Source organism: Oncorhynchus keta, unplaced genomic scaffold (genome assembly GCF_023373465.1).
Source record: "Oncorhynchus keta strain PuntledgeMale-10-30-2019 unplaced genomic scaffold, Oket_V2 Un_scaffold_23083_pilon_pilon, whole genome shotgun sequence".
Classification (NCBI taxonomy): Eukaryota; Metazoa; Chordata; class Actinopteri; order Salmoniformes; family Salmonidae; genus Oncorhynchus; species Oncorhynchus keta.
Genome location: NW_026290873.1, coordinates 5005 through 149183, shown reverse-complemented (window position 1 = coordinate 149183; position 144179 = coordinate 5005). Strand labels below are relative to the sequence as shown.

The 144179-nt window shown below is 41.8% G+C and overlaps 7 protein-coding genes, 4 long non-coding RNA genes and 1 pseudogene across 62 annotated transcripts in view; 7 read left to right on the top strand and 5 right to left on the bottom strand.

Moving 5' to 3' along the window:
* The first annotated feature begins 5680 nt into the window (after nucleotides 1–5680).
* LOC127928207 (uncharacterized) lies at nucleotides 5681–8638 on the top strand. Of its 15 annotated transcripts, XR_008130922.1 has the most exons (8): nucleotides 5681–6082; nucleotides 6435–6599; nucleotides 6711–7095; nucleotides 7148–7587; nucleotides 7650–8034; nucleotides 8084–8138; nucleotides 8304–8413; nucleotides 8524–8625. It is a non-coding gene; the product is annotated as an uncharacterized LOC127928207 (long non-coding RNA). The 15 variants fall into 15 exon arrangements; XR_008130921.1 differs by having other exon boundaries at nucleotides 8084–8358; nucleotides 8579–8638; XR_008130918.1 differs by having other exon boundaries at nucleotides 8084–8523; nucleotides 8579–8638.
* Nucleotides 8639–8644: 6 nt separating this feature from the next.
* Nucleotides 8645–16865, bottom strand: LOC127928214 (proton channel OTOP2-like). Its single transcript, XM_052515346.1, has 6 exons — nucleotides 16409–16865; nucleotides 13897–14033; nucleotides 13718–13776; nucleotides 13387–13514; nucleotides 9896–10767; nucleotides 8645–9092 (listed from the first exon to the last, which is right to left on the bottom strand). Exons 1-6 carry the CDS (start codon nucleotides 16863–16865, stop codon nucleotides 8922–8924), a joined length of 1824 nt encoding a protein of 607 aa, XP_052371306.1. The 3' UTR covers nucleotides 8645–8921.
* Nucleotides 16866–27779: 10914 nt separating this feature from the next.
* LOC127928205 (proton channel OTOP2-like) lies at nucleotides 27780–61538 on the bottom strand. Its single transcript, XM_052515338.1, has 8 exons — nucleotides 61398–61538; nucleotides 59722–59800; nucleotides 30455–30870; nucleotides 30020–30156; nucleotides 29841–29899; nucleotides 29463–29595; nucleotides 28374–29234; nucleotides 27780–27959 (listed from the first exon to the last, which is right to left on the bottom strand). Exons 2-8 carry the CDS (start codon nucleotides 59766–59768, stop codon nucleotides 27789–27791), a joined length of 1824 nt encoding a protein of 607 aa, XP_052371298.1. The 5' UTR covers nucleotides 59769–59800; nucleotides 61398–61538; the 3' UTR covers nucleotides 27780–27788.
* Nucleotides 34976–63985, top strand: LOC127928204 (pre-mRNA splicing regulator USH1G-like; annotated as a pseudogene).
* Nucleotides 63986–74461: 10476 nt separating this feature from the next.
* LOC127928210 (uncharacterized) lies at nucleotides 74462–75913 on the top strand. The gene is made up of 3 exons (XR_008130932.1): nucleotides 74462–74564; nucleotides 74969–75000; nucleotides 75215–75913. It is a non-coding gene; the product is annotated as an uncharacterized LOC127928210 (long non-coding RNA).
* Nucleotides 75914–79097: 3184 nt separating this feature from the next.
* LOC118378510 (tripartite motif-containing protein 16-like protein) lies at nucleotides 79098–85593 on the top strand (the record flags this gene model as incomplete). The annotated part of the gene is made up of 6 exons (XM_052515345.1): nucleotides 79098–79454; nucleotides 81157–81252; nucleotides 81541–81771; nucleotides 83215–83386; nucleotides 83695–83784; nucleotides 84034–85593. Coding segments are annotated over 6 exons (1497 nt in total), but the record flags the coding sequence as incomplete, so codon positions are not given.
* On the bottom strand, nucleotides 85461–88061 carry LOC118378509 (protein amnionless). Its single transcript, XM_035765500.2, has one exon. The coding sequence runs from the start codon at nucleotides 87227–87229 to the stop codon at nucleotides 85793–85795; it is 1437 nt and encodes a 478-aa protein (XP_035621393.2). The 5' UTR covers nucleotides 87230–88061; the 3' UTR covers nucleotides 85461–85792.
* A 130-nt stretch (nucleotides 88062–88191) lies between these two features.
* On the top strand, nucleotides 88192–92026 carry LOC118378511 (Golgi apparatus membrane protein TVP23 homolog B). Of its 3 annotated transcripts, none has more exons than XM_052515336.1 (8): nucleotides 88233–88274; nucleotides 88454–88574; nucleotides 89047–89126; nucleotides 89363–89507; nucleotides 89710–89799; nucleotides 90961–91086; nucleotides 91281–91409; nucleotides 91629–92026. In XM_052515336.1, exons 2-8 carry the CDS (start codon nucleotides 88563–88565, stop codon nucleotides 91650–91652), a joined length of 606 nt encoding a protein of 201 aa, XP_052371296.1. In that variant the 5' UTR covers nucleotides 88233–88274; nucleotides 88454–88562; the 3' UTR covers nucleotides 91653–92026. The 3 variants fall into 3 exon arrangements, with proteins under 3 accessions (XP_052371295.1, XP_052371296.1, XP_052371297.1); XM_052515337.1 differs by having other exon boundaries at nucleotides 88241–88274; nucleotides 88551–88574; XM_052515335.1 differs by lacking the exon at nucleotides 88454–88574 and having other exon boundaries at nucleotides 88192–88274.
* A 142-nt stretch (nucleotides 92027–92168) lies between these two features.
* Nucleotides 92169–129837, top strand: LOC127928213 (exocyst complex component 7-like). The gene is made up of 21 exons (XM_052515344.1): nucleotides 92169–92318; nucleotides 92655–92720; nucleotides 93037–93221; nucleotides 99614–99905; nucleotides 99989–100091; nucleotides 100455–100601; nucleotides 102478–102620; nucleotides 103626–103778; nucleotides 105879–105977; nucleotides 106692–106751; nucleotides 107023–107158; nucleotides 107283–107366; nucleotides 109125–109245; nucleotides 118019–118114; nucleotides 120987–121050; nucleotides 121180–121221; nucleotides 123069–123202; nucleotides 123750–125169; nucleotides 125415–125564; nucleotides 125877–128032; nucleotides 128101–129837. Exons 1-18 carry the CDS (start codon nucleotides 92205–92207, stop codon nucleotides 123847–123849), a joined length of 2139 nt encoding a protein of 712 aa, XP_052371304.1. The 5' UTR covers nucleotides 92169–92204; the 3' UTR covers nucleotides 123850–125169; nucleotides 125415–125564; nucleotides 125877–128032; nucleotides 128101–129837.
* On the top strand, nucleotides 93467–94153 carry LOC127928209 (uncharacterized). 2 transcript variants are annotated; one of them, XR_008130931.1, is made up of 4 exons: nucleotides 93467–93631; nucleotides 93684–93737; nucleotides 93814–93948; nucleotides 94106–94153. It is a non-coding gene; the product is annotated as an uncharacterized LOC127928209 (long non-coding RNA). The 2 variants fall into 2 exon arrangements; XR_008130930.1 differs by lacking the exon at nucleotides 93814–93948 and having other exon boundaries at nucleotides 93974–94149.
* On the bottom strand, nucleotides 124719–136681 carry LOC127928203 (5-hydroxytryptamine receptor 3A-like). The gene is made up of 10 exons (XM_052515334.1): nucleotides 136535–136681; nucleotides 136359–136433; nucleotides 134933–135294; nucleotides 132951–132995; nucleotides 132760–132866; nucleotides 132382–132551; nucleotides 128705–128826; nucleotides 125886–126096; nucleotides 125390–125539; nucleotides 124719–124942 (listed from the first exon to the last, which is right to left on the bottom strand). Exons 1-10 carry the CDS (start codon nucleotides 136563–136565, stop codon nucleotides 124719–124721), a joined length of 1497 nt encoding a protein of 498 aa, XP_052371294.1. The 5' UTR covers nucleotides 136566–136681.
* A 7496-nt stretch (nucleotides 136682–144177) lies between these two features.
* The window catches only part of LOC127928206 (uncharacterized), a 4975-nt gene continuing 4973 nt past the window's right edge, over nucleotides 144178–144179 (bottom strand). For all 35 annotated transcript variants that reach the window (XR_008130887.1, XR_008130900.1, XR_008130882.1 and 32 more), the window contains one exon: nucleotides 144178–144179. This exon is cut by the window's right edge. This is a non-coding gene — a long non-coding RNA (uncharacterized LOC127928206).

Below are 144179 nucleotides of genomic sequence, written 5' to 3'. Positions count from 1 at the left end.
AAGGGTTGGTAAAAGGCTGATAAAGTTTACTAATGGTTGGTAAAAGGCTGATAACGTTTACTAAGGGTTGGTAAAAGGCTGATAAAGTTTACTAAGGGTTGGTAAAAGGCTGATAAAGTTTACTAAGGGTTGGTAAAAGGCTGATAAAGTTTACTAAGGGTTGGTAAAAGGCTGATAAAGTTTACTAATGGTTGGTAAAAGGCTGATAACGTTTACTAAGGGTTGGTAAAAGGCTGATAAAGTTTACTAAGGGTTGGTAAAAGGCTGATAAAGTTTACTAAGGGTTGGTAAAAGGCTGATAAAGTTTACTAAGGGTTGGTAAAAGGCTGATAAAGTTTACTAAGGGTTGGTAAAAGGCTGATAAAGTTTACTAAGGGTTGGTAAAAGGCTGATAAAGTTTACTAAGGGTTGGTAAAAGGCTGATAAAGTTTACTAAGGGTTGGTAAAAGGCTGATAACGTTTACTAAGGGTTGGTAAAAGGCTGATAAAGTTTACTAATGGTTGGTAAAAGGCTGATAAAGTTTACTAATGGTTGGTAAAAGGCTGATAAAGTTTACTAAGGGTTGGTAAAAGGCTGATAAAGTTTACTAAGGGTTGGTAAAAGGCTGATAAAGTTTACTAAGGGTTGGTAAAAGGCTGATAAAGTTTACTAAGGGTTGGTAAAAGGCTGATAAAGTTTACTAAGGGTTGGTAAAAGGCTGATAAAGTTTACTAAGGGTTGGTAAAAGGCTGATAAAGTTTACTAAGGGTTGGTAAAAGGCTGATAAAGTTTACTAATGGTTAGTAAAAGGCTGATAAAGTTTACTAAGGGTTGGTAAAAGGATAAAGTTTACTAAGGGTTGGTAAAAGGCTGATAAAGTTTACTAATGGTTGGTAAAAGGCTGATAAAGTTTACTAAGGGTTGGTAAAAGGCTGATTGGTCGGCTATTTGAGCCAGGACAGGGGGCTTTATTATTCTTGGGTAGCAGAATTACTTGTGCTTCCCTACTGGCCTGGGGGCACACACTTTCTAGTAGGCTTAGATTGAAGGAATGGCAAATAGGAGTGGCAATATCGTCTGCTTTTATTCTGTCATTTTCCATCCAAGTTGTCAGACCCCGGTGGCTTGTCATTGTTGACAGACATTACAATCATATTGCATTTGAAGGAACCATAAGATGTCATATACAATTTTCAAAATTCGGTTGCCGAAGTCTACGCCCCCTTCGTCTGTGATTGGTCAACAGTACTACTCCTAATAGGAGTAGGAACTATGGACGGGATTCATTCAATGAGACACAACTCGTTTTTTTTTTTTTTAATTACTTACTTCACCAATCATCTTCGTTTAGATGTACAGCTGCATGACTGAGACCTCCTCTGCCAAAAAAAAATGGATTTATCTTAGAATAATTCTGACTATTTTGAGGAAGTGTATACTGGCTATGATGTTGTTACGGCATCTCAAGAGTTTTTTTTTATCCCTTTGTTTTTCACGTTAAGTTCTTTAAAGGGAGTATGTGAGGAACAGATGTTTGCTTTGCCTAACCAAGGTCTGCTAGGAGCAGTGGTATGTCTTGTGGTATGTCTTTACACAGTAGTTGTACTTTTTTCTGCTTTTCATTATTTAGTCCATAGGTGGAAGTTGTTATCCCTGTGTATTCACATGAGGGAGCCAAATATAGGCCCTGTTCAAATTCCATATACGTTTCCTTACTCCCTTCCTTGGAGGAATGACTGAACAGGTGAAAGTCTTGTGAGAATCAACCCAATGACCTCACCTTTAATAATGTCATGTAGATCATTCACAATTTTGCACAGCCTTATCGGTGTCTTGGGAAAATAAATTGTAGTGTCACAAAACATCACCTATATCAGCACAACTATACACATTTTGTCTGGTGCAGATAGTTGAGAAAATAAACGAATGCAAGTCGTTTTAGGAGGATGTGATGTTCAGTCCTAGCCTGGTTCCAGATCTTGTTTGTGCTGTCTTGCCAACTTGGCAAGGCTGTGTGAATTGTCTATCTGCCACTAACTTTGTCATGACAACACAAACATTGTCTACTTGGCAAGACACAAACAGATCTGGGACCAGGTTAGTTGAGTTATGTAACACAAATACTGCTTCTCAATCCGCCGCATCTGCCGATGTCGCACTTCCGCATCTGCAGTGAACAGGGGGCAGACCATGAGACATCCTGAGACGGTCTTCAAACTAATATGACCACTCTATGGAAAGATGAGACATCCTGAGACGGTCTTCAAACTAATATGACCACCCTATGGAAAGATGAGACATCCTGAGACGGTCTTCAAACTAATATGACCACCCTATGGAAAGATGAGACATCCTGAGACGGTCTTCAAACTAATATGACCACCCTATGGAAAGATGAGACATCCTGAGACGGTCTTCAAACTAATATGACCACCCTATGGAAAGATGACTCTCACGACTACGACCCCCACAAGTGTCACTGGAATCGTCTGAATGTAACCAGTTTTAAAAAATGAATGGAAGTATGGAGGTAGTTTTGTCCTACCCCCAAAAAGTATTAAATATGTTTTCAAAAAACATATAAATATTTCCTGAGGTTTCTTATACGTATGTCCTACGTATGTCCTAGACATAGGACAGACACATCAAAACCTTATTCCTTATGATCCATTTTTTGACTGTCTTTTTCAATGTGTTTTGATAGTAGTAAAGGCCAAATTCAATATTTTATCAAATCATTTAAAAAATATTTGTTAAATATATATATATATATATATATATATTTAAATTCTTAATCAAATAGCTAAATTATCCATGATATGACCATCTTTCTTTAATATTAGAGTTTATATGGTTTTCTTTTACTATATAAGAACAATGCAGCACAGCCCCATTCCAAGACGGACCAAATAAGAAACAACCTAATCCATTCTAGAACAAGGCTCCAATGCAACAAAATGCAAAAAAGTCAGGGGGTGTGGACGCCCCCCAAACGCACCGCGCACACAATGATACAGGAAACAAACTTTTCATTTTTCACCCACCAACACCCCACAACCCCCCACCTCCCCCACAACCCCCCCACCTCCCCCATAACAACTATTACAACAAAAGGAAAAAAGTTTTAAAACTGTAAATAATAATAATGAAAGAAATCCCTACCAGTCATCTATGTATGTATGTATGTAGTCCATCAGGTCATTACATATTGTTTTCACTTTCTGTCTCTGAGAGAAAATGTCCCCAGATGTCAGAAAAGTTAGCGAGTTTACCATTCATTTTACAAATCAATCTTTCATATGAAGCTGTTTCTGCCAAGGCCACATACCATTTACCATTTTTCCGTATTGACTGATTTTCATGTCTGAAAAGTAATGATGGACTGTCGTTTCTCTTTGCTTTTTTCAGCTGTTCTTGCAATAATATGGACTTGGTCTTTTACCAAATAGGGCTATCTTCTGTATACCCTGCACCTTGTCACAACACAACTGATTGGATCAAACGCATTAAGAAGGAAAGAAACTCCACAAATGAACTTTTAAAAAGGCACACCTGATAATTGAAATGCATTCCAGGTGACTACCTCATGAATCTGGTTGAGAGAATCCCAAGAGTCTGCAAAGCTGTCATCAAGGCAAAGGGGTGCTATTGGAAGAATCTCAAATATAAAATATATTTTTGGTTACTACATGATTCCTTAGGTTTTATTTAATAGTTTTAATGTCTTCACTATTATTCTACAATGTAGAAAATAACAAATTAAGAAAAACCCTTGAATGAGTAGGTGTTCTAAAACTTTTGACAGGTAGTGTATGTCACTCAATTCAGTACTTCCTAGTTCCATGTATAAAACTGTTATTTCAGTTATATTGAAACTAGGAAAATCTAGGTCCTCCCAAGTGGTGCAGTGGTCTAAGGCACTGCATTGATCTCTGGCTGTGGTTTGAGTCCAGGCTTGACTTAGCCGGCCGTGACCTGGCGACAGGTGGGGGGATGCACAATTGGCTCGTGGTCTGGGTTCGGGAGGGTTTGGCTGGCAGGGATGTCCTTGTCCCATCGTGCTCTAGTGGCGGGCCAGGCGCAATACGCGCTGACACGGTCGCCTCTCCCGAGTCCGTACTGGAGTTGCAGTGATGAGACAAGACTGTAACTACCAATTGGATACCATGAAAACATTACTGGAAAGTGTAATACATTGTGACAATAAAATAATAAGGGTTATAATACCAATATTAAAAACTCAATGCCCCCTTTCCTAAGAATACTGTAATCATCTGGGAAAAATGAAATAATGGCAATAGAAAAATAATAACTCATGATCTACAGCAATTCTTTAAGTGGATGACAGTTGTTGTTTTCTACTTAGGCTGCTTAATAAGTGACAATGAACAACAAATGTATAAAGATAACTTTATTCCATTACTCAACAATATGAAAGCAGATCTAATTGAATGGAACAATCTTCCCATACATTTTACAGGTAGAATAAACCTCTTCAAAAAGTTCAAAAAGTTTTTGTATTTATTTTCGGTAATACCAATTACCGTGGCGAATACATTTTTAAATGTACACTCAGTCATTACAGACTTTATGGGCAAATACAATTCATAGAATAGAAAGGAAAGTTTTCCATCTTCCTAAATTTGAGGGTGGTTTTAACCACCCAGACTTGGAGTTGTATCAACTCACCACCCAAGGCTTTTACTTGAGACATATAGTTGAATACACTAAAGATGAACAATGGGTAAATATTGAAGATGCGAATGCTCATCCCCAGAATCTTTTTACATGTTTATTTTCAAAGGATAAAGATAAGAACATTAACAACTTCACAGATAAGAACAATATAACAATATGGAAGAACATGTAACGTATTCTACAAGAACCAACATCACTCCCTAACAACACAACCTTATGGAACAAGTCTTGGATAGCTTTTCAGAATTCACCGATAAATTGGTCCACATGGAAAACTAAAGGCATAGAAACTGTAAATGACTTGGTAACAGGAAATAAATGACATCATTAAAAAGTAAGTTTGGACTAACCAATGTAGATGTTTTGAAATACATGCAACTTAGAAGTTGTAAAAAAAAAAATGCAATTTGAAATCGTTTGGACATCAGAGCAACCTTTAAAAATTAAAAAATAAAATAATAATGTTCATATGATAGGGAAGAAAACCTTGCAGAGAGCCTATCCAACTGACTATCTCCTAGAAAAAATATATAAGCTCTAGGAACCAAGAATTAAAAAGAATTGACGTTGACACAAGAAGGAGGGAAAGTTGGAACATAACTAACGAAATTATGCTTAATCCAGTATAAATTAACGCATAGATATTTTTGATACAAGAGACAGAATTCACATATTCTTCAGCACACGGGCAGAGTCATGTCTTAAGTGTAAAACTAACAATGACTCAATAATCCCTGCTTTCTGGGAATGCTATAAAGTCCAAAACTTATGGGCGGAGCTAGAAAGTTGGCTGTCAGAAGTATTACAATGTAAACTTACTTTTAATCTGTCTGTCTGGACATTTCAAGACATGACATATGGGGGTAGTGAGATACCCAATGGGCTGCAAGATTCTCTTCTCATCACTCATCTTGAAAGTATGTATACAAAAAACATAGAAATCAATCCACCATCACTAACACAATGGACAAATATAATGATTTATTATTGAATGTAGGGATGGGCATGTGAGCATGCAGGTCTGGGCAGATGAGACATAGTTGTTGTTCTAGGGATGGGCATGTGAGCATGCAGGTCTGGACAGATGAGACATAGTTGTTGTTCTAGGGATGGGCATGTGAGCATGCAGGTCTGGACAGATGAGACATAGTTGTTGTTCTAGGGATGGGCATGTGAGCATGCAGGTCTGGACAGATGAGACATAGTTGTTGTTCTAGGGATGGGCATGTGAGCATGCAGGTCTGGACAGATGAGACATAGTTGTTGTTCTAGGGATGGGCATGTGAGCATGCAGGTCTGGACAGATGAGACATAGTTGTTGTTCTAGGGATGGGCATGTGAGCATGCAGGTCTGGGCAGATGAGACATAGTTGTTGTTCTAGGGATGGGCATGTGAGCATGCAGGTCTGGACAGATGAGACGTAGTTGTTGTTCTAGGGATGGGCATGTGAGCATGGGTCTGGGCAGATGAGACGTGAGGGATGGGCATGTGAGCATGGGTCTGGACAGATGAGACATAGTTGTTGTTCTAGGGATGGGCATGTGAGCATGCAGGTCTGGGCAGGTCTGGGATGGACAGGTGCAGGTGGGCATGTGAGCATGCAGGTCTGGACAGATGAGACAGTTGTTGTTCTAGGGATGGGCATGTGAGCATGCAGGTCTGGACAGATGAGACAGTTGTCTAGGGATGGGCATGAGCATGAGGTCTGGACAGGTGAGACATAGTTGTTCTAGGGATGGGCATGTGAGCATGCAGGTCTGGACAGGTGAGACATAGTTGTTGTTCTAGGGATGGGCATGTGAGCATGCAGGTCTGGACAGATGAGACATAGTTGTTGTTCTAGGGATGGGCATGTGAGCATGCAGGTCTGGGCAGATGAGACATAGTTGTTGTTCTAGGGATGGGCATGTGAGCATGCAGGTCTGGACAGATGAGACAGTTGTTGTTCTAGGGATGGGCATGTGAGCATGCAGGTCTGGGACAGATGAGACAGATAGTTGTTGTTCTAGGGATGGGCATGTGAGCATGCAGGTCTGGGCAGATGAGACATAGTTGTTGTTCTAGGGATGGGCATGTGAGCATGCAGGTCTGGACAGGTGAGACATAGTTGTTGTTCTAGGGATGGGCATGTGAGCATGCAGGTCTGGACAGATGAGACATAGTTGTTGTTCTAGGGATGGGCATGTGAGCATGCAGGTCTGGACAGATGAGACATAGTTGTTGTTCTAGGGATGGGCATGTGAGCATGCAGGTCTGGGCAGATGAGACATAGTTGTTGTTCTAGGGATGGGCATGTGAGCATGCAGGTCTGGACAGGTGAGACATAGTTGTTGTTCTAGGGATGGGCATGTGAGCATGCAGGTCTGGACAGATGAGACGTAGTTGTTGTTCTAGGGATGGGCATGTGAGCATGCAGGTCTGGGCAGATGAGACGTAGTTGTTCTAGGGATGGGCATGTGAGCATGCAGGTCTGGACAGATGAGACATAGTTGTTGTTCTAGGGATGGGCATGTGAGCATGCAGGTCTGGGCAGATGAGACATAGTTGTTGTTCTAGGGATGGGCATGTGAGCATGCAGGTCTGGACAGATGAGACATAGTTGTTGTTCTAGGGATGGGCATGTGAGCATGCAGGTCTGGACAGATGAGACATAGTTGTTGTTCTAGGGATGGGCATGTGAGCATGCAGGTCTGGACAGATGAGACGTAGTTGTTGTTCTAGGGATGGGCATGTGAGCATGCAGGTCTGGGCAGATGAGACATAGTTGTTGTTCTAGGGATGGGCATGTGAGCATGCAGGTCTGGACAGGTGAGACATAGTTGTTGTTCTAGGGATGGGCATGTGAGCATGCAGGTCTGGACAGATGAGACATAGTTGTTGTTCTAGGGATGGGCATGTGAGCATGCAGGTCTGGACAGATGAGACATAGTTGTTGTTCTAGGGATGGGCTATGGGCATGTGAGCATGCAGGTCTGGACAGATGAGACATAGTTGTTGTTCTAGGGATGGGCATGTGAGCATGCAGGTCTGGGCAGATGAGACATAGTTGTTGTTCTAGGGATGGGCATGTGAGCATGCAGGTCTGGACAGGTGAGACATAGTTGTTGTTCTAGGGATGGGCATGTGAGCATGCAGGTCTGGACAGATGAGACATAGTTGTTGTTCTAGGGATGGGCATGTGAGCATGCAGGTCTGGACAGATGAGACGTAGTTGTTGTTCTAGGGATGGGCATGTGAGCATGCAGGTCTGGACAGATGAGACGTAGTTGTTGTTCTAGGGATGGGCATGTGAGCATGCAGGTCTGGACAGATGAGACATAGTTGTTGATCTAGGGATGGGCATGTGAGCATGCAGGTCTGGAGTGAGACATAGTTGTTCTAGGGATGGGCATGTGAGCATGCAGGTCTGGACAGGTGAGACATAGTTGTTGTTCTAGGGATGGGCATGTGAGCATGCAGGTCTGGACAGATGAGACATAGTTGTTGTTCTAGGGATGGGCATGTGAGCATGCAGGTCTGGACAGATGAGACATAGTTGTTGTTCTAGGGATGGGCATGTGAGCATGCAGGTCTGGGCAGATGAGACATAGTTGTTGTTCTAGGGATGGGCATGTGAGCATGCAGGTCTGGACAGGTGAGACATAGTTGTTGTTCTAGGGATGGGCATGTGAGCATGCAGGTCTGGACAGATGAGACATAGTTGTTGTTCTAGGGATGGGCATGTGAGCATGCAGGTCTGGGCAGATGAGACATAGTTGTTGTTCTAGGGATGGGCATGTGAGCATGCAGGTCTGGACAGGTGAGACATAGTTGTTGTTCTAGGGATGGGCATGTGAGCATGCAGGTCTGGACAGATGAGACATAGTTGTTGTTCTAGGGATGGGCATGTGAGCATGCAGGTCTGGACAGGTGAGACATAGTTGTTGTTCTAGGGATGGGCATGTGAGCATGCAGGTCTGGGCAGATGAGACATAGTTGTTGTTCTAGGGATGGGCATGTGAGCATGCAGGTCTGGGCAGATGAGACGTAGTTGTTTGCCAATTTGTAAGTCGCTCTGGATAAGAGCGTCTGCTAAATGACTTAAATGTAAATGTTAAATGTTGTTGTTTCTGTGCGGCTGTAAATGGTTGTTCATATGTATACATTTGTATTTGTTGTGGGTACAAAATAAAACATGTTATAATATTTAATAAAAAATATTATACAAAAAATAGTTCAGAATGGTTTCTGTAATTCACCTGCTTATGAGGTTAGGAAGACCTCAAAGAGGCTGGCGACTGAGTGCATACGGTAAAAGATTCCGAAGGGGAGTCCGATATTCACAACAGCCGCCCACATGGTGAACTCGTAAAACTCTGCTCCAATCGGGTTGTCAAACTGGGGGCGGGCGCCAAACGCCGGCATGATCCAGAGCTGTCAACGGAAACAGAGTAAAGATGTTCAGTCCAATCTTTCAACTTAAACATACTAGTTAGGATCATACTCTACTCTGATGTATTGTACTGTAGAAATAACTAGTAAACCCGTTTTCATGAGCAAGTTATGCAAACATATATTTGTTTTATTTTAAATGATGGTTCAGCAGTTTCATCTTATTTTCGAAGTACCTAGGGTGTTGAAGTTTATTCCAAATGCTTCTCCCCAATTTCGTGGTATCCAATTGGTAGTTACAGTTTTGTCCCATCGCTGCAACTCCCATACGGACTTGGGAGAGGCGAAGGTCGAGAGCCGTGCATCCTCCAAAACACAACCCAGCCAAGCCACACTGCCTCTTGACACAACGCCCTCTTAACCTGGAAGCCAAACACACCAATGTTTCGGAGGAAACACTGTACACCTGGTGACCGTGTCAGCGTGCATTGCGCCCGACCCGCCACAGGAGTTGCTATTGTGCGTTGGGACAAGAACATCCCTGCTGGCCTAACCCAGACGACACTGGGCCAATTGTGCCCCGCCTCATGGGTCTCCTAGTCGCGGCCAGCTGCCACAGAGCATGGACACAAACCAAGATCTATTGTGGCACAGCTAGAACTGTGATGCAGTACAGCTAGCACAGTGATGCAGTGCCTTAAACCACCGCGCCACTCAGGAGGCCCTAGTTTTATCCAAACTTAATAAAAACGGTTTTGGATGAAAGGACAACATCCTAGGTTAACAAGCCCTTTAAAAGAGCCATTTTGAAAAGGACAGTGGTGGGTACTCAGTAGGCTACTCACAAGGATGTTGCAGAGCAGCAGAAATGCACAGATCTCCTTCAGGGCCCTCCTCTTCCAGGTCAGCCTATGGCGTTGAGGAAGGGGGGAGCTAGAAGGAGCAGAAGGAGCAACATGCATACTGTGAACTGTGAGGGCCGGGGACGTCTTGGTCTCCATGAATGTCCCTGGGAGGTTGTGTATGTCTCTATGGGCTTGGGCTTGAAGGACGTATGGGTTTGTGAATACAGAGGCCCGGTGCATGTCTTCGTGGAAGGGCTCACGATGCAGGCCCTCGATGATGAAGATGTTCTGCAGGCAGAGCTGGATCACAGTGAGCAGGGAGACAGCCAGGTTGAGAGCGTTGAGGTGGCCCTCGGCCCCCGTTGCCACCACAGCCACGATGGTGAAATAACAGATGGTGAACTGTCCGAATGAGGCGCCGATCAGCAAGCCTACATCCAGGCTCCGTGTGGGGTTCTTCCCCGACACGTGGTCTCTCTGGTCCAGCCGGTAGATGGCGCAACCAGCCACGGTCGAGACGGACATGAGCGTCACAGCCACCGTGTTCATCACGTAGTGTATCATCAGCACCGTGTCACGTTTCCCCGGGTCCCCCTTCTCCACATCCACCTTGTAGATGACAAAGGTTCCCAGGCCCGCCACCAGCATGACCAGCCCGACCGCAGGCCCCACCAGCACGTCCTTCAGGCGGAAATGGAGCGCGTGGTGGTTGTGCTCGTCTACCAGGCGGCCCACGTTCTTCCACATGACGTAGGCCATGGCTGAGGCAAACAGGCTGTACTCGATGTTGAAGGGGTACAGGTAGTAATAGGCCTTTTCTAAGACGGCACAGGCAGAGTGGCTGCAGTTACAGCTGCTGGATCCACCAGGGGCTGAAATAAAATCAAACATGAGCTTTATTGTTTGACTCTGAGGTGATGTTTTGTTATGTCGGTTGGTTGTATTTCATAGTCGACGGCAATTCTATTTCAACACAGTAAGTTCAGAAAGTAAACTGAAAATGTATTTTATTTTATTGATCCTTCATTTAAACAAGGAATTCCAATTTCGGTTTACATACTAAATTGAAATGGAATTGAACCCTTAAACAAGGAATTCCCATTTCAGTTTACATACTGAATTGAAATGGAATTGAACCTGTGGTGAAACGCCAAAGGGATCTCCCCTGTGTCCCTTTTCCCCCGATATCCCCACCCGTCTTTGAGCCTCAAGAAACATCTGAACTACCTGACTGGACACAATCACCTGAATCTGCCACCAGCTCACAAACTAACTCAACCTCACAGTACCAAGAAACTCCCACTCCACCCCTCAACGACTGCTCCGAGGAATGGGAGAAACTGTTAGACTCATTGTTGCTAGAGTAATAGGCTCTGTCATAAACAGAGGCCTATATGTGCACTGTAAGAAAAGTGTTTCCTCATTGTTGCTAGAGTAATAGGCTCTGTCATAAACAGAGGCCCATATATGCACTGTAAGAAAAGTATTTCCTGTTGTAAGATGTGTCATCACCCTCTTTACTCTGAGGGAATGGGAGGAGCAGCAGATCGGGTGCAGAGAATCACAAGGTATATAAAGAGACATTTGCCATTGCTTTGGCGCTGACTTCTTGAATTCTGAATTCATTTAGACAACCATTTGACTTCGGGTAATTTGCCACCTGACTCAAATCACTTGTATATTCTAATTTGCTGGAACTTGGACTCTTGCCGTTTAGCTATTGGACAGTAGTTTTGTCGTCAGAGTGCCTTTCGCCTGGCAGAATCAGGATGCAAAATATCTTAATTGATTGAGCTCCTCATCCCGGGTAGGTATTTCTCGCCACAGACACTGCGGTAGCTCAGCGGAGAACCTCTGATCTCTCCAGTCTAACTTGGATCTCTAAATTTAGTTAAACTACTAAAATTATCCATAGATTCTAATTTGCTGGAACTTGGGCTCTTGCCGTTTAACTATTGGACAGTAGTTTTGTCGTCAGAGTGCCTTTCGCCTGGCAGAATCAGGATGCAAAATATCTTAATTGATTGAGCTCCTCATCCCGGGTAGGTATTTCTCACCACAGACACTGCAGTAGCTCAGCGGAGAACCTCTGATCTCTCCAGTCTAACTTGGATCTCTAAATTTAGTTAAACTACTAAAATTATCCATAGATTCTAATTTGCTGGAACTTGGGCTCTTGCCGTTTAACTATTGGACAGTAGTTTTGTCGTCAGAGTGCCTTTCGCCTGGCAGAATCAGGATGCAAAATATCTTAATTGATTGAGCTCCTCATCCCGGCTAGGTATTTCTCGCCACAGACACTGCGGTAGCTCAGCGGAGAACCTCTGATCTCTCCAGTCTAACTTGAATCTCTAAATTTAGTAAACCACCGACTTCAAGTCAACCTCTCAGCCAGTAGAGGGGAGTCGCTACCAACTAAATTCAAAAAGAACTCTGACCGATTGAAACTCTGCTCCTGATCTCGTGGGTCTCCTCGTCATCTCTCAAAGGTAATTAAATAACTATTACAAGTATTTAATATACAGATAAGTGTTATCATTGTACCAGGCATTTTATAGAGCATTAAGGCATTTGCATGTTTTTGATTAACGCTGTGTGTGACCGAGTAACAATTGTGTATTTTGAAGTGTGTTTGATTGTAAAAGACAAAAAACAGAGTGTTATCAAAAATAAACGGTAGTCTTATTTTGTCTCAAGTAAACGGTTCTCTCAAAGACAGTTAACGGCACGGGAGATAACAACTCTGACACTCCCCGCTACCGGGACACTGGAAACGGAGATCAGTACTCTATGACAGAATGAGTTACTATTAAAAGACAAAGAGGAAGGTGTGTCCAGTAGTGATTCATTTAATTGTCTTATCGATCTATCTAAGTTTTATTTTCCAAGCGATACATAGCCGACGGGCAGAGTAATGAGACTAAGTTGACTAAAGGTCTTCACACTTTAAACTAGATACATCACAGAGGGGAAACACTCAACCACAGGGAAATCATATAGAGACTGGTAGGACTAGTACTTAATAATAACTCAAGGACCAATTAGTGGTGAAACAAAGAGTCTAGAGGATAAAGGTGGGGTTCACACATCCCAGCTAGAGCTAGACCGTTGAGAGTGACAAGGCAAAAGACCTCTCTGCGCGGACAACGTTTCGATATAGAAAGAGAGGCAGGGCTACGCGAGCGGTCCTGGTTATACCGAGATAACCTGAAGTACCTATAGTGCCCTGTCCAATCCAGGGAACGGGACGCTAACCACCTCTAGCAACCCCGCTGCCGGCCAAGGGGCGGGGCTGAAGGTTTCGTATCGCGACAAACCCTTAAACAAGGAATTCCCATTTCAGTTTACATACTGAATTGAAATGGAATTGAACCCTTAAACAAGGAATTCCCATTTCAGTTTACATACTGAATTGAAATGGAATTGAACCCAACCCTGTAGTATTTCACTTAGATTTTCTAGAGAAGATTCAACAGCACAATGTTCTCTACCTCTGATGTCATAGGAATGTGTGCTGTTGCCGTCCTCTGGTAGAACAACAGTCTGGTGTATGGACTCCTCTGTGACTGCTGCCATCCACAACATCAGATTGGTAGACAGAGTCAACATCAGCCCACAGCTTCAAGAGGGAAACACAGGAGTCGAATAGAATAGAATACTAACTATTTTTATATCCTATTTAATTCTGTAAGAATATAATATAACATAATATAATAGATAAGACTTTATGCTTCCCAAGGGGAATGTTAAATGTCCAACCATCAATTTACATAATTAAATCGTAATAAATTCAGTTATACAGTAGCAGTTAGTTGCCCTCACCGAGTTATGTTCCGTTGTAGCTGTACACAGTCTTTAGCGTGGAGCCAGAGGAAGTATGTCTGAGAAAGATACAATGATCACCTATACTTGCATTTTTCCCACCAGCCAAATCCCTCAGTGGTTTCCGTCATATCACCTAATGGAAGCTCCATTTGAGATGTCAGAACTTGTGTTCTTACCTGGACAAGTATGAATACAGCTTGTACGACAGGGAACGCTATCTTCACAGCAGAGTCACAGTGCAGGTAGCCTACGTAGTTAGCAATCTTAAACACGTCCATAATCAGACTGCATAAGCCAAACAGCACCAGTCCACCTAGAGAAAAAAACAGAATGAAATCCAAGTAGAAATAATCACACTCATTAAAAACAATGGGTGAATGTAAAACTTTGTCTAGGTATAGTAAATGATATCCTATTAGAATAGAACTCTCCCCCAATCCAAAGAGAGATTATTCATGTCCAGTGATTTTAACAGAAATAAATATTATTAAATGGATGCTCTGGCATTTTGGCAATGAGGCCCTTAATCTACTTCAATCAATGAATCGTGGCTAGGAAAAACAGCAGCAGGCCAGGGCCAACTACTTCCCCAGAGTCAGATGTACTCTTGGATACCATGTCCAGTGATTTTAACAGAAAGAGAGATTATTAATTTCCAGTGATTTTAACAGAGAGAGAGATTATTAATTTCCAGTGATTTTAACAGAGAGAGATATATTATTAATTTCCAGTGATTTTAACAGAAAGAGAGATTATCAATTTTGATTTTAACAGAGAGAGAGATGATTAATGTCCAGTGTCGGAATCCTGGCTCAGGAAGGCCACCAAAAATTCTGAGATTTCCATACCCAACTATAACATCTTCCGTCAAGATAGAACTGCCAAAGGGGGAGGAGATAGCCTGCAAAGTAATGTCATACTTTCCAGGTCCATACCCCAACAGTTCGAACTACTAATCTTGAAAATTACTCTCTCCAGAAATAAGTCTCTCACTGTTGCCGCCTGCTACCGACCCCCCTCAGCACCCAGCTGTGCCCTGGACACCATTTGTGAATTGATTTCCCCCCATCTAGCTTCAGAGTTTGTTCTGTTAGGTGACCTAAACTGGGATATGCTTAACACCCCGGCAGTCCTACAATCTAAGATAGATGCCCTCAATCTCACACAAATCATCAAGGAACCCACCAGGTACAACCCTAAATCTGTAAACAAGGGCACCCTCATAGACGTCATCCTGACCAACTGGCCCTCCAAATACACCTCCGCTGTCTTCAACCAGGATCTCAACGATCACTGCCTCATTGCCTGTATCCGCTACGGAGCCGCAGTCAAACGACCACCCCTCATCACTGTCAAACGCTCCCTAAAACACTTATGTGAGCAGGCCTTTCTAATCGACCTGGCCCGGGTATCCTGGAAGGACATTGACCCCATCCCGTCAGTTGAGGATGCCTGGTCATTCTTTAAAAGTAACTTCCTCACCATTTTAGATAAACATGCTCCGTTAAAAAAATGCAGAACTAAGAACAGATATAGCCCTTGGTTCACTCCAGACCTGACTGCCCTCGACCAGCGCAAAAACATCCTGTGCCGGACTGCAATAGCATCGAACAGTCCCCGCGATATGCAACTGTTCAGGGAAGTCAGGAACCAATACACGCAGTCAGTCAGGAAAGCTAAGGCCAGCTTCTTCAGGCAGAAGTTTGCATCCTGTAGCTCCAACTCCAAAAAGTTCTGGGACATTGTGAAGGCCATGGAGAACAAGAGCACCTCCTCCCAGCTGCCCACTGCACTGAGGCTAGGTAACACGGTCACCACCGATAAATCCATGATTATCGAAAACTTCAACAAGCATTTCTCAATGGCTGGCCATGCCTTCCGCCTGGCTACTCCAACCTCGGCCAACAGCTCCGCCCCCCCCGCAGCTACTCGCCCAAGCCTCTCCTTTACCCAAATCCAGATAGCAGATGTTCTGAAAGAGCTGCAAAACCTGGACCCGTACAAATCAGCTGGGCTTGACAATCTGGACCCTCTATTTCTGAAACTATCCGCTGCCATTGTCGCAACCCCTATTACCAGCCTGTTCAACCTTTCATATCATCTGAGATCCCCAAGGACTGGAAAGCTGCCGCAGTCATCCCCCTCTTCAAAGGGGGAGACACCCTGGACCCAAACTGTTACAGACCTATATCCATCCTGCCCTGCCTATCTATAACAGAGAGAGAGATGATTAATTTCCAGTGATTTTAACAGAGAGAGATTATTAATTTCCAGTGATTTTAACAGAGAGAGAGAGATTATTCATTTCCAGTGATTTTAACAGAGAGAGAGATTATTCATTTCCAGTGATTTTAACAGAGAGAGAGATTATTAATTTCCAGTGATTTTAACAGAGAGAGAGATTATTAATTTCCAGTGATTTTAACAGAGAGAGAGATTATTCATTTCCAGTGATTTTAACAGAGAGAGAGATGATTAATTTCCAGTGATTTTAACAGAGAGAGATTATTCATTTCCAGTGATTATAACAGAGAGAGAGATTATTCATTTCCAGTGATTATAACAGAGAGAGATGATTCTTAATTTCCAGTGATTTTTCAGGGGAAAAACAAAAACTGTGAACTCTGGAAAAGTTTCTGGAATTTAGCAGCTGTAGACCCAGAAGATCAGAAAAGTGTCTTCTCTTACCCCTGAGCCACACAGGCCCGGCATAGCTATCCTTGTAGAGCACTGCATGATCTTCCCTGGATGTGTAGATGGTGTAGTACAGCATCCAGGCAGTGGTGAGGATGACGAGGACGATGAGGAAGATCTGCAGGTTGATGGTGTTGATCTTAACGTTGTTGAAGACACTGCCACTGACCAGAGCAATACCTAGGATCAGGACGTTGACCGTGATGATGCTAGAGAGTAGCCAGCTGCGGTTACGGCCCCTCTCCCTCACCGTGCCCCTGCTGGTCGAGAAGACGTCGCTCCCCCTCATCATACTCCCCGCCTGGACTCCCAAGTGGATGGAACACCGGATGGAAGGGAGGGTGGGCGGGGGGGATATGTGGCCCTCCTCAACCGCCATCTCAGCTTCAGATGTCATCTTGCTGGGTTCGCGTGAAAAGAAGCCAAAGGTCAAGTCCATGATGTTTCTCATTCTGCAAAGGTCTAGTCCACAGTTTGTTTGTGATTTGTTACAATCCAAGCAATCTTTGTTCAAAATGTCATATCCTTTCCAAAGGTAGAAGCTCTAATGAGTTCAGAAAGTGTGTCTGTTCTGATCAGAGTTGTGTGAACACCTAACCATCCACTCAAAGGCTCTGCCTGTATAAGGAGGTCCCTCCTTCCCATAACCCAACTTCTAACCTCATTTCATCATCAATGCCAAGCCCATCAGACATTGTTTATCATCAGAAGCAGTGCCCAGCCCATCATGCTCCTGCTGTAACGATAGACCACGAGGGATACGAACCATAGACCACAATGGGGGGTAATTTACAATTACACATTAACACAGGAACCAGCATCACCCTTCATGTCCTGAAGTGGTTTAACAGAGCTGGAATGTTGGCTTCATTATATGATGGGGCCATAAAGGCCACTAGGGACAATAGCTCATCTGTTCACCCCCTTTCTTTATGACACTGAATGGCCCTGAGGTTGACAGGAAATCGAAGACAGACACTTTAGGCAAATCAGCTGACCACCTTGATTATCCCTATAAATTACATAACTTGTTTAGAGACGTCAGATCAAGTTTTTAAGAGGCACGGCCACACCTGTTAAATGAATTATCCTGAATGGCGGCAGTGGTCTAAGGCACTGCATCTCAGTGCAAGAGGTGTAACTACAGTCCCTGGTTTCAATCCAGGCTGTCACATCCGTCTGTGATTGGGAGTCCCATAGGGTGGCGCACAATTGGCCCAGTGTCGTCCAGGTTTGGCTGGGGTAGGCCGTCGTCGTAAATAAGAATTGGTTCTTAACTGACATGCTTCGTTAAATAAAACAAACAAATAAAACGGGAGCAGGTCAGTCATCTTCAGCCAATACATCCAGCCTTCAACATGTTCTTACAGCCTATATTCTTACCTCCTTGTTGATTGATATCCATTGAATTGTGTCCATTTTCTGTTTTAGAAAGATTTGCACACATATGAAAAGATAGATGGTGTCATCTTAAAAGGAATGAAGTGGTGAATAAAGAGCTCAGCCATGTGCTCCTTGTCAGTAACAACCACATCATCAACATTAAGGGACATGTGCTCCTTGTCAGTAACAACCACATCATCAACATTAAGGGACATGTGCTCCTTGTCAGTAACAACAACATCATCAACATTAAGGGACATGTGATCCTTGTCAGTAACAACAACATCATCAACATTAAGGGACATGTGATCCTTGTCAGTAACAACCACATCATCAACATTAAGGGACATGTGCTCCTTGTCAGTAACAACCACATCATCAACATTAAGGGACATGTGCTCCTTGTCAGTAACAACCACATCATCAAAATTAAGGGACATGTGCTCCTTGTCAGTAACAACCACATCATCAACATTAAGGGACATGTGCTCCTTGTCAGTAACAACCACATCATCAACATTAAGGGACATAACAACCACATCATCAACATTAAGGGACATGTGCTCCTTGTCAGTAACAACCACATCATCAACATTAAGGGACATGTGCTCCTTGTCATAACAACCACATCATCAACATTAAGGGACATGTGCTCCTTGTCAGTAACAACCACATCATCAACATTAAGGGACATGTGCTCCTTGTCAGTAACAACCACATCATCAACATTAAGGGACATGTGCTCCTTGTCAGTAACAACCACATCATCAACATTAAGGGACATGTGCTCCTTGTCAGTAACAACCACATCATCAACATTATGGGACATGTGCTCCTTGTCAGTAACAACCACATCATCAACATTAAGGGACATGTGCTCCTTGTCAGGACATTAAGGGACATGTGCTCCTTGTCAGTAACAACCACATCATCAACATTAAGGGACATGTGCAGTAACAACCACATCATCAACATTAAGGGACATGTGCTCCTTGTCAGTAACAACCACATCATCAACATTAAGGGACATGTGCTCCTTGTCAAACAACCACATCATCAACATTAAGGGACATGTGCTCCTTGTCAGTAACAACCACATCATCAACATTAAGGGACATGTGCTCCTTGTCAGTAACAACCACATCATCAACATTAAGGGACATGTGCTCCTTGTCAGTAACAACCACATCATCAACATTAACAACCCACATCATCAACATTAAGGGACATGTGCTCCTTGTCAGTAACAACCACATCATCAACATTAAGGGACATGTGCTCCTTGTCAGTAACAACCACATCATCAACATTAAGGACATGTGCTCATCAACATTAAGGGACATGTGCTCCTTGTCAGTAACAACCACATCATCAACATTAAGGGACATGTGCTCCTTGTCAGTAACAACCACATCATCAACATTAAGGGACATGTGCTCCTTGTCAGTAACAACCACATCATCAACATTAAGGGACATGTGCTCCTTGTCATCAACATTAAGGGACATGTGCTCCTTGTCAGTAACAACCACATCATCAACATTAAGGGACATGTGCTCCTTGTCAGTAACAACCACATCATCAACATTAAGGGACATGTGCTCCTTGTCAGTAACAACCACATCATCAACATTATGGGACATGTGCTCCTTGTCAGTAACAACCACATCATCAACATTAAGGGACATGTGCAGTAACAACCACATCATCAACATTAAGGGACATGTGCTCCTTGTCAATAACCACATCATCAACATTATAGGGGCATCCTTGTCAGTAACAACCACATCATCAACATTAAGGGACATGTGCTCCTTGTCAGTAACAACCACATCATCAACATTATACATGTGCTCCTTGTCAGTAACAACCACATCATCAACATTTTGGGACATGTGCTCCTTGTCAGTAACAACCACATCATCAACATTAAGGGACATGTGCTCCTTGTCAGTAACAACCACATCATCAACATTAAGGGACATGTGCATAACAACCACATCATCAACATTAAGGGACATCAACTGGGACATGTCAGTAACAACCACATCATCAACATTAAGGGACATGTGCATCATCAACATTAAGGGACATGTGCAGTAACAACCACATCATCAACATTAAGGGACCTGTCAGTAACAACCACATCATCAACATTAAGGGACATGTGCTCCTTGTCAGTAACAACCACATCATCAACATTTTGGGACATGTGCTCCTTGTCAGTAACAACCACATCATCAACATTATGGGACATGTGCTCCTTGTCAGTAACAACCACATCATCAACATTAAGGGACACATCATTGCACTCTAAACTCCTCTGTAAACTGGTCATCTCTGTATACCTGTTGCACTAAAAAGATTTGGCATGGGTCCTCAGATCCTCAAAAGGTTCTACAGCTTCAACATCGAGTGCATCCTGACTGGTTGCATCACTGCCTGGTATGGCAACTGCTCGGCCTCCGACCGCATGGCACAACAGAGGGTAGTGCGTACGGCCCAGTACATTACTGGGGCTAAGCTTCCCTGCCTTCCAGACCTCTACACCAGTCGGTGTCAGAGGAAGGCCCGAACCCCTCTTTTACGCTGCTGCTACTCTCTGTTTATCATATATGCATAGTTACTTTAACTATAAATTCATGTACATACTACGTCAATTGGGTCGACCAACCAACCAGCACTGTGCAAGCGATAATATTGAAATGGAAGGAGTATCAGACCACTGCAAATCTACCAAGACCTGGCCGTCCCTCTAAACTTTCAGCTCATACAAGGAGAAGACTGATCAGAGATGCAGCCAAGAGGCCCATGATCACTCTGGATGAACTGCAGAGATCTACAGCTGAGGTGGGAGACTCTGTCCATAGGACAACAATCAGTCGTATATTGCACAAATCTGGCCTTTATGGGAGAGTGGCAAGAAGAAAGCCATTTCTTAAAGATATCCATAAAAAGTGTTGTTTAAAGTTTGCCACAAGCCACCTGGGAGACACACCAAACATGTGGAAGAAGGTGCTCTGGTCAGAAGAAACCAAAATTGAACTTTTTGGCAACAATGCAAAACATTATGTTTGGCGTAAAAGCAACACAGCTCATCACCCTGAACACATCATCCCCACTGTCAAACATGGTGGTGGCAGCATCATGGTGTGGGTCTGCTTTTCTTCAGCAGGGACAGGGAAGATGGTTAAAATTGATGGGAAGATGGATGGATCCAAATACAGGACCATTCTGGAAGAAAACCTGATGGAGTCTGCAAAAGACCTGAGACCGGGACGGAGATTTGTCTTCCAACAAGACAATGATCCAAAACATAAAGCAAAATCTACAATGGAATCGTTCAAAAATAAACATATCCAGGTGTTAGAATGGCCAAGTCAAAGTCCAGGCCTGAATCCAATTGAGAATCTGTGGAAAGAACTGAAAACTGCTGTTCACAAATGCTCTCCATCCAACCTCACTGAGCTTGAGCTGTTTTGCAAGGAGGAATGGGAAAAATGTTCAGTCTCTCGATGTGCTAAACTGATACCCCAAGCGACTTACAGCTGTAATTTTGCCCGCCCAATTTTTCAGTTTTTGATTTGTTAAAAAAGTTTGAAATATCCAATAAATGTTGTTCCACTTCATGATTGTGTCCCACTTGTTGTTGATTCTTCACAAAAAAATACAGTTTTATATCTTTATGTTTGAAGCCTGAAATGTGGCAAAAGGTCGCAAAGTTCAAGGGGGCCGAATACTTTCGAATCACTTTAGTCACTTTAACCACACCTACATGTACATACTACCTCAATCAGTCACTGGATGCATAGTCTACTTTAACCACACCTACATGTACATACTACTACTCAATCAGCCTGACTAACCGGTGCCTGTATATAGCCTTGCTACTCCTTGCTACTGTATATAGCCTCACTGCTACTGTATATAGCCTCACTACTGTATATAGCCTCACTACTATATAGCCTCACTGTATATAGCCTCACTACTGTATATAGCCTCGCTACTGTATATAGCCTCACTACTGTATATAGCCTCACTACTGTATATAGCCTCACTACTGTATATAGCCTCTGCTACTGTATATAGCCTCACTACTGTATATAGCCTTGCTACTGCTACTGTATATAGCCTTGCTACTGCTACTGTATATAGCCTCGCTACTGTATATAGCCTCGCTACTGTATATAGCCTCACTACTGTATATAGCCTCACTACTGTATATAGCCTCACTACTGTATATAGCCTCTACTGTATATAGCCTCACTACTGTATATAGCTACTGTATATAGCCTCACTACCTTGCTACTGTATATAGCCTCACTGCCTTGCTACTGTATATAGCCTCACAACTGTATATAGCCTTGCTACTGTATATAGCCTCACTACTGTATATAGCCTTGCTACTGTATATAGCCTCACTACTGTATATAGCCTCACTACTGCTTCACTACTGTATATAGCCATGCCTACTGTATATAGCCTTGCTACTCTATATAGCCTCACTACTGTATATAGCCTCACTACTGTATATAGCCTGTATATAGCCTGTATATAGCCTCACTACTGTATGTAGCCTCGCTACTGTATATAGCCTTGCTACTGTATATAGCCTCACTACTGTATATAGCCTTGCTACTGTATATAGCCTCACTACTGCCTCACTACTGTATATAGCCTTGCTACTGTATATAGCCTCACTACTGTATACAGCCTTGCTACTGTATGTATAGCCTCACTACTGTATATAGCCTTGCTACTGTATATAGCCTCACTACTCTTAGGCCTCACTCTCCCTATCTGAGATATCTACTGCAGCCCTCTGTCACGTTCTGACCTTAGTTCTTTTATTATGTCCTTGTTTTAGTATGGTCAGGGGTGATTTGGGTGGGTTGTTTATGTTCTTTTTCTATAATTTGGGTTTCTGTGTTCGGCCTGGTATGGTTCTCAATCAGAGGCAGCTGTCAATCGTTGTCCCTGATTGAGAATCATACTTAGGGAGCCTGGTTTCACTTTGAGTTGTGGGTGTTTATTTTCCATGTCAGTGTCTGTGCCACACGGGACTGTTTCGGTTTGATTTACTTCACGTTATTGTTTTGTTCAGTGTTCGTTATTCATTAAAAAACATGAACACTTACCACGCTGCGTTTTGGTCCTCCGATCCTTCATACTACTCCTCTTCGTCAGAAGAGTCCCCAAAGCACACACATACTTATAAATTGTTTACTTGTTGCTTATTCATGAAAGTTATTATAACGTGTTGCACAGACATCAAAATTATACTTTTAGATAGTAGCCTAAAATATTATTGGATGGCATTGCTATTTAACATGATTTGTCTTTAATTGACACATTAAAGTGAGAACGTTGTCATGTTGTGAAATTGCACTCCTCCAATGAGACCTTACTGCTGTGTTCTTTGTAAAGTGGCAATGTGACAAGGGATTGTATCTCTTCAGGAACTTGAAAAGGACACTATTGTCTGTTCCAGACTGAAATAAACAAATATCCAAATTGACTTTATGTTACTGTGTAAAAGTCAATGGCTATATCTTACATATACTTTGTTATATTTGTCTGCATGTCATTCTGCAATCAGCATTGTCAACTGTAAATACTGTGCTTGATGTTTAAAGTAGTATTTCTTTCTTGAATTATGCTGTATAATACTATATTATACATGTTTCTTAAAGGAACCAGTAAAGGACCATAAGAAGAATATTCTGATCCAGAGTTTAGTTGTTTCTTTTTTCTGTTCTTCATTTGGACCGTAGCTGGCAGTGCTGTCGAACCATCTGCCATCATGTTCCTTAAAAGTGCATCCTCCGTTATCTTATTTCAACTTTATTTAACCAGGTAGGCCAGTTGAGAACAAGTTCTCATTTACAACTGCGACCTGGACAAGATAAAGCAAAGCAGTGCGACACAAACAACAACACAGAGTTACACATGGAATTAACAAGCGTACAGTCAATAACACAGTAGAAAAAAAGAAAGTCTATATACAGTGTGTGCAAATGGCATGAGGAGGTAAGGCAATAAAAAGGACGTAGTAGCCAAGTAATTACAATTTAGCAAATGAACACTGGAGTGATAGATGTGCAGATGATGATGTGCAAGTATGATGTGCAAGTCCTCCCTTCCTTGAAGTAATCACTGACGAAACATGCCTGGAAAGGTGAAAATCATGGGAATCAACTCAATTGTTGCTGTTAATAATAGCACATAGATATTTCACAACTTCACATAGCCTTATGGGTGGCTTTTGAAATATAGATGGCGCTGTTGCTGCTGTTTTGCAAACTCCGACCCAACTCTGCTATTTTGTGTTTCTTTTGGCATTTATCTTACTTTATATTCACAAAATGTATCCACTATCATTTGTTATAACTGACAAGAACTTCTGAACATCAGATCTGCAGTTACTTACCCCAATTCTGGCTTCAACTTTAACTTCGACTGCCCTGGGCTCATCTGCCCTGGGCTCATCTGCCCTGGGCTCATCTGCCCTGGGCTCATCTGCCCTGGGCTCATCTGCCCTGGGCTCATCTGCCCTGGGCTCATCTGCCCTGGGCTCATCTGCCCTGGGCTCATCTGCCCTGGGCTCATCTGCCCTGGGCTCATCTGCCCTGGGCTCTTTCTGTAATTCCAACCCAAAACAGACACCAGAGGCAGGAGAGGGGGATTCCTGACCAGATCAAGGTGAAGGTAAAACCGGCCACCTCTTCCCTCCATTTTATTGCCCAATGTACAGTCACTTGATAATAAGATGTATGACCTCTAAACGCGGATTTGCTCCCAACGGGACTCTCGTAACTGAAATATTCAATGCTTTTCTGAAACATGGCTTTCGGACAAGATACCTGCATTGGCTATCCAACTCGATGGATTATCCATGCAAGACAGTAGAGTCAGGGAAATCGAGAGGGGGAGGAGTTTGCCTCTTCATCAACAACAAATGATGTGCTGACTCATGTGCAGGGGTAGTCTCGACTAATTTCTCACCTGTCTTGGAATACCTGATGGTCAAATGCCAACCCTTCCAACTCCTGAATGGGTTTTCAGCTGTTATCATGACTGTTGTAAACATTCCACCTCAGGACCTGAAATATAACAAGATGGCACTTAACAGACTGTACTAGGCTATAAACAAGCAGGAAAACATACATCTGGAGGCTGCCTTCCTTATCGCCGGAGATGTAATTCAGTGTCACTATGAAAAGTCATGCCCAACTTCCTTCAACACATCTCCTAGACCACTGTTACTCTACCAGCTAGCAAGCATACAAGGCCCTTCCTTGTCCGCCATTCGTCAAATCAGATCATTACTCCGTACTCCTGCTTGTGAAGGTTTGCTGCTTCCCCAATCAGAAGCCTTGTATTAACTCTGAGGTTGGCGCTAAGCTAAAGGACCAGGCTACAGCATACAAGGCTTTCACAGACAATCCTGAGGCTACAGCTGAGGACAGGAACAAGAAGTCCCGCTACGACCTCCGCAGAGTCATTAAACTAACAAAATAAAAATACAGGTATGAGGTGGAATCATACTACACAGGCTCCGATGCCCACCGTGTTTGGCAGGGGCTACAGTCCATTACAAATAAAGACCCAGCCATGTTCTATCCAATGATGCCTCTCTTCCAGACAAACTCAATGCATTTCATTCACGCTTCGACAATAACAACACCGTACTATGCTTGAGGGCCCTGTGGCACCGTGAGAGACATGGGCATAGGTGTGGCTGAAGGACTCCCAGTGCAGCCCCATGGACAGAGCCACCCACCTCAGCATAGTAGGCAGGTGCACTCACTTCAGCACCATGGACAGAGACACTGGCTGCAGCACTGTGGACTCAGTTCCGCACTGTGGAAGGCTGCACTACCTTCAGCACCAGGCCAGCCGAAGACAACACCCAACACAGCTGTGCAGGATTACTAATCAGCACACCTGTAAGGCAATCCCTAATCAACTGACCGGCATAGTTGAGAAGAGGAACTAATGCAAGCGATTTTTGCAATTCGTTCCAGTCACAGGCAGCAGAGTACTGGAACGAAAGGCGGCCGAATGAGGTGTTGGCTTTAGGGATGATCAGTGAGATACACCTGCTGGAGCGCGTGCTACGGATGGGTGTTGCCATCGTGACCAGTGAACTGAGATAAGGCGGAGCTTTACCTAGCATGGCCTTGTAGATGACCTGGAGCCAGTGGGTCTGGCGACGAAGTCGCAGTGGTGGGTAGTATAAGGTGCTTTAGTGACAAAACGGATGGCACTGTGATAAACTGCATCCAGTTTGCTGAGTAGAGTGTTGGAAGTGTATCTTGAGAAGATACTTGGCACAGCTGTGTGAATTGTCTATCTGCCGCTTTGCCACTAACTTTGACAAGACCTGGGACCAGGCTAGTTGAGTTGTATAACCCAAACAGATCTGGGACCAGGCTAGTTGAGCTGTATATCCCAAACAGATCTGGGACCAGGCTAGTTGAGCTGTATAACCCAAACAGATCTGGGACCAGGCTAGTTGAGCTGTATAACACAAACAGATCTGGGATCAGGCTAGTTGAGCTGTATAACCCAAACAGATCTGGGACCAGGCTAGTTGAGCTGTATAACACAAACAGATCTGGGACCAGGCTAGTTGAGCTGTGTAACCCAAACAGATCTGGGACCAGGCTAGTTGAGCTGTATAACACAAACCGATCTGGGACCAGGCTAGTTGAGCTGTATAACACAAACAGATCTGGGACCAGGCTGTTGAGCTGTATAACACAAACAGATCTGGGACCAGGCTAGTTGAGCTGTATAACACAAACAGATCTGGGACCAGGCTAGTTGAGCTGTATAACAAACAAACCAGACCTGGGACCAGGCTAGTTGAGCTGTATCACCCAAACAGATCTGGGACCAGGCTAGTTGAGCTGTATAACCCAAACAGATCTGGGACCAGGCTAGTTGAGCTGTATAACCCAAACAGATCTGGGACCAGGCTAGTTGAGCTGTGTAACCCAAACAGATCTGGGACCAGGCTAGTTGAGCTGTATAACCCAAACCGATCTGGGACCAGGCTAGTTGAGCTGTGTAACCCAAACCGATCTGGGACCAGGCTAGTTGAGCTGTATAACCCAAACAGATCTGGGACCAGGCTAGTTGAGCTGTATAACCCAAACAGATCTGGGACCAGGCTAGTTGAGCTGTGTAACCCAAACCGATCTGGGACCAGGCTAGTTGAGCTATGTAACACAGTGGAATCTGGAGTAGACAGAACAGAAAGAGGAAGCCAGACACTGGTTAAGTACTGTTTTGGGTGTACTGTACGTAATATTAAAGGGGCAAACAAGAACAACGCGGTCGTTCCCCCACTTGCTTTGCTGAACACTTGAGGGACGGGAGTGGAGAAATGTGCATCCATAGACTGGTCTATGCAAAAACTTACCATCCATCAGATTAAAATGATACTTTTAACCATGTTTGTAGTCAATGGGGTAATAAAACATATTTAATTTAATCTTTATTTATCTAGGCAAGTCAGTAAAGAACAAATTCTTATTTTCAATGACTACCTAGGAACAGTGGGTTAACCTTCCGGTTACTAGTCCAACGCTCTAACCACTAGGCTACCCTGCCGCCCCATATGTTGTGTTACAGGTAAGACAGTTATTGTAAAAATAAGTAGTGCCAGTGATTGGTCTGTGTTGTATTACAGTGTGCCACAAAGAAGAATGACTCATATCCCAGAAAATGTTTACATAAATGTATGTGCACTTTATTACAAAGTCATCAATTATAATTCATATAAAACTATTTATACAGTTTAATAGCTCACTGATATTGACACATTTCATTAAAAATGAAATTGTATTATATAATTGTATTCTGTATATCCTTTCTATATGTTTCAGTGCATGCTCAGGACAGAACAAAGAATAACAATAAAACATAGATTGTAAAAAAAATGATCTTTATACATTTTCAGAATAGTTTGTCATTTTCCTGCTTATGAGGTTAGAAAGACCTCAAAGAGGCTGGCGACTGAGTGCATACGGTAAAAGATTCCGAAGGGGAGTCCGATATTCACAACAGCCGCCCACATGGTGAACTCGTAAAACTCTGCTCCAATCGGGTTGTCAAACTGGGGGCGGGCGCCAAACGCCGGCATGATCCAGAGCTGTCAACGGAAACAGAGTAAAGATGTTCAGTCCAATCTTTCAACTTAAACATACTAGTTAGGATCATACTCTACTATGATGTATTGTACTGCACAAATCCTAGGGAGTCCTTTGGCTCATGAGCAAGTTAGGCAAACAGGAAAAAAAGTGAAGGTTCAGTAGTTTCCATTTATTTTCGACCTACTGTACATACCCACTGGGCACAGACATCAATTCAACGTCTATTCCATGTTGGTTCAATGTAATATCATTGAAACAAAGTTGATTCAACCAGTGAGTACCCTGTGGGTAGGTCGTTTCATCCAAACTTAATAAAAACGGTTTTGGATGAAAGGACAACATCCTAGGTTAACAAGCCCTTTAAAAGAGCCATTTTGAAAAGGACAGTGGTGGGTACTCAGTAGGCTACTCACAAGGATGTTGCAGAGCAGCAGAAATGCACAGATCTCCTTCAGGGCCCTCCTCTTCCAGGTCAGCCTATGGCGTTGAGGAAGGGGGGAGCTAGAAGGAGCAGAAGGAGCAACATGCATACTGTGAACTGTGAGGGCCGGGGACGTCTTGGTCTCCATGAATGTCCCTGGGAGGTTGTGTATGTCTCTATGGGCTTGAAGGACGTATGGGTTTGTGAATACAGAGGCCCGGTGCATGTCTTCGTGGAAGGGCTCACGATGCAGGCCCTCGATGATGAAGATGTTCTGCAGGCAGAGCTGGATCACAGTGAGCAGGGAGACAGCCAGGTTGAGAGCGTTGAGGTGGCCCTCTGCCCCCATTGCCACCACAGCCACGATGGTGAAATAACAGATGGTGAACTGTCCGAATGAGGCGCCGATCAGCAAGCCTACATCCAGGCTCCGTGTGGGGTTCTTCCCCGACACGTGGTCCCTCTGGTCCAGCCGGTAGATGGCGCAACCAGCCACGGTCGAGGCGGACATGAGAGTCACAGCCACCGTGTTCATCACGTAGTGTATCATCAGCACCGTGTCACGTTTCCCCGGGTCCCCCTTCTCCACATCCACCTTGTAGATGACAAAGGTTCCCAGGCCCGCCACCAGCATGACCAGCCCGACCGCAGGCCCCACCAGCACGTCCTTCAGGCGGAAATGGAGCGCGTGGTGGTTGTGCTCGTCTACCAGGCGGCCCACGTTCTTCCACATGACGTAGGCCATGGCCGAGGCAAACAGGCTGTACTCGATGTTGAAGGGGTACAGGTAGTAATAGGCCTTTTCTAAGACGGCACAGGCAGAGTGGCTGCAGTTACAGCTGCTGGATCCACCAGGGCTGAAATAAAATCAAACATGAGCTTTATTGTTTGACTCTGAGGTGATGTTTTGTTATGTCGGTTGGTTGTATTTCATAGTCGACGGCAATTCTATTTCAACACAGTAAGTTCAGAAAGTAAACTGAAAATGTATTTTATTTTATTGATCCTTCATTTAAACAAGGAATTCCCATTTCGGTTTACATACTTAGATTTTCTAGAGAGAAGATACAACACAATGTTCTCTACCTCTGATGTCATAGGAATGTGTGCTGTTGTTGTCCTCTGGTAGAACAACAGTCTGGTGTATGGACTCCTCTGTGACTGCTGCCATCCACAACATCAGATTGGTAGACAGAGTCAACATCAGCCCACAGCTTCAAGAGGGAAACAAGAGTTCAGAACAGAATAGAATACTAACTATTTTTTAAATACTATTTAATTCTGTAAGAATAGAATAGAACAGAACTGAATTTAATAGAATAGAGTAGACTTCATGTTTCCCAAGCAAAGTTTAAGGTCAACGGGCAATGTTTAAATGTCCAACCATCAATCAAACATCAATTTACAACATCAATAAATAAATCAATTCAGTTATACAGTAGCTATTAGTTACACTCACCGAGTTATGTTCCGTTGTAGCTGTACACAGTCTTTAGCGTGGAGCCAGAGGAAGTATGTCTGAAAAAGATACAATGATCACCTATACTTGCATTTTTCCCACCAGCCAAATCCCTCAGTGGTTTCCGTCATATCACCTAATGGAAGCTCCATTTGAGATGTCAGAACTTGTGTTCTTACCTGGACAAGTATGAATACAGCTTGTACGACAGGGAACGCTATCTTCACAGCAGAGTCACAGTGCAGGTAGCCAACGTAGTTAGCAATCTTAAACACGTCCATAATCAGACTGCATAAGCCAAACAGCACCAGTCCACCTAGAGAAAAAAATAGAATGAAATCCAAGTAGAAATAATCACACTCATTAAAAACAATGAGTGAATGTAAAACTTTGTCTAGGTATAGTAAATGATATCCTATTAGAATAGAACTCTTCCCCAATCCAAAGAGAGATTATTCATTCAGTCCAGTGGGATTACCAGACAGTGAATCCTACAGGGTAAGGCTGCAAAATTCCACAAACTTCCCAGATTTTCAGGGATAAAAACAAACAACTGGGAACTCTGGAATTTAGCAGCTGTAGACCCGGAAGATCAGAAAAGTGTCTTCTCTTACCCCTGAGCCACACAGGCCCGGCATGGCTATCCTTGTAGAGCACGGCATGATCTTCCCTGGATGTGTAGATGGTGTAGTACAGCATCCAGGCAGTGGTGAGGATGATGAGGACGATGAGGAAGATCTGCAGGTTGATGGCGTTGATCTTAACGTTGTTGAAGACACTGCCACTGACCAGAGCAATACCTAGGATCAGGACGTTGAAAGTGATGATGCTAGAGAGTAGCCAGCTGCGGTTACGGCCCCTCTCGCTCACCGTGTCCCTGCTGGTCGAGAAGACGTCGCTCCCCCTCCTCATTCTCTCTGCCTGGACTCCCAAGTGGATGGAACACTGGGTGGAAGGGAGGGTGGGCCTGGTGGGCGGAGGGGATATGTAGCCCTCCTCAACTGCCATCTCAGGATCAGATGTCATCTTGCTGGATTCGCATGAAAAGAAGCCAAAGGTCAAGTCCATGATGTTTCTCATTCTGCAAAGGTCTAGTCCACAGTTTGTTTGTGGTTTATTACAATCCAAGCAATCTTTGTTCAAAATGTCATATCCTTTCCAAAGGTAGAAGCTCTAATGAGTTCAGAAAGTGTGTCTGTTCTGATCAGAGTTGTGTGAACACCTAACCTTCCACTCAAAGCCTCTGCCTGTATAAAGAGGTCCCTCCTTCCCATAACCCAACTTCTAACCTCATTTCATCATCAATGTCAAGCCCATCACTGATATGACAATATAAAAGGTTTCTTATCATTTCCCTGTTCATAATCAGAAGCAGTGCCAGTCCACCTTGCTTCAACGAATAGGAGTTTATCTTGCTTGATTTGGGTCAATGCCAGTGTTTGATTCAATTGAAATGAACAAAGAAATCCTCACAGTTCATATTTACTAACACACATTGGTATTTTATCTACACGAGGTCAGGTATGTTTTGTTTCCTGGAAACCAACTTATTATTTTTTATAAAAAAATAGTCGATTTTCAGTTTCTGTCTAATAAGCCTGTTTCTACGGCAGCACTGACTGTTCCTTAGAACAACAGAAGGCTACTCTCAATACAAAACTTAGAACAGAAGGCTACTCCCCCAATACCAAAACTTAGAACAGAAGGCTACTCCCCAATACCAAAACAGAGGTCTGAAAACACAGTGAATCATAGGCTAACATAACGGAAACTGGAAATACCCTACTGGATCCCCGTCTTTCCTCATAATATATGAATCATTACACACCATATAGGTGTGCTGGTTCAAAAGGGATTTTTCAAAATGCCTGTGTTGCAGCACTGACAAACTGTCGTCTCACAGCGGCAAGTTTGTTTGCAATCTAACAATAACCTAGCCAATGTAATGAAATATGTGGGGGACGTTTCTGAAATATTCACATGACGGTGTAGTCATTACATCCACTTTGCAGTACATAAACATTTATTTTTAAATCAGCCCAACTGTAAATGCTGATAAAAGTCCAGTTGAAATAGTATTTGTATTTATTTATCACAATACTTTTTTTTATGCAAAGTGTTGACAGCACTTGATATAGCTTAGTTCTCTGTACTTTTAAGATGAAACTGTAATTAATTGGGTGTACTTATAATGCATTGATGGATGTATCAGCATATACATTGTTGTGGAAAATGTAACATTTTATGGATTTTGTGGGTACAAGTCTCTTTAGCTAATCCACTCCTTGTACTCCATGTCATGTACAAAGAGACTGGCCTTTCTTTCAACTTCAAATTCAAACCTTCTATCATTAATGAGAGGATTTGATCCTGATTCAGAGGATTTGATCCCGAGTCGATCAACCTCACAGCTATCCTCCAATCACAATGATTATGCAAATATTGGAACTCCACAGAACACGTTGGTATAGCAACCGTTTTTTATTTGTACAGGCTAAAACAGTATGTTCAAAGTTGCTAGCTGAAGTCTAAATTCTCACACTAAATACATACTGCAATTCCAGCCACAAAATGTCAAAATACAACTAACAGCTAAATGTTGTTTTTTGACTTTGTTATAAATTATATTTCCAAGGCACCACATGTTGTCATGGAAAATATGAATGTTATTTCCAACAACCAGTGAGCAACTCCACCATAAATCCAGCGAACGTTGAGATTGTGTAAAGGCCAGTCTCTTTGGCAATGACATTGAGTGGCAAGGAGTAGCATGTTAGCTAAAGAGAGTGGGACTCAGACTACTAGGTTACTTGGGATAGTATCAATTTAATTGGATGCTTATGAATGGGGTTCCAATTGGTCATTTTGACATTCTATGAATTGATTACAGCCATCCACATCATCTCAATACAAACGCATTAGAGTGGCAGTCTGGTAAACACACTAATGGTGAGAAAAGGCTGCAGTGCCCAGTATTATTTGCTCAGTTTATCAAAAGCAATTGGTTTCCTGGACTTGACTGAATTATTTATCTAACAGGTCAATAAGAGTGTCAGAAATAATGAGTTACTGAGTTACTTAATTTAAGTACACACAAATGAAAAAAGAAATATCCAAGACAAAGGAGATGATTGTGGACTACAGGAAAAGGAGGACCGAGCACGTCCCCATTCTCATCGACAGGGCTGGAGTGGAGCAGGTCGAGAGCTTCAAGAACCTTGGTGTCCACATCACCAACAAACTAACATGGTCCAAGCACACAAAGACAGTCGTGAAGAGGGCACAACAAAACCTATTCCCCTTAGGAGACTGAAAAGATTTGGCATGGGTCTTCAGATCCTCAAAAGGTTCTACAGCTTCACCAGAGAGCATCCTGACGGGTTGCATCACTGCCTGGTATGGCAACTGCTCGGCCTCCAACCACAAGGCACTACAGAGGGTAGTGCGTACGGCCCAGTACATCACTGGGACCAAGCTTCCTGCCATCCAGGACCCCGATACCAGGCAGTGTCAGAGGAAGGCCCTAAAAATTGTCAAAGACTCCAGCCACCCTAGTCATAGACTGTTCTTTCTGCTACCGCCAAGTCTGGGTCTAAGAGGCTTCTAAACAGCTTCTACCCCCAAGCCCTAAGACTCCTGAACATCTAATCAAATGCCTACCCACACTATTTGCATTGTCCCTCCCTTTTACGCTGCTGCTACTCTGTTATTATCTATGCATAGTCCCTTTAATAACTCTACCCACATGTACATATTACCTCAATTACCTTGACTAACCGGTGCCCCCGCACATTGACTCTACCGGTACCCCCTGTATATAGCCTCGCTATTGTCATTTTACTGCTGCTCTTTAATTATTTGTTACTTTTATTATTATTTTTCATTTTTATGTATTCTCAAAACTGCATTGTTGGTTAAGGTCTTGTAATTAAGCATTTCACTGTAAGGTCTACACCTTTCCTATCAAATACAATTTGATTTGATAAAGCATGTTTTTGAGTTCTGTGAACATAAAAATCTGAGTTTGACTGAGTGAACTTAATCCTGAGTCTATCTTATACCTATAGATCAATACATTGATGATCAATATGAGGATGCCTGAGCAGCTGCTTACCTTGTGGGAGGTGTGTGTGATCAGGTTCAGAGTGCCTGGGGGAGCCGTGTCCCTCATGGCTTTATAGCCGTCCCTAGCCACAGCCTGATTTACAGACAACAACACCAATGTACAGACAGTCATAAATGTCAAACATCTATGAGAAACAACATGCTTTGTTATATGTTCACACATTGGGAGTGTTTTTAATGATTTATCAAAGAACACTCATGTGTGGATGTATAACAAGCTTCTGCTAGAAAAACACCTTTCAACATTTTTATTTCACTATCACAACATGGCTCATCATATTGTGATGTGCTCATCAAAACTCAAATCATTAACATCACACCTTTAATGATGAGTCAGTGGATATGATGGTCTGTTCAGTAACACTGGCAGACTGCTGTTATAATGAGGTACAACTTCTTATAAGTGTGTATGAGCCTTTATAATGGCACATGAAATGTTTAAAAGCATATCAAATGTTATGTTGTTCTATGCATGACTCAACATTTCAACGGACTCTAAATGGCTATTGGAAATGAATACTTGCTCTCCGAAGCACTATCTAGAATACCAAATGGTACTTTGGCTGTCCCAATAGGAAAACCCTTCGAAGAACACTTTCTGGTTCCAGGTTGAACCCTTTTTGGTTCCATGTAGAACCCTTTTGGGTTCCATGTAGAACCCCATGTAGAACCCTTTGTGGAAAGGGTTCTATATGGAACCAAAAATGGTTCTACCGGGACACAGAAAGGGCTCTGCCATGGCGACAGCCAAAGAACCCTTTTGGAACCCTTTTTCTAAGAGCGTATAGAATATGTGTAGAATATGAATATTGAACTTGAAGTTATTTTTAAATGCCTATATATTCCAAGCTTTTTCTTTATTTTTCTATGTTCTTTCACATTTATATTAGGCTCCGTGCATTTTGTGCACATCATGTAGACCAGAACAATTATATTCCTGTGGGACCAGACAACCTAACAACAGCCCCGACGCGATAGCCCCTGGATACCAAATGCGCGTTCCTTATCGGCTCGCGCGGCCGTCACTGCAACGGCATACGCCACAATAATATTTCAGACCAGAGGAACGGCCTGGCTAACAATGAAACACAGGCGGAGGCAGGCAGTGGAACTCTAGCCCGTGGTGCCTGTCATTTAGACAGAGAGATGGGTAGATGACGACCGAGAGCAATGGAGTCGAGGGCCCGTTGATAGCATGAATGACAGGTATCACAAGGCGGCCCGGGATGGCTACCTGGACCTGCTGAAGGAGGCTACGCGGAAGGACTTGAACGCGCCGGATGAAGATGGCATGACACCGACGTTATGGGCCGCTTATCATGGCAACTTGGAGGCTCTGCGACTTATCGTGGGCAGAGGGCAAGTAGGCTTTTATGAACTGAAAATTTACTTTTCGTCACGTGTGGAATGTTGTATTCCTTTTGCTCAACTCGTGCAGTAGCTAAGGATAGATAGTGTCCATATCTCGTGTGGTTAATACTATTGTGTAATAAAACATTTAAGTATTATTGCGCACTCTTATCATGGATAGATACGATAGGTAAAGTTCCCCCTGTGTTAAATAGTTATTCTATTGCCCACCTATACGAGCTAGCCTACCCCTTCATGCAGTGCTCTGTGTAGTTTGTGTATATTATCAATGGAACGCATCACCTCTGTAGGAATTAGGTCCGGTCTAGTAAGATCTGCAGCGTTAGGTAAGGTCTGTAACATTAGGTAAGGTCTGTAACATTAGGTAAGGTCTGTAACTTTAGGTCAGGTCTGTAACTTTAGGTCAGGTCTGTAACTTTAGGTCAGGTCTGTAACTTTAGGTCAGGTCTGTAACTTTAGGTCAGGTCTGTAACTTTAGGTCAGGTCTGTAACTTTAGGTCAGGTCTGTAACTTTAGGTCAGGTCTGTAACTTTAGGTCAGGTCTGTAACTTTAGGTCAGGTCTGTAACTTTAGGTCAGGTCTGTAACTTTAGGTCAGGTCTGTAACTTTAGGTCAGGTCTGTAACTTTAGGTAGGACTAGTATTAAAGGTCTAACATTAGGTAGGGCTAGTATTAAAGGTCTAACATTAGGTCAGGTCTGTAACATTAGGTCAGGTCTGTAACATTAGGTCAGGTCTGTAACATTAGGTAGGGCTAGTATTAAAGGTCTGTAACATTAGGTAGGGTTAGTATTAAAGGTCTGAGACATTAGGTAGGGTTAGTATTAAGGTCTGTAACATTAGGTAGGGTTAGTATTAAAGGTCTGTAACATTAGGTAGGGCTAGTATTAAAGGTCTGTAACATTAGGTAGGGCTAGTATTAAAGGTCTGTAACATTAGGTAGGGTTAGTATTAAAGGTCTGTAACATTAGGTAGGGCTAGTATTAAAGGTCTGTAACATTAGGTAGGGTTAGTATTAAAGGTCTGTAACATTAGGTAGGGTTAGTATTAAAGGTCTGTAACATTAGGTAGGGTTAGTATTAAAGGTCTGTAACATTAGGTAGGGTTAGTATTAAAGGTCTGTAACATTAGGTAGGGTTAGTATTAAAGGTCTGTCACATTAGGTAGGGCTAGTATTAAAGGTCTGTAACATTAGGTAGGGTTAGTATTAAAGGTCTGTAACATTAGGTAGGGCTAGTATTAAAGGTCTGTAACATTAGGTAGGGTTAGTATTAACGGTCTGTAACATTAGGTAGGGCTAGTATTAAAGGTCTGTAACATTAGGTAGGGCTAGTATTAAAGGTCTGTAACATTAGGTAGGGCTAGTATTAAAGGTCTGTAACATTAGGTAGGGCTAGTATTAAAGGTCTGTAACATTAGGTAGGGCTAGTATTAAAGGTCTGTAACATTAGGTAGGGCTAGTATTAAAGGTCTGTAACATTAGGTAGGGCTAGTATTAAAGGTCTGTAACATTAGGTAGGACTAGTATTAAAGGTCTGTAACATTAGGTAGGGCTAGTATTAAAGGTCTGAGACATTAGGTCAGGTCTGTAACATTAGGTAGGGCTAGTATTAAAGGTCTGTAACATTAGGTCAGGTCTATAACATTAGGTAGGACTAGTATTAAAGGTCTGTAACATTAGGTAGGGCTAGTATTAAAGGTCTGTAACATTAGGTAGGGCTAGTATTAAAGGTCTGTAACATTAGGTCAGGTCTGTAACATTAGGTAGGGCTAGTATTAAAGGTCTGTAACATTAGGTAGGACTAGTATTAAAGGTCTGTAACATTAGGTAGGACTAGTATTAAAGGTCTGTAACATTAGGTAGGGCTAGTATTAAAGGTCTGTAACATTAGGTAGGGCTAGTATTAAAGGTCTGTAACATTAGGTAGGGCTAGTATTAAAGGTCTGTAACATTAGGTAGGGCTAGTATTAAAGGTCTGTAACATTAGGTAGGGCTAGTATTAAAGGTCTGTAACATTAGGTAGGGCTAGTATTAAAGGTCTAGTAACATTAGGTAGGGCTGTAACATTAGGTAGGTCTGTAACATTAGGTAGGGTTAGTATTAAAGGTCTGTAACATTAGGTAGGGCTAGTATTAAAGGTCTGTAACATTAGGTAGGGCTAGTATTAAAGGTCTGTAACATTAGGTAGGGCTAGTATTAAAGGTCTGTAACATTAGGTAGGGCTAGTATTAAAGGTCTGTAACATTAGGTAGGGCTAGTATTAAATGTCTGTAACATTAGGTAGGGCTAGTATTAAAGGTCTGTAACATTAGGTAGGGCTAGTATTAAAGGTCTGTAACATTAGGTAGGGCTAGTATTAAAGGTCTGTAACATTAGGTAGGGCTAGTATTAAAGGTCTGTAACATTAGGTAGGGCTAGTATTAAAGGTCTGTAACATTAGGTAGGGCTAGTATTAAAGGTCTGTCACATTAGGTAGGGCTAGTATTAAAGGTCTGTCACATTAGGTAGGGCTAGTATTAAAGGTCTGTAACATTAGGTAGGGTTAGTATTAAAGGTCTGTAACATTAGGTAGGGCTAGTATTAAAGGTCTGTAACATTAGGTAGGGCTAGTATTAAAGGTCTGTCACATTAGGTAGGGCTAGTATTAAAGGTCTGTCACATTAGGTAGGGCTAGTATTAAATGTCTGTAACATTAGGTCAGGTCTGTAACATTAGGTAGGGCTAGTATTAAAGGTCTGTAACATTAGGTAGGGCTAGTATTAAAGGTCTGTAACATTAGGTAGGGCTAGTATTAAAGGTCTGTAACATTAGGTAGGGCTAGTATTAAAGGTCTGTCACATTAGGTAGGGCTAGTATTAAAGGTCTGTCACATTAGGTAGGGCTAGTATTAAAGGTCTGTAACATTAGGTAGGGCTAGTATTAAAGGTCTGTAACATTAGGTAGGGCTAGTATTAAAGGTCTGTAACATTAGGTAGGGCTAGTATTAAAGGTCTGTCACATTAGGTAGGGCTAGTATTAAAGGTCTGTCACATTAGGTAGGGCTAGTATTAAAGGTCTGTCACATTAGGTAGGGCTAGTATTAAAGGTCTGTAACATTAGGTAGGGCTAGTATTAAAGGTCTGTAACATTAGGTAGGGCTAGTATTAAAGGTCTGTCACATTAGGTAGGGCTAGTATTAAAGGTCTGTAACATTAGGTAGGGCTAGTATTAAAGGTCTGTAACATTAGGTAGGGCTAGTATTAAAGGTATGTAACATTAGGTAGGGCTAGTATTAAAGGTCTGTCACATTAGGTAGGGCTAGTATTAAAGGTCTGTAACATTAGGTAGGGCTAGTATTAAAGGTCTGTAACATTAGGTAGGGCTAGTATTAAAGGTCTGAGACATTAGGTAGGGCTAGTATTAAAGGTCTGTAACATTAGGTAGGGCTAGTATTAAAGGTCTGTAACATTAGGTAGGGCTAGTATTAAAGGTCTGAGACATTAGGTAGGGCTAGTATTAAAGGTCTGTAACATTAGGTAGGGCTAGTATTAAAGGTCTGAGACATTAGGTAGGGCTAGTATTAAAGGTCTGTCACATTAGGTAGGGCTAGTATTAAAGGTCTGTCACATTAGGTAGGGCTAGTATTAAAGGTCTGTAACATTAGGTAGGGCTAGTATTAAAGGTATGTCACATTAGGTAGGGCTAGTATTAAAGGTCTGTCACATTAGGTAGGGCTAGTATTAAAGGTCTGTAACATTAGGTAGGGCTAGTATTAAAGGTCTGTAACATTAGGTAGGGCTAGTATTAAAGGTCTGTAACATTAGGTAGGGCTAGTATTAAAGGTCTGTAACATTAGGTAGGGCTAGTATTAAAGGTCTGAGACATTAGGTAGGGCTAGTATTAAAGGTATGTAACATTAGGTAGGGCTAGTATTAAAGGTCTGTAACATTAGGTAGGGCTAGTATTAAAGGTCTGAGACATTAGGTAGGGCTAGTATTAAAGGTCTGTAACATTAGGTAGGGCTAGTATTAAAGGTCTGAGACATTAGGTAGGGCTAGTATTAAAGGTCTGTCACATTAGGTAGGGCTAGTATTAAAGGTCTGTCACATTAGGTAGGGCTAGTATTAAAGGTCTGTAACATTAGGTAGGGCTAGTATTAAAGGTATGTAACATTAGGTAGGGCTAGTATTAAAGGTCTGTCACATTAGGTAGGGCTAGTATTAAAGGTCTGTAACATTAGGTAGGGCTAGTATTAAAGGTCTGTAACATTAGGTAGGGCTAGTATTAAAGGTCTGTAACATTAGGTAGGGCTAGTATTAAAGGTCTGAGACATTAGGTAGGGCTAGTATTAAAGGTCTGTAACATTAGGTAGGGCTAATAAATAAGAAATAAAGTAACAGTAGCATACTGACTGATTCAGGATAAATAAAGTAACAGTAGCCTACTGACTGATTCAGGATAAATAAAGTAACAGTAGCCTACTGACTGATTCAGGATAAATAAAGTAACAGTAGCCTACTGACTGATGCAGGATAAATAAAGTAACAGTAGCCTACTGACTGATGCAGGATAAATAAAGTAACAGTAGCCTACTGACTGATTCAGGATAAATAAAGTAACAGTAGCCTACTGACTGATTCAGGATAAATAAAGTACCAGTAGTCTACCGACTGATGCAGGATAAATAAAGTAACAGTAGCCTACTGACTGATGCAGGATAAATAAAGTAACAGTAGCCTACAGAGTGATTCAGGATAAATAAAGTAACAGTAGCCTACTGACTGATGCAGGATAAATAAAGTAACAGTAGCCTACTGACTGATTCAGGATAAATAAAGTACCAGTAGTCTACCGACTGATGCAGGATAAATAAAGTAACAGTAGCCTACTGACTGATGCAGGATAAATAAAGTAACAGTAGCCTACAGAGTGATTCAGGATAAATAAAGTAACAGTAGCCTACTGACTGATGCAGGATAAATAAAGTAACAGTAGCCTACTGACTGATTCAGGATAAATAAAGTAACAGTAGCCTACTGACTGATTCAGGATAAATAAAGTAACAGTAGCCTACTGACTGATTCAGGATAAATAAAGTAACAGTAGCCTACTGACTGATTCAGGATAAATAAAGTAACAGTAGCCTACTGACTGATTCAGGATAAATAAAGTAACAGTAGCCTACTGACTGATTCAGGATAAATAAAGTAACAGTAGCCTACTGACTGATTCAGGATAAATAAAGTAACAGTAGCCTACTGACTGATGCAGGATAAATAAAGTAACAGTAGCCTACTGACTGATGCAGGATAAATAAAGTAACAGTAGCCTACTGACTGATGCAGGATAAATAAAGTAACAGTAGCCTACCGACTGATTCAGGATAAATAAAGTAACAGTAGTCTACAGAGTGATTCAGGATAAATAAAGTAACAGTAGCCTACTGACTGATGCAGGATAAATAAAGTAACAGTAGCCTACTGATCTTTAGTTTGTTCTTTGTCTGTGGCAGGTTAGCCACACCCATAATGCCTAGGTGGTGGTCAGTGGCGATTCATTGAAGTCATGTATGTTTGTTCCATTGAAATGAACTGTTTTGGCTCGGGGTAAACAAGTAAAAGGTCACCAATACCACCACCACACTGACCACACTAATAGTGCATACTGTAGAGGCCTACCTACTGTGAACATTTCCTGTACTTTTATTGGACAGTATATGTTTTCTGTGTTTTGGAATACCATAGAATAGAATATCACATAATAGAATACCATAGAATAGAATATCATAGAATAGAATATAATAGAATACCATAGAATAGAATATCACACAATAGAATACCATAGAATAGAATATCATAGAATAGAACATAATAGAATACCATATCATAGAATCGAATATCAGAATAGAATAGATTATAGAATAGATCATTTCATAGAATATCATATAATAGAATACCATAGAATATAATACCATATAATAGAATAGAATATCATATCATAGAATATCATATAATAGAACAGAATATCATATAATAGAATAGATTATCATGGAATAGAATATCATGGAATAGAATAGAATATCATGGAATAGAAAATAATATATCTATTGTTCATTTGGTTAGAACAAAAATTGCCTTCTCCTTTTCCTCAAATAACCCCAGACATATATTGACTGGCACAGCTAGGGTCAGCCACGAGGATATAGCCTAGCTGTGTAGACCAGTTTAATCATGAACCTTTCCATTGATCGACTATTAACTGAGTAGGTTAGCTAGTTCCAGACATTTAATGTCACATAGTGCCCCTAGCAGTGCCCTGAGGCAGTGGTTCAATCCCCTGTTCTGCCAGTCACTCTACACTACTGTATCACTCATCTCATATTCTATATCTGTCAATAAAACTTCCAAATACCCCCAAAAATATCACATTGGATCTGATAAATGTTTTGTTGACGTGATGATGTGCATTGATTGATTTGGCCTCGCCCTACTTTCTTTGTGGAGGGACTACTGGCTCCAACTATAGACTAACCAATGAGCAAGCTACTGCTTAGTTATGTCACTGTTTTTCAAATAACCATAAAAGTGTCCATCTCTAATCATATCCTAGCAACATAAATGTTTGCCAAAAGAGGAAGCCTACCATGATCAGTTAAGGCTGTTGTTGTATCCTCTCCTCAGCTTAAAAACACCAGAACGTCAGAGAGGGTGAGATTAGAATTCTAGATGTAGAATGTTACTTTACTGGTTATTGTGCAGGTCAGACTTATGTGATGCAACAATGGACATCTCATCACGTCATCATCATGCTATTTCTTCTTTCAGTAAAAACGTGTAAAGTGTCATGCTTTTTTACAGACAGACAATGTCACTTAGTTTCCATGCATGTCATTTGTCAGTAGCTATAAAATTAATTCAGATCAAACATTCTATTCAGGATAGAAAATGAATATCTAATTTGGGACAATCAGTGCAAATGACCAGTGGCCAATGAGCCCGTTTAGATAACGTCAGGTTCAAAACTTATTTTAAAACTTTTTTAAAGACTGTATGAAATAATACAAATACTGAGATATTGTATGCACAAAAAAGGAAAATATAAATGTTATATACTAATTCAATTGATCAGAGAAAGAGAGTGTTTAACATGTGATAAAAAAGATGTGTAAACATTTCCCAATTTTATTGAGCGTACAATATAACTCAGTATTTGTATTATTTATTTCATACAGTCTTTTTTGCTCATCTTTATCAAGGGATGCCAATAATTTTAGACCTGACTGTATGTTGGGTTTAGATTGGGAAGCACCAGTTAACTGGAGTACACAAAGCTCTCTTCAGTGTGTTTCTGGCTGACCTGGTTTCCCTTCCTGTCCAGATAAAGAAGCCCATTAGCAAAGTAGTTCATTGGCAAAAATTCGGGGAATTCTCTCTCGCTCTCTAATCTCTATTTCTCTCGCTTTCTGTCTCTCTCTTTCTCTCCATAAATGTGTATGCACCTAATATGGGTTGGGAGAGGGGGGGGGTCCTGTTTGGGTGTTTAAGACAGGGGCTTTCACACATACCTTGTGTAGGGGAAATTGTAACGACAGTGGACACAGAGAATTAAGTATCCCCCACAAAGTAGTATACGAGGGTGAAGGTGGTTGGAGGTAGGGTGAGGATCGTACCAGAGCAATAGGCTGGTGAGGGCCTCCATACTCCCAGCTGGGGTTTCAGACCCTTATCTTTCCATGGCTCAGTTATCTGTTTCACCAGGGCCCTGTCAGGTGTCCCATTGGAAATGACACGTAAAGCTCTTACAAGATGCCACCTTTTCTCAAGCTTCCAAGGCTTTTGGTGGAGGTGGGGACAGTGGAAAGGGAGTCTCAGTCAGTGGTGGGACATAGGGAAAGCCCAGTTTCAGCTGTTCTGTCAGCAGTATTCAGCTTTCAGAGTCCAGGAGAGTACTGGGGAACTTGAGGGGTTCATAAGTGAGGGAGAGGCTGAGCTGGTGGGGCTGGGCTGCTAGATAATTTTTCTTTCATATGAAAACAAAAGGAGCACTTGTATGAGCTAGGATGTTCCATGTTGAGAGGGATGGATGCTCCCAGCTCTTTCTTCTTTGGGTTGAAAAAACAGAGTTTGTCTGGTGGGGTAACTTCTGTTGTGGGGAGATGAGGGAGCCTGACGGGGGTGTAACTCCTGTGTGTTCTCAGGTTCTGCTCACGGACGTTCCCAAACTCAGAGAAATGAAATTGATTTTCCCCAGACGTTTCACAAACTCTCGGCTGCCATCTCCAAGATGGCCTCTGGCCGCGCCCGCTGGTCGATGGTCTGCCTGTGGACTTTTATAAAAAGTGAATTGGACAGAACTTTTTGTGTGTGTTGCGTGAGTGCGTCGGAGGAGTTGCAACTAAGCTGTTGGTGGGTGGCTTGAGTGACCTAAAGAACTGGAGGCCTGTAGCGTTGTTCTGTGGAGACTATAAGGTCTTTGCCAAGGTCCTCTCTAACAGACTGAAGTCCCACTGGGACCAAATGTACTGTGTACCAGGATGCTCAATCACAGACCATCTGTTCATAATCAGAGACATAATAATCAAGACTTCAGAATGTGGACCTTTGGACCTTCTTCCTTAGAAAGCCTTTGATAGGATGGACCATGAGTATCTGTTCAATCTGCTGTCTGCTTTTGGCTGTGGGGAGAATGTTGTGGCCTGTGTTAAAATGTATGGTGAAGGTGGGTGGGGGGCTGAGTAGGGTAGCCTGGGTAGGCCAGTCTGGGTAGGCCAGTCTGGGTAGGGTGGGACATTTTCCAGGGATGTCCTCTATCGAGGCAGCTATGCACACTTACTATTGAGGAACTTCTGGGCCTGCTGCACAGGAGGCTGTGGGCAGTGTGTGCCAGACAGGGTTGGGGACAGGTGGAGCAGTATCAGCATATGCTGCTGACGTCTCAGATATGGTTAGGGAGGAGCAGAACCTACGGGGTCTAGTTTGAGAGGTTACAAGGGAGCGTCTTCGGTTCAGGTCAACTGGGACAAGAGTGAGGCTCTTGTGTGGGGTATGGAGGGACAGGGTAGCTTCCAGGGGGGTTGCAGTGGGTCTGTGAAGGGCTCAATATTCTTGGGATGTATCTGGGCATGGAGGGGTGGGTCAGGAAGAACCGGGAGGGAGTGTCATAAGTGGTGGTGTCGAAGCCAGGAGAAGTGGAGGTGGCTCCTCTACCAAGTGTCATACAGAGGGAGGGTGCTGATCATCAACAACTTGGTGGCATCGTCCCTATGATATAAACTGTTCTCAACGGCCCCGGCGGTCTGCTGCCTGTCCAGGAGGGGAGACAAGGCCTCATGGACCTGGAGAGCAGGGTGGCAGGCTTCCGACGCTGGAGGGAACTAGCATGTGCTTAAAGATCCCTTTAAGGTCGTTCAGCCACCCTGCAGGGATGTTTAATGGCATCAAGAAACTAGCTGACCTACAGCTGCTGGATGGTTGGCACAGCAGGCAGGACTCACGTCTCTGAGGCTGCTGGAGAGAGTCATGGGGAGGTCCAGGTGGCACTGCCTAAGCCACCGTTTCCACCATTGCAAGTGACAGTAGACACTAGGGACAGGCAGGAATGTCCGGAGGACGTACTGACTTTTAACACTCCGATCCTGGGGAACTTTGCGAAGGTGGGGGGCAATGCACTGTTCACCCTCAGGGTCAAGGAAGTTAGGCACAGCAGGAGCTTAGCGGGAGTGAAGGGGCATCAGTGGCAGGGGGTTGTGGGGGCTGAGAGCATGGCAGGGTGTAGGTGGAGGGTGCTCTATAAGCTCCCACTGTCGAACAGGTCAGGTGACCGAGGTATTCAACCAGTGAAAGGGCCAAATGTGTTTGGTGTAATTTGTCTCCCTCTCTCCCTGTCTCTTTCTCTTTGTAATTTCTCTCTCTCCTCTATTTCTCTCTCTTTCAGTGTGTCTGCTTTTGCCAGGCATAGTCCGATCTCTCGTTCTCTCACACAGACTAAAGTGGGCCTTGTGTGCATTTCAGGAACACAAATATACTGTAAGCAAATGCCAAATTAGGTTTGATGTGGTTCATTAGTCCTCTGTGCATTCCACCATTTTGTTGAGGGAAAATGCACACAAAGTAACACAATAATATAATAATATAATAATATATAATAATAATAATAATAATAATAATAAATGCCATTTAGCCGACGCTTTTATCCAAAGCGACTTACAGTCATGTGTGCATACATTCTACGTATGGGTGGTCCCGGGAATCGAACCCACTACCCTGGCGTTACAAGCGCCATGCTCTACCAACTGAGCCACAGAAGGACCACAATGGCAGGTCCACTTAGACAGGGTGGTGATAAAGTAACCGATAACAACCCTAGTTCTAGGAATTCCCACGGTATACACCTTATAAAACATTTACTACACTAAATGTGTACTGTACCCATCTCTCACTGATTATGATAAACAGCAGTTCTAACACCATGAAAAAGTGTGCGTGACATGTGGTACTAAAAATACTTCCATAGTCATAGTTTCTCACAACACCAGTGACTGGCTACTAGACAGCAGCACCCTTGAGATCCAGGAGACCATTTCAGTGATGTCTGACAACTTTATTGGGTTTGCTGCTGAAATACAGGCTTGGAAGATTTCCAGTGGATTTATAGTGAATTTATAGGGGATAGTGAAACAGTAGCAGTAGGGAGCAACAATCTGTCATTCTATGATGTAACAACAAGCATAGTCAGGATAGTGAGGACAGTGGAGTCCTTTTCAATTCCATTCTTATCATATTTTAAGTGAACAGGGTTTATCGTGTGTTATTATTGGGCTATGACCTGCAGTAAAAGGTGCCCAGAGAAGAGTGAGGATGTGTAAAATCATGTCATGTCTAACAACTGGAGCTGTAATTGCATAATAAACATTATGGATCATCAAATAGCTGGTCGTCTGTAGCTCAGTTGGTAGAGCATGATGTGTGCAATGCCATGATGGTGCGTTGGATTCCTGGGACCAGACATAAAATGTATGCATATAGCACTGATATTTAGATTTATTTGAGATTCGTCTGCCCAGAGTCCCGGGCATTTGTGACACAGTCCTTTAAAGCACTTGACCCTTTGAGTCCCCTTTGCACATACATTTGCACCCCAAATTATTTACCAGGAGAGTAGACAAAAAAGGAGCCCCAAAAGACACTGATAATCAAAAATGAGAGAAGAAAAAAATCTTTATTAGCATTTTGACAAATTAAGACTTAATGAAGAAAAGTACTCTTGTAACTCAGTTAAACTGTGATATATATTCTTAACCTGTTACGGCTAGACCCCTCGACAACATCCGGTGAAATTGCAGAGCGCCAATTTCAAATTAAATTACTATAAATATTAAACTTTCATGAAATCAAAAGTGCAATACATCAAAAATCAAGCTTAACTCCTTGTTAATCCAGCCGCCATGTCAGATTTCAAAAAAGGCTTTACAGCGAAAGCAAACCATGCGTTATCTGAGGACAGCGCCCCATCATACAAATGCATGACAAACATATTTTAACCAAGGAGGTGCAACACGAAAGTCAGAAATAACGATATAATTCATACCTTACCTTTGAAGAACTTCTTCTGTTGGCACTCCAAAATGTCCCAGAAACATCACAAATGGTCCTTTTGTTCAATAAATTCCTTCTTTATATCTCCAAAATGTAAATTTATTTGGCACTTTTGATTCAGAAATACACCTGTTCCAACATGACTACAAATGATATAATAAGTTACCTGTAAACTTGGTCCAAACAACTTTCCTAATCCAACCTTAGGTATCCTAAAACATAAATAATCAAATCAAATTTAAGACGGCATATACTGTGTTCAATAGCGGATAAATTCAACGTGGAGCTAGCTCCAGGTCGTGCGCAACAAACAATAGAGTCCACTTGGCTTGACACTCACAACGAGCAGCTGTACTTCTTCATTTCTCAAAAGAAAATCAACCAATTTCTAAAGACTTGCCATCTAGTGGAAGCCATAGGAACTGTAACCAGGTGCCTCGTAAATATAGTTTCCCATAGAAAACCAATTGAAAACACAGTAACCTTAATTTCTCTTTTTCCTGGATGGTTTGTCCTCAGGGTTTCGCCTGCCAAATAAGTTCTATTATACTCAGATATTTTTTTCACAGTTTTAGAAACTTTAGAGTGTTTCTATCCAAATCTACCAATTATATGCATATCCTAGCTTCTGAGCCTGAGTAACAGACAGTTTACTTTAGGCACGCTTTTCATCTGGACATGAAAATAGTGCCCCCTAGCCCGAAGAGGTTTTAATAGAACAGAATGACCCTAAACCTACCTGACCCTAAACCTACCAGACCCTACCTGACCCTAAACCTACCTGACCCTAGCTCTAGCCCTACCTGACCCTAACCCTACCTGATCCTAATCCTACCTGATCCTAAACCTAACCCTACCTGACCCTAACCCTACCTGAACCTAACCCTACCTGAACCTACCAGACCCTAACCCTACCTGATCCTAAACCTAACCCTACCTCATCCTAAACCTAACCCTACCTCATCCTAAACCTAACCCTACCTCATCCTAAACCTAACCCTACCTCATCCTAAACCTAACCCTACCTCATCCTAAACCTAACCCTACCTCATCCTAAACCTAACCCTACCTCATCCTAAACCTAACCCTACCTCATCCATTTACATTACATTTAAGTCATTTAGCAGACGCTCTTATCCAGAGCGACTTACAAATTGGTGCATTCACCTTATGACATCCAGTGGAACAGCCACTTTACAATAGTGCATCTAAATCTTTTAAGGGGGGGGGGGGTGAGAAGGATTACTTTATCCTATCCTAGGTATTCCTTAAAGAGGTGGGGTTTCAGGTGTCTCCGGAAGGTGGTGATTGACTCCGCTGTCCTGGCGTCGTGAGGGAGTTTGTTCCACCATTGGGGGGCCATTGGGGGGGCCAGAGCAGCGAACAGTTTTGACTGGGCTAACCCTACCTCATCCTAAACCTGACTCTACCTAACCCTACCAGACCCTGACCCTACCCCTACCTGACCCTAGCTCTAGCCCTACCTGACCCTAACCCTACCTGACCCTAGCCCTACCTGATCCTAAACCTGACCCGACCTGATCCTAAACCTGACCCGACCTGATCCTAAACCTAGCCCTACCTGACCCTACCTGGCCCTAACCCTACCTGATCCTAATCCTACCTGACCCTACCTGAACCTAACCCTACCTGAACCTACAGACCTAACAGATCCTAACCTAACCATACCTGATCCTAAACCTAACCCTAAACCTAACCCTACCTGATCCTAAACCTAACCCTACCTGATCCTAAACCTGATCCTACCTGATCCTAAACCTAGCCCTACCTGACCCTAACCCTACCTGACCATACCTGATCCTAAACCTAGCCCTACCTGACCCTAACCCTACCTGACCATACCTGATCCTAAACCTAGCCCTACCTGACCCTAACCCTACCTGATCCTAAACCTAGCCCTACCTGATCCTAAACCTAGCCCTACCTGACCCTAACCGGACCCTATACAAGTACAATCCGCCTTACCCAACCCTGACCATACCTGTACAGTAGAATAAGCAGGTCAGATGAATTCAAGGATGTTTCATGTATACAGAATAGTAGAGACCAATATAAAGTGTATTTTTTAAATTGTTCTGTTATTTTGTATGCGTCTGTGACCCCTCAGTTCCTAGAAGATTCGACCGTGACCCCTCAGTTCCTAGAAGATTTAGACTTCCCAGACCACCTTTGTCTTATGTTCCAGACAAGACGACACATGCAAAACAAGACACTAAAATTGGCACACTAGAGAGGAGACAGCAAATACATTCCGGAGACCCAGTTTGAACCCTTGTAGGTAACACTAGACTGTGAGAAACCAGGGTTGGGCAGGTGATATTTTAATCATTTGGCTCCCTGAGCTAATGCAGAGGCTTTAGCTCAGAAGGCTAAGTACAGTAATGTGCACCTTTTTTCTCAGAGTGCAGGGTTCTATCTAGGACCAAAAGGGTTCTTCAGCTGTCCCTATAGGGGAAACCTCTGAAGAACCCCTTTGATTCCAGGTAGAACCCTTTTGGGTTCCATTTAAAACCCTTTCCACAGAGGGTTCTACCTGGAACCAAAAAGGTTTATCCTATGGCGACAGTCGAAGAACCCTTTTGGATCCTTTTTTTCTAAGAGTGTGGATTGTCAGATCAGGGCAGGAAGAAATTAAAGTCAGGCAAGTTAGAAGTTAGTTACTCCTATGGCTCTCCTGGGGGAATCAGGATCAGGCAGGTGAGGTGTTAATCTGCTGGCGTTTCAAGTTAATGCCTTTAACTCATTGGACTAAAACTGTTGTGTTGCACACGAGACCGGGTTGGTCACACCAGAAATCAAGGTCAGGCTGGTGAAAGGTGCTAATCCTGGCTCTGGTTGGGACTAGCGTGGCAGGCACACAGCTTCTCCGTTGTCTGTGAAAACCTTGCAGCTTTGTCCATCAATAATGCATCCCTAGCCCCTGCGACCAGTGCTATGCTAGCTGCACCTCATCAACTATTGATCAAGCCTGTTGGAGAACTAATGCTACAGTATATAGGGATGCTACGACAGAGCTCGAACCCTGTCAAAGCATTTGTTGGAAAGTCAACTGAAATCAACTCAATTATTGCTTAAAGGTCATCTGGAATTTTTTTGTTAAACAGTTCACGGTTGCCCTATAACTTCCATTGATTGTTAGCTAGCTAGCGGTGGCTAATGTTAGTGAAGGTCCTAATGGCTTTTCAAAGAAAACCCAAGTCTGTAATTTTCCAGTTTTTATATCAGGTAAATCCATTTGAATTCAACCACTTTTTGACAGCATCCCTGTAGATTTATACAACACTTTCCATTAGAAATCCAAGGCTTAAAAACAAAGGTGTCCATGTGTGCCGATGACTCATGTTTTGTATTAAGTTCACAATCTAGATCCCTGCAATGTCTCATTGAAGATCTAGATAACTCTTCCGGACTAAAACCTAATTATGATAAGTGTACAATATTACGTATTGGATCTTTAAAAATAACTTTTACATTACCCTGCAGTTTACCTTTATAATGGGTTTATGGTGAAGTAGACATACTTGGTATTCATATCACAAAATATATAAATGAGCTCTCCACAAGGAATTTAAATAGAAAACTTGTAAAAATAGACAAGATCCTGCAACCATGGAGGTATATACAGTGCCTTGCGAAAGTATTCGGCCCCCTTGAACTTTGCGACCTTTTGCCACATTTCAGGCTTCAAACATAAAGATATAAAACTGTATTTTTGTGAAGAATCAACAACAAGTGGGACACAATCATGAAGTGGAACGACATTTATTGGATATTTCAAACTTTTTAACAAATCAAAAACTGAAAAATTGGGCGTGCAAAATTATTCAGCCCCCTTAAGTTAATACTTTGTAGCGCCACCTTTTGCTGCGATTACAGCTGTAAGTCGCTTGGGGTATGTCTCTATCAGTTTTGCACATCGAGAGACTGAAATTTTTCCCATTCCTCCTTGCAAAACAGCTCGAGCTCAGTGAGGTTGGATGGAGAGCATTTGTGAACAGCAGTTTTCAGTTCTTTCCACAGATTCTCGATTGGATTCAGGTCTGGACTTTGACTTGGCCATTCTAACACCTGGATATGTTTATTTTTGAACCATTCCATTGTAGATCTTGCTTTATGTTTTGGATCATTGTCTTGTTGGAAGACAAATCTCCGTCCCAGTCTCAGGTCTTTTGCAGACTCCATCAGGTTCTTCCAGAATGGTCCTGTATTTGGCTCCATCCATCTTCCCATCAATTTTAACCATCTTCCCTGTCCCTGCTGAAGAAAAGCAGGCCCAAACCATGATGCTGCCACCACCATGTTTGACAGTGGGGATGATGTGTTCAGGGTGATGAGCTGTGTTGCTTTTACGCCAAACATAACGTTTTGCATTGTTGCCAAAAAGTTCAATTTTGGTTTCATCTGACCAGAGCACCTTCTTCCACATGTTTGGTGTGTCTCCCAGGTGGCTTGTGGCAAACTTTAAACAACACTTTTTATGGATATCTTTAATAAATGGCTTTCTTCTTGCCACTTCCATAAAGGCCAGATTTGTGCAATATACGACTGATTGTTGTCCTATGGACAGAGTCTCCCACCTCAGCTGTAGATCTCTGCAGTTCATCCAGAGTGATCATGGGCCTCTTGGCTGCATCTCTGATCAGTCTTCTCCTTGTATGAGCTGAAAGTTTAGAGGGACGGCCAGGTCTTGGTAGATTTGCAGTGGTCTGATACTCCTTCCATTTCAATATCGCTTGCACAGTGCTCCTTGGGATGTTTAAAGCTTGGGAAATATTTTTGTATCCAAATCCGGCTTTAAACTTCTTCACAACAGTATCTCGGACCTGCCTGGTGTGTTCCTTGTTCTTCATGATGCTCTCTGCGCTTTTAACGGACCTCTGAGACTATCACAGTGCAGGTGCATTTATACGGAGACTTGATTACACACAGGTGGATTCTATTTATCATCATTAGTCATTTAGGTCAACATTGGATCATTCAGAGATCCTCACTGAACTTCTGGAGAGAGTTTGCTGCACTGAAAGTAACACAGGAGTGATGGTTGCTGATAATGGGCCTCTGTATGCCTATGTAGATATTCTATTAAAAATCAGCGGTTTCCAGCTACGATAGTCATTTACAACATTAACAATTTCTACACTGTATTTCTGATCAATTTGATGTTATTTTAAGGGACAAAAAAAAGCGCTTTTCTTTCGAAAACAAGGACATTTCTAAGTGACCAAAACTTTAACGGTAGTGTGTGTGTGTGTACATATATATACTGCTCGACTAAAAAAATCTTGGTCGACCAAACAATCAACCATCGACTAATTGGGGTCAGCCCTACATGCCTTGCACCACTTATTAGATATATTAGCTTGATAGCAAACGTCCTCGCCATGTGATTTATCATAGTAATAAGCAGCAGGATCAGATGGAAAACATGCCAGGAAAAGTGATTGGCTGAAATTATGAAGTAAGTGGATGGAGAAATACAGTTGTCAAACAGTTGTCATTTTTTTGCTCTTTTATTTATATATTTACATTTAACGTAAATGGAGTTTAAGTGTTCAGATAATTTTTATTTTTATATTTGTATATGTAACTTAGACCCTACTTCACATCATCTGAGGTTGTGTTGTGCCTCCATCGGTTCAGACACAACATGTAAAGGTTTAAAAATGTCAATTTCTTGAAAAGAATGTTTTTTTATACAGTATCAAATAGTTTGACAACCCTGTTTGTAAGCTTTTAAAAGATATTCTCAACCATTGATCTTTTCCAGTGATGAAGACATGTCTCATGGTATGGTGGGGTATGCAACATGGGTCAACATTGAGCACCTTTATCTCTACAATGTCAAAAAGAGTCACTTTCTGATCACTTCTACAATGGGCAAATATGTATGGAAGGTTTCGTTCAAATCAAAAGGGGTGTCCAGAAAGTGATTGGATTGACTCTGTTGTAACAGGACCTCTTTCACCCCTCTGCCCGGTTGACACTAATACAGATGATCTTCCCCATGCTTGACTATGGGGATGTCATCTACAGTTCAACATGCAAGGGATCCCCAGAGGAGCAAGATGGGCTTCATCATTCCACCATTTTGTTGAGAGAAAATGCACACAAACACAATGGCAGGGCCACTTAGACAGTGTGGTGATAAAGTAACCGATAACAACCCTAGTTCTAGGAATTCCCACGGTATTCAGCTTATAAAACATTTACTACACTAAATGTGTACTGTACCCATCTCTCACTGATTATGATAAACAGCAGACATTTACATCAATCGGCCTGTCAACATATCCTCCAGCTATAGAACAGTGTTAAATAATACCTGACCTCTACTGTACAAGTAGAATACACTCTACCTGACCTCTACTGTACAAGTAGAATACACTCTACCTGACCTCTACTGTACAAGTAGAATACACTCTACCTGACCTCTACTGTACAAGTAGAATACACTCTACCTGACCTCTACTGTACAAGTAGAATACACTCTACCTGACCTCTACTGTACAAGTAGAATACACTCTACCTAACCCTATCTGACCCCCTAATGGGCTACCAAGTGGCGCAGTGGTCTAAGGCATTGCATCTCAGTGCTAGAGTCACTACAGACCATGGTTTGATCCCGGACTGTATCACAACCGGCCATGATCAGGAGTCCCATAAGGCGGAGCTTGGCCGAGGTAGGCCGTCATTATAAAATAAGAATTTGTTCTTAACTGATTTGCCTTGTTAAAGGTTCAATAATAAATAAAACCCTACCAGACCCTAACCAATATAAAGTATATTTGTTTCATTGTTCTCTATTATTCTGTGTACATCTGTGACCCCTCAGTTCCTAGAAGATTTAGACTGTGACCTCAGTTCCTTGAAGATTTAGACTGACCTCAGTTCCTTGAAGATTTAGACTGACCTCAGTTCCTTGAAGATTTAGACTGACCTCAGTTCCTTGAAGATTTAGACTGACCTCAGTTCCTTGAAGATTTAGACTGTGACCCCTCAGTTCCCGTCCTTCTGTGTTGTCACATGCCCCCGTCCTTCTGTGTTGTCACATGCCCCCGTCCTTCTGTGTTGTCACATGCCCCCGTCCTTCTGTGTTGTCACATGCCCCCGTCCTTCTGTGTTGTCACATGCCCCCGTCCTTCTGTGTTGTCACATGCCCCCGTCCTTCTGTGTTGTCACATGTTTTGTGATTTGATTTATTGCACCACACTTCCTAGTCATCACTGGCCAGGCCGTCATTGTAAATAAGAATGTCTGTAGTCCTTTACAGGCAGCTTTGAACTCTGATAAGGGCCTGTATCGTAAGGCAGTGGCTGTATACATGTGCACTTCACATTCCACATCATTAAACACTCATGTAATATACAGTCAGCATTTATGAACACTGATATACAGTTACAAGATGACATGGTGTTATACCCTGGGTTTGTTCTGAGCAGAATGAGTCTGATGTACAGTTACAAGATGACATGGTGTTATACCCTGGGTTTGTTCTGAACAGAATGAGTCTGTTTGATATACAGTTACAAGATGACATGGTGTTATACCCTGGGTTTGTTCTGAACAGAATGAGTCTGTTTGATGTACAGTTACAAGATGACATGGTGTTATACCCTGGGTTTGTTCTGAACAGAATGAGTCTGTTTGATGTACAGTTACAAGATGACATGGTGTTATACCCTGGGTTTGTTCTGAACAGAATGAGTCTGTTTGTTGTACAGTTACAAGATGACATGGTGTTATACCCTGGGTTTGTTCTGAACAGAATGAGTCTGTTTGTTGTACAGTTACAAGATGACATGGTGTTATACCCTGGGTTTGTTCTGAACAGAATGAGTCTGTTTGATGTACAGTTACAAGATGACATGGTGTTATACCCTGGGTTTGTTCTGATGTACAGAATGACATGGTGTTATACCCTGTTTTCTGAACAGAATGATGTACAGTTACAAGATGACATGGTGTTATACCCTGGGTTTGTTCTGAACAGAATGAGTCTGTTTGTTGTACAGTTACAAGATGACATGGTGTTATACCCTGGGTTTGTTCTGAACAGAATGAGTCTGTTTGATGTACAGTTACAAGATGACATGGTGTTATACCCTGGGTTTGTTCTGAACAGAATGAGTCTGTTTGATGTACAGTTACAAGATGACATGGTGTTATACCCTGGGTTTGTTCTGAACAGAATGAGTCTGTTTGTTGTACAGTTACAAGATGACATGGTGTTATACCCTGGGTTTGTTCTGAACAGAATGAGTCTGTTTGATGTACAGTTACAAGATGACATGGTGTTATACCCTGGGTTTGTTCTGAACAGAATGAGTCTGTTTGATGTACAGTTACAAGATGACATGGTGTTATACCCTGGGTTTGTTCTGAACAGAATGAGTCTGTTTGATGTACAGTTACAAGATGACATGGTGTTATACCCTGGGTTTGTTCTGAACAGAATGAGTCTGTTTGATGTACAGTTACAAGATGACATGGTGTTATACCCTGGGTTTGTTCTGAACAGAATGAGTCTGTTTGAGTTACAAGATGACATGGTGTTATACCCTGGGTTTGTTCTGAACAGAATGAGTCTGATATACAGGATGACATGGTTATACCCTGGGTTTGTTCTGAACAGAATGAGTCTTTGATGTACAGTTACAAGATGACATGGTGTTATACCCTGGGTTTGTTCTGAACAGAATGAGTCTGTTTGATATACAGTTACAAGATGACATGGTGTTATACCCTGGGTTTGTTCTGAACAGAATGAGTCTGTTTGATGTACAGTTACAAGATGACATGGTGTTATACCCTGGGTTTGTTCTGAACAGAATGAGTCTGTTTGTTGTACAGTTACAAGATGACATGGTGTTATACCCTGGGTTTGTTCTGAACAGAATGAGTCTGATATACAGTTACAAGATGACATGGTGTTATACCCTGGGTTTGTTCTGAACAGAATGAGTCTGATGTACAGTTACAAGATGACATGGTGTTATACCCTGGGTTTGTTCTGAACAGAATGAGTCTGATGTACAGTTACAAGATGACATGGTGTTATACCCTGGGTTTGTTCTGAACAGAATGAGTCTGTTTGATATACAGTTACAAGATGACATGGTGTTATACCCTGGGTTTGTTCTGAACAGAATGAGTCTGTTTGATGTACAGTTACAAGATGACATGGTGTTATACCCTGGGTTTGTTCTGAGCAGAATGAGTCTGTTTGATGTACAGTTACAAGATGACATGGTGTTATACCCTGGGTTTGTTCTGAACAGAATGAGACAATGTTTGTTGTATTGGGACAAAGATTTGCCGTGCATCACACATTTGAATGCACTCATGACTCCAGTCTATGTGCAAAATAATTACAATCTGCTGCTCTGAATTGCCTTGTGAAAGTCTTAACACTAATGTCATGTTATAATGGAGCTCTCATGTTGACTATAGAACATACAAACACCTTATAGTTGAAGACTCTCCAGTCATAGAAATGCATAGAAATGCATAGAAATGACTTAGGAACTGTTCACACTTAGAGGTGTGTGGCCCTTTGGAGACACCAGTTAATCCTCTCACTCAAACCCTTGTCATTCTATTGTCTTATGTTGCACCTACCCCACATTTTACAATAATAATCTTATCATGTTACTGAATGTATCCAGAGTATTTTCTGGTTTAGTTAAACAAATGCAGTAAAAAGTGCTGTAAATGTAAAACAAAAAATCACATTAAATCAACAGTGGATTCAGTCTTGTGTCAGGTGAACTGTTGTCCTCAACTTTAGTCTAATACTTGTCCCATAATCTCCAAACTGTTCCCTTTTAATTGCTACTATAATTATGCATATGCTTTCCATACTTCCTCTGAGGAAAACATTTCATTTAGCCCAATGCCCACCAGTATAAGGGGTTTTAACTGACTCACCTGGATAAATAAAATATATACACATTTAAAAACTAACCATGGATTAAAGTTTCTCCTGGCCCAAAGACTACTTTCAGGGTCAGGAACCATCTAACATCAAGTTGTAAAATCATGAACTTCCCCTTTAAGATCAGCAATAAGGTTAGTGTACCACCATCCAGAACCATTCCAAATCTGACAGCTGTTTATACAGTGCCTTTAAATAGAGGAACTTCCTGTTAATATTTAAACCTCTGAAAGGATACATTTAAGTACAAGCTGGCAGTAAACAGGACTTCACCTTTGATGTAATTCCTGTAAAAATTCCTGTAAACAATTCCCTTTTCCTGGGAATAGAACTGAAATACGAATCACGTTGTGATATGTTATCAATGTTTTATGGAACACATTAGAACTCAAATCTGCCCCTCAGCCCTAAACAAATATTAGTGACATTAAGTCAACTGTACTGTCCCTACACAAATATTAGTGACATTAAGTAATCTGTAATGTCACTACATTGGGAAAACTCAGCTCCAATGCTGCGCGACTGAAGGAATTGAGCATGACATCACCAGGTATGCACACCCTGGTAGTACGCTCCTGAGTCAGGGGCAGCCTGACTGGCCCGGGCCTCCCGTGAAACAAGACACTGGTTAGTGTAGTGGTGTTGACAAGCCGGTGGTTGTGTTACAGGCTGACTGTAGTGTAGAGGTGTACAGTGGGGCAAAAAAGTATTTAGTCAGCCACCAATTGTGCAAGTTCTCCCACTTAAAAAAAGATGAGGCCTGTAATTTTCAGCATAGGTACACTTCAACTATGACAGACAAAATAAGAAGAAAAAAATCCAGAAAATCACATAGGATTTTTTATGAATTTATTTGCATATTGTGGTGGAAAATAAGTATTTGGTCAATAACAAAAGTTTCTCAATACTTTGTTATATACCCTTTGTTGGCAATGACAGAGGTCAAATGTTTTCTGTAAGTCTTCACAAGGTTTTCACACACTGTTGCTGGTATTTTGACCCATTCCTCCATGCAGATCTCCTCTAGAGCAGTGATGTTTTGGGGCGGTTGCTGGGAAACACGGACTTTCAACTCCCTCCAAAGACTTTCTATGGGGTTGAGATCTGGAGACTGGCTAGGCCACTCCAGGACCTTGAAATGGTTCTTATCTTATGGTTCTTATCTTACTCCATTGCCCAGGCGGTGTGTTTGGGATCATTGTCATGCTGAAAGACACAGCCACATTTCATCTTCAATGCCCTTGCTGACGGGAGGTTTTCACTCAAAATCTCACAATACATGGCCCCATTCATTCTTTCCTTTACACGGATCAGTTGTCCTGGTCCCTTTGCAGAAAAACATCCCCAAAGCATGATGTTTCCACCCCCCATGCTTCACAGTAGGTATGGTGTTCTTTGGATGCAACTCAGCATTCTTTGTCTTCCAAACATGACGAGTTGAGTTTTTACCAAAAAGTTATATTTTGGTTTCATCTGACCATATGACATTCTCCCAATCTTCTTCTGGATCATCCAAATGCTCTATAGCAAACTTCAGACGGGCCTGGACACGTCTGGCACTGCAGGATTTGAGTCCCTGGCGGCGTAGTGTTTTACTGATGGTAGACTTTGTTACTTTGGTCCCAGCTCTCTGCAGGTCATTCACTAGGTCCCCCCGTGTGGTTCTGGGATTTTTGCTCAACGTTCTTGTGATCATATTGACCCCACGGGGTGAGATCTTGCATGGAGCCCCAGATCGAGGGAGATTATCAGTGTTCTTGTATGTCTTCCATTTCCTAATAATTGCTCCCACAGTTGATTTCTTCAAACCAAGCTGCTTACCTATTGCAGATTCAGTCTTCCCAGCCTGGTGCAGGTCTACAATTTTGTTTCTGGTGTCCTTTGACAGCTCTGTGGTCTTGGTCATAGTGGAGTTTGGAGTGTGACTGTTTGAGGTTGTGCACAGGTGTCTTGTATACTGATAACAAGTTCACACAGGTGCCATTAATACAGGTAACGAGTGGAGGACAGAGGAGCCTCTTAAAGAAGTTACAGGTCTGTGAGCCAGAAATCTTGCGTGATGTAGGTGACCAAATACTTCTTTTCCACCATAATTTGCAAATAAATTAATTAAAAATCCTACAATGTGATTTTTGGAAAAACATTCTCATTTTGTCTGTCATAGTTGAAGTGTACCTATGATGAAAATTACAGGCCTGTCATCTTTAAGTAAGAGAACTTGGGGCGGCAGGGTAGCCTAGTGGTTAGAGCGTTGGACTAGTAACCGGAAGGTTGCGAGTTCAAACCACCGAGCTGACAAGGTACAAATCTGTCATTCTGCCCCTGAACAAGCAGTCATTGAAAATAAGAATGTATTCTTAACTGACTTGCCTGGTTAAATGAAGGTACAATTTTAAATGTTAAAAATTTTAAAACTTGCACAATTGGTGGCTGACTAAATACTTTTTTGCCCCACTGTAGGTCCTAGTGGAGGCTGAGGTGCCCATGGGGTCATGGTAGGCTGATGGTAGGGGAATGGAAAGCATGGAGAAGCCAGAGAAGTCATCTAAACGTAATGACAACAGGTCCAAACAGTGGTATTGTTCATCTCATAACTTGTGTATCTGTTTGGTGTCATTAAGGATTAGTTTACTGTGGTGCTGGTGCTGCGGCTGCAGAGATTTATTAGTGCTGAAGGGTACTGTGATGTAACGTTAAACATGATTTATGAAGACTCGAACAGCTCATGGGTGAGATCTCAGTGCTGAAATCATGATTTAAAAAATCATGGGCTTTCTCACAAGGTACCTGCTATGTTTAGGAGTATCTGAGTGGGTTATCCTTCTCCTGGTTCATATTACTCACATATATCACTTACTGAATGCCTTTGGAACAGAACAGCATGACTTGTTGTAACAGCATCATCACCTCTGTCTTGGCACGGGTCTTCGTTGGCACTGTAAAGAGTTGGGGATGATCTTGACATCGTTGCAAAATGGATGTTTCAAGTACAGGTAAGAGTGGGAAAAAAGTATCTTGTTTACTAAGAGCACGTATTTGTGGTGCATTAGATTTAGCTTGATATTTTCACATTTGGGACTACTCCATTGGTTCTGGGGGGGGGACTAAATCCAGCAGTTCAAGTATTTGAAATACTTTTACATAGTCCTGTTCGTCCCAGGTCTGTGTACAACGTCCATATTAGAATGAAGACTTCCTAATATGGAGGCCATATGTGTGTGTGCTATATGCCCGTTGCTTCTTTCAGCCTCTCTGGATCAACATTCTAGCTGATGTCTGTACTTCCTCTTGTTCTGCAGAGGCAACCCCGATAAGTGTGACATATGGGGGAACACACCTCTCCACCTGGCGGCCGCCAACGGCCACCACAACTGCCTGTCCTTCCTGGTGTCCTTCGGTGCCAACATGTGGTGCCTGGACAACGACTACCACACGCCCCTGGACATGGCCGCCACCAAAAGCCACATGGACTGTGTCCGCTACCTGGACTCCATCGCCGCCAAGCAGTCGGCCCTCAACCCCAAGCTGGTGGGGAAGCTGAAGGAGCGGGCTTTCCGCGAGGCCGAGAGGAGGATTAAGGAGTGTGTGAAGCTGCAGCGGAAGCACCACAAGCGTATGGAGCGCAAGTTCCACAAAGAGGCGGCATCAGAGCAGTCCATGTCAGACGCCATGAGCTTCTCCAGCTACACAAGCAGCTCTGTGAGCCGCAAACTGCACCACCTAAACACCAACACTGTCAGTGTGCCATACTCTCAGGTCAGTACAAACTGCACCACCTAAACACCACTCTCAGTGTGCCATACTCTCAGGTCAGTACAAGCTGCACCACCACTGTCAGTGTGCCATACTCTCAGGTCAGTACAAGCTGCACCACCTAAACACCACCACTGTCAGTGTGCCATACTCTCAGGTCAGTACAAGCTGCACCACCTGAACACCACCACTGTCAGTGTGCCATACTCTCAGGTCAGTACAAACTGCACCACCTAAACACCACTCTCAGTGTGCCATACTCTCAGGTCAGTACAAGCTGCACCACCACTGTCAGTGTGCCATACTCTCAGGTCAGTACAAGCTGCACCACCTAAACACCACCACTGTCAGTGTGCCATACTCTCAGGTCAGTACAAGCTGCACCACTGTCATTGTGCCATACTCTCAGTTCAGTACAAGCTACACCACCTAAACACCACTGTCAGTGTGCCATACTCTCAGGTCAGTACAAACTGCACCACCTAAACACCACTGTCAGTGTGCCATACTCTCAGGTCAGTACAAACTGCACCACCTAAACACCACTGTCAGTGTGCCATACTCTCAGGTCAGTACAAACTGCACCACCTAAACACCACTGTCAGTGTGCCATACTCTCAGGTCAGTACAAACTGCACCACCTAAACACCACTGTCAGTGTGCCATACTCTCAGGTCAGTACAAACTGCACCACCTAAACACCACTGTCAGTGTGCCATACTCTCAGGTCAGTACAAGCTGCACCACCATCAGTGTGTGTCACACCCTGATCTATTTCACCTGTCTTGTGCTTGTCTCCACTCCCCTCCAGGTATCTCCCAAATCAGAGTCAGGCAGGATCAGGACAGGCAGAAAGGTCAGAACTGGGAAGGCTAAGGGAAAAAACTAGAACACAGGGACAAGACAAACTAGCAACAGACCAACAGAAAACTCAGGTATAAATACACAGGGGATAAGTGGGAAAATGGGAGACACCTGGAGGGGGGTGGAGACAAGCACAAGACAGGTGAAACAGATCAGGGTGTGACAGTGTGCCGTTCTCTTAGGTCAGTACAGTACAGCCTCATCCAGCCATTTTTTGGCTTTTGAATATTTATTTAAAGGGACATTCCACTCCAAAACCAATTTTTGTCAGATAAAAAAAAAATAGTCCAATGTCAAGAGGAGTGCACATTCCACGCAATTGTTTGTGTAGCTCCAGCTATATGATGCCTCAAGCTAAATGAATGAATGGTAAAGATGAACACAACACATCTGGAACTAATATGATGCTTCTCTTTTCCCTTCATTTAGGGTTGTAGTACAAAGCTGCATCTATAAAATGAATGACCTGGGATATGGACTTATCTCAAGTTTGACAAATTTTTTATTTTGGGAGTGTAATGTCCCTTTAATTGTCAACATGGCGTACATAATTATAGACTGCAAATAACTGTCATTGTATCCTCTCCTTTCTCCACTGATGGGAAATGCTGCTGTTCCAACTGTTGTGCATGTGAAACGATACAGCAACAGACATAACAGATAGGGAGTTTCACATGCACAACAGTTGGAACAGCAGCATTTCCCATCAGTGGAGAAAGGAGAGGATACACTGACAGTTATTTGCAGTCTATAATTATGTACGCCATGTTGACAATTAAAGGGACATTACACTCCCAACATTAAACATTTGTCACCTGTTAAATTTGAGATGTGTGCTCCTCTATAATTAGTGGTTGAAGCCTGTGTTGCTCTTTGTCCCTACAGGCTACTCTTCACGCCACAACCCGAGGCAAGACCAAGATCCAGAAGAGGTTGGAGAAGAGGAAGCAAGGGGACGGGACCTTCAAGATCTATGAGGACGGCAGGAAGAGCGTGCGCTCCCTCTCGGGCCTTCAGCTGGGCAACGATGTCATGTTCCTTAAACAGGAACCTATGTCGGCCCTCGGGACCGCGCAGGGCGCCGCGGCAACCTCCGAGACATATTCCACGGAGACGCCAACGACGCGCCATCTCTCGTGCCATCAGCGAGCCGGACTTGTCTTACCGGCCCGACATGGAATACTCTGAGGTCAGCACCGACTCGGGCCACGACTCTCTCTTCAACCGGCCCGGTCTGGGAACCATGGTGTTCCGACGCAACTATATCAGTGGTGGCCTGTTCGGCATCGGCGGGCGTGACGAGGGGAGCCTCGGCGGAGGAACCGAACGGGCTGGCAGCACCAACGTGCGGCTGCGCAGCCGGCTGCGGCGTTCGCCCAGCCTGGACGATGGGGGGGACAGCATCGGCAGTGCCAGCAGCCTCCGGGAAAGGAACCGCCAGGAGCTTCCCTGGGACGAGCTGGAGCTGGGGCTGGATGATGACTGCGAGGCCGTGACCAGCCCGTTGGAGGTGTTCTTGGCTGCGCAGACCATGGGCGAGTTCCTCACCGTCTTCAGGCGGGAGAAGATCGACCTGGAGGCGCTGCTGCTGTGCTCGGACCAGGACCTCAAGAGCATCCACATCCCCCTGGGGCCCAGGAAGAAAATTCTAGATGCCTGCAAGAGACGTCTGGAGACCCTTGAGGACCCTGACTACATCGAGGACACCCTGCTGTGAATGGTGAATGACACTTTTGGATCTGAAGATGCTGTGTAGGTACTGTATACCTCTACTACTATGACGTTCACATACAGAGTAAACCTACACTACAGAGTAAACCTACACTACAGAGTAAACCTAATCTACAGAGTAAACCTAATCTACAGAGTAAACCTAATCTACAGAGTAAACCTAGCCTACAGAGTAAACCTAGCCTACAGAGTAAACCTAACCTCCAGATTACATCTGAGTGTGTAGTGTGGGGATTTTTCAGTGGGACATGTTAATATTGTCGCTGCTGTCCTCTACACATAGTTATGAAGGGAGGCATCTAGTGTTTTCTTTGGTTGATGATAATAGTAACAATCCGGCATAGAATTCATTCCTGTCTGTCTCTTCAAATGTGTCGTTGCCATTCTTCTGGAGACCACTAGGTGGACACACTGTATAGGTCCAGCAGAATGCTCTTCCTACCTTAAAGGTTGGTCAGTGGCGTATTGTTGCTCAGTGTTGTCAGGGCTAATGTCTCAAAGGGGTTTGTTGTAGTGTATGCAACATTCAGAGACTTTACAGCTACAACATAAATAGCGGTTTGTATTTAGGGACACGCTTGTCTGACTCTGATTATGTAAGGACATTCAGAGAAATGTTGTCATTTCATTCCCTGGGTCACCCTGTGACTTGTTAGGCAGAAAGGAGGACATTGTTAAGATAAACATCTCAGTGAACAAAAGAAGACAAGTAAAATACAGAAACCTGAGCTTTCTATGGACTTTGTAAATGAAGGAGAAGAGCTGAAGAAATCTGAAAGGTATTTTGGATCTGGAAGTCCACTGCACTGTTGACTGTTTTTAATGATCTAAAGGACACTGTTGACTGTTTTTAATGATCTAAAGGACACTGTTGACCAATTTTAATGAACTAAAGGACACTGTTGACCAATTTTAATGATCTAAAGGACACTGTTGACCAATTTTAATGAACTAAAGGACACTGTTGACCTTTTTAATGATCTAAAGGACACTGTTGACCAATTTTAATGAACTAAAGGACACTGTTGACCAATTTTAATGATCTAAAGGACACTGTTGACCAATTTTAATGAACTAAAGGACACTGTTGACCAATTTTAATTAACTAAAAGACACTGTTGACCTTTTTAATGATCTAAAGGACACTGTTGACCAATTTTAATGAACTAAAGGACACTGTTGACCAATTTTAATGATCTAAAGGACACTGTTGACCAATTTTAATGAACTAAAGGACACTGTTGACCAATTTTAATTAACTAAAAGACACTGTTGACCTTTTTAATGAACTAAAGGACACTGTTGACCAATTTTAATGAACTAAAGGACACTGTTGACTGTTTTTAATGATCTAAGGGACACTGTTGACTGTTTTTAATGAACTAAAGGACACTGTTGACCAATTTTAATGAACTAAAGGACACTGTTGACCAATTTTAATGAACTAAAGGACACTGTTGACCAATTTTAATGAACTAAAGGACACTGTTGACCAATTTTAATGAACTAAAGGACACTGTTGACCAATTTTAATGAACTAAAGGACACTGTTGACCAATTTTAATGAACTAAAGGACACTGTTGACCAATTTTAATGATCTAAAGGACACTGTTGACCAATTTTAATTAACTAAAAGACACTGTTGACCTTTTTAATGAACTAAAGGACACTGTTGACCAATTTTAATGAACTAAAGGACACTGTTGACTGTTTTTAATGATCTAAAGGACACTGTTGACTGTTTTTAATGAACTAAAGGACACTGTTGACCAATTTTAATGAACTAAAGGACACTGTTGACCAATTTTAATGAACTAAAGGACACTGTTGACCAATTTTAATGAACTAAAGGACACTGTTGACTGTTTTTAATGATCTAAAGGACACTGTTGACTGTTTTTAATGAACTAAAGGACACTGTTGACCAATTTTAATGAACTAAAGGACACTGTTGACCAATTTTAATGAACTAAAGGACACTGTTGACCAATTTTAATGAACTAAAGGACACTGTTGACCAATTTTAATGAACTAAAGGACACTGTTGACCAATTTTAATGAACTAAAGGACACTGTTGACCAATTTTAATGAACTAAAGGACACTGTTGACCAATTTTAATGAACTAAAGGACACTGTTGACCAATTTTAATGATCTAAAGGACACTGTTGACCAATTTTAATTAACTAAAAGACACTGTTGACCTTTTTAATGAACTAAAGGACACTGTTGACCAATTTTAATGAACTAAAGGACACTGTTGACTGTTTTTAATGATCTAAAGGACACTGTTGACTGTTTTTAATGAACTAAAGGACACTGTTGACCAATTTTAATGAACTAAAGGACACTGTTGACCAATTTTAATGAACTAAAGGACACTGTTGACCAATTTTAATGAACTAAAGGACACTGTTGACTGTTTTTAATGATCTAAAGGACACTGTTGACTGTTTTTAATGAACTAAAGGACACTGTTGACCAATTTTAATGAACTAAAGGACACTGTTGACCAATTTTAATGAACTAAAGGACACTGTTGACCAATTTTAATGAACTAAAGGACACTGTTGACCAATTTTAATGAACTAAAGGACACTGTTGACCAATTTTAATGAACTAAAGGACACTGTTGACCAATTTTAATGATCTAAAGGACACTGTTGACCAATTTTAATTAACTAAAGGACACTGTTGACCAATTTTAATGAACTAAAGGACACTGTTGACCAATTTTAATGAACTAAAGGACACTGTTGACCAATTTTAATGAACTAAAGGACACTGTTGACCAATTTTAATGAACTAAAGGACACTGTTGACCAATTTTAATGAACTAAAGGACACTGTTGACCAATTTTAATGAACTAAAGGACACTGTTGACCAATTTTAATGAACTAAAGGACACTGTTGACCAATTTTAATGAACTAAAGGACACTGTTGACCAATTTTAATGAACTAAAGGACACTGTTGACCAATTTTAATGAACTAAAGGACACTGTTGACTGTTTTTAATGATCTAAAGGATACTGTTGACTGTTTTTAATGATCTAAAGGATACTGTTGACCAATTTTAATTAACTAAAAGACACTGTTGACCGTTTTAATGAACTAAATGACACTGTTGACCGTTTTAATGAACTACAGAGGACCTTGCTGCTTCCGTGAAGGACAGAGAGCTATGGCATGCCATCTTTTGGAGCATTGCGTCACCATACGCAGTCAGCCAAAGACTGCCTGGATCTGTATCCACAGAACACAGTGTGCACAGTGTGCAGCAGTGTTCTTGTATGTCATGTGGCACAGTGTACAGAGAGAAGAACAAGGAGGTGTGGCCTGCCCCCCTCCAACACCTCTCTGCCAATACGTTGGCCCCTGTGGGGCATGTTTAGATACCATACTACCATCCCCTGAGACTGTGTTCCTGGTGTCAGAGACGGGTGTCAGTACATGGGGCATGTTAGATACCATACTACCATCCCCTGGGCCTGTGCTCCTAGTGTCAGTACATGGGGCATGTTAGATACCATACTACCATCCCCTGAGACTGTGTTCCTGGTGTCAGTACATGGGGCATGTTAGATACCATACTACCATCCCCTGGGCCTGTGTTCCTGGTGTCAGTACATGGGGCATGTTAGATACCATACTACCATCCCCTGGGCCTGTGCTCCTAGTGTCAGTACATGGGGCATGTTAGATACCATACTACCATCCCCTGGGCCTGTGCTCCTAGTGTCAGTACATGGGGCATGTTAGATACCATACTACCATCCCCTGGGCCTGTGTTCCTGGTGTCAGTACATGGGGCATGTTAGATACCATACTACCATCCCCTGGGCCTGTGTTCCTGGTGTCAGTACATGGGGCATGTTAGATACCATACTACCATCCCCTGGGCCTGTGTTCCTGGTGTCAGTACATGGGGCATGTTAGATACCATACTACCATCCCCTGGGCCTGTGTTCCTGGTGTCAGTACATGGGGCATGTTAGACACCATACTACCATCCCCTTAGACTGTGCTCCTAGTGTCAGTGTATTTGTTAAGGACAGGATGTTTACATACATGAGCATATGGTTATTTGTTTGTATTGTTTATTAATCCATTAGACAGAAGGCCGGGATTCAATACAAGATGTGTTATAACGCTGTGCACCATAACAGGTTTTTAAAGGTCATTTACTCTTTAGCCTGAATATGCAGCTTTTACAATGAATGCGAACTCCGAGAACTTCTGGGAAAATGCCTTTAAAAGGCACATTGTGGGCTGTATAGTGAGTGCTATAACGCGCCTTGTGTAGAATCCCAGCCAAGGTGGCAAGTCCAGAGTTTTGTATAGATACTTCCATTGTTGATGGAGATAATGTATCAAATTTGTAGGGTGGTTATGAGTCATAGTCAGGCTGCCTCCAATTCGCTACAATATTACCATTATTTGTGCATTACCAGTTCTCTGCTATTAAGGCATTTTTTTGTACCTGTTGATTGGTTTGGCTCGGGTCATTCATCTTGCTATGCATTGTTCCATTTTGTACCAGTACATTTGTTTACACACAGTATGCCAGGTCAACCACTTTCAGTTTGGTTCACTGATAAAGGAGGCCAATTTCTTGTTTTCATTGAAAGTTGACGCTATGTGAGAATGTTCCACTAAACACATATTGAGTGGATTTTTTAATGTTTCGAGAGGTAAACCTCACACACAGTTAAATCCATTGTCATAGTTATTTTTCTGATGATTTTCTGATACAGTATATAGATGTCCAGCGTACAGGTTATCCATGTTACACTATGGACGTTTCCTTACTAATTGTTACATGTCAAATTTCAGCTAGAAGGTTGGCTGTATGGTTACACATGTTGGTTTGGCATGATGCTAATGTAACTGTCCAGTGAAAATCTCACTTTTTAAAAGTTCATATTCTGTTAACTCATACCCAAATAATGTTGTTGACTCGTCCTATACTATTATTTGTGGCCAAAGCATAAATTTGAGGGATAAAAAACACTTGAAAAACCCCACCTCAAACAGACCGTTTAAAAAAGGCTTGATATTTCCTCATAGAGGATGATGTCATCCTCCTAATGAGGATGAGCTGGCCAATCAGCGGTCTACTAGCATTCCTATGTTTAATGATGGGTATATGGCCACACCGTTGTGTTGTTGGGGTACGGCCGCACCGTTGTGTTGTTGGGGTACGGCCGCACCGTTGTGTTGTTGGGGTACGGCCACACCGTTGTGTTGTTGGGCCGTTGTGTTGTTGGGGTACGGCCACACCGTTGTGTTGTTGGGGTACGGCCGCACCGTTGTGTTGTGTTGTTGGGGTACGGCCTCACCGTTGTGTTGTTGGGGTACGGCCTCACCGTTGTGTTGTTGGGGTACGGCCGCACCGTTGTGTTGTTGGGGTACGGCCTCACCGTTGTGTTGTTGGGGTACGGCCACACCGTTGTGTTGTTGGGGTACGGCCGCACCGTTGTGTTGTTGGGGTACGGCCTCACCGTTGTGTTGTTGGGGTACGGCCGCACCGTTGTGTTGTTGGGGTACGGCCGCACCGTTGTGTTGTGTTGTTGGGGTACGGCCTCACCGTTGTGTTGTTGGGGTACGGCCACACCGTTGTGTTGTTGGGGTACGGCCTCACCGTTGTGTTGTTGGGGTACGGCCGCACCGTTGTGTTGTTGGGGTACGGCCACACCGTTGTGTTGTTGGGCCGTTGTGTTGTTGGGGTACGGCCACACCGTTGTGTTGTTGGGGTACGGCCTCACCGTTGTGTTGTTGGGGTACGGCCACACCGTTGTGTTGTTGGGCCGTTGTGTTGTTGGGGTACGGCCACACAGTTGTGTTGTTGGGCCGTTGTGTTGTTGGGGTACGGCCACACCGTTGTGTTGTTGGGCCGTTGTGTTGAAAATGTTGTTGGGGGTACGGCCGCACCGTTGTATTGTTGGGTGAGTTGTATTGTTGGGGTACGGCCTCACCGTTGTGTTGTTGGGGTACGGCCTCACCGTTGTGTTGTTGGGGTACGCCACACCGTTGTGTTGTTGGGGTACGGCCACACCGTTGTGTTGTTGGGGTACGGCCACACCGTTGTATTGTTGGGGCACGGCCGCACCGTTGTGTTGTTGGGGTGTATTTGCCACACCGTTGTATTGTTGGGGTACGGCCACACCGTTGTATTGTTGGGGTACGGCCGCACCGTTGTGTTGTTGGGGTACGGCCGCACCGTTGTGTTGTTGGGGTACGGCCACACCGTTGTGTTGTTGGGCCGTTGTGTTGTTGGGGTACGGCCACACCGTTGTGTTGTTGGGGTACGGCCACACCGTTGTATTGTTGGGGTACGGCCGCACCGGTGTGTTGTTGGGGTACGGCCTCACCGTTGTGTTGTTGGGGTACGGCCACACCGTTGTATTGTTGGGGTACGGCCACACCGTTGTGTTGTTGGGCCGTTGTGTTGTTGGGGTACGGCCACACCGTTGTGTTGTTGGGGTACGGCCTCACCGTTGTATTGTTGGGGTACGGCCGCACCGTTGTGTTGTTGGGGTACGGCCGCACCGTTGTGTTGTTGGGGTACGGCCGCACCGTTGTGTTGTTGGGGTGGCACCGTTGTGTTGTTGGGGTTTAAACCGTTGTGTTGTTGGGGTACGGCCTCACCGTTGTATTGTTGGGGTACGGCCACACCGTTGTGTTGTTGGGGTGCGGCCACACCGTTGTGTTGTTGGGGTACGGCCACACCGTTGTGTTGTTGGGGTACGGCCGCACCGTTGTGTTGTTGGGGCGGCCACACCGTTGTGTTGTTGGGGTGCGGCCGCACCGTTGTGTTGTTGGGGTACGGCCGCACCGTTGTGTTGTTGGGGCACGGCCGCACCGTTGTTGTTGGGTGCGGCCGCACCGTTGTGTTGTTGGGGTACGGCCGCACCGTTGTGTTGTTGGGGTACGGCCGCACCGTTGTGTTGTTGGGGTGTACGGCCGCACCGTTGTGTTGTTGGGGTGCGGCCTCACCGTTGTGTTGTTGGGGTACGGCCGCACCGTTGTGTTGTTGGGGTACGGCCGCACCGTTGTGTTGTTGGGGTACGGCCGCACCGTTGTGTTGTTGGGGTACGGCCGCACCGTTGTGTTGTTGGGGTACGGCCACACCGTTGTGTTGTTGGGGTACGGCCACACCGTTGTGTTGTTGGGGTACGGCCACACCGTTGTGTTGTTGGGGTACGGCCGCACCGTTGTGTTGTTGGGGTACGGCCGCACCGTTGTGTTGTTGGGGTACGGCCGCACCGTTGTGTTGTTGGGGTACGGCCGCACCGTTGTGTTGTTGGGGTACGGCCACACCGTTGTGTTGTTGGGGTACGGCCACACCGTTGTGTTGTTGGGGTACGGCCACACCGTTGTGTTGTTGGGGTACGGCCACACCGTTGTGTTGTTGGGGTACGGCCACACCGTTGTGTTGTTGGGCCGTTGTGTTGTTGGGGTACGGCCACACCGTTGTGTTGTTGGGGTACGGCCACACCGTTGTATTGTTGGGGTACGGCCGCACCGTTGTGTTGTTGGGGTACGGCCTCACCGTTGTGTTGTTGGGGTACGGCCACACCGTTGTATTGTTGGGGTACGGCCACACCGTTGTGTTGTTGGGCCGTTGTGTTGTTGGGGTACGGCCACACCGTTGTGTTGTTGGGGTACGGCCTCACCGTTGTATTGTTGGGGTACGGCCGCACCGTTGTGTTGTTGGGGTACGGCCGCACCGTTGTGTTGTTGGGGTACGGCCGCACCGTTGTGTTGTTGGGGTACGGCCGCACCGTTGTGTTGTTGGGGTACGGCCGCACCGTTGTGTTGTTGGGGTACGGCCTCACCGTTGTATTGTTGGGGTACGGCCACACCGTTGTGTTGTTGGGGTACGGCCACACCGTTGTGTTGTTGGGGTACGGCCGCACCGTTGTGTTGTTGGGGTACGGCCGCACCGTTGTGTTGTTGGGGTACGGCCGCACCGTTGTGTTGTTGGGGTACGGCCGCACCGTTGTGTTGTTGGGGTACGGCCGCACCGTTGTGTTGTTGGGGTACGGCCGCACCGTTGTGTTGTTGGGGTACGGCCGCACCGTTGTGTTGTTGGGGTACGGCCGCACCGTTGTGTTGTTGGGGTACGGCCGCACCGTTGTGTTGTTGGGGTACGGCCGCACCGTTGTGTTGTTGGGGTACGGCCTCACCGTTGTGTTGTTGGGGTACGGCCGCACCGTTGTGTTGTTGGGGTACGGCCGCACCGTTGTGTTGTTGGGGTACGGCCGCACCGTTGTGTTGTTGGGGTACGGCCGCACCGTTGTGTTGTTGGGGTACGGCCACACCGTTGTGTTGTTGGGGTACGGCCACACCGTTGTGTTGTTGGGGTACGGCCGCACCGTTGTGTTGTTGGGGTACGGCCGCACCGTTGTGTTGTTGGGGTACGGCCGCACCGTTGTGTTGTTGGGGTACGGCCGCACCGTTGTGTTGTTGGGGTACGGCCGCACCGTTGTGTTGTTGGGGTACGGCCACACCGTTGTGTTGTTGGGGTACGGCCACACCGTTGTGTTGTTGGGGTACGGCCACACCGTTGTGTTGTTGGGGTACGGCCACACCGTTGTGTTGTTGGGGTACGGCCACACCATTCCAACACAGAAAAGCTGCTGTTTAACATGTTTAATTAAAACATTTGGGAAGGAAAAGTATATTCACTCATTATATTGTAATTCAAAATAGGTCCTATTTCATAGAAACCTGGAACACTGGATATTACTTTAATCCATTTCATGAAACTACTTGAATTTTAGACAGGTAATATATTCTGCTTTTTCTCATGGTTATGGGGACATGTGCCTCTTTCTGTACGATGAAACTATTTCTGTCCATTTAGATTAAAGGACCCGTTTTGTCTGAAGAGCACCCATAGAGGCTAAAAGTTCTCTATTGCCTCTAACCATCATTGTAGTCTTCAGTCTGCACTGTATGTCTATGGAATGTTCTGTATGTCTCTGTTCTGATCATGTGACGAAGTCTTCCCAATTATATTGTATGTGTCATTGGTTTTGGTGGTTGATTTTATCAGATGCACATGACACCTAAACAATGTCCACATTGAATGCCTCATTTTTTAAAAGATCAAACAGTGTTTTTAAATAAACAAATATACTAATATGTCCTTCTCTGCATTGTGTATGTGAAGCTACAACAGACAGGACTCTGACTGAGGCAGGCCGCTCCAGGGTCTAGGATCAGCTTCCCTACTACAATTGTAACCTTAACCATTAGTGGGGGAGCAACTAGGAGCAACTTCACTCTGCACCCGACCGACCTGGGAGTAATTCTCCTTAACTTCCTCACCCTGCACCCGACCGACCTGGGAGTAATTCTCCTTAACTTCCTCACCCTGCACCTGACCGACCTGGGAGTAATTCTCCTGCACCCGACCGACCTGGGATTAATTCTCCTTAACTTCCTCACCCTGCACCCGACCGACCTGGGATTAATTCTCCTTAACTTCCTCACCCTGCACCTGACCGACCTGGGAGTAATTCTCTGGGAGTAATTCTCCTTAACTTCCTCACCCTGCACCTGACCGACCTGGGAGTAATTCTCCTTAACTTCCTCAACCTGCATCCCGATTCTCTGTCCTTTCCCCTGAAGTGTGTAATTGTGCACTCCTCATGCATATCCATGCATTTTCACAAAATGAAACCCTCAGTTTTAAATCCATGAAGGGAAATAAACTAGAGCACACTTCCAGAAAAATGAAAATTGTGATGTAGGAAGAGGGATAGGGGAAACAATGGGGTCAGAGGTTATGGGTCATTTAAGTAAACTGATACTCAGAGGCCCAAGACCGTTCCCACTGATTAATATGTGCACAGTAGGTAAGGACTGTTTTGTCAATCAAGGATATTATTGAGTCAGTTTCCAGGTGTGCATTAAATTACAACTAACTAGATCACAACATGAGCTTGGATTTTTGGTCATAACCGGTCATTGTACCTGACTTCACAGACATTCCCATTCATTGTTCTGTAATTCTTTTTCTATGCCAGACTTACACTCATTGTTTACAACGGCTCTATATCCAAACAATCTAATTCCTGTTTACATTTCCTGTTTATATTGAATCTAGCCTAGTCTGGACCTAAACTGAATTGTTCCATTTCAACAAAAGTGAAACAGAGCGAATTAGTCAGGCTGAAACGAGCCCCTCCCCGAGCTGTATTTGTATATGAAAGACAAATGTGTGTTTGTTAGATTTCCAAAATGTCAAAATAATTCTGTTACCAGCTCAGTCTCTCACTACATTATTGTAAGATAAGTTGGAGTAGGGTTATAAATAGTTGCAGGAAGTTAGGGTGCGGCGGGAACATAATGTTGTCTAGAAACATCCCTTCTCTTTTAACAGAAGGAAACACTAGATAAGGCCTGGTCACTCAGAAGGGAACACTAGGTAAGGCCTGGTCACTCAGAAGGGAACACTAGGTAAGGCCTGGTCACTCAGAAGGGAACACTAGATAAGGCCTGGTCACTCAGAAGGGAACACTAGATAAGGCCAGGTCACTCAGAAGGGAACACTAGATAAGGCCTGGTCACTCAGAAGGGAACACTAGATAAGGCCTGGTCACTCAGAAGGGAACACTAGGTAAGGCCTGGTCACTCAGAAGGAAACACTAGGTAAGGCCTGGTCACTCAGAAGGGAACACTAGATAAGGCCTGGTCACTCAGAAGGGAACACTAGGTAAGGCCTGGTCACTCAGAAGGGAACACTAGATAAGGCCTGGTCACTCAGAAGGGAACACTAGATAAGGCCTGGTCACTCAGAAGGGAACACTAGGTAAGGCCTGGTCACTCAGAAGGAAACACTAGATAAGGCCTGGTCACTCAGAAGGGAACACTAGATAAGGCCTGGTCACTCAGAAGGGAACACTAGGTAAGGCCTGGTCACTCAGAAGGAAACACTAGGTAAGGCCTGGTCACTCAGAAGGAAACACTAGATAAGGCCTGGTCACTCAGAAGGAAACACTAGGTAAGGCCTGGTCACTCAGAAGGAAACACTAGGTAAGGCCTGGTCACTCAGAAGGAAACACTAGGTAAGGCCTGGTCACTCAGAAGGAAACACTAGGTAAGGCCTGGTCACTCAGAAGGAAACACTAGGTAAGGCCTGGTCACTCAGAAGGAAACACTAGATAAGGCCTGGTCACTCAGAAGGAAACACTAGGTAAGGCCTGGAATAAATTGCTAGGTAAGGCCTGGTCACTCAGAAGGAAACACCTGGTCACTCAGAAGGGAACACTAGGTAAGGCCTGGTCACTCAGAAGGGAACACTAGGTAAGGCCTGGTCACTCAGAAGGGAACACTAGGTAAGGCCAGGTCACTCAGAAGGAAACACTAGGTAATGCCTGGTCACTCAGAAGGAAACACTAGGTAAGGCCTGGTCACTCAGAAGGAAACACTAGATAAGGCCTGGTCACTCAGAAGGGAACACTAGATAAGGCCTGGTCACTCAGAAGGGAACACTAGGTAAGGCCTGGTCACTCAGAAGGAAACACTAGGTAAGGCCTGGTCACTCAGAAGGAAACACTAGATAAGGCCTGGTCACTCAGAAGGGAACACTAGATAAGGCCTGGTCACTCAGAAGGGAACACTAGGTAATGCCTGGTCACTCAGAAGGAAACACTAGGTAAGGCCTGGTCACTCAGAAGGAAACACTAGATAAGGCCTGGTCACTCAGAAGTAACCTAGGGCCTGGTCAAGGAAACACTAGGTAAGGTCTGGTCACTCAGAAGGAAACACTAGGTAAGGCCTGGTCACTCAGAAGGAAACACTAGGTAAGGCCTGGTCACTCAGAAGGAAACACTAGATAAGGCCTGGTCACTCAGAAGGAAACACTAGGTAAGGCCTGGTCACTCAGAAGGAAACACTAGGTAAGGCCTGGTCACTCAGAAGGAAACACTAGGTAAGGCCTGGTCACTCAGAAGGAAACACCTGGTCACTCAGAAGGGAACACTAGGTAAGGCCTGGTCACTCAGAAGGGAACACTAGGTAAGGCCTGGTCACTCAGAAGGGAACACTAGGTAAGGCCTGGTCACTCAGAAGGAAACACTAGGTAAGGCCTGGTCACTGTGGTTCCTTGACTTCCTTAACTTTGCAGTATCAATCAATCAAATTGTATTTATATAGCCCTTCGTACATCAGCTGATATCTCAAAGTGCTGTACAGAAACCCAGCCTAAAACCCCAAACAGCAAGCAATGCAGGTGTAGAAGCACCTGCAGTACATTAGTGATATAGTTTCTCCAGACATTGGATGACACTTCTGTGATCATGTCAACCATAACGGCATCTGAAAAACCTTTTATCTCAATGTATGTCTGTTTTGTTAGTTATTCTCCTTCATCTACTGTGAACATATAATAACTTTAGTGTAGGACCAGTCATAAGAACTTTAGTGTAGGACCAGTCATAATAACTTTAGTGATGGACCAGTCATAATAACTTTAGTGTAGGACCAGTCATAATAACTTTAGTGTAGGACCAGTCATAAGAACTTTAGTGTAGGACCAGTCATAAGAACTTTAGTGTAGGACCAGTCATAATAACTTTAGTGTAGGACCAGTCATAATAACTTTAGTGATGGACCAGTCATAATAACTTTAGTGTAGGACCAGTCATAAGAACTTTAGTGTAGGACCAGTCATAAGAACTTTAGTGTAGGACCAGTCATAAGAACTTTAGTGTAGGACCAGTCATAAGAACTTTAGTGTAGGACCAGTCATAAGAACTTTAGTGTAGGACCAGTCATAATAACTTTAGTGTAGGACCAGTCATAATAACTTTAGTGATGGACCAGTCATAATAACTTTAGTGATGGACCAGTCATAATAACTTTAGTGATGGACCAGTCATAATAACTTTAGTGTAGGACCAGTCATAATAACTTTAGTGTAGGACCAGTCATAATAACTTTAGTGTAGGACCAGTCATAATAACTTTAGTGATGGACCAGTCATAATAACTTTAGTGTAGGACCAGTCATAATAACTTTAGTGATGGACCAGTCATAATAACTTTAGTGATGGACCAGTCATAATAACTTTAGTGTAGGACCAGTCATAATAACTTTAGTGTAGGACCAGTCATAATAACTTTAGTGTAGGACCAGTCATAATAACTTTAGTGTAGGACCAGTCATAATAACTTTAGTGTAGGACCAGCCAGAATAACTTTAGTGTAGGACCAGTCATAATAACTTTAGTGTAGGACCAGCCAGAATAACTTTAGTGTAGGACCAGTCATAATAACTTTAGTGTAGGACCAGCCAGAATAACTTTAGTGATGGACCAGTCATAATAACTTTAGTGTAGGACCAGTCATAATAACTTTAGTGATGGACCAGTCATAATAACTTTAGTGATGGACCAGTCATAATAACTTTAGTGATGGACCAGTCATAATAACTTTAGTGTAGGACCAGCCAGAATAACTTTAGTGATGGACCAGTCATAATAACTTTAGTGATGGACCAGTCATAATAACTTTAGTGTAGGACCAGTCATAATAACTTTAGTGATGGACCAGTCATAATAACTTTAGTGATGGACCAGTCATAATAACTTTAGTGTAGGACCAGTCATAATAACTTTAGTGATGGACCAGTCATAATAACTTTAGTGTAGGACCAGTCATAATAACTTTAGTGTAGGACCAGTCATAATAACTTTAGTGATGGACCAGTCATAATAACTTTAGTGTAGGACCAGTCATAATAACTTTAGTGATGGACCAGTCATAATAACTTTAGTGATGGACCAGTCATAATAACTTTAGTGTAGGACCAGTCATAATAACTTTAGTGTAGGACCAGTCATAATAACTTTAGTGTAGGACCAGTCATAATAACTTTAGTGTAGGACCAGTCATAATAACTTTAGTGTAGGACCAGTCATAATAACTTTAGTGTAGGACCAGTCATAATAACTTTAGTGTAGGACCAGTCATAATAACTTTAGTGTAGGACCAGTCATAATAACTTTAGTGTAGGACCAGTCATAATAACTTTAGTGTAGGACCAGTCATAATAACTTTAGTGTAGGACCAGTCATAATAACTTTAGTGTAGGACCAGTCATAATAACTTTAGTGTAGGACCAGTCATTCCAAACACATTGTGATGACTCCTGAAAAGATCACTTTTCAGTGATGCAGGTTTCTCCAGGATGTTGACATTCCAGTTTTCACAGATTATATTGCAGAAGACAGTCATCCCAGCTGACCCAGATCATCTTTGTTGATACAACATAATTTTTTCTACGAAATGCTATTATTAGACAACAACTTTGGAATTACCACATCTGGGATGTTCTATGAGGGAGTGTGGCTGTACAGTAATGATTTCATGTTTCATAATCATTTTAGGGGTGCTTATATTGTATTTGTCCTGTTAAAACAGAGATCTCCACATTCCTTGCCCTCAATACCCACTTCCCCCTTCTCTCCACTCAAACCAACTCCGCCTTCCCTGAACCCAACTGAATGAGGGAGGAGAGAGTGAGAAAAGGAGAGAAAGAGAGACAAGGGAGGAGTGTAACAAGAGGAGGCTCCTGCTGCTGCCGCTGACTCACACGGATAAAGTTATTAAGGCGCGGTCCTCAGTTCTGTTCTTGTCTTCTCACTACATTATCTTGAGTTAGGGAGCTGGACAGAGAGTTAGAGAGGATACTTTCAGAGAGACAGTCTTAGGGTGTGAGAGTTAGGGCGAGAGACGGTGAGAGTGAAAGAAAGACAGAGAGAGAGAAAGTGCTTTTGAGAGAGATAGAGAGAAGGCGACTTACTGAGCGAGAGAATAGTAATTATAAGAGTAGTGAGGCCTGTATAGGATGTCATGATAGACTAAGATGTGAGGAAAGATCTGCACCGTCTGCCTGTTCAGGCCCAGAGACCCAGACAGAGGCCCAGCAGGCTCACCCTGCAGCCTGAAGTAGAGAGGAGAGAGTGAGGGAGGTACTGTGTCTTGGCACACCAGCAACACACAGGACATCCACAAACCAGAGAAAGAGAACATGGAGACCCTCATCATCAAAAATGAAGAGAATACAGAAGAGAGTCATCCCATAACTGGAAGCAAAGATGTCACCACATCCATGAAAAACATGTGGGACCTGAACCTAAACCAGGAACAAGAGGACCCAACAACAACACACGATAAACCAGGGGAGCCTCAGAACCAGGAACAAGAGGACCAGCCAGGGAGAACACCCAGCCTCAGAACCAGGAACAAGAGGACCCAACAACAACACACGATAAACCAGGGGAGAACACCCAGCCTCAGAACCAGGAACAAGAGGACCCAACAACACACGATAAACCAGGGAGAACACAGGAACCAGGAACAAGAGGACCCAACAACAACACACGATAAACCAGGGGAGAACACTCAGCCTCAGAACCAGGAACAAGAGGACCCAACAACAACACACGATAAACCAGGGAGAACACCCAGCCTCAGAACCAGGAACAAGAGGACCCAACAACAACACACGATAAACCAGGGAGAACACTCAGCCTCAGAACCAGGAACAAGAGGACCCAAACAACAACACACATAAACCAGGGAGAACACCCAGCCTCAGAACCAGGAACAAGAGGACCCAACAACAACACACGATAAACCAGGGAGAACACCCAGCCTCAGAACCAGGAACAAGAGGACCCAACAACAACACACGATAAACCAGGGAGACCACAGCCTCAGAACCAGGAACAAGAGGACCCAACAACAACACACGATAAACCAGGGGAGAACACTCAGCCTCAGAACCAGGAACAAGAGGACCCAACAACAACACACGAAAACCAGGAACAAGAACCAGGAACCAACAACAACACACGATAAACCAGGGAGACCACCCAGCCCCAGACAAAATCTAGCGGGTTTACTGTCACCCCAGAAGATGTGCTGTGTGACTCCTGCATCGAGATCCCGTGCCGGGCCCAGAAGTCCTGCCTCACCTGCCTGGTGTCATACTGCGAGGCCCACCTCAGACCCCACCTGGAGAACCAGAGGTTCCAAAATCACCGGCTGGTGGAGCCCTTACAGGACATCGAGTGTCGCACCTGTGAGGAGCACCGGCTACCGCTTGAACTATACTGCCTGACGGACGGCTGCGGTGTGTGTGTGTGCTGCGAGTGTGAGGGACAGGGACATCTGGGGCACAGTACTGTACCTGTAGAGGAGGCTCGAAGACAGATCCAGGTATTGGTAACATTTATATTTTACCAGTGGAGGCTGGTAGAGGGGGAACAAGGGAGGACTGGATTCTTTGTAATGGCTGAGCCCGTCCTCCCCTTTCTCTCTCCACCAGCCTCCACTGATACATACAGACACACAACACACTTCCATTTCACAGACAGTGAGTGATAACTGTATGAGTGCTCCCTTTTCTCTGGCATGGACATGTTGTTTTGGGTGGTTCCATGAAAACACTGCCTTTTGCAGCCCTTTGATATTTTAAGTAGAAATTGTGCACCAATATTACATTTTAAAAGCTTGTTATATTAGATGAAGTGTCCTTTAATATAGAACACATGGAGAATTCAATAAATCTTTAATATGAATATAATCTTGATTCCCCAGAAGGGGAATTCTCGCAAAGTTGAATCACATGAATCTGTCCACGGCAGATTAATATGAAAACCTATTTGTTAAATTGTTAAAATTAACAATTTTGACATGTCACTCCTTGCACCCGCTGTGACTTCTGGGAAGATTTGAACCCACTTAACCCCAACATTCAGCATCATTGTAAAGCCCTGGTTATGTTGATGACAAAGTCTTGTCTGGAGATGATTATTTATTTCATGTGTTTAGTGATTCATTCACGTCGGCCCCTCATTTTAAGGCCAACAGTGTTACGTGAACTGAACTCTCGACTGAATGTGGTGAAACTATTCAAGAGGAAATGGTCTACCTGGTTACGTTCAACTCTGTTGCCTTATTTGGCACTCAGCAGTTGAAACAATAATAAAGTGTTTTCTCCGCCCCTGTTTCGGTACAAAGATGAAGGATGGGCCTGGAGAAATAAAACCACTCTCAAATTCATAGACAGAGCTATGGATTAAAGGACTGACCATCAATGATATGAAAATTATAGTTTTAAACATGTTTCGAGGCTAAATAGTGTGTTTACATTTACTTTGTTTGCAAACACTGCAGTAAAACAAGCTTATATTTTGGGTTCTGATGGGGTACGACAGTTGAACTAAGCTAATAAAACATTTAAGTAAAAAAATGCCTTCAGCAACTGCCGGTTGCCCCTTTCATAGGTACTTCCTGTTGTCTTTTTTTAACCTCTTGAGATGGGAAAACTAGTTTTGTATTAAGTTATTTCTGTCAGAATGTTCAAATTTGGTAAAACCAAACTTTTTCTTTTTATACCAAGTTACACTTCTCAAAAGGCACCGGTTGTTGTGGTTTTGAAGTCCAAAACTCCTCTTTTTAGTGTCAGTATTGTCTAGTGATCCAGGACACGATGTAGGGAGCATAGGATAGGGAGTCTCCAGGCAAATGAGTTATTATGACATCATTTGTTTATCACAGTACGTCAGTACGTTTCTCTGTGATAAGAAACCTTCTGTGTGACATGTGATACGTACAGCCTGCCCATTGTTCTCGTCCAATAGGTTGCCCTCTCTCAAAGCTACTGTAGTAAATAAAGCAAATGCATTTCCCATGGGCTATGCTGGTAACCTGGCACTGGTCCCATCACATGGTACTCTTTAAGAAACAGAGCCGTGTGTGTGTGTGTGTGTGTGTGTGTGTGTGTGTGTGTGTGTGTGTGTGTGTGTGTGTGTGTGTGTGTGTGTGTGTGTGTGTGTGTGTGTGTGTGTGTGTGTGTGTGTGTGTGTGTGTGTGTGTGTGTGTGTGTGTGTGTGTGTGTGTGTGTGATCGTCTATAGACAGAGCTGCAGAAGAAACAAGGGGAGATTATGAAGAGCGTCTCAGTGGCAGAGAATTCCATTGGCAAGCTACAGAGCAACACTGCATCCATAGAGGTTTTTCACTACACCCGCATTACTTTGACCATTTCCTCTGATCTTAATGAACCTTAAACACACAGCTGATACAACTAAGCACCTCCTCCTCTCCTTTAAAAAAAAGTATGTCACACATTCTCTCCATACATTCTTTCCCCACGTTCGCATATTGCTCATTTATCACTTATAACATCGTCTCTGATCTTAATGAACCTCGAAACATACAGCTGATACACTTTTACTAAGTACTTCTCCATTCCTCCGCTTTCTCTTTATCACATATTCTGTCCATCTTTCTCTCCCCAGAGCTCGGTGGCAGGGGTACGTGCTGTGATGGAGCAGCAGTTCTATCTGCTGCAAGGGGCCGTAGAAGAGGCCCGGAGGAAGGCCACGGAGGTTCTGGAGGAGCAGAGGCAGGCGCTCAGCCAGGCCGAGGGCATCCAGGCCCACCTGGAGCAGAAGAGCCAAGAGCTGAAGAAGACCCTGGCCAGAGTGGAGAGACTCTTCAGGAACAAGAGGGATGTAGACTTCCTGCAGGTGAGAGACTGGGGCTCCGGGGTGAAACTTATCCTATGTACAGACCTTGGATATCCTCCAACCTTAACCATTAGTGGGAAAAATGCTAAACTGACCCAAGATCAGCGTCTAGGCCGGGGCAACTTTAGAGTACACCAGAGAGGGTTGGGTTTAATTCAATTCCAATTCAGTAAATTCAGGAATTAAACTCAAATTTGTAGGAAAGCATTGAGGAAAATGAACTGACTGAATTGAAATTGAATTGACCCCAATCCCTGGTGAGTGTCACACATGAAATGAAACAGAACACATGCAGCTAGTGTTGTTGCTGAAAAGCACAATATCAACCTGCTGCCTTCAAGTCTCCTGTGTCATGATACTGTGAGAGGTATTTTATTTATTTTTTACATTCTATTGGTTGATGCTGCGTTTAATATTTATTGACAAGACATTTCAGGGTAAAATGTTGAATTAATTTGTAAAAAGTTTGAAAAACATAATTCTACTTTGATATTATGAGGTATTGTTTGTAGGCCAGTGACAAAACAAATGGAATTTAAATTCAGGCTGTAACACAATGTGGAAAAAGCCAAGGGGTACTTTCTGAAGGCTCTGTATATGTATTTTATAGGTTGAGAACAAATTGTTTGGAAATGTATTTATTTGACCTTTTATTTTAGCAAGTCAGATGATGCCTAGGAACTGTGGGATAACTGCCTTGTTCAGGGGCAGAACGGCAGATTTGTACCTTGTCAGCTCAGGGATTTGAACTTGCAACCTTTCAGTTACTAGACCAACGCTCTAACCACTAGGCTACCCTGCCACCCCTGACTGCTCAGGATATCCTGAGAGGACTAATATCTTACCCTTTGCCTCAGCTTTCCCCTATGATCTGTTAAATATTGTCTCGGTCAGTAATTTTGACTCGTCTCGGTCAGCGGTTTTGTAATGTTGACAGTGTCCACAGTGTGAGGGAAGTGACAGGTGGGAGGAGCTATAGGACAGGATCACTGTAATGACTGGAATGGAAGTTAGTGGTTTCCATATGTTTGATGTGTTTGATACTTTCCATTGATTCCATTCCAGCCATTAGAATTAGCCCGTCCTCATATAGCTCCTCCCACCAGCCTCCGCTGCTTACCATAGACACTTCATTTAGATTTTGAAAGGATTTGATAGGTATTAACAGTATAGCCAAGAACCTACCAAGTCTATTCAAGGGAAAGCAATACTACCATATTGCTTTAACCTATCTGAAATGTCACGGGGGTAGAGGTTTGGGGTTATTTCTGGACGGAGTCCTAGTTTCCATATAGTGCACTACTTTATAGTACACTACTTTCATGCTGTGATGGATCAGCAGTAGTGCACTATAAAGGGCATAGGGTGTCATTTGGGAAGCAGAAATAGCTGTCTTAGTGGTGTGACAGTAGTGTGAGTGGCTCCTCCTGCTGGTGAATGTAGGAATACTCAGAGTGGAAGACGGGGGCTGTGGATGTCTGTCTGCCTGGGCTCTACATCGGCCTCACAGATCGCCTGGCCTCCTTCAGCTGCCTGCTCACTGAGTCCACCCAGGAACTGTGTGACCAGATCAAGGCTACCTACAGGGACAAACTGAAGGACATCTGCAGGACTGGTGATGAGTGTACACATTTTAACCAGGGCTGTGTTCATTAGGCACCAAACACAACAAAACTATAGAAGCCTGGAAAAACTGCTCATGTTCCTTTGTTTGTTTTTGTTGTTGACATGCTGTTTCATGACATAATGAAAACGACCCAAGTTGTTCGTGTAAAAGAGAATATTCTCCCGATGACTTAGCTAAATAAAAGTTAAATAACGGTTGGATAAGTAACCATAGTCTTCCCAATGCATTGGTATTATAGAGAGTTCTCTATGTAGTACCTGGAGGATAACTTCTCTTTCTCCGACACTGACCTACAGAGAAACTGGGCATTACAACCATGGTCCATCCCAAGATGTCAAAGTCTTTTTCACTTCCTGAGCCTGAGATGCGAGACGACTTCCTCACGTGTAAGATGTCTTTTTTTTATTGCATTAGCAACCATTTCCAGTTTGATTTGCATAGCTAGTGCTCTTCACAATGAGCTAACCCTTTTGAGAAATAGCCTGACTTGGTGTAACCTTTCACATGTGTTAAAGCGACTGAGGTAGCCTTTGAATAAGTATGTGTGTGTTTGTATTGTCCTGTGCTGGTGACAAATCCATTTTCCCCTCTGACGATTAATAAAGTTTATTCAATTAAATGTGTCTACTTGGCAGATGCCAGCAGTCTGACCTTTGACCCAGACACTGTCCACAAGTTCCTGAGACTAACCGAAGACGACAGGAAGGTGACCAACACCACGCCCTGGCAGCACAGCTACCCAGACACGCCCGAACGCTTCGAGTACTGGCGCCAGGTGATGACCTCAGAGAGCCTCTACCTGGGCCGACACTACTTTGAGGCAGAGCTGAGTGGGGAGGGCGTGCACGTGGGACTCACCTACAAGAGCATCGACCGGAAAGGCGTGGAGAGAGGCAGCTGCATCACAGGAAATGACTTCTCGTGGAGCCTCGGAAGGGAGGGGCGGAGCTTTTCCACTTGGCATGCTGATATGGAGGCGGTCGTGGAAGCCACAAGTGTGTTCACGAGAATCGGCGTCTACATCGACTTTGACTCAGGCTCATTAGCTTTCTATGGTGTGACTGACATCGCTATGACTCTCCTCTACAGGTACAAGGCTGAGTTCATGGAGCCCTTGTATCCTACTGTCTGGCTCTCAAAGAAGGACAGTGTGGTGTTGTTGGTTGGTCCTAAGGACCCCCACTAATGAAGAGCTCAACTCTGCCTGCCACCCCCATCACTCCCATGGCAACATCAGCTCCTGTCAGTCCAGAATCATAATACTTTGACTGCAGAAGTGTAGTTAGGTTAAAGAGGCGGACCAGTACACATTTCTGTTTCTCACAAATACAATAAAGTATCTATTCTATTCATAAGCAGTTGCCTTAAGTGACTGATACTGTACTTATTTAACAGGACACAGCATCAAGTATCACAAGACAACAGACAGGGACTTTACAGGGGGTATCTGCACTCATCCAGGACCTATATACTAGGCGGTGTCAGAGGAAGGCCCAAAAACTTCCCCAGATTCCAGTCACCCAACTCATAGACTGTTCTCTCTACTACCGCACGGCAAGTGGTCCCGGAGCGCCAAGTCTAGGTCCAAAAGGCTCCTTAACAGCTTCTACCCCCAAGCTATAAGACTGCTGAACAATTAATCAAATAGCCACCCAGACTTTGTTTTTACACTGCTGCTACTCACTGTTTATTATCTATGTACAAAATTACCTCGACTAACCTGTACCCCTGCACATTGACTTGGTACCGGTACCCCCTGTATATAGCCTTGTTATTGTTATGTAATTTTATTGTGTTACTTTTTATTTAACTTTTTACTTTAGTTTATTTTAGTAAATATTTCCTTAACTCTATTTCTTGAACAGCATTGTTGGTTAAGGGCTTGTAAGTAAGAATTTCACAGTAAGGTCTGGACCTGTTGTATTCGGCGCATGTGACAAATATAATTTGATTTGATATAGAACAAAACATGACACTGAGGGATTGAGTAATAACTTTTTAGCTGCCCTTTTTATTGGAACAGGTTAGCAAGTGACTGACTTGCTAACTACTGTCATTGGTCTTTCATATGCAAAAACATACTATGTTTATTTGACATTGTGCTGAGTACTAACTACCAAGATGAATTCAAGGGCTGTCTTTCATTGTTGTGTCAATGGTCAATCTAATGTAAATCATATTAACAATGTGACAAAGCTTTTGTCAAATCTTTTTAGAATTGATTTACAAATATGAATCGCTTGACTTTTTAAAGTATCTAATACTTAATATGAATTTAAGCATGAAACATATTATTTTTACATTTTAGATACATTTTAGATACATTACAACACTTAAGAAATTATTCTCATAAGAATGTGCACAAAATATTTACAGATACCATGACACACAGTCTCAGGCAGAGAAATCGATTGAGGTCTCGTTTTCATCATACGCAGGATTAACAAAATGTACACCTGACGACGTCAGGGAGATAGAGTTGGCTGCTTCAGTCCCATAGATACCTGGTACTTCGGGCATCATGGTGGGCTTGTCGAAGATGGGGTTTTCAAAGCCGTGGTCCGTGAAGTCCCCTATCTCCTCCTGGCTTCTCCTTAAGCTGCTCAGAGAAGGGATGGAGATGGTGGGCATGGTGGGTGTTTTTATGACGCCTCTGCGGAAGAGGACAGCCAGGAGGGGAAGACCAACGACTACTATCAGGACGCCGAACACGGCTCCCACCACAACACCTGCGTTGTCCCCTGCCCCGTCACCACTGGTGGCCCCAGAAGAGGCCTGGAACTCAGCCCCGGTTATGCCCAGGTTTGAGCCTTGGGCTTGGACGTCCTTCAATATGTCCCGAGCCAGGGCCTCTGCCACCTGCACCAGACCCCCATCCAGGAGCACGATCTGGATCTCAGCTGCAGCCGCACGTGGGATCACCCCGAGGAAATACTGAGATTTGAGCACCTTGGACATGCCTAGCTGAATGGACTGGTACGAGGGCAGACCAAGGAAGAGGTGCTGCAGTCGATTCCGATAAGACTCAAGGTTGAAGCCTGAGGAATACTGGATGGTGACGATGGCGCTGCACACGTCGCAGCAGTGTCCTATGGGGTACAGTGGCTTCTTACAGCTCATAGGAGCGCATGTCACAGTGCCGCAGATCCTGTTGTGATTCGCAGAGTTCCCACAGTCACAGCCAGAGGCATCACTGCAGCCAGAAGCCCCGACGCTGGGGGATGAGGTTCCGTGGAACTGCAGCCGGCCAGAGTGTGAGCCCAGATAATGGGTGAACTCCGAGCTGCTGCTGAACTTCTTCCCCAGAACGGACACACTCTGGACAGGGACGCTGGGCTGGTTGGAGGTAGTGTCCACGCGGAACGAGGAGCCAGCGCGGAACAACACGTTGTCATACTGGCAGGGTACGCTCTCCTCGTGTACCGAGAACAGGAAGCGACCTTTCTCCAGGTCGTCTGAAGACTCTGCCGCCTGCCACAGCGCCGGGTCGAACCACTGCAGAGACTCTGCATCTTTGAACTGGGCGGTGATGCCGGCCCCGCAACCGGGGTCCCCTCCATTACTGACCGTGAAGCCGCCCCCCGAGGGAAGGATGAACTCTCCGTCCACCGGTAGCCGGATCTCCTGGACAGAGTGGACCGTCTCCACATACACAGACACTTTCCTCTGAGCCGAGAACTGCACTATGTCGTTACCGCAGGGCACGGACCCTTTGTCCCAGTTGGTCTTGTTTTCATAGTTAGTGTCGGGTATCCACTGCTTGTAAAGGGCGTCAGCTGCCCCGAACAGACAAAGACCGAGGAGAAGAAACACGGCTGGTGTTTTTGGCATCCTGAATGCTTGTGACAGAAGTGGATGAACTACGGGGTGACCTTTGTCTCTGGCAGTGTGACTGTCACATGAGGGAGTGAGTGTACAGATTCCCAGATTATGAAGTTGATGAGCTCTGGTAGACTCATCTTTACAGGCTGGTCACCAGCTTGGTCAAAGATTAACTGCTGCTGCGGCCGCAACAATAACACTCCAAAATAACAGTGTAGATGTCTCTATGAAAGAAAAGTGATTTGATTTAGGCCTACACATTTTCATAGCCTTTATGCCTAAAAAATGTATGGTGAAAACTGTATAGTGTTAAAAAAAAATGCATCTACAGTAAAAGTAAAAGCCGCTATAGTGATGTTTCTTGTGACCAGCGGTGGAATTGATTTTTTTTAAAGTCATTGCGAACTCATCAATGTTAAATCTAAACATTCTATGTAAAAAATATAAAAAAAAGATTTGTCAAACTGTTCCCATATACTTCCTTGATTGCGACCAGTCATTTAAGGCAGAGTTTCCCAAACTCGGTCCTGGGGCCCCTCCTGTGTGCACATTTTGATTTTTGCACTAGCACGACACAGCTGATTTAAAATAACCAACTCATCATCAAACGTTGATTAATTTAATCAGCATTGTAGTGCTAGGGCAAAAACCAAAATGTGCACACAGGACCGAGTTTGGGAAACCCTGGGCTGCGTTCAGTATGTTTTTACGTTCTCGAACGTTCAATTGAACAGAAACATTTCTGTACTGAACGACCAGTTGAAAAACAGGGAGGGGTTGTGTGTTGGGAAACACTGTCCGCATGTCCACTGCCCTTTAAAAACTTCACTCATTGCTTCAAGCCACACCCACCAAATGGAAGCAAACCTTCATATTTCCAGTCATTGGCGCAAACATACCTCAAAGTCTGTTCAATAACGTTTTGGAGAAACGTGTTGTTCAGAACTAATCGTTCTGCAACAATTGAACGCACCTCTGATATAGTCGTGTGGGCGCTATACATATTGGTGATGGATTCTTTTCTTGGGGGTGAGACGCTATGCAGATGATCAAGGTGGGTATGAAATTAAACTATTACAAATTAAAGACCTGAAAATGATCAGTCTAATCACAAGCAGTAAGTCATGTTCGAGGTAAAGATATCGCCATGAATATATTTTTTCATGAATTAATAAATTAATTTATATCAATCGTGATTTCACATCACATTAGATTTTCAAATCTCTGGTTCAGATCTTTACAAAGTTGCAATCAGGCAACTTATTCTGCACCCATGAGTGGGGTCCTTCATACAAGCATGTTTGTTGTTTACCTACACGTCATCCGGAAGTGAGTGTCAAAGATGATGAGACTGGTGAGATCTCTTACTATTTTCAAACAAATAAGTTGTTTTAAATCTTTAATTATTGATGACACTATGCCTGGTAACGCTTTACTGTTCAAGTTGCTCTCATGGCGTTTTTCTTAGCTAACTTTGTTGCCCTACTTCAGTGAGCCTTACTAGCTAACTGTTAGCTAGCTTGCTCACTTAACTTCACTTGTTCTTTTAAGCTAGCTACGTTTTTATGCAGTTATTTGAATAGATAAACCTTTGTAATGTTTTAAACAGAACTATTTAGCTAGAATGCACAAATTACCCCAGAACCATCTATTTGGTGTGTCACTCACTGTCATGTCAGGTAGCTGTCAGTTACAGTAGTAGCTATCTAAGTAGCGTTAGCCACCTCACTGTCATGTCAGGTAGCTGTCAGTTACAGTAGTAGCTATCTAAGTAGCGTTAGCCACCTCAATGAGCCTTGTTTGACAGCTCATTTATTTCTTGGAAGAATTCACAGGAGGCAGATGCTCCACTCTTTGGTGACGACGATGATGATACCCCCACCAGACAGAAGAAATCAGAAATCAAGTGCGTTTTGGAAGTTGATTCACTAATTGATGAGGATTAACAGAATAAACTGATATTTTCATCTCAACCCGTATCACCTATTCTGATCTACCAGAACAAGAGATGTTGTTTTGCTGTATCTCTCTCTCTCGTGTATGTATGTATGTATGTATGTATGTATGTATGTATGTATATACACACACACACACACACACACACACACTGGTGTGTGTGATCAAAACCTGCTCTTGTTTTAGGCATCCCCTGGCCACGTTCTTCCATCTCTTCTTCCGCACCAGTGCCATCTTAGTCTACCTACTGTGTGAAATCCTGAGCAGTAGTTTCATCGTCTGTATGGTCACCATCATCCTCCTCCTTTCATGTGACTTCTGGACAGTCAAGGTGGGTGGGTTGTCACAGTTTGATGTGGTATAACTTTATTTTGTCATACCCTTTTCACACTATCGTGTTGGCCTGGATATTTTCTTTTAACGTTGCCCTTTCCCACATGTTTCCAGCGATTGTTGGATGTGTAACCAGGCCAGGCTAGCACAGCTTGACAGAGTAGTGTGAAAAGGGTGATCCCATTGTGTTTCTTTCTCAGAATGTGTCTGGCAGGTTGATGGTGGGCCTCCGGTGGTGGAACCAGGTGGATGAGGATGGACAGAGCCACTGGGTGTTTGAGTCCAGACCAGTACGGTTGCAGTATAGTCCATGACTGTATTTGTATTTATTACGGCTCCCCATTAGCTGCTGCCAATGCAGCTGCTACTCTGCCTGGGGTCCAAACACATTAAGGCACTTACATATAAAACAAAAGATAAAACAGTATATCATATAACCACTACATATCTACAATACAAAATGTATAATACCATATTACAATATACGTATGTGCTAGTACTTGTATGCGTGTGTCTGTACATTTGTGTGTCTCTTCACAGTTCCCACTGTTCCATAAGGTGTATTTTTATCTATTTTAAATAAAAGTCTGATTCTACTGCTTGCATAAGTTACCTGATGTGGAATAGAGTTCCATGTAGTCATGGCTTAATTGTAGTACTGGTTGCCTCCCATATTCTGTTCTGGACTTTGAGATTGTGAAGAGACCTCTGGTGGCATGTCTTGTGGGGTATCCATAGGTGTCTGAGCTGTGTGCTAGTAGTTTAAACAGAAAGATCGGCACATTCAGCTTGTCAACACTTCTTACAACAACAAGTAGTGATGAAGTCAATCTCTCACGCACTTTGAGCCATGAGAGATTTACATGCATATCATTAATGTTAGCTCCCTCGTTGTGGCACCTGACTACACTATTGAACAGTAGTCCAGATGTGACAAAACTAAGGCCTGTAGGAGCTGCCTTGTTGATAGTGTTGTTAAGAAGGCAGAATAGCCTTATTATGGACAGACTTCTCCCCATCTTAGCTACTGTTGTATCAATATGTTTTGACCATAACAGTTTACAATCCAGGGTTACTGCAAGCAGTTTAGTCACCTCAATTTCCACATTATTCATTACAAGATTTAGTTGAGGTTTCTCTCAGCCAATTTGTTTACTGTAAAATAGCATTGTATCTGGTCAAGAAGGTTACTAAGGGTTGGTAACAGGCTGAGTGGAGTTGTAGTTTTCTATTAGTTTTCTATTAGTTTAGTTTTAATTTATTTATTCGCACCCACAAAATACAAGTGAAAGACATAAACAACAAGAAAATTATATGAAAATTGCACCCCCAAAAACAGTACTGTCAGACTGTTCAATCAATTAAACAAATCAAAGAGTCTATGACTGAAAGAATTGCAACAACTAAGACTTCTGTAGACACGTGCTTAATTTTCCCAACTCTCTCTGTAGGCAACCAGTAGAAAAGTTCCAACCAACTCTGAATCACAGATCTTCTGGCTGGGTCTGGTTGTGTGTCCAGTCCTCTGGGTCATCTTTGTGTTCAGTACTCTCTTCTCCTTCAAGTTTAAGTGGCTGGTGGGTTCAGTACCTTTCCTTTCTCCATTTGAATTTAGACATCTCTAATTTCCCACCCGATAATTAACATGTCAAGCCTAGTATGAAGCTAGCTATATGATTTAACATAAACAGATACATGCATTGTTTTGGGTTCTCAAAGAAACATAAATAATCACAACGCATTGCATTTCTTATGTCATGTCCCCTTGCAGGCAGTGGTGATCATGGGTGTGGCATTGCAGTGGGCCAACCTGTATGGATATGTGCGATGCAAAGTAGGCGGGAAGACCAACTTGAGGAGCATGGCAACCAACTACCTTGGCAGCCAGTTCTTCAAACAGGTATATAGTTCTTATTTAAAAACGGATCATATTAGACATTTCAGCTCATAGGTATCAATTCGGAGGATAATAAACACCAACTTATTTTTAATTTAGACTACAATTGTATTTCCCATTTGAGATCGGGTTCAGTTGCAACATGGACTACTTTTGTCTGTGATAATATAGTTATGTGATATTTCTGCCATCTAAACAGTCATGTTTGTTTTCTTTATATAGGCAATGGCCAAACAGGGACCCTAGAGGTGGATGTGCAGAGAAGAAACATTAGCATTTCTGCTAATGTAGTATTTTATGTTATCAAGAGGATCTTGCCTTGCTTTAACTGGTGCATAGGCTACTGTCATTTTTCTTAATTCCTGTTGAACAGGTGGAAGGCATCTCTCTATTCTGAGGGCACTGGGTTCTTCCTACAGAGTCCTACAAACGATGTAGTATAAAACTAAGAGACTACTAGGCTTCTTTGTATGTTTGTTTCATTTGTTTTCCTGCTAAATATTCAAAATACAACCTTGTTAATGATTGATAACTGCTGATTGTAATATAAGACATTTGTAAATATTATATTTACATAAAATGTCTGGGTGAATGAATAAAAACAAAAGTGTGTGAGTCAAGTGAGTTGTAATAATATCATGCAAAAAAAATGTCCACACTAAATGCAGCCAAAGGAATTTGTCCTTGGAAGTTTGGCGCAAAGAAGCAGAAGCCACTTGACTAACCGTCAACGACCCTTTTAACCTGTGGTTCAGTTGGCTAACTCATTTACCTGGCAGGGGGTGAACTGTTTTACAAATGCTTGACAATAAAATGGTAAAGTTATACCTAAAAAAGGGAATTGTTAACAGAATGACTGCGACAGATGAAACATATTTGTGGAGAGAGAAGATTGAGGAGAAGCTCAAACGGGTAACGTTAGGCTCGCTGGCTAGTTACAGTAGCTAGTGTTAGCAAATCAAGTTATCATCCATGAACTATAGGACACGTTAGCAGCTGTAGCTTATATCTAGTAACACGCCTCTAGTTAGGGTGTCATTCGGACCACACAATGGCTAGTGAACACTTCACATGTCTGTCCAAATATTATATGACATTGCTTGCTAGAGTAGTAGACTTACTAACGTTTTGACTATTTGTATGAGAACTCACTGTAGCCTCATTAAATGCAGCAATAATATGTAGGGAGAGCTAACGTTAGCCAAATTAGATTAAACTAGCTAGCTACCAATCCGTTTTCTTCTCAAGGATCAAGATCTGCTGACATTCGTTAGCGACAGCCTCAAAAGAAGTGATCAGCTGACTAAAGGCATGGTAAGCTTAATCTGAAATCAAAGAACTTGAATCCTCTTACATAAGCTAGCTAACTGTTAGCTACCTGACTTGTGTCCAACTAAAGTTACTGTGTCACAGATATGAATTAAATCAGTGTTTGATATGGGCGGGAGCTCACTGGAACTGAGTACCACACCTCAAATGTGCTACTACTTGAGTTCCTGCACTTCTTACAGAATATTATTAGCTAAAACGTATTGGTGAGTTAATGTATTGAATCGCAAATGAAGTAGAGAGCTTCAGTTCTATGCAAGCTTTAACGTGAGACAGTGTAGCTCAAGGTGTGGTGTCCTAGGTGTCCATTCTCTCGTCGTTGGAGGGCCGTTTGGAGCACCTGGAGAACTCGGTCATTCCCATGCACGACAGCACACAGAACCTACTGCAGCTGAAGGGGACAACGCAGAAGACGTTATTCTACCTGGACGATGCCATCAGCCATTACCAAGCCGTCCGAGACACAGACAAGGTCATCATACAGGGGTGAGAGTAGGGAGAACGATGTAACACACACTCACACAAGCCCCATATTTGACCTCGTATACCCTATTCACAATACTGTGTGGAGTTGGCCTGCACTGGCCTGGTTAGATTACATTTAGTTGCTGGAATTATACTGGAAAAGGACAATGATCCAAGCCAGCACAGTTTTTATTGAGAAACCACGAGAGAGTGAAAAGAGTACTACTGATGTTCTGTTAATAGAGGTTCAGTATGATGTTCTTTAATAGAGGTTCAGTATGATGTTCTTTAATAGAGGTTCAGTATGATGTTCTTTAATAGAGGTTCAGTATGATGTTCTGTTAATAGAGGTTCAGTATGATGTTCTGTTAATAGAGGTTCAGTATGATGTTCTGTTAATAGAGGTTCAGTATGATGTTCTGTTAATAGAGGTTTTGGTGTGATGTTCTATTAATAGAGGTTCGGTATGTTCTGTTAATAGAGGTTCAGTATGATGTTCTGTTAATAGAGGTTCAGTATGATGTTCTGTTAATAGAGGTTCAGTATGTTCTGTTAATAGAGGTTCAGTATGATGTTCTGTTAATAGAGGTTCGGTATGTTTCTGTTAATAGAGGTTCAGTATGATGTTCTGTTAATAGAGGTTCAGTATGATGTTCTGTTAATAGAGGTTCAGTATGATGTTCTGTTAATAGAGGTTCAGTATGATGTTCTGTTAATAGAGGTTCAGTATGATGTTCTGTTAATAGAGGTTCGGTATGTTTCTGTTAATAGAGGTTCAGTATGATGTTCTGTTAATAGAGGTTCAGTATGATGTTCTGTTAATAGAGGTTCAGTATGATGTTCTGTTAATAGAGGTTCAGTATGATGTTCTGTTAATAGAGGTTCGGTATGTTCTGTTAATAGAGGTTCAGTATGATGTTCTGTTAATAGAGGTTCAGTATGTTCTGTTAATAGAGGTTCAGTCATATGTTCTGTTAATAGATGACTGATCAACTGATAATTTTAGTTAAATACATCATTTTTGTTCTGTTAATAGAGGTTCATGTGTTTCTTTAATAGAGGTTACAGGAAGACTTTCTGACTATCTAGCCTGTGTTCACCGTACTCAAGTTCTTTAAAGCAGAGTTCAGTACTTTCAACAGGAAGACCCGGACGGGCCTGAGCTGAATATGCTGTTAACACTGTCTTCAGCTGTTAGATTTAAATCACTATATAGACACTTCAATAACTGTTAGATTTAAATCACTATATAGTCACTATCCAATAATTGTTAGATTTATGAGGTTCAGTATGATGTTCTGTTAATCACTATATAGACACTATCCAATAACTGTTAGATTTAAAATCACTATAATAGACACTATCCAATAACTGTTAGATTTAAATCACTGTATAGTCACTATCCAACTGTTAGATTTAAATCACTATATAAATAACTGTTCAGATCCTCCGATTTGAACTGTTAGCACACACTGAGTGTACAAAACATGAACACCTGCTCTGTTATGCCATAGACTGACCAGGTGAAAGTTCCTTTATTGAGTGTCACTTGTTAAATCCACTTCAATCAGTGTAGATGAAGGGGGGTCTGTTAATAGAAGGATTTTGTTAAGCCTTGAGGCAATCAAGACATGGATGTTATGTTGCCATTCAGAGGGTAAACAGAAACAATATTTATGTTCCTTTAAAGGGGTATGGTAGTAAACTAAGATATCTAAACCACGGTTGGGTTCGATTCTGTCATTTCAGGAAGTCCCCCTCATTCTAATTTCAATTCTCTTCAATGATGGTTCAATGAGGAACATTTGGAATAGGAACTGACATTTGGTTTCTTTCTAAATTGACTGGGTTTGAAATGTTTGACCCCACCACTACTCTAACGGTTTTTGCAGAGATGTTCTGTTTAGAGGTGCCAAGTATGATGCTGTTAATCCGAGTTCCAAGTCCTGTTGTTCGCTAATAGAAGCCAGTGCAGACAGTCAGAATCCTGGATGTCCTGGACAAAAAGTCACTGAATGGGTCTGCAGGCTGTTAATGGAGAGGTACAACTCATGTTCTGTTAACTAGGCTTCAGGACATCATCTCCATCTCCACCTGGCTGATAGGTAGGTAGTGGTGCTGCCCATCTCCACCTGGCTGATACTGTAGGTAAGGTAGTGGTACTGCCTGTTCACCTGTTCAGTATGTCACTTAACAGGAGGTTCAGTCCCTACTCTCAATAGCATTCTTGTCCATGTTGTTAACCAGGGTTAGGGTCAATTCTGTAAATTCCAGAAATACACTGAAATTCCAATTCACTTCAATGCTTTTCAGTGAGGAAAATTCTGTTAATAGAATTTGTTTTTCTTTCTAAATGGAATTGATCCCAACCCTGGTGTAAAGTTTAACCACATAATTCAGTGGATTATTGGTATGTTCTGTTAAAAAAACAACTATTTTTGAGACATGTCTAATATGTTCTGTTAAATAGAGGTTCTATGTTTCTGTTAATAGAGGTTCAAATGATGATCTGTTAATAGGCAGAGTTCTGCAAATGATAATGATGTTCTGTTAATAGATGAGGTTTAATGATGTTCTGTATTAATCCAGGTGAGGTTCTGTTAATGATGTCTGTATTAATAGATGAGTTGTAATGATGTTCTGTATTAATAGATGGTTCAGTTAATGATGTCAGTATTAATAGATGGGGTGTTAATGATGTCAGTGTTAATCCAGATGAGGGTGTTAATGATGTCTGTATTAATAGGTGAGGTTCAGTATGATGTTCTGTTAATAAGGTTCAGATGATGTTGTTAATGATGTCAGTATTAATCCAGATGAGGGTGTTAATGATGTCTGTAATAGAGGTTCAGATGAGGGTGTTAATGATGTCAGTATTAACCTGAATAGAGGTTCATGATGTTCTGTTAATAGGTGAGGTGTTAATGATGTTCTGTTAATAGGTGAGGGTGTTAATGATGTCTGTTAATCCAGATGGTTCAGTTATGATGTCTGTTAATAGGTGAGGGTGTTAATGATGTCTGTTAATCCAGATTAGGGTGTTAATGATGTTCTGTTAATAGGTGAGGGTGTTAATGATGTCTGTATTAATCCAGATGAGTTCAGTATGATGTCTGTTAATAATCCAGATGATGTTGTTAATGATGTCAGTATTAATAATAGGTTAATGATGTTCTGTTAATAGATGAGTTGTTAATGATGTCAGTATTAATAGAGGTGAGGGTGTTAATGATGTCAGTATTAATCCAGTATGAGGTTCTGTTAGTGGTTAATGATGTCAGTATTAATCCTGTTAATAGAGGTTAATGATGTCAGTTAATAGATGGTTCAGTTAATGATGTTCTGTTAATAGAGGTTCAGTATGATGTTCTGTTAATCCAGATGAGTTGTATGATGTCAGTATTAATCCAGATGATGTTGTTAATGATGTCAGTATTAATCCAGAATGAGGTTCAGTATGATGTTCTGTTAATCCAGAGGGGTGTTAATGATGTCTGTATTAATAGATGAGGGTTTAATGATGTCTGTTAATCCAGATGAGGTGTTAATGATGTCATGTTAATCCAGATGAGGGTTTAATGATGTCTGTTAATCCAGATGAGTTTAATGATGTTCTATTAATAGGTGAGGGTTTAGTATGATGTTCTGTATTAATCCAGGTGAGGTTGTTAATGATGTTCAGTATTAATTCAGATGAGGGTGTTAATGATGTTCTGTTATTAATTCAGATGAGGGTCTGTTAATGATGTCAGTATTAATCCAGATGAGGGTGTTAATGATGTCAGTGTTAATCCAGGTGAGGGTGTTAATGATGTCAGTTAATAGATGAGTGTTCATGATGTCAGTATTAATCCAGATGAGGGTGTTAATGATGTTCAGTATTAATTCTGTTAAGGGGTTAATGATGTCTGTTAATAGATGAGGTGTTAATGATGTCTGTTAATAGGTGAGGGTCAGTAATGATGTCTGTATTAATCCAGATGAGGGTGTTAATGATGTCAGTATTAATCCAGATGAGGGTGTTAATGATGTCTGTATTAATAGGTGAGGTTTCAGTATGTCAGTATTAATAGAGAGTTCAGTAATGATGTCAAGGGAAATCCAGATGGGAGAATGTTAATGATGTCAGTATTAAATACATGACTGATCAACTGATAATTTTAGTATTAAATACATAATGAGGGTGTATAATGATGTTTTCAGTATTAATCCAGATGAGGGTGCCTTAATGATGTCTGAATATGTATTAATCCAGATGAGGGTGTTAATGATGTCAGATTAATCCAGATGAGGGTGTTCATGATGTCAGTATTAATCCAGGTGAGGTGTTAATGATGTCAGTATTACACTCTTCAGCTGAGGGTTTAATCATGTCAGTCACTATCCAGCTGTTAGGGTTTAAATCATGTAGTATTACACTATCCAATAACTGTTAGTTTAAATCATGTATAGTCACTATCCAACTTTAGATTTAAATCACTATATCCAGGTGACTGTTAATGATTTGAGTATTAATCAGACTGAGTGTTAATGATGAACACCTGCTCTGTCCATGCCATAGACTGACCAGGTGAAAGATGTCCTTTATTGATGAGGGTGTTAAATCCACTGTTAATCAGATGTAGATGAATGATGTCAGGTTAAAGGTGAGGGTTTTAAGCCTGATGTCAATCAAGACATGGAGGGTGTATGATGTCAGAAACAATATTAAGAGGTGAGGGTGTTAATGAAACAGTATTAAACAATATTTAAGTCCAGATGAGGGTGTTAATGATGTCAAGATATTAAACCAGGTGAGGGTTTAATTCCAGTGTTTCAGATGAAGTCCCCTAAAATTCTAATTTAATCCTCTTCAATGCTTTTCAATGAGGAACATTTGGAATAGATGAGGGTGAATGATGTCAGTTTAATTTCAGATTGAGGGTTTAAATGGAATTAATCCAGATGAGGGGTCTAATGATGTTGTTAATGCAGATGAGGGTTTAATGATGTCAGTGTTAATCCAGATGAGGGTGTTAATGATGTCAGTGTTAAGTCCTGATGAGGGCGTTAATGATGTCAGTGCATTACAGTCCAGGTGAGGGTGTTAAAAATGTCACTATTAATGGGTGAGGCGGAGTGGAATGATGTCAGTATTAATCCAGATGAGGTGTTAATGATGTCATCTATCTCCACCTGATGATAGGTGTTAGTGGTGTCTGCCCATCTCCACCTGAGCTGTTAATGATGTCAGTGTTAATCTCTGTCAGGTGAGGGTGTTAATGATGTCAGTATTAATCCAGATGAGGGTGTTCATGATGTCAGTATTAATCCAGATGAGGGTGTTAATGATGTCAGTATTAATCCAGGTGAGGGTCAATGATGTCAGTATTAATCCAGATGAGGGTGTTAATGATGTCAATGTTAATCAGGTGAGGAAAATTTGCAATGATGTTTTTTTAATCCAGATGGAATTGATCCCAACCCTGATGTAAAGTTTAACCAGATAATTCAGTGGATTAATTGAGGGTGTTCTTGATGTCAAAAAATCCAGATGAGACATGTTAATGATGTCAGTGTTAAATCCAGGTGTTCTATGTTGCTTGCCCCTATGAACCAAACCCTGCTGTTAATCCAGGTGAGGGTGATAATGATGTCAGTATTAATCCAGATGAGGGTGTTAATGATGTCAGTGTTAATCCAGATGAGGGTGTTAATGATGTCAGTGTTAATCCAGATGAGGCTGTTAATGATATCAGTGTTAATCCAGATGAGGGTGTTAATGATGTCAGTGTTAATTATGTGAGGGTGTTAATGATGTCAGTGTTAATCCAGGTGAGGGTGTTAATGATGTCAGTGTTAATCCAGATGAGGCTGTTAATGATGTCAGTGTTAATCCAGGTGAGGGTGTTAATGATGTCAGTGTTAATTAGGTGAGTGTTAATGATGTCAGTGTTAATCCAGGTGAGGATGCTAATGATGTCAGTGTTAATCCAGATGAGGGTGTTAATGATGTCAGTGTTAATCCAGTGAGGATGCTAATGATGTCAGTATTAATCCAGATGAGGGTGTTAATGATGTCAGTGTTAATCCAGGTGAGGATGCTAATGATGTCAGTATTAATCCAGATGAGGGTGTTAATGATGTCAGTGTTAATCCAGATGAGGGTGTTAATGATGTCAGTGTTAATGATGTCAGGTGAGGGTGCTAATGATGTCAGTGTTAATCCAGGTGAGGATGCTAATGATGTCAGTGTTAATCCAGATGAGGATGCTAATGATGTCAGTGTTAATCCAGATGAGGATGCTAATGATGTCAGTGTTAATCCAGGTGAGGATGCTAATGATGTCAGTGTTAATCCAGGTGAGTATGCAGCTCTGACAGCTAAGAGGAGAGTCTCTGCCAGCAAATTCAAAAACACGGTCACTGGAAAGAAACCCATCCCACCACTCTCTGGGAAAACTGGAGCCCAGCAGCTTTTTCACCAATAAGTCCTACTGCTCCAAACTCAAAACACAGTCTCTAGGCAGAAAGCCATCAATAGAAAACAAGCCATCAATGGACTCTCTTGGAAAACTGAAAGCAAACAGCCTGTTCACCAAGATGATCGGCCTGAAGTCATTTGGTAATTTCAAAAGGCAGTCCCTGGACAGAAAGCCATCACTAGACAAGAATCCATCACTAGACTCCCTCGGAAAACTGGAATCCAGTAGCTCTTTCACCAAGGTATCCACCACGAAGCCGTGCAGCAGACTGAATATTCCCGATATTAGACAACCATCTTTGGAGTTCATCCCATTTCTGCCTAGAGACTCCACCTCCCATACCTTCCCATCTTGCAAACCCAAGCCCCAGCTTCCACCTCCTACATCCTGCCATACTTCAGACCCAAGCCCAGGGGCTCAGCCTTTGGTAAGTTCAACGCAGCCTTGGTGGCATCTCTTCTATTGAGAGGGTGGAGCGTATCTGTATCAATTAGCTTTCTTAAATATACGTAACTGAACTGACGTTTTGGTGAGGGCCACGACCCTCCCACATGTCCCCTCTGGGGGGGTTTCCCTGACCTCTCCCTGCACAATTATCCTTCACTTCATTGTATTATATGTTTGTTGTATCTGTTTCTTTATGTTCTTGGGCTCGTGTATCTGTAACACGGTTTATCTCTGCCACAGCGGACCTAGGATTTGAACCTGCGTCCCAACAGCACAACATAAACACCCTTTGCTCCATTGATCAGTGGTCATGGTAATCAGTCGTGCTGTTATTGTTCCACAGACCTCAAGGCCCACTACGCCATGGTGCGCTCCAATCAGTTGGACTGCTCCATGAAGGGTTTGAAGGACCACAAGAGTAGGAACCTCCTCTGCCCGGTGTTGCAGAGCAGGCGGTTGGATTCTGCCGTCAAGAAGAACAAAAAAACAGGTCATGAAAGTCCACCTTGCACACCACCTTCATGATGGTTATACAGAGCCATGCAAAAGTATTTATCCCCCTTGGTGTTTTTCCTATTTTTTTGCATTACAACCTGTAATTTAAATGGATTTTTATTTAAATTAGTGGACATACACAAATATTCCAAATTGGTGAAATTATATATATTTTTTATTGTTAAAAAATACAAATAAAATAAAAAAAACTGAAAAGTGGTGCGTGCATATGTATTCACCCCCTTTGTTATAAAGCCCCTAAATAAGATCTGGTGCAACCAATTACCTTCAGAAGTCACATAATTAGTTAAAGTCCACCTGTGTGCAATCTAGGTGTCACATGATCTCAGTGTATATATACACCGGTTCTGAAAGACCCCAGAGTCTGCAACACCACTAAGCAAGGGGCACCACCAAGCAAGCTGCACCATGAAGATCAAGGAGCTCTCTAAACAGGTCAGGGACAAAGTTGTGGAGTAGTACAGATCAGGGTTGAGTTATAAAAAATATCAGAAACTTTGAACATCCCACGGAGCACCATTAAATCCATTATTAAAAAATTGAAAGAATATGGCACCACAACAAACCTGCCAAGAGAGGGCCGCCCACCAAAACTCACAGACCAGGCAAGGAGGGCATTAATCAGAGAGGCAATAAAGAGACCAAAGGTAACCCTGTAGGAGTTGCAAAGCTCCACAGCGGAGATCGGAGTATCTGTCCATAGGACCACTTTAAGCCGTACACTCCATAGAGCTGGGCTTTACGGAAGAGTGGTCAGAAAAAAGCCATTGCTTAAAGAAAAAAATAAGCAAACATGTTTGGTGTTCGCCAAAAGGCATGTGGGAGGCTCCCCGAAGGTACTCTGGTCAGATGAGACTAAAATTGAGCTTTTTGGCCATCAAGGACAACGCTATGTCTGGCACAAACCCACCACCTCTCATCACCCCGAGAACACCAATATTTTTAATCGGCAGGGACTGGGAAACTGGTCAGAATTGAAGGAATGATGGATGGCTATAAATACAGGGAAATTCTTGAGGGAAGCCTGTTTCAGTCTTCCAGAGATTTGAGACTGGGACGGAGGTTCACCTTCCAGCAGGACAATGACCCTAAGCATACTGATAAAGCAACACTCAATTGATTTAAGGGGAAACATTTAAATGTCTTGGAATGGCCTAGATCTCAAAGCCCAGACCTCAATCCAATTGAGAATCTGTGGTATAACTTAAAGATTGCTGTACACCAGCAGAACCCATCCAATTTAAAGGAGCTGGAGCAGTTTTGCCTTGAAGAATGGGCAAAAATTCCAATGGCTAGATGTGCCAAGCTTATAGAGACATACCCCAAGAGACTTCACTTTGGGGGGGGGGGTGAATAGTTATGCACGCTCAAGTTTTCAGTTTCTTTTGTCTTCTTTCTTGTTTGTGTTACAAGAAAAAATATTTTGCATCTTCAAAGTGGTAGGCATGTTGTATAAATCAAATTATACAAACTCCCCCAAAAATCTATTTTAATTCCAGGTTATAAGGCAACAAAGTAGGAGAAATGCCAAGGGGGTGAATACTTTCACAAGCCACTGTAGACACAGTTACAGGGGATGCTTTTCTGTTTGCACATTCTTTTGTGAACATATTACTAAGCATGCCATGGATCCAGGTTTCCCTAAAATAATTACCCTATATTTCTTATATCAAAGTACTTCCTGGTTATATATAGGACTCTATTTCAAACTTCCTGGTAGAATAAAGGATTCCTTATATCAAGGTACTCCCTGGTTAAATAAAGGTTTCATTAAACTATAGATAGATGATAAGTAATGTTAATGATATTTCCATGGCACTCACCCTGTCACTCCTGTCTTGTGTCACTAGGGAGGGACAGCATATTACACATTGAGATTGAGACCTACATGGCCTGCATCACAGCCTTCTTGTCCCTGGCCAAGAGTGAATACACCATGGTGTCCAAAGTCTTCCCTCTGAACTGCTCCAATACCTTTGAAACTCTCATCCAGGTCAGAAGTGAAGGGTATTCAAATGTGCTGAATAACATATTACAACTTTATTGTCAATGTCTGCACAACTCTGAACGTTTGATTTAGGCTATTATAAGGCTTCACAGTGGCCAGATGATACACAAAACAAACAAACATTTCATATGGGGAGCTCTTCATAATGGAGCTCATTACAGGTGTATAACCATCATGGTTATATATACACATGGTTCTACATCTTACACTACCGGGGTGATGTGGATCTATTTGGACTCCCTGGCTGTCGGGTATCTTGATGATTCTAGTTGAAGTCTTGATGATGATTATAGTTTTAGACCAATGATGTCATTATGTACATGTTATGTACATGGTGTTATGTACATGGTGTTATGTACATGGTGTTATGTACATGGTGTTATGTACATGGTGTTATGTACGTGCTGTTATGTACGTGCTGTTATGTACGTGCTGTTATGTATGTACATGGTGTTATGTACATGGTGTTATGTACATGTTATGTACATGGTTTTATGTACATGTTATGTACATGGTTTTATGTACATGGTGTTATGTACGTGTTATGTACATGGTGTTATGTACGTGCTGTTATGTACGTGCTGTTATGTACGTGCTGTTATGTACATGTTATGTACATGGTGTTATGTACATGGTGTTATGTACATGGTGTTATGTACATGGTGTTATGTACATGGTGTTATGTACGTGGTGTTATGTACATGGTGTTATGTACATGGTGTTATGTACATGGTGTTATGTACATGGTGTTATGTACATGGTGTTATGTACATGGTGTTATGTACATGGTGTTATGTACGTGTTATGTACATAATCTTGCACTGCAGCACTTTTGTACTTTGATTATGAGTTTATTTAATGGTCTTGAGAAGGATGTGCTCATGAGGGTGTTTAATGTCTGTTTTTATGTGGTGAAGCCAAAGACAAATGTCCACATTGCGTGGACAATAAAGTTGTTCTAATTTGTCATTGTAATCTTATTTCCTTCAGGTGGCTCTGAACCAGCTGATCCAGAATGGGGAGAACATCGTGTCCTCTGTCAGACGAGCCTGTTCACGTCACGACTACACAGCCCTTGTCGCCATGTTACCTGTCCTGGGCCGTCTCCTGGAGGAGGACAAAGAGTTTAACACGTTACTAAAGGTGCCATATAATCCCGAGAGGACAGTTTAAAGTTGAGCTTTCTCTCTATTGTTGTGTGCTCAGGGGGGTGTCATGGTCAGGGGGGTCAGGGTTGGGGACAGGAGGTGTCATGGTCAGCGGGGTTGGGGTCAGGGGGTAATCATGGTTGGGGTCATGCTCAGGGGTGGGGTCAGGGGTGTCATGGTCTGGGGAGTCAGGGTCAGGGGTTGTAATGGTCAGGGGGGGTCAGGGTTGGGTTAAATTATATTTAAATTCCAGTCAATTCAGAAAGGTAACCAAATTCCAATTCCAAACTTTCCTCCTTGAAAAGCATTGAAGAGAATTGGAATTTCAGTGTTCCTGAATTGTCTGGAATTGGGGTCAGTATACTGAGGGAAATGTACAGTCGTGGCCAAAAGTTTTGAGAATGACACAAATATTAATTTTCACAAAGTCTGCTGCCTCAGTTTGTATGATGGCAATTTGCATATACTCCAGAATGTTATGAAGAGTGATCAGATGAATTGCAATTAATTGCAAAGTCCCTCTTTGCCATGCAAATGAACTGATTCCCCCCCCAAAAAAATCCCACTGCATTTCAGCCCTGCCATAAAAGGACCAGCTGACATCATGTCAGTGATTTCTCTCGTTAACACAGGTGTGAGTGTTGACCAGGACAAGGCTGGAGATCACTCTGTCATGTTTATTGAGTTCGAATAACAGACTGGAAGCTTCAAAAGGAGGGTGGTGCTTGGAATCATTGTTCTTCCTCTGTCTACCATGGTTACATGCAAGGAAACACGTTCCGTCATCATTGCTTTGCACAAAAAGGGCTTCACAGGCAAGGATATTGCCGCCAGTAAGATTGCACCTAAATCAACCATTTATTGGATCATCAAGAACTTCAAGGAGAGCGGTTCAATTGTTGTTTAATGCTTCAGAGCACCCAAGAAAGTCCAGCAAGCGCCAGGACCATCTCCTAAAGTTGATTCAGCTGCGGGATCGGGGCACCACCAGTACAGAGCTTGCTCAGGAGTGGCAGCAGGCAGGTGTGAGTGCATCTGCTCGCACAGTGAGGCAAAGACTTTTGGAGGATGGCCTGATGTCAAGAAGGGCAGCAAAGAAGCCACTACTCTCCAGGAAAAAGATCAGGGACAGACTGATATTCTGCAAAAGGTACAGGGATTGGACTGCTGAGGACTGGGGTAATTTTCTCTGATGAATCCCCTTTCCGATTGTTTGGGGCATCCAGAAAAAGCTTGTCCGGAGAAGACAAGGTGAGCGCTACCATCAGTCCTGTGAGATGCCAACATTAGATGCACTATTGTAAAGTGACTGTTCTACTGGATGTCATAAGGTGAATGCACCAATTTGTAAGTCGCTCTGGATAAGAGCGTCTGCTAAATGACTTAAATGTAAATGTAAATTAAAGCATCCTGAGACCGTTCATGTGTGGGGTTGCTTCTCAGCCAAGGGAGTGGACTCACTCACAATTTTGCCTAAGAACACAGCCATGAATAAAGAAAGGCACCAACACATCCTCCGAGAGCAACTTCTCCCAACCATCCAGGAACAGTTTGGTGACAAACAATGCCTTTTCCAGCATGATGGAGCACCTTGCCATAATGCAAAAGTGATAACTAAGTGGCTCGGGGAACAAAATAGCGATATTTTGGGTCCATGGCCAGGAAACTCCCCAGTTCCCATTGAGAACTTGTGGTCAATCCTCAAGAGGCGGGTGGACAAACAAAACCCCACAAATTCTGACAAACTCCAAGCATTGATTATGCAAGAATGGGCTGCCATCAGTCAGGATGTGGCCCAGAAGTTAATTGACAGCATGCCAGGGCAGATTGCAGAGGTCTTGAAAACGAAGGGTCAACACTGCAAATATTGACTCTTTGCATCAACTTCATGTAATTGTCAATAAAAGCCTTTGACACTTGTGAAATGCTTGTAATTATACTTCAGTATTCCATAGTAACATCTGCCAAAAACATCTAAAGACACTGAGGCAGCAGACTTTATGAAAAATAATATTTGTGTCATTCTGAAAACGTTTGTCCACCACTGTATTATTATGGCTGACTGTGTGATGTCATGTTTCATATTGCCTGTCAGTGCACAACAAGCGGCACCTTGGCCAAGTTTTCCAAACTCGTTACATCTATGAAGACCCTGGCAGCCAGAGCACTGGCGGACTTTTCTGCTCACGTCAAGGTACGACATTCTAACCATTCAAAGATTGTTTTAGTTGGAAGGACTTTGAAATATAGAACCTATCATCCAGCAAGGGAACCTCTGACTGGATCATCATCTGACATATGCAGACAGACAAGGGAACCTCTGGATATGTTTAATCAGACAGACAAGGGAACCTCTGACTGGATCGTTGTAATGATATGATTTAATCAGACAGACAAGGGAACCTCTGACTGGATCGTTGTAATGATATGATTTAATCAGACAGACAAGGGAACCTCTGACTGGATCGTTGTAATGATATGATTTAATCAGACAGACAAGGGAACCTCTGACTGGATCGTTGTAATGATATGATTTAATCAGACAGACAAGGGAACCTCTGACTGGATCGTTGTAATGATATGATTTAATCCCCAAAAGCTTCTGATAGCACTCTGACTGGATCAATTTATTTAATCAGACAGACAAGGGAACCGACTGGATTGCATACTGGATTTGTAATGATATGATTTAATCAGACAGACAAGGGAACCTCTGACTGGATCGTTGTAAAATATGATTTAATCAGACAGACAAGGGAACCTCTGACTGAAATAATATGATTTAATCTTTGAATGATATGATTTAATCTCAACCTGAGATCATTTATTTGGGCAATACATTCCAATGAGGTAAAACGATCTTTTGAGAAACCAACCCCAAATTGTAATTTTCCCCTTTCTCTCACAGAGCAACCCTGATAGGGAGAGTATGTCCAAGGATGGAACAGTGCATGAATTCAACAGCAATGTAACAGCTCTCTTTTCTGATTTTTCCTCTCCATCAGTTTCCATTCAATTAAGTGAATCAGTAATGCCGATGTGCTTATCTAGATTTGTGTAAGGACAAGGGTGTTTTGTTCCAGAGGGAGTTTGTTTCCTTATATTGTTGCATCGTGGGATACTAGACAGAAGACACGTCAGTTTCTCACTAAATGTAGAATAAAGTATATTTGATGTTTTATCCCATTTGAACTGACCTGACTAAAGATGTCTATTAATTGTTCTCTTACTGTCTCCAGACAATTCTATTCCTGCAGCAGTTGCTGTCCTTTGCAGATGCTGTTCGGTCCATCCTTTATCCTCATGATGTAGACAGTGACACAGTAACTATGGAGGTGTCCAGTAGTGTTCAGGTGGATGTTCAACATGACACTGGTACGGAGTCTTTCTCTTTGTTTATTAGATTGAGTTTTCGGTTACAAAACTAGATGGTTATTAGATGGTTGGTTTTTCCTCATTGAGATAAGATGTGTAGATATAGAATTGTTTTGTTCACCAGATGCAGATGAATCAGAAGAACAGCCATCAGACAGTCAGGAGTCCAAGGGGAATGACAATCAGAGAGCACTGAGTCCTTATGTCTGTGAGTGTTCAACATGGCTGTGTCTAATATCCAGAATGACCTTTGACAAGGGCAAGACGCTGAACCGTTGGGTCTTAAGGCCGTCCGCATGCTTCAGTTCAGCTGGCGGCTAGCCGAAGTCGAGTGGGCTCGCATACCTTCGCTTAAAAATGATTTTAAAAAGTGGCAATAGTACGGGATGTCCATTTTGAGACACCGTAGCCAGTTTACACTTCCTCAAAATAATAAAATCAAATGTTATTGGTCATATACACATGGTTAGCAGATGTTAATGCGAGTGTAGCGAAATGCTTGTGCTAGATCCAACAGTGCAGTAATGTCTAACAAATTCACAACAACTACCTTATACACACAAATGTAAAGGGATGAATAAGAATATGTACATATAAATATATGGATGAGTGATGGCTGTGCGGCATAGCCAAGATGCAGTAGATGGTATAGAGTACAGCATATACATATGAGATGAGTAATGTAGGACATGTAGACATTATTAAAGTGCCGTTATTTAAAGTGACTAGTGATACCTTTATTAAATCCATTTATTACATTTATTAAAGTGGCCAGAGTCTGTATGTTGGCAGCAGCCACTTTATGTTAGTGATGGCTGTTTAACAGTCTGATGGCCTTGAGATAGAAGCTGTTTTTCAGTCTCTCGGTCCTAGCTTTGATGCACCTGTACTGACCTCGCCTTCTGGAAGATAGCGGGGTGAACAGGCAGTGGCTCGGGTGGTTGTTGTCCTTGATGATCTTTATGGCCTTCCTGTGACATCGGGTGGTGTAGGTGTCCTGGAGGGCAGGTAGTTTGCCCCCGATGATGCTTTGTGCAGACCTCCCTACCCTCTGGAGAGCCTTACGGTTGTGGGCGGAGCAGTTGCCGTACCATGCGGTCATACAACCCGACAGGATGCTCTTGATTGTGTTTGTGAGTGTTTTAGGTGACAAGCCACATTTCTATTCAGAATTGATCTAAGATAGTTCAAGAATTATGTCATTAATTTGCACGTTTTTGCAGAGATCTTAGTTGCGCAACTTTACATCTAACTAAGATGTTTGAAAACATGTTGCATTATTTTTGTATAATGATTTTCTTCAAACATGTAACCAATCAGTAGTACTGTCAATGAATACCTTCCCAATCTCAACATGTTTTTGTCATCCTCAATTATTTTTGTATGTAACGATGTATTTTTTATTGTGCAGTGTTTCTCAATGAAAAAATATGCATAAAACGAGTCGTCTCTCATTGTATGACAACAAAGACTTTACTGAAGAATCCCTACTCTTGACCAATTACAGACGAAGGCGGGTAGACTTCAGCTACCGACTTCAGTCTGCCTCAAGAAAAAAATGTGTGTGCCTGAACAACTGAAAATACTCTTACCGAAGTACAAAACGAAGAAAAACGTCACAAAATGTCGTCATAATATATGCACAAACTCTTCCGAACTGTTTTGGCTGGGAAGCATGCATAAGCTAAGGCAATATGCTGGCTTCTGGCTTTTGGCTCCAAAGAAAGTACATTTGATACTGGAGCTCCCATAATCTACTTCCACCCCTGATTATGAGTCAGAATCAGCCTCAGGTGGTGTTTAGTTCAAGTGCCTTGACTGCCACCATGTGGTGGCTATGTGGTTTTACATGAGGAACCTTGACTGCCCCCATGTGGTTGCTATGTGGTTTTACATGAGGAGCCTTGACTGCCCCCATGTGGTAGCTATGTGGTTTTACATGATGTTCATGATTTCCCTTTTCCAGGTAAAGTGCTGGAGCATCTCCAGTACAACCTACAGAGTAAGGCCAAGGTGTACGAGGACCACGCTCTCGGGGCCATCTTCCTCCTCAACAACTACAACTACATCCTCAAGTCAATGAAGAAGTAGGCCCTCTCTTTGTACATTTCCAAAGTGTGTGTTAGCTGTAATATTCAGTGTGGATGAACCATTGCTTGAGTCTGGCATTAGGGCCTTGCATATTAATGAACAGGGTGTTGTGAAAAAATTCTTAAACAGGGACACTCAGTCAATCTTAAATGAACCATTGTTTATTTGTCAGCGTGCTGGAGAGGTTCCAACCAACTCAATGCACCATAGTACACATGTTAGTCAGGAGCTCTGCCTGGGCAGTCCCAGCAGTTGTCTTATAGATGTCTATACACAGACAAGTTATATTTGCATAATTCATTAATCATTACCGTCTTGTTTCATTCATGTGACAGACCAATACTGTTTCATAACATGTGACAGACCAATACTGTTTCATAACATGTGACAGACCAATACTGTTTCATAACATGTGACAGACCAATACTGTTTAACAACATGTGACAGACCAATACTGGTTCATAACATGTGACAGACCAATACTGTGACAGACCAATCACAACATGTGACAGACCAATACTGTTTCATAACATGTGACAGACCAATACTGTTTCACAACATGTGACAGACCAACACTGTTTCATAACATGTGACAGACCAATACTGGTTCATAACATGTGACAGGCCAATACTGGTTCATAACATGTGACAGACCAATACTGTTTCATAACATGTGACAGACCAATACTGTTTCATAACATGTTACAGACCAATACTGGTTCACAACATGTGACAAACCAATACTGTTTCATAACATGTGACAGACCAATACTGGTTCACAACATGTGACAAACCAATACTGTTTCATAACATGTGACAGACCAATACTGTTTCATAACATGTGACAGACCAATACTGTTTCATAACATGTGACAGACCAATACTGTTTCACAACATGTGACAGACCAATACTGTTTCACAACATGTGACAGACCAATACTGTTTCACAACATGTGACAGACCAATACTGTTTCACAACATGTGACAGACCAATACTGTTTCATAACATGTGACAGACCAATACTGGTTCATAACATGTGACAGACCAATACTGGTTCATAACATGTGACAGACCAATACTGGTTCATAACATGTGACAGACCAATACTGTTTCACAACATGTGACAGACCAATACTGTTTCACAACATGTGACAGACCAATACTGGTTCATAACATGTGACAGACCAATACTGTTTCATAACATGTGACAGACCAATACTGTTTCACAACATGTGACAGACCAATACTGTTTCACAACATGTGACAGACCAATACTGTTTCATAACATGTGACAGACCAATACTGTTTCACAACATGTGACAGACCAATACTGTTTCATAACATGTGACAGACCAATACTGGTTAACAACATGTGACAGACCAATACTGGTTCACAACATGTGACAGACCAATACTGTTTCACAACATGTGACAGACCAATACTGGTTCATAACATGTGACAGACCAATACTGTTTAACAACATGTGACAGACCAATACTGGTTCATAACATGTGACAGACCAATACTGGTTCATAACATGTGACAGACCAATACTGTTTCATAACATGTGACAGACCAATACTGTTTCATAACATGTGACAGACCAATACTGTTTCATAACATGTGACAGACCAATACTGTTTCATAACATGTGACAGACCAATACTGTTTCATAACATGTGACAGACCAATACTGGTTCATAACATGTGACAGACCAACACTGTTTCATAACATGTGACAGACCAATACTGGTTGTGACAGACCAATACTGTTTCATAACATGTGACAGACCAATACTGTTTCATAACATGTGACAGACCAATACTGTTTCACAACATGTGACAGACCAATACTGTTTCACAACATGTGACAGACCAATACTGGTTCATAACATGTGACAGACCAATACTGTTTCATAACATGTGACAGACCAATACTGTTTCACAACATGTGACAGACCAATACTGTTTCACAACATGTGACAGACCAATACTGGTTCATAACATGTGACAGACCAATACTGTTTCATAACATGTGACAGACCAATACTGTTTAACAACATGTGACAGACCAATACTGTTTCATAACATGTGACAGACCAATACTGGTTCATAACATGTGACAGACCAATACTGGTTCATAACATGTGACAGACCAATACTGGTTCATAACATGTGACAGACCAATACTGTTTCATAACATGTGACAGACCAATACTGTTTCATATTATTATTATTATTAACATGTGACAGACCAATACGGTTTCATAACATGTGACAGACCAATACTGTTTCATAACATGTGACAGACCAATACTGTTTCACAACATGTGACAGACCAATACTGTTTCACAACATGTGACAGACCAATACTGTTTCATAACATGTGACAGACCAATACTGTTTCATAACATGTGACAGACCAATACTGTTTCATAACATGTGACAGACCAATACTGTTTCATAACATGTGACAGACCAATACTGTTTCATAACATGTGACAGACCAATACTGGTTCATAACATGTGACAGACCAATACTGTTTCATAACATGTGACAGACCAATACTGTTTCATAACATGTGACAGACCAATACTGTTTCACAACATGTGACAGACCAATACTGTTTCATAACATGTGACAGACCAATACTGTTTCATAACATGTGACAGACCAATACTGTTTCATAACATGTGACAGACCAATACTGTTTCATAACATGTGACAGACCAATACTGTTTCATAACATGTGACAGACCAATACTGTTTCATAACATGTGACAGACCAATACTGGTTCATAACATGTGACAGACCAACACTGTTTCATAACATGTGACAGACCAATACTGTTTCATATTTCATAACATGTGACAGACCAATATTATTACAGACCAATATAACATGTGACAGACCAATACTGTTTCATAACATGTGACAGACCAATACTGTTTCATAACATGTGACAGACCAATACTGTTTCACAACATGTGACAGACCAATACTGTTTCACAACATGTGACAGACCAATACTGGTTCATAACATGTGACAGACCAATACTGTTTCATAACATGTGACAGACCAATACTGTTTCATAACATGTGACAGACCAATACTGTTTCATAACATGTGACAGACCAATACTGGTTCATAACATGTGACAGACCAATACTGTTTCATAACATGTGACAGACCAATACTGTTTCACAACATGTGACAGACCAATACTGTTTCATAACATGTGACAGACCAATACTGTTTCATAACATGTGACAGACCAATACTGTTTCATAACATGTGACAGACCAATACTGTTTCATAACATGTGACAGACCAATACTGTTTCATAACATGTGACAGACCAATACTGTTTCATAACATGTGACAGACCAATACTGTTTAACAACATGTGACAGACCAATACTGTTTCATAACATGTGACAGACCAATACTGTTTAACAACATGTGACAGACCAATACTGTTTAACAACATGTGACAGACCAATACTGTTTCATAACATGTGACAGACCAATACTGTTTCATAACATGTGACAGACCAATACTGTTTAACAACATGTGACAGACCAATACTGTTTCATAACATGTGACAGACCAATACTGTTTCATAACATGTGACAGACCAATACTGTTTCATAAGACATACTGTGACAGACCAATACTGTTTCATAACATGTGACAGACCAATACTGTTTCACAACATGTGACAGACCAATACTGTTTCATAACATACTGTGACAGACCAATACTGTTTCATAACATGTGACAGACCAATACTGTTTCATAACATGTGACAGACCAATACTGTTTCATAACATGTGACAGACCAATACTGTTTCATAACATGTGACAGACCAATACTGTTTCATAACATGTGACAGACCAATACTGTTTCATAACATGTGACAGACCAATACTGTTTCATAACATGTGACAGACCAATACTGTTTCATAACATGTGACAGACCAATACTGTTTCATAACATGTGACAGACCAATACTGTTTCATAACATGTGACAGACCAATACTGTTTCATAACATGTGACAGACCAATACTGTTTCATAACATGTGACAGACCAATACTGATAACATGTGACAGACCAATACTGTTTCATAACATGTGACAGACCAATACTGTTTCAACAACATGTGACAGACCAATACTGTTTCATAACATGTGACAGACCAATACTGTTTCACAACATGTGACAGACCAATACTGTTTCATAACATGTGACAGACCAATACTGTTTCATAACATGTAACATGTGACAGACCAATACTGTTTAACAACATGTGACAGACCAATACTGTTTCATAACATGTGACAGACCAATACTGTTTCATAACATGTGACAGACCAATACTGTTTCATAACATGTGACAGACCAATACTGGTTCATAACATGTGACAGACCAATACTGTTTCATAACATGTGACAGACCAATACTGTTTCATAACATGTGACAGACCAATACTGGTTCATAACATGTGACAGACCAATACTGTTTAACAACATGTGACAGACCAATACTGTTTCACAACATGTGACAGACCAATACTGTTTCATAACATGTGACAGACCAATACTGTTTCACAACATGTGACAGACCAATACTGTTTAACAACATGTGACAGACCAATACTGTTTCATAACATGTGACAGACCAATACTGTTTCATAACATGTGACAGACCAATACTGTTTCATAACATGTGACAGACCAATACTGTTTCATAACATGTGACAGACCAATACTGTTTCATAACATGTGACAGACCAATACTGTTTCATAACATGTGACAGACCAATACTGTTTCATAACATGTGACAGACCAATACTGTTTAACAACATGTGACAGACCAATACTGGTTCATAACATGTGACAGACCAATACTGTTTCACAACATGTGACAGACCAATACTGTTTCATAACATGTGACAGACCAATACTGTTTCATAACATGTGACAGACCAATACTGTTTCATAACATGTGACAGACCAATACTGTTTCATAACATGTGACAGACCAATACTGTTTAACAACATGTGACAGACCAATACTGGTTCATAACATGTGACAGACCAATACTGTTTCATAACATGTGACAGACCAATACTGTTTCACAACATGTGACAGACCAATACTGTTTCATAACATGTGACAGACCAATACTGTTTCATAACATGTGACAGACCAATACTGTTTCATAACATGTGACAGACCAATACTGTTTCATAACATGTGACAGACCAATACTGTTTCATAACATGTGACAGACCAATACTGTTTCATAACATGTGACAGACCAATACTGGTTCAGACCAACATGTGACAGACCAATACTGTTTCACAACATGTGACAGACCAATACTGTTTCATAACATGTGACAGACCAATACTGTTTCACAACATGTGACAGACCAATACTGTTTCATAACATGTGACAGACCAATACTGTTTCATAACATGTGACAGACCAATACTGTTTCACAACATGTGACAGACCAATACTGTTTCATAACATGTGACAGACCAATACTGTTTCACAACATGTGACAGACCAATACTGTTTCACAACATGTGACAGACCAATACTGTTTCATAACATGTGACAGACCAATACTGTTTCATAACATGTGACAGACCAATACTGTTTCACAACATGTGACAGACCAATACTGTTTCATAACATGTGACAGACCAATACTGTTTCATAACATGTGACAGACCAATACTGTGACAGACCAATACTGTTTCATAACATGTGACAGACCAATACTGGTTCATAACATGTGACAGACCAATACTGGTTCATAACATGTGACAGACCAATACTGTTTCACAACATGTGACAGACCAATACTGTTTCATAACATGTGACAGACCAATACTGTTTCATAACATGTGACAGACCAATACTGGTTCATAACATGTGACAGACCAATACTGTTTCATAACATGTGACAGACCAATACTGTTTCATAACATGTGACAGACCAATACTGTTTCATAACATGTGACAGACCAATACTGTTCATAACATGTGACAGACCAATACTGTTTCATAACATGTGACAGACCAATACTGTTTCATAACATGTGACAGACCAATACTGTTTCATAACATGTGACAGACCAATACTGTTTAACAACATGTGACAGACCAATACTGTTTCATAACATGTGACAGACCAATACTGTTTCATAACATGTGACAGACCAATACTGTTTAACAACATGTGACAGACCAATACTGTTTCATAACATGTGACAGACCAATACTGTTTCATAACATGTGACAGACCAATACTGTTTCATAACATGTGACAGACCAATACTGTTTCACAACATGTGACAGACCAATACTGTTTCATAACATGTGACAGACCAATACTGTTTCATAACATGTGACAGACCAATACTGTTTCATAACATGTGACAGACCAATACTGTTTCATAACATGTGACAGACCAATACTGTTTCATAACATGTGACAGACCAATACTGTTTCACAACATGTGACAGACCAATACTGTTTCATAACATGTGACAGACCAATACTGTTTCACAACATGTGACAGACCAATACTGTTTCATAACATGTGACAGACCAATACTGTTTCACAACATGTGACAGACCAATACTGTTTCATAACATGTGACAGACCAATACTGTTTCATAACATGTGACAGACCAATACTGTTTCATAACATGTGACAGACCAATACTGTTTCATAACATGTGACAGACCAATACTGTTTCATAACATGTGACAGACCAATACTGGTTCATAACATGTGACAGACCAATACTGTTTCATAACATGTGACAGACCAATACTGTTTCATAACATGTGACAGACCAATACTGTTTCATAACATGTGACAGACCAATACTGTTTCATAACATGTGACAGACCAATACTGTTTCATAACATGTGACAGACCAATACTGTTTCATAACATGTGACAGACCAATACTGTTTCACAACATGTGACAGACCAATACTGTTTCATAACATGTGACAGACCAATACTGTTTCATAACATGTGACAGACCAATACTGGTTCACAACATGTGACAGACCAATACTGTTTCATAACATGTGACAGACCAATACTGTTTCATAACATGTGACAGACCAATACTGTTTCATAACATGTGACAGACCAATACTGTTTCATAACATGTGACAGACCAATACTGTTTCACAACATGTGACAGACCAATACTGTTTCATAACATGTGACAGACCAATACTGTTTCATAACATGTGACAGACCAATACTGTTTCATAACATGTGACAGACCAATACTGTTTCATAACATGTGACAGACCAATACTGTTTCATAACATGTGACAGACCAATACTGTTTCATAACATGTGACAGACCAATACTGTTTCATAACATGTGACAGACCAATACTGTTTCATAACATGTGACAGACCAATACTGTTTCATAACATGTGACAGACCAATACTGTTTCATAACATGTGACAGACCAATACTGTTTCATAACATGTGACAGACCAATACTGTTTCATAACATGTGACAGACCAATACTGTTTCATAACATGTGACAGACCAATACTGTTTCATAACATGTGACAGACCAATACTGTTTCATAACATGTGACAGACCAATACTGTTTCATAACATGTGACAGACCAATACTGTTTCATAACATGTGACAGACCAATACTGTTTCATAACATGTGACAGACCAATACTGTTTCATAACATGTGACAGACCAATACTGTTTCATAACATGTGACAGACCAATACTGTTTCATAACATGTGACAGACCAATACTGTTTCATAACATGTGACAGACCAATACTGTTTCATAACATGTGACAGACCAATACTGTTTCATAACATGTGACAGACCAATACTGTTTCATAACATGTGACAGACCAATACTGTTTCATAACATGTGACAGACCAATACTGTTTCATAACATGTGACAGACCAATACTGGTTCATAACATGTGACAGACCAATACTGGTTCATAACATGTGACAGACCAATACTGGTTCATAACATGTGACAGACCAATACTGTTTCATAACATGTGACAGACCAATACTGTTTCATAACATGTGACCGACCAACACCTAACAAGGCCTCTTTGTCTCTTAGCTGAGACCTTGAAACTGAGATATTTTTTGTTTGTTCTCAAAACATGGTAGTTCGTTCTCAAAACACGATCTGGGCGTACTGCCAAATTGCAGCTACTGATAGGTGATTTGTACAGTCAGCCACTTGCATGAACACAGAAATTGGTTTATAGAACAGCAGATGAATAGAACACATAAATGAGTTATAAGAAAAACACAAACATTAATATTCCCATTACAAGGGTCATGTTCATTCGGCAACAAATGGAAGAAAACAGTCAAACAGGGAGGGGAGGGACCACCTGGAATTAAGAAATGAGAAACGCACATTTTATTTTTCAGTTACAAAACATTTGAAAACCTTTTCTGTGACGTTCCCTAATGAATAGGAACCTGGTCATGCAGTTTTTCCAGAACAGTCCGGAACTATAATACATCTTCATTTGAGACATTAGAGACCCCTAAGGTTGATAGATTAACTAGGCCTACACAACATAATGATCACTCAAAGTGCCCTACATTTTGACTCTCCATGTACTTTAGTTCTGGGTTGTAAGTGAATTTGTCACAGCTCACAGGGGTTATGACAGGGACATCTACCTGCAGGTCATCTCTGTTTGAAGTGGTTAAAACCAGCGGCAGGGATCCGGAGGTTGAGTACGGGGAACTGATTGAGCAACAGAAGCAGGTGTACCAGCACAGGTGAGGGACCAGGAATCCAGAGGAGGAAGAAGGGAGTGATGGAATCTAACATTGTCTAACATTAGTCCTGATCATTATGTATTATTAGAAGAGACAAGCTGCCTCCTGCTAGCCTGAAATCGACAGCCTTTTCTGCTAACATTCCACTCTTTGTATTCCCTGTCATTGCTAAAACATGTTTTGCATGACAAGGAGTGGAATGATGACAGGAACAGGTTGGTTACCAGGTTAGCATACTGCCCTTACGGCCGGTAAATCATTAAATGCAACTTCCTCCTCAAAATGATATTAATCTGTTCAGCTTTTCGGTCTCTGGATATGCTGCTAATATTGTCAACTCTGGAATATTTTAAAAACACCCATATTTCCTGTGAGATCCTGGCACTTGCTTTCCCTTGGAAATATAATGTTTTGAATCAAATTCCCCCCTCTCTGGTGTGGGTTGACTGATCTACCAGCTCATGTTTGTTGCCTAGGTTTATGATATTATAATATAGATTATACGGTGGTCATACATGCTCAATACAAGTGTTATAATGCATTGTAACTGCATCATAATGCATTATAACTGCATCAAAATGCATGATACCGGCATTATAACTACATCATAATGCATGATACCGGCATTATAACTGCATCATAATGCATGATACCGGCATTATAACTGCATCATAATGCATGATACCGGCATTATAACTGCATCATAATGCATTATAACTGCATCAAAATGCATGATACCGGCATTATAACTGCATCATAATGCATGATACCGGCATTATAACTGCATCAAAATGCATTATAACTGCATCAAAATGCATGATACCGGCATTATAACTGCATCATAATGCATTATAACTGCATCAAAATGCATGATACCGGCATTATAACTGCATCATAATGCATTATAACTGCATCAAAATGCATGATACCGGCATTAAAACAAACTGCATCATAATGCATTATAACTGCATCATAATGCATGATACCGGCATTATAACTGCATCATAATGCATTATAACTGCATCAAAATGCATGATACCGGCATTAAAACTGCATCATAATGCATTATAACTGCATCAAAATGCATGATACCGGCATTATAACTGCATCATAATGCATGATACCGGCATTATAACTGCATCATAATGCATGATACCGGCATTATAACTGCATCATAATGCATGATACCGGCATTATAACTGCATCATAATGCATGATACCGGCATTAAAACTGCATCATAATGCATTATAACTGCATCAAAATGCATGATACCGGCATTATAACTGCATCATAATGCATGATACCGGCATTATAACTGCATCATAATGCATGATACCGGCATTATAACTGCATCATAATGCATTATAACTGCATCAAAATGCATGATACCGGCATTATAACTGCATCACAATGCATGATACCGGCATTATAACTGCATCATAATGCATTATAACTGCATCAAAATGCATGATACCGGCATTATAACTCCATCAAAATGCATGATACCGGCATTATAACTCCATCAAAATGCATGATACCAGCATTATAACTCCATCAAAATGCATAATACCGGCATTATAACTGCATCAAAATGCATGATACCGGCATTATAACTGCATCATAATGCATTATAACTGCATCAAAATGCATGATACCGGCATTATAACTGCATCATAATGCATGATACCGGCATTATAACTGCATCATAATGCATTATAACTGCATCAAAATGCATGATACCGGCATTAAAACTGCATCATAATGCATTATAACTGCATCATAATGCATGATACCGGCATTAAAACTGCATCATAATGCATTATAACTGCATCAAAATGCATGATACCGGCATTATAACTGCATCATAATGCATTATAACTGCATCAAAATGCATGATACCGGCATTATAACTGCATCATAATGCATGATACCGGCATTATAACTGCATCACAATGCATGATACCGGCATTATAACTGCATCATAATGCATGATACCGGCATTATAACTGCATCATAATGCATTATAACTGCATCAAAATGCATGATACCGGCATTATAACTGCATCATAATGCATGATACCGGCATTATAACTGCATCATAATGCATTATAACTGCATCAAAATGCATGATACCGGCATTATAACTGCATCATAATGCATGATACCGGCATTATAACTGCATCATAATGCATGATACCGGCATTATAACTGCATCATAATGCATGATACCGGCATTATAACTGCATCATAATGCATGATACCGGCATTAAAACTGCATCATAATGCATTATAACTCCATCAAAATGCATGATACCGGCATTAAAACTGCATCATAATAAATGATACCTGCAGGCTTTAAGTGAAGCATTACCATTACTTCACACAGGGACAATGCTACATTAAATCAAGTATCTTATGCTACAACTTGAATACAATTGTATTTGTTACATGCTTCGTAAACAACAGGTGTAGACGAACAGTGAAATGTTTACTTGCGGGACCATCCCAACACTGCTGAGAGAAATAATAGGAAAATAACAACGAGGAATAAATCCACAATGAGTAACGATAACTTGGCTGTATATACGGGGTACCAGTACCAAGTCGATGTGCAGGGGTACAATGTAATTGAGGTAGAGAATAAACAGTAACAGCAGTGTATTTGATAAGTCAGAGTTAATGCAAAAAGGGCCACTGGAGATAGTCCTTGTACCTATTGGTTAACTTTGTAACTATTTAGCAGTCTTATGGCTTGGGGGGTATAAGCTGTTCAGGCTTGTTGGTTCCAGACTTGTGGGCAGTCCAATGATTGATTATGTTGCTGAACATGACTGATCTGTGCAGTGAATGTGTGCTGTTTGTGTGTTGCAGTTGGTTGAAGGTGACCGAGTGCCTGACTGAAAAGAATCTGCCCACCTTTAAGCCAGGTGACAAGGTGAGGGTGGATGTTTTGATACTGTATATTAAATTTAAAAAGGATATTTCTCAAAGTGGATTTGCTTGTTTTATTCAAACCTAATCACACCTTTTCTATTCTTCATATGTCATCACCATCGGGCTTCAGTTGAAAGAAAAAGACTGTCAGGTGATTAAAGACAAGTTCAAGGTAAGACAAGGAGGCCAGATTCCTCCATGTACCTAAAGGATCTGTTTCAGTACTAGTGATGGGGGGGGGGGCGATACAGATACATATCGAGATATTATCTTTGACGATATATCGTATCGTTTTGACAATAGCGCAATATTATATTTGTGCTAGTTGTTCCTGCACTAAAACTCCAGTATTTTTCCTTCATAGCTTGTTCTCCATCTTCATTTTAAATAAGGCGCCAATTTATTAGGGAAACAATTTGTTTTCAGCACTTTTTTATTTCCATGACTGATCAAAACTAGTTTTCTCATGTCTCTCTCTCGTCTCAGCAGCAGACATATGGTGAGCAATATGTTTGGAACATCGAATCGCAATAAAATCACAGTATCGAATAGCAATACATATAGAATCACAATACATATAGAATCATGAGAATCACAATACATACAGAATCACAATACATACAGAATCCATGAGAATCACAATACATATAGAATCACAATACATATAGAATCATGAGAATCACAATACATATAGAATTACAATACATATAGAATCATGAGAATCACAATACATATAGAATCACAATACATACAGAATCATGAGAATCACAATACATATAGAATCACAATATATATAGAATCATGAGAATCACAATACATATAGAATCATGAGAATCACAATACATATAGAATCATGAGAATCACAATACATAGAGAATCACAATACATATAGAATCATGAGAATCACAATACATATAGAATCACAATACATATAGAATCACAATACATATAGAATCATGAGAATCACAATACATATAGAATCACAATACATATAGAATCATGAGAATCACAATACATATAGAATCATGAGAATCACAATACATATAGAATCATGAGAATCACAATACATATAGAATCACAATACATATAGAATCATGAGAATCACAATACATATAGAATCATGAGAATCACAATACATATAGAATCATGAGAATCACAATACATATAGAATCATGAGAATCACAATACATATAGAATCATGAGAATCACAATACATATAGAATCATGAGAATCACAATACATATAGAATCATGAGAATCACAATACATATAGAATCATGAGAATCACAATACATATAGAATCATGAGAATCACAATACATATAGAATCATGAGAATCACAATACATATAGAATCACAATACATATAGAATCACAATACATATAGAATCATGAGAATCACAATACATATAGAATCATGAGAATCACAATACATATAGAATCATGAGAATCACAATACATATAGAATCATGAGAATCACAATACATATAGAATCATGAGAATCACAATACATATAGAATCATGAGAATCACAATACATATAGAATCATGAGAATCACAATACATATAGAATCATGAGAATCACAATACATATAGAATCATGAGAATTCAAATACATATCGTAATACATAACATATTGGCACCTAAGTATCATGATAATATGGTATCGTGAGGTCCCTGACAATTCCCAGCCCTAATCAGTACCATGTTACATCTCTACAACCCTTATTCATACTCACAAACAGAATGATCACAAACATCTAAACCCAACATGTCAGCTTATTTTATATTCTTAGATGTTATATATTTTATGACTGCTGCAAGATGAATTGCCTCTTTGAAGACCTTAAAGTTTTCTGAATCTGAATGTCAGCTTAGGGCTCGTATTTATGGGGCACCGTTTGTGACATGCTATATAAAAATTGTAATGTTTGCATTTTCTGTTACAAAACAGTGCCCTCATATGTGATAACATGACGGTCCCCCCAAAAAATGATATGACCTTTGACCTCGTGTCGTCCAGAGCTTCAACGAGGGCCTGGAGGAACTGTGTAAGGCTCAGAAAGCATGGGCCATCCCAGACAGAGAGCAGCGCCAGGCCATCTGTCAGGCCCAGAGAGAGATGGTGTCCAAGGCCTACACAGCCTTTCTGCTGAGGGGAGTCATGGCATATCACAGGGCTTATTACTGGAGACTGCTGCTGAATTCAGAATCAACCCCTATTCCCTAGCTCTTACTTCATAGCCCCTATACCCTATTTCTTAGCTCTTACACTCTAGCCCCTATCCCCTAGCTCTTACTCTCTAGCCCCTACTCCATATTCACTAGACGCTATTCACCAGCCCCTACTCCCCAACTACTCCTGTAGATCTGAGCGGATTGGATGGATACAAGCATTATGGTAATACCTTCATCTTGCCTTCTGATTGGCCTAGTGAAAATGTTGTTATATTGCTTCTACCTATCCAATCCTCTTAGATCTGCAAGGGTGGCTAGGGAATAGGGGTCCATTTGGAATTCAGCACACAAGGTGGTTGAATAACTGATGCTTTTCAAATATTGTAGGTGAAACTGGGATGTCCCATGTATGTTTGGTACAAGACATGGGTTATTTTATTCACCACGGTTCAATATTGATGTGCAGTAAGAATTTCATACAGAACGCTGGTACAGTGATATTCATTTATTATGGTCCTTTACACAGATGTGACCATGAGTTCTCCAAACACCCTGAGAGATACCACAAATACAGCCCAGCGCAGGTGGAGGAGATGATCGAGAGACTATTTGATATCTCAGCCTGAGGTTGAGAACCTGCTTAGTTGGGAGATAATAAGGCCTTCTCACTGCCTCTATAAGAAGTAACACACTGTTGATTTGTTTCCACACTAATGCTACAGCTACAGTCCCAGGCCTCTATTCTGGGGGATTATATCACTACAGTCCCCATTACATGTATTCATTAGAGTTCTAGGCCTCTATTCTAGGGGATTATAGCACTACAGTCCCCATTACATGTATTCATTAGAGTTCTAGGCCTCTATTCTGGGGGATTATAGCACTACAGTCCCCATTACATGTATTCATTAGAGTTCTAGGCCTCTATTCTAGGGGATTATAGCACTACAGTCCCCATTACATTTATTCATTAGAGTTCTAGGCCTCTATTCTGGGGGTTATAGCACTACAGTCCCCATTACATGTATTCATTAGAGTTCTAGGCCTCTATTCTAGGGGATTATAGCACTACAGTCCCCATTACATGTATTCATTAGAGTTCTAGGCCTCTATTCTAGGGGATTATAGCACTACAGTCCCCATTACATGTATTCATTAGAGTTCTAGGCCTCTATTCTAGGGGATTATAGCACTACAGTCCCCATTACATGTATTCATTAGAGTTCTAGGCCTCTATTCTGGGGGATTATAGCACTACAGTCCCCATTACATGTATTCATTAGAGTGCTAATTGCTAAATGTATTATTACACATGACTGTCTAGTTCTAAACATGTTTAAATAAATATTGTTAAAGCCCTACTTAAGAATAAACACATCTATTTATTTTACCCAGAAACTCAAAACAACTAGCTTTTTGTTTGTGCTTGCAACATTTCTGAAGACCCAAATACACCAATATTTTTTGAAATGATGGTTAAAAGCGAATAAAGAATTTATGACCAGAATTCTAATTGGTTGATCTCACATTGAGAACCAAAGGAGAAATATAAAATGATGACTGAGTAAACAATGAGGACAGTGAGATAGATACAGAAACAGATCAAGTCCACTTTGTTGGCAAAGCGATGGTGTATAGCATTTTTCTGGTCTTGTGCAGCCATTTTGTTGAGAAACTTCACCACCTTCTGGAGGGCTGTATTCTTCTCTTCCTCTGAGGCTTTAATATCAGACAAAGTAAATGAGAGGAAAAAGGATAACCTATTATTAATATAACATGATTAAATAAAGATGTAAAAATTATTGACCTTTCTGTAAAATGACAGTTTTCAGTGACAGGTGAAAGATCAAATGGAGTAGCTGTCCAGACCAGCGTAAATGCCAGACAAATGATGCTAACAAGAAAATATGCTGGGAAAGACTGCATGCTTTAACTGCAGCTAAAGGGTAAGAATTAAAAGGTTGAGCATTAAAATACAACTTGACTAGTTTATGATGAAAGTCAGTTATGGGGTCCCCAGTAAAACTGGTTGCAGTAACGTCATTATGACTTCATGGTCAGGTTATAAATGGTTGTATAAGGACGTTTTGTTAATGTCTTTGGAAACCATGAAAATATATCTTGCTCTGTGGATAACTGAGTTGACAGAAGAATGAAAAAGTTTACCCTCTTCATTGTCTGTGTCTTTAAGCAGTGAGTCTTTGGACTTGGAGAGGCTGCAGGGCCAGAGAGTGCCACACTTAGCCAGGCGTGTGAGCACCATAGACTGCAACGTGCTCAACACCAGGATGACCAAACAGAAACAGAAGTGCTTTCCTATGGAGAACAACGAGAGAGATGTGTGAGTGTTACATGGTGGCAGAGAGGTCCTGTATACATGAAACTGACATCAGTGTGCTGCTACCAGTATATCTTTCTTTACTGTCCCTGTAACATACCGGGCTGGAAATAGTGAAACTCTGCATGCACCCAACGGATCACTAGGATCACTGTTGCTGTTCAGGATCACTGCTCCCAAATTGACAACATACCAAACTATTGAGCTGCAGAAAAATATCAAATTCGATAGCTCCCTTGGTGACATTTCAAGCTAGCTGTTACATACACACCGTTTATAACCAAATGCTGTTTCATTCTGGTGCATTACACACAGGACACTCACGGATGATGGGGCTGCACTGGCCTCCTCCAGGCAGTAGGTCGTTGAGGATGATGAGGAACATGATGAAGCTGAGAACCAGTGTAACCTTGAATGAGATACGCTCGCCCCCTCCCAGTGGCAGGGAGAAGCTCACCACATCTGCCACAATGATCAGTATACTGGGCAGGACCAGGGACAGAAAGGGGTTTTCAGACCGCATTTTCAGCGACACCTGTGAAGACAGATGGGTAGGCCAGACTGAAATCATTTGTTTTTCGAGTTCTTGCGTCTAAACGTAGAGCATTTGTTTAAAATTGAAAGGGAAGAGCATTACATTCCAAAATCAGACTTTGTCAGATGTTTTCAGAACTCAAAAGAAGCCTTATGTCAATGAGTCCACATCCTTCACCATCGGTTGTGCAGATCCAACTATGCCTTAACCCCAATTAATGGGAAAAGAAACACACTGCAAATTTGGAAATGACATGGTGCTCATCTTTTTAATTCATTTGGAATTGTGGCATGTAGCTGGATCTACACAATACTATAGCCTGGGATGTGTATTTATGGATCTACACAATACATAGCCTGGGATGTGTATTTATGGATCTGCACAATACATAGCCTGGGATGTGTATTTATGGATCTGCACAATACATAGCCTGGGATGTGTATTTATGGATCTGCACAATACATAGCCTGGGATGTGTATTTATGGATCTGCACAATACATAGCCTGGGATGTGTATTTATGGATCTGCACAATATATAGCCCGGGATGTGTATTTATGGATCTGCACAATATATAGCCTGGGATGTGTATTTATGGATCTGCACAATACATAGCCCGGGATGTGTATTTATGGATCTGCACAATACATAGCCCGGGATGTGTATTTATGGATCTGCACAATACATAGCCCGGGATGTGTATTTATGGATCTGCACAATACATAGCCCGGGATGTGTATTTATGGATCTGCACAATACATAGCCCTGGATGTGTATTTATGGATCTGCACAATACATAGCCCGGGATGTGTATTTATGGATCTACACAATAATATAGCCCGGGATGTGTATTTATGGATCTACACAATAATATAGCCCGGGATGTGTATTTATGGATCTACACAATAATATAGCCCGGGATGTGTATTTATGGATCTGCACAATACATAGCCTGGGATGTGTATTTATGGATCTGCACAATACATAGCTTGGGATGTGTATTTATGGATCTACACAATACATAGCTTGGGATGTGTATTTATGGATCTACACAATACATAGCCCGGGATGTGTATTTATGGATCTGCACAATAATATAGCCCGGGATGTGTATTTATGGATCTGCACAATAATATAGCCTGGGATGTGTATTTATGGATCTACACAATACATAGCCCGGGATGTGTATTTATGGATCTGCACAATACATAGCCTGGGATGTGTATTTATGGATCTGCACAATACATAGCCTGGGATGTGTATTTATGGATCTGCACAATACATAGCCTGGGATGTGTATTTATGGATCTGCACAATACATAGCCTGGGATGTGTATTTATGGATCTGCACAATACATAGCCTGGGATGTGTATTTATGGATCTGCACAATACATAGCCTGGGATGTGTATTTATGGATCTGCACAATACATAGCCTGGGATGTGTATTTATGGATCTACACAATACATAGCCCGGGATGTGTATTTATGGATCTGCACAATACGTAGCCCGGGATGTGTATTTATGGATCTGCACAATACATAGCCCGGGATGTGTATTTATGGATCTACACAATACATAGCCCGGGATGTGTATTTATGGATCTGCACAATAATATAGCCTGGGATGTGTATTTATGGATCTGCACAATACATAGCCTGGGATGTGTATTTATGGATCTGCACAATACATAGCCCGGGATGTGTATTTATCTCAACGGAACACTACTTATGAAAGGTATAAAAACATCAGATACATTTTTATTTAAGTGTATTGTATTTTTCTCTGTGTAATTGTTGTTTAAGCTCTGCCCTTAAAAATAGATAACATAAACTACTGAAATCACCAGGAACACTCACTAACCCATAGATAAAGATACTTTACTCTACATATCACATAAACTACTGAAATCACCAGGAACACTCACTAACCCATAGGTAAAGATACTTTACTCTACATATCACATAAACTACTGAAATCACCAGGAACACTCACTAACCCATAGATAAAGATACTTTACTCTACATATCACAAACTACTGAAATCACCAGGAACACTCACTAACCCATAGATAAAGATACTTTACTCTACATATCACATAAACTACTGAAATCACCAGGAACACTCACTAACCCATAGATAAAGATACTTTACTCTACATGTCACATAAACTACTGAAATCACCAGGAACACTCACTAACCCATAGATAAAGATACTTTACTCTACATATCACATAAACTACTGAAATCACCAGGAACACTCACTAACCCATAGATAAAGATACTTTACTCTACATGTCACATAAACTACTGAAATCACCAGGAACACTCACTAACCCATAGATAAAGATACTTTACTCTACATGTCACATAAACTACTGAAATCACCAGGAACACTCACTAACCCATAGATAAAGATACTTTACTCTACATATCACATAAACTACTGAAATCACCAGGAACACTCACTAACCCATAGATAAAGATACTTTACTCTACATATCACATAAACTACTGAAATCACCAGGAACACTCACTAACCCATAGATAAAGATACTTTACTCTACATGTCACATAAACTACTGAAATCACCAGGAACACTCACTAACCCATAGATAGTTGCGATCATCTCTGCCTCCTTTAGTGTTGAGTTCCACCTCCTCGGTTAGCCAGTCCCCACGGTTTGCGCTAGTTTTGCTCACATTCCTGAAGTTCAGGAACATGCCACATCCTGGAAAAGCAGATATTTGATACCAGTTCAGTCATTCAAAGATCATACCGTTCGTAGCTTCACACCCCTAAAAATCTATTGTTTTAGGGGTGTAAAGATTCTTTGTTCGGTTCATTTCTTGATATGACTCTTATATTGGTTCTCAGAAGAGGATGGAAAAATGACCACAATTTTTTTTTTAAACATACTTTTTTTGTTGTTGAAATAATCAAAACAAAATCTATAATACTTCAGTGGTGGTAGCCTACGGTAACACATTTCTCAGAGCCACTTTGGTGAAACAACCTCACTTTGATTCATAAGAAGCTGTTTGATTCATTCTGGCAGCCATATCCTTTGTTTGTTAGCGTGGGGTCTCAGAGAGAAGTGCCACATCATTTGCAAAATGCAATAAAAAAAATATAAGTGTCCAAATCACCATTAAGTAAAACATCAAACTAAACATGGTTGATTTGGCCATGAAATGTTGACAATTGCCCCGATCACTCCCATTGATTTGTTTTGTTAGCGTGGCTAAAGTTAGTAGTTGTTGTTCAGAGAGAACTGAACCATGGGTTAATGTTTCTCCTGGCCCATAGAATACTTTCAGGGTGAGGAACCATCTAACATCAAGTTGTAAAATTATGAACTTCCCCAATAAGGCTAAAGCTTAAGGAGTACTCAAATAATAATATGGATTTCTAGAGTGTTCTTGCTTTCAGCATACACACTAATAAAACACTGCTTCCTCATGGGGTTTCATACCGCTCAGAACATTGTGTTTGTCTTCTACCGGATGCTCTTTATAACACCCCCAGTTCTCATGTCTATCGTCATGCAGCACTGCTAAAACCAGTCACCCCAGTATCTGTCTATTTCACTCTGACGTGAACTATACAACACAGAAAAGCTTGCATTTGTTATGTTGTTTATATAATTCTTATTTGTGCTTAACTTATTCATTTACCTTATTTAATTTGGGAGATAGCTTAAGCCTACATTAAAGATTGTCCATTGTTATCATTTACACAGGATGGTATAATGGTCATTTCTTTTTCCCCTCCTGAAAATTGAGCAAAAAAAATCAAGGACTGAACCAAATCAAAATGTTTGAACCATTACACACCTAATATTTCACTGTGTCCAGCCCAAAAGGCCAATTGGGTCTGCACCATGCTACACCGGCCCAAACACACCTCTGTTACCACAAACCTGGAAGTGACAATGTATATATACACTGTACAGTAGATGACTGATGGGGGGGGCGCTGTGTTGAACCACCGTGCCTCCATCTTGGCACCCCCCAATCATTGTATTTTTTTGGAAGCATTTATTAATGTCTACATTTGTTTTTGCTACATTTATTATTTTACAGACTCCATAGAAACACCTTGAATAACAGCTTCATACATGGATACACAGATAGTATTTAACCCCTTTATTTTAGGCACTAAACTATCTCCATATATTCTTGCATACATTAAAAAATAAAAAATAACTTAACCTAGGCTCGTGAGAGACTCACCTTTCCATAGAAGGGTCATAGTGTGTAGCCCAAACTGTTGGGATGCTACAGACAGAAGTTGGCATATCGGCTGTACTGACTTCAGACCAGTCCTGTGACTGTTGTGGGGGTCATAGAGCATAATGGAGAGAACCGTCATAATCCTGAGAGTCTCATCTTAATAGTTTGTAGGCCAAACCGTATGGACTCTACAGACATTTTTGTGAGAAGACTGATTTTCGGGATGTCTCATGGTCTGATAAACACCGCCCTAGCTCTGGCACCTTTCATCGCAGATGCAGAAGGGCAATATTGGCAGGCGCAGTGGATTGAAACACATTTCATGAGAAAAACAGATATCTATCTTAAATTGACAGATTTTTATGGGGATTATTATGCTAATTTGATTTCCACAGGGTCGTGGGCATAGACTTTAGGGGAGTTTTAAAATGTACTTTTTTGGAATTACAAATGTTACTGTCACCACAATAACAGAACAATACTTAAATGCATGTAATTTTGTCCTTGAAACATTTCATTGAAATACTGTAGAATTACATTCATTCCTATGGAGCACTGCTCCTACTGGGGAATGGCTTCAATGCCTCTCAATGGCAATACATAGCATCGGCAATCCAGGGTTTATATACCCCTTGATTTATTCTAAAAATAAATGTGTTACACACATCTGATTTTTGGGGATTTTCTCCCACTTTTCCCTGCAGATTTTCAAGTTAGATGGGGAGCGGCGATGAACAGCAATCTAAGTTTTTTTCAATGAGATTCAAGTCTGGGCTTTGACTGGGCCACTCAGGGACTTTCACATTGTTGTTCTGAAGCCATTCCATCGTTGCTTTGGCTGCAAGTATTCACCCCCAGTCTAACGTCGTTTGCACTCTGAAGCAGGTGCTCATCAAGGATGTATTTGGCTCCATTCAATGTTCTCTCTATCCTTACCAGTCCCTCAATCCCTGCTGCTCAACAGGGTAGGGATGGCGTTAGAGGGTGATGAGCTGTGCCTGCTTCTCTCCAGACATAGTGGTTTGCATTCAGGCCAAAGAGTTCCATTTTTGTCTCATCAGACCACAGAATATTTTTGCCTTATGCTCGAGTCTTTTCATATACCTTTTTGCAAACTCCAGACGTGCTGTCATGCGCCTTTTTCTCAGGAGTGGCTTCCGTCTGGCCACTCTCCTATAAACCCCAGATTGGTGAAGTGCTGTAGAGACTGTTGTCCTTCTGGCAGGTTCTCCCATCTCAGCCAAGAAACTCTGTAGTTCTATCAGAGTGGTCATTGAGTTCTTGGTTACCTCCTGACCAAGGTCCTTCTTGCCCGGTTTCTCAGTTTGATTTGACAGCCAGCTCTAGGCAGAGTCTGGGTAGTTCCATGTTTTTATTTATTTCCCAATGATGTTGACCACTGTACTCTTGGAAACTTTCAACACTCTATAAATTATTTTATACCCTTCCCCAGATATGCCTTATCACAATTCCCAGAGATCTACAGACAGCTCCTAGGACCTTATAGTATAATTTCTGCTCTGACATGCACTGTCAACTATGGGACCTTACATAGACAGGTGGATAGTGACATATCAAGGATGATCAAAGGAAGTTGGATGCACCTGAGCTCAATTTGTAGTGTCATAGGAAAGGGGTGTGAATAATTATATAAATTCAAGTTCTGTTTTTTTTTTTTTATGTATAAATATGCAAACATTTCTAAAGACTTTCTCACTTTGCCATGATGGGGTATTGTGTGTAGATGGGTGAGAGAGAAACAATATATTTAATCATTTTGAATTCAGGCCATAACAACAAACTGTGGAATAAGTCAAGGGGTATGAATAATTTCTGAAGGCACTGTACATCATTGGTAGGGAGGACAGTCAGGGAGCATATAAAACTCCAAAGATGACAAATAAACTGGGAATTGCAGTAGGCTATACAGATTTAAAACATGATGTTTTAGTTGTTTGTGTTAACATCTTGTTTTTAATAAGATCTTTGGTAAGTAATAGTGCGCAATAGCTGTTTAGCAGACAGAATGAGGATTGAAATGATGCACTTACCTTTAAGTGCCCATACATTGATGGCGATGGGGCAGAAATCTGAAGCGAAGGGGTAGTTGTACAGATTGACCTCACAGCCCACCACAGTGTTCATGATGACCATGTGCTCTATAGTCCCGTTGCTGTGCACCAGCAAATCCTTGTTGCCGTGCTTCATCGTTGTTTGCACTCTTTAGACATGAGAAGTTAAGAACAGACTGAGGATTGATCTATTAAAACTGTCACACCTAAACATTTGGCCACTCCAAAAATAAATACTGTATCTATTTAATTTCTGTAGATGTTTTACTCACTATTTAGAAGATCATGTTATAAAAGGAATCAAGAATAAATATAACTTACTGATAGGTTATTGTATTCTGTTGTAAGTGGACTCACCCATTAGTCACATGGAGTTCAGGAGTCCAGATTTTGCTGACAGGCAGGACCACCATATCATGATGATAGACTGATGTGTTCCATGATAAATCAGGGTCTTCCCAAGACTGTAGTGTATAATCATAATGAGTGGTATTACAAGATGGCACATTTACTTGAATGTCTCTGGATGTTTTTTTATGTGTACTTACCAACATAACTTGCAGATGACTCTCGAAGCGGAGATCTTTTGTGTCCTATTTAGAAGATAATAAGGGATAAATGCCAACGTTCTGTACATTCCCTTGGAAAGAAATGGTGGAGCATGTGTTATATTGTAAGTATGTTGAAGAGAGGGACAGATGGAAGTGTAGGATTGTTGGGGGGGGGTGGGGATGGGATAGGGTCTATTAGAAGTTAGTAGGGCTCTTTTTTCACAGAAGTACTACATTTAGGATGATTTAGACATTTGTAAACCGTGATTGACCTCACACTCCAGCACAGTAGGTGGCGGCATGCACCTTTAACGTTGGTTTGCAGACCGCCATTATATCTGAGAAGATGATGATTACCTTGGAAATAATGGACGACGCGGCGGAGTTGAGTCCCTTTGCAGTTTATTTTTCCATGGTAATGAACAAAACTGAGGAGTTTATCCCACTTATACCACAGTTGCCAAAGAAAATACTAAAGCACACATTTACTGCTAGACATAAAAATGTTTCCATATTTTCATAAAGATAATTCATACATTCACATTTGTTGCTAGAGACCCAGTCGTTCGTTCGATTAGTTAGATATTTATGGACGCGTTCTATTTGTTGTGTTCGCTGCCAACGTTTTTGCAGTGGTGGAAAAGGTACTCAGTCATACTTGAGTAACTTTCTACTAAGGTATACTTTACTTTTATACTATATTTTTACTCAAGTAAAAAAAGTCACCCAGTAAAATATTACTTGAGTAAAAGTCCAAGTATTTGGTTCTAAATATATTTAAGTATCAAAAGTAAATGTAATTGCTAAAAATATACTTAAGTATCAAAAGTATAAATAGATTCCTTATTAAGCAAAGCAGATTGTCTTGTTTTTTTAAATGGATGGACAGCCAGGGAAACACTAAGACATCATTTACAAACTAAACATTTGTGTTTAGTGAGTCTGGCAGATCAGAGGCAGTAGGGATGACCAGGGATGTTCTCTTCATAAGTGAGTGAATTGGACCATTTTCCTGTCCCGCTAAGCATTCAACATATAACGAGTACTTTTTGGTGTCAATGAAAATGGAGTAAAACGTTTATTTTATTATTATTTTTATTTTCTGTAGGAATGTAGTGACGTTTTCAGAAATAGTAAAGATACCGCAAAAAAAACGACTTAAGTACTTCAAAGTATGTTTACTTTACACCACTGTTTTTGTCCCTTTCTTGCTAGTTAGCCAACAGGCTATGGCTAACAGTGTCACAATCTCTGCAGTCAGAATAACAGCAAAGTAGATGTGTTTAAGATTGTTTTCTATTGACATTCATTTGGATACATCCATAAGTGAGCTCATCATGCCTGATTTTGCCTGGCATAGCTAAAGTTTGCCTTCCCGTCAGGACGCTCGACACTTCATTACGAGAAGATTGCATTACATATCAAACACTAGGCTAGAAGCTGGCTAAATAGTTTGTTGCAAGCAAATCTGGGAACTTAAATCAAAAATACCAGTTGAAAACAGCTGGTCAAACTAGAAACGTGGGAAGATTTGACAGCTTAGCGCCGCCGTCATGACTGCACAATTGTATGTTCATTACCACATTAGGTCATCAGATGCTCAAAAAGAGTCTGCAAAAACTAGCGACGTTTTTCCCCGTTGTACCTGCGTTTACAATGTATCCAATTTCGGTTTGTGTGGTTGTTGGTTTAGCTTTTTGTAACTTTGTGGCAAGTACGGTCTGCATGTGTAGGCACATAATGCATCATGATTGCAAGGTGTCCCAATTTATTTTCCAACTGGCACAATATATTTTTCAACTCTCCCGTTAGCTGGTTTTAATGTCCATTTTAGAATGCCCTTTCAGCCAATTAGACATTTGTATTCAACAAGCTGTGGTATAATTAATCATCGCATAATTATATATCTGCCAATAAGTTATCTCTGAAACTCATCACATTGTACAAAACTCAATTAAAAGGAACAGAAAGTGACTTACGACAGACAGAGTTTCATACACTATTAACGGCACACTGATATTTGAGATGCATGATGGAGACTGTGGCTGACTCAGAGCTTCTTTCGCAATCAGCATGCTGGCCAGACATCGACGTGTTGTACAGGAGGGTGTCGTTGCCCTGGATGAAGTGGCTGTGTTGGATGGTTGGTTTGTACTGGCTGTGTTGAATGGTTGGTTTGTACTGGCTGTGTTGGATGGTTGGTTTGTACTGGCTGTGTTGGATGGTTGGTTTGTACTGGCTGTGTTGGATGGTTGGTTTGTACTGGCTGTATTGGATGCATTGTCTGGAGTCATTTCACTAGCTAAAATGGCTGCATTGGATGGAGGGTCTGCTGCAGACACTGTGGAACCAGAGACAGGTATATCATTTCAGAATAATACATTGGATTTATATAGCGATTTTCTAGGAACCAATGATGCCTTCCAATATTTTAACAACCACAGTACAATAAATAAAACACGTAATCTAAATTCAATTGGATAAGGTTGTTGCCTTGCTTCACGGTAGCATAAATACTTTAAGAAATGAGGAGATAGGAATCTCATTGGTCAATTAATGGATAACGTATAACGCTCCGCTCATTGACACTCGCGTTCACGTTGTCATATGTTGTCTCACGCGGTTGTTAAACTAATCGCCCCGAAATCCCTTGTAGAAAGTTAGTTCCCAGACGCATAACCTGTTTATTTTCTTAAGTAAGTAATGTCACAAATAAAAAAACTAGGTAAACAAGATACATATCTCAGATCTCTGAATATATTTATAATGTTGTGCTTTTTTCCGTGTAATTCATGCTTATCTTGGGTTTGAGGTAGCGCTCAATTGACTCCCATTCGCTCATTGAAGGAGTACGTACGCTCCTTGTCCCATATTTACCCAGACTGCACTGTGCGGCCAATTGACAACGCGTGGAAATTGTACAAGGTAATACGAATCAAATGGAGTTTCCCATCTCCCCATTTAGAGTATTTCTGATGGCTTCATAGTAGTGACTCAATAAGTCTGAAAAGTGATCTAAACCTGGTACTCTAAATCAGTTATATTGGAGTGATACTGGACTAGAGATAAGAGTACCGGGTTTGCCAGCTTTTAGTGCAACATGTTATACAGCTTCAATACACTTAAATGTATTTGAATATTTTAATTCTAATTGTTTTCATGACTTTAGTAAGATAATCTGTTTGAAAGGCAATGTGCTGCATTTTCACACGCAGCCCAAGCAGTGCGTCAAAATGGGACGAGGCAGTTTTAAACATGTTTTGAATATTTCAGCTTGTTAACCATTTGAAATGCTTGTTTCGCAATGTTTACTTAACATCTGCTAATAGGAACGAGAAAGACGATATTATTCTAGTGTAATCTGTGCCTGTTTTAAGAAGAGTAAAATGAAGCCCAATGTCTTACCTGTTAGCAAGAGTAGAGAGAAGAGACAACATTTCAGCACACTGTGGTCCATGGGTCTCATCCCTGCACGTCCTCCTGTCACAAAGTACATGGTCAGTTAGACATTGGTGCGCAGTCTTACTAGAAATTACGAGTTTCCTCTAATGAAACGGTTAGAAGAAGGACTGAAAACCAACCTTTTAGATGCTCAGTGATCACCACTTGCATTCTACTTTCCTCTCAAGCCAAAGCCTCACCTGGGATGACCCTTATAAAGGCTGCTCTGGAACATGTGGTCACGGCAGTCTTCCACAGCCACACACACCCCCACAAACTGTCTACATTAGAATATTATCCTCGATATTGTACAGGATGTGCTTGGCTGTAATCCCAAAATAATGAGTTTTTAAATGAACCTCCCAGGATTTATTTCACCATCTTGTGTAAACAACAACCACAACAGACAGGTAATTACTAATTACTGTGACTAGGCAGAAGTGGATATACTGCACCTCCACCTGCCTCTAAACCCTGTAGTTGGGCTATATGTTTCACTGGACCTCAATAGGACCGTAGGCTGTTATCATATTGTTGAGCATACAGACTTCATACAGACAATAATACAAAAGGGATTGAGTTGGTTTATTTGAAATGTCATCATGCATGGGCACCAGACAGCATTGTGGTTTCAGTGGTGCTGTCCCCTCTCTGGGTAATGGAGAACGGTTGCTATCTACTCACTAGTGGCTCATGAAGCAGCTTGTTTTGACAGCTGGTTGTGGACTAATTGTCTGGACATATGAAACTACCCATAGTTTAAATTAGAGAGTCATTCTGATGTAATAGTGTTTATGTATAGCATCAGAAGGGTTCAAATCAAAATTAAATCAAATTTATTTATATAGACCTTCTTACATCAGCTGATATCTCAACATGCTGTACAGAAACCCAGCCTAAAACCCCAAACAGCAAGCAATGCAGGTGTAGAAGCACGATGGCTAGGAAAAACTCCCTAGAAAGGCCAGAACTTAGCCTGGTTCCTCTCTAGGTTTCTTCCTATGAGGGGTGGCCAGTCCTCTTCTGGCTGTGCCAGGTGGAGATTATAACAGAACATGGCAAAGATGTTCAAAATTCAAAAGATGTTCAGCAGGGTCAAATAATAATAATCAAAGTGGATGTCGAGGGTGCAACAGGTCAGCACCTCAGGAGTAAATGTCAGTTGGCTTTTCATAGCCGGTCATTCAGAGTATCTCTACCACTCCTGCTGTCTCTCGAGAGTTGAAAACAGCAGGTCTGGGACAGGTAGCACGTCCGGTGAACAGGTCAGGATTCCATAGCCGCAGGCAGAACAGTTGAAACTGGAGCAGCAGCACGGCCAGGTGGACTGGGGACAGCAAGGAGTCATCAGGCCAGACGGGGCGGCAGGGTAGCCTAGTTGGACTAGTAACCGGAAGGTTGCGAGTTCAAACCCCCGAGCTGACAAGGTGTCGTTCTGCCCCTGAACAGGCAGTTAACCCACTGTTCCCAGGCCGTCATTGAAAATAAGAATGTGTTCTTAACTGACTTGCCTGGTTAAATAAAGGTAAAATTTTACAAAAAAAATAAATAAAAATAGTCCTGAGGCATGGTCCTCCGAGAGAGAGAAAGAAAGAGAGAGTTAGAGAGAGCATACTTAAATTCACACAGGACACCGGATAAAGATTCACACAGGACAGAGGAGAAATACTCCAGATATAACAGACTGTGCCTAGCCCCCCGACACAAACTATTGCAGCATAAATACTGGAGGCTGAGACAGGAGTGGTCAGGAGACACTGTGGCCCCACCCGACGATACCCCCGGACAGGGCCAAACAGGCAGGATATAACCCCCACCCACTTAGCATGGTGGTTCCTTCCTCTGATGAAAGCATCAGGAACAACTGAATAATTTCCACTGTTGAGAATAACCAGATGTACTTTGGTGGTCCACATGTATACTGCACCTCTACCATGACCACAGTAGATGGGTCATGGATGATATGGTGTTCTGTGTTTCAGCAGAAATGTTCCATTACATGGGTTTGAGAGCCATAGAGAAGAGTATATATACCATGCCATCTCTAGTCTGTAAACATGGCAGAATGACTCCCAGTTTCCCAGACACATGTTCTCCACAGTAATAGCTTCATCTGTGTCTGGGAAACCGGCCCATTATGTATTTATCCATACACACCTCAGGAGGAATTTATAATAAGCACAATCCTTTAGAAAAAGACTATTTGTGGAGAAATGTATGCAGATATGTTACATGGGTGTAGTTCTCAACAGAAGTCAGGAGAGTGTTTATGTCATTGTTGACAGGCTTTCACCCCCCTGACCAATGCTGATTTTAGTGGCTGAAGCATTTTCTTTTTATCTACTACATTACTAGCAACAGACACATATTATTCCTGAGTTATGTCGGTCTGGTCCTACCAATAACTGAGGCTTATATAAACAGGCAGACATCCAAACGTGCCACTTTTAAAAGAAGACTTCTTCAGATACACACAGTTTTATTTTATTGCTACAATTATGTACTACTTATTCTATAGCTTAATTACATACAGGTAACTACCAAAATCAGCTACCAGTAGCAAGGCATGGGTAGAATTATGTGGCGGTTCAGTACTGATTTGTTTGTGTGTGGACGTGTTTAACTATACAAGAATAAACAAACCAAAATTTGACCAACTGGGAACATTTTGTTGTCTCCACAAGTTCAACTGCTGTTTCTAGGGGGTTTAGGGTAAAGGTTAGAATTAGTGTTAGGGTTGGAATTAGGGTTGGAAGGTTAGGAGGTTTAGGGCTAAGGTTAGAGTACGGGTTAGGGTTAGGGAAAATTGGATTTTGAATGAGACTTAATTGTGTGTCCCCACAAGGTTAGGTGTACAAGACTGTGTGTGCGTGTGCATGCAAAGTTGAAAAAACATGTTGACTCACCCTACTTATAGAGAAACGCCAATGCCATCCTCCTGTCTTTCATGACTCTGTCATACAGTACACACTTTTAGTTTTCCTAGGCTACCTGGCGAAAATGCTTGCTCGCAACCTAACTTCCTTTCATGGGCAACGATGTGCCGCTAGGTAACATTAGCCTACTACAGTACATTAGCTACATATTGAACTTCCATCCTCTCAGGCCAGGGGCACAATGTATGAATTAATGGTTGTATCAGAATCGCTGGCATAGTCATTTGGTCAGTAAGGAGAATTAAATAAAACCACATGTCCAAATCCCTATCTCCATCCAAGGCTAATTTAGGAAAGAGACAATTCATTATTATTATTTTTTTTTTTTCTGAGTTTTATGTAATTGGTGTTACCACCTAGAAAAGAACTGCCCAAAGGCATGGTCCTAATCCTGGGTCAAGTTTCAAATATGGCTGAATTGTGGTGTATGTACAGAATACCCATGTTGTACAATTTCTCCTCCACTAGATGGCAGTAATGGACTACCACCTCTACTGAAAGGTAACAGATCACACTTGTATGGAGCTGTTTGCAAACGTAACGTGAGCATAAAGCAAATTTTCCAGTCGTTTTGGGGTCAAGAGTAATAAAAAAAAAAGTAAAACACAGTCCTAATTTCAATGTAGTAAATCTTGCTCATTTGCCCCTGGTTGTGAAACGGAGCCATATTCTTTGACCTATTAGCAACCTCCGCGCTAAAAGGTTCTTGCTGCTCCCTCAGGATATCCTAATGTTAAAAGTGTACACCGCTGAACGTAGAGACTGGTTTTAAAAACTCTCGTAGGGTGTTTGACATTACAATTTTGGTGGGTGCTATGCTCACCCAAAGGTTCCATGGCCACAATAAAACTAAATAATGAATGAGAATGTCATGGTAATTTTAGTGGCAAGTTGGAGAATAGTTTGCCCACTATGGCTCTGTACCTAACTACACCTACTTAGTGTAATATTTCTGTTGCTGCTAATGGACACAGATTGAGGCTAGTCGTAGAGTAAAAATCAAGCTCAGTGGAGATGATTTATTGAAAGTGCTTTTTTTTGTCTAGGACTAGGCTTAATCTGTGTCAGGGAAACCAGGGCTGAAGTCAGTACGTGTTTACGTTCAATTGAATGGAAACGGTGGTGTGCTGCATGATCAGTAAAAAAATAAATGGGAGGGGTTGGGGAACGCTGTCAGCATGGCCACTCCCCTTTAAATATGTCATTCATTGCTTAAATTCACACTTCGCCGCACCCACAAAACGGGAGCAAACATACCTAAAATGTCTGTTTCAAGAACGTACAACGGCATTTTTGGAAAACGTGTTGTTCGGGACAAACCGTTCTGCAACATATCAAACAGAACGCACGTCTGCCCTTGATGTTTATTTAAATAGTTTTATTTAACTAGGCAAGTCAGTTAGGAACACATTCTTATTTACAATGACGACCTACCCGTGCCGTCCTATGGGACTCCCAATCACGGCCGGATGTGATACAGCCTGGATTCCAACCAGGAACTGTAGTGACGCTTCTTGCACTGTGATGCAGTGCCTTAGACCGCTGCACCACTTCAGTATATAATATGACTTGTACTTTATACTTTTAAAAAGTCTCTGTCAGTATGACATCTACTGGCCTTTTGGTACTTCAGTTATTCACTGGTGTCTGATGATCTCTGGCTCCTTGTCTGTTGTTTGTGGATATGCTCTGAAAACAAAAAGTCAGGTTTGAATTCATTGAGTTGCACATTCTACAAGTTACGTTGGCTACTAGGCAGTATGTCTACAATAGGTGCCTTAAAAAACAGCAATAAAACTACCACTGCAGTGCTATAATATAATGCAATGTGTGGTTTGAAGCAATTATATTCACCTTCTAGTGCATTTCTTTAATGGAATTTATATCCATTACATCATTCCAGAAATGAACACACATGCAAACACACGCAGGGTGTCAGACTTTTCCTGCCTCACCATAAGCTCTCACCATTGACCACACGCCCTTCTTTACTGAGCTTCAAAAAACATTTTGGGGCAGATCGAGGATCCGTTTGGCTTTTTATATATTGTATTGACACGATTTGTCAGGCTTTGACACCGCACTCCTACATCGTCCAAGACTTTTATGTGTAAGGGCACACAGTCTTCTGTTTGTTGTTGGTGTCTGTAGGATCGGTCCTTGGGCTATGAATCTGTATCACTCTACTGCTATAATCATGCAGAGTTGCAGCAAACCTTTCACATTAGGAAATGACCAAGTAAGACAGTGTCATGACAATTTATTTAGGTTACAATGGTAGAACATTACTGCCATCTAGTGGATAAAAACCACACTTGATGCAAATTGAAACATTAAATCGATTTAATCAAAGTGCTGTTGAACAAGAGTGAGCAAAATTTAGGATGATCAGTGTTGTGATGTGACTTGCATTAATGTGATGACTGTTATTTATCGAATCAACTAACTGTGTTTAATTGTTACCCAGTTAAATGAATCGTGTAACAATTAGGAACATTAGGAATTTGGGGCACCACAGAAGAAGTTGATTATTCAGTACTACACAAATTGATTTAATTACTATCTAACTAAATAATAACACAGTATACACATACACATTTGCATGAGACAAATGTCCCTAGTGGACTGACAAGATATGACGGCTTGGTACACATATGGAGAGGGAGGGGTAGGCAGCGTAGCCTAGTGGTTAGAGCGTTGGACTAGTAACCGGAAGGTTGCAAGTTCAAACCCCCGAGCTGACAAGGTACAAATCTGTCGTTCTGCCCCTGAACAGGCAGTTGTTCCCAGGCACTGTTCCCAGGCCGTCATTGAAAATAAGAATGTGTTCTTAACTGACTTGCCTAGTTAAATAAAGGTAAAAAAAAAAATAAAGGAAGGAAGAGACAAATAGTCAAACTTATTGTACATATGGAAACTACCCTCGAAATAATAATACTTTGTTCAGAACTTGAGCTTGCGTAACTATTCACCCTTCCCCCAAAGGCAATACTTTGTAGAGCCACCATTTGCTGCAAGTCTCTTGGGGTATGTTGCTATCAGCTTAGCACATCTAGCCACTTGGATTTTTACCCATTCTTCAAGGCTAAACTGCTCCAGCTCCTTCAAGTTGGATGGCTTCCGCTGGTGTACAGCAATCTTTAAGTCATACCACAGATTCTCAATTGGATTGAGGTCTGGGCTTTGACTAGGCCATTCCAAGACATTTAAATGTTTCCCCTTAAACCATTCGAGTGTTGCTTTAGCAGTATGCTTAGGGTTATTGTCCTGCTGGAAGGTGAACCTCCGTCCCAGTCTCAAATCTCTGGAAGACTGAAACAGGTTTCCCTCAAGAATTTCCCTGTATTTAGCGCCATCAATCATTGCTTCAATTCTGACCAGTTTCCCAGTCCCTGCTGATGATAAACATCCCAACAGCATGATGCTGCCACCACCATGCTTCACTGTGGGGATGGTATTCTCAGGGTGATGAAACAGGTGTTGGATTTGCGCCAGACATAGCGTTTTTCTTGATGGCCAAAAAGCTAAATTTTAGTCTAATCTGACCAGAGTACCTTTTTCCATATGTTTGGGGAGTCCCCCACATGCCTTTTGGTGAACACCAAAAGTGTCTTATTTTTTCTTGAAGCAATGGCTTTTTTTCTGGCCACTCTTCCGTAAAGCCCAGCTGTATGGAATGTACGGCTTAAAGTGGTCCTTCAGGGTTATCTTTGGTCTCTTTGTTGCCTCTCTGATTAATGCCCTCCTTGCCTGGTCTGTGGGTTTTGGTGGGCGGCCCTCTATTGGCAGGTTTGTTGTGGTGCCATGTTCTTTCCATTTTTTTTAAATAATGGATTTAATGGTGCTCCCTGGGATGTTCAAAATTTCTGATTTTTTTTATAACCCAACCCTGATATGTACTTCTCCAGAACTTTGTACCTGACCTGTTTGGAGAGCTCCTTTGGTCTTCATGGTGCCCCTTGCTTGGTGGTGCCCCTTGCTTAGTGGTGTTGCAGAATCTGGGCCCTTCAGAACAGGTGTGTATATATATATATACTGAGATCATGTGACACTTAGATTGCACACAGGTGGACTTTATTTGACTAATTATGTGACTTCTGAAGGTAATTGGTTGCACCAGATCTTATTTAGGGGCTTCATAGCCATTTCCGTTCTATATTTTTTACATTTGATTTTTTCATTTCACTTCACCAATTTGGACTATTTTGTGTACGTCCATTACATGGAATCCAAATTAAAATCAAATTAAATTACAGGTTGTAATGCAACAAAATAGGAAAAACGCCAAGGGGGATGATTACTTTTGCAAGGCACTGTATGTCAAGTATATTTTTAATTCAGCACTGTCCAATATTGATGTGCAGTAAGAATTTCATACAGAACGCTGGTACAGTGATATTCATTTATTATGGTCCTTTACACAGATGTGACCATGAGTTCTCCAAACACCCTGAGAGATACCACAAATACAGCCCAGCGCAGGTGGAGGAGATGATCGAGAGACTATTTGATATCTCAGCCTGAGGTTGAGAACCTGCTTAGTTAGGAGATAATATAAGGCCTTCACACTGCCTCTATAGGAAATAACACACTGTTGATTTGCTTCCACACTACTAATGCTACAGCTTCAGTCTCCATTACATGTATTCATTACAGTTCTAAATGCATTATTCCACATATGACTATCTATGTTTCAAACATGTTGAAATGTAAAGCTCTAGTGAAGAATACACAAATACATTTTTTACCACACAGAAGCTCAAAAGGTAGCTTTTTGATAGTTCTTGCAAAATTTGTGATGACCAAACCATAGAGAATGATAGAGACCTCTTGTGGCCAAAAGCATTGG

Bases quoted from the DNA above. Each gene is read 5' to 3' on its own strand.
- LOC127928214 (XM_052515346.1), bottom strand. From the start codon at position 16,865: ATGAGAAACATCATGGACTTGACCTTTGGCTTCTTTTCACGCGAACCC. The intron at 14,034-16,408 runs GTAAGAGAAGAC...TTTTTTCTCTAG, and splicing joins CGGGCCTGTGTGGCTCAGGG to GTGGACTGGTGCTGTTTGGC. The intron at 9,093-9,895 runs GTGAGTAGCCTA...TTCCGTTGACAG, and splicing joins TGCTGCTCTGCAACATCCTT to CTCTGGATCATGCCGGCGTT.
- LOC127928205 (XM_052515338.1), bottom strand. From the start codon at position 59,768: ATGATGCTGTTACAACAAGTCATGCTGTTCTGTTCCAAAGGCATTCA. The intron at 29,235-29,462 runs GAACATTGTGTT...TATTTCAGCCCT, and splicing joins CCTATGACATCAGAGGTAGA to GGTGGATCCAGCAGCTGTAA. The intron at 27,960-28,373 runs GTGAGTAGCCTA...TTCCGTTGACAG, and splicing joins TGCTGCTCTGCAACATCCTT to CTCTGGATCATGCCGGCGTT.
- LOC118378509 (XM_035765500.2), bottom strand. From the start codon at position 87,229: ATGCCAAAAACACCAGCCGTGTTTCTTCTCCTCGGTCTTTGTCTGTTC.
- LOC118378511 (XM_052515335.1), top strand. The intron at 89,800-90,960 runs GTACGGTTGCAG...CTCTCTCTGTAG, and splicing joins GGGTGTTTGAGTCCAGACCA to GCAACCAGTAGAAAAGTTCC. The intron at 91,410-91,628 runs GTATATAGTTCT...TTCTTTATATAG, and splicing joins GCAGCCAGTTCTTCAAACAG to GCAATGGCCAAACAGGGACC.
- LOC127928213 (XM_052515344.1), top strand. From the start codon at position 92,205: ATGCTTGACAATAAAATGGTAAAGTTATACCTAAAAAAGGGAATTGTT. The intron at 92,721-93,036 runs GTAAGCTTAATC...GTGGTGTCCTAG, and splicing joins ATCAGCTGACTAAAGGCATG to GTGTCCATTCTCTCGTCGTT. The intron at 123,203-123,749 runs GGGAGTCATGGC...TCCTTTACACAG, and splicing joins TACACAGCCTTTCTGCTGAG to ATGTGACCATGAGTTCTCCA.
- LOC127928203 (XM_052515334.1), bottom strand. From the start codon at position 136,565: ATGCAAGTGGTGATCACTGAGCATCTAAAAG. The intron at 136,434-136,534 runs GTTGGTTTTCAG...ACTTTGTGACAG, and splicing joins GATCACTGAGCATCTAAAAG to GAGGACGTGCAGGGATGAGA. The intron at 124,943-125,389 runs GTAAACTTTTTC...CTGATATTAAAG, and splicing joins AGACACAGACAATGAAGAGG to CCTCAGAGGAAGAGAAGAAT.